Source organism: Gymnogyps californianus, chromosome 8 (assembly GCF_018139145.2).
Source record: "Gymnogyps californianus isolate 813 chromosome 8, ASM1813914v2, whole genome shotgun sequence".
Lineage (NCBI taxonomy): Eukaryota > Metazoa > Chordata > Aves > Accipitriformes > Cathartidae > Gymnogyps > Gymnogyps californianus.
Window position 1 is genome coordinate 11,311,060 of NC_059478.1, and position 121,896 is coordinate 11,432,955.

Consider the following 121,896-nt stretch of genomic DNA (forward strand, 5'->3'; position numbering starts at 1 on the left):
GATGTTCCTAAGGTTACTAGATAAAATAGATAAGAGATAATAGTGTTCCATGTAGTGGTGCTTTAGGGAATACTGTGAATATTGAGGTAATTGGGGAAGTCTGTAAGGAGGGGGTCACCGAAGAGGAGTCAAGGTAAGATTAGAAGAGCTGAGCTGCAGATCTCGGGAATACTTGATAAAGGTCAGAACTAGAGGCCACTGGATCACTTTCTCTTGAAATACTGAGTCAAATAAAGAAAGAAGAGGGCAGAACTGGAGCAGTACCTATTATTTCCGACATCTAATTATTGTATGGATATTGTTATTTTAATAAGATTAGCCAGCAGTAATGGCAAAGCAGTAGACCCTTCCCTTTGTATGTCTGAGAGATTAGTCTGCCTACCAGCAGTGCAGTGGCATGCTTAGAGACGGGCATGATAGATTGGTTAAGAAATAACTTTGATGGTTTCCTGCTCTCCTTGTACAATTAGGTTCAGCTTTGCACAAGCTGCTAATGGCAGGTGGTGGGGAGCCAGCTACAAGTTAAGAACTGGCTCAAATTACGCTATAAATGGACAGCCGGTATTTATATGAAGAAGGTTTGGAATTTGGAGGGTCATTATTTTTAATCCAGGTCAGACCTGTTAAATTAAAGTCTTTCAGTAAAAACAATGCAAGTGGGATTTTTTTGGTTTATAATGTGCCTTTGTAATCCCACCCCAGGGATAAACACAAGGAATATTCTTGCTTTCTACCAAATGTAAGAGGGACGGGTTAGAAATACCTATTGCTTCTCAATTTAAACAAGGCTAATGCCCTGGTTCAGCCTGGCCCTCTTTGCAGTCTAAGCTAATTTTAGCAGACATTTTGTTCAAGTCGTAAGCAATTTGGTCTAGCTGTGTCGACGTAAGCAGGCTGTAAACAATTGTTGCATGATACTTCAGGAAAGTCAGATTCACATGTGCAATAGTGGGCAATGCTCTGAATGTATTCATCGGCGCCCAAACGTGCAGCAGACTTGCAAACCAGCTCGAGGCAGGGATCGCTGGTCCTCAGTTTGCATAGGGCTTGGCACAACAGGACCACAAACTCTGTTGTTTTATAGCAATGATTTGGTTTTGATAACTCCTGGGCACCACAGTCATGGGCCAGAACTGCAGCGAGGGCAGGAATCAGGGCTGAGGTTGGAGGGGAGGAAGGTTCCTGTCTCCAGGAGTTTGTAGCACGACATGACAGCAGATGAATAGGGATATGAGAACAGCAGATGAATAGGGATATGAGAAAACAAAGAAATTATTGAGAAGTTATTGGGTAATATGATAGTCAGTAGTCTTGTAACACAATTTGTTTTATGGTTGTCATGCTCTTTTGGTAGGATTTGTGGCAAAATAACGCTTCTTATGAGGAGTGTGGAGGAGGAAAATGAAGTGATGCGGTGCCTGTCTATGAGGAATTCCTGTTAGAGAAGGAGAAATCATGAAGATGCTGATTTGAAAAAGTAATTAGAGGATAATGGAAGCTGGATCCACAAAGTAAGTAGAAATTAAGGAGGTTATGGTGGGAATAAATTAGGATACACATCAGAAGTAAAGAAAAGCAGGTTACATTTGGTGTGAGAGGAAACGTTGGCCTGATGAAAGTAAGAGGCCAGGAAAGTTTTGGGGTCTTATGTTTTTGGTTTTTTTTTTATTCTTCACAATGACAGTAGTGGCTACGAGAAAGAGACTAAGCAACAAACCAATTACTCTAGCATCTGCACTCCCTTGGTGTGGTAGATATGTTTGATTTGAGCAAGGATCCTGTGAAAGGGAGATGAATTCAGTATCTAGAATTACGGAGAGGTGACTTCAAGCTCTTCAGTCACATCAGCAGTGTGGTCTTTGGAAAATCGACTTTCTCTGCCTTATTTGTATTAGAACAAATCCACAAAAACATAAGGGCACCCCAATGGTTGGTGAAAGCCACTGCAGGGCAGAGGAGCTGGATGTTGCACCTCTAGCAATTTCCTTAGGGCATTAGCCTGAGGTTTTAAGTCAAGAACTGGACCTCTTACAAACCCATGTTGTTGGAGTGTGCTTCCTTTCGTTTATAGGTCTCTGTTAAGATTGCTCTTTCAGTTCCCAGCTCTTTCGTAGACATGCTGAAGTCTGAACTCCAGTAGTAGCCTATAAGGTCAGCAAAAGCTTGTGCATGTACTACTAATGTTTTTCCTATGCAAACATTTGTAACTGCTGCAGTGCCAGTTTATTGGTTGACTTCTGAACTTGGTTGCTGTTAGTACTCTGCAAGACTCCAGCCTCACAAGAGCAGCTGAGCGGAAGCAAGGCCGTGAAACACAAACTCAGACACGCTCGTTATGTTATATGCACCTTCAAACTGATCTTCACCTCTCATGGAACTGAAGTTTACAAGGCAAAAGAATAGTTAAAAGAGTTGGAACAAGTCGCAGGGGGGTGAGAAAACAAAGAGGCTCATTAAACTTTATGCCTGCATCTCAACTATAAACAGCATAGTGTAGTTTTTGTTAATGCTTTGAATTTTAATTACATGCTGCCTTAACTAGTACACATCTAATCTTGTCTTTTTCCACCTGGTATTAGAGAACAAATCTCAAGTTTAATTTAAAAGCTGCACAAGGTTTTGAGGAATGCTGGAGTCCATGTCTGTATGTAGGATACAGGTTTGCTTACCATTTCAAGGAGAGGAAAGATATTTTCATTCTGAAGCACATCAGGGACTTGATTTTACTATCCACAAAGCAATTAATAACGTATTAGGATATATGACTGCATTTAGTGTTTGCTGACAAGTCCACATGCTCCTGTGTAGAACATATTTTCTTCTGAATATGACATCTTTCTTAACCACCAAAGAGTATAAATATTGGTCTTAGTGCTTGAACATCACAAACATCTTAGTGCTTGTCACATCTCAAACAAGTGAATCACATTTTTGAAGCACCATGCTATACTGTGGAATTACTGAGTTTCTGTACAGATCAAAGCTGTGACAAATTTTCATGTTGCATTGAATATGACCATATCCATTTGTCCTGTTCAAGCAGACAGTATTCCGGAGGGTATCGCAATGTGCTTCAGAATAGGTTCTCTTTCTTATTCTCATTGAAAATAATACAGCATCACAATTTAAAGCTTGAGCCGAATGAAAAACTTTCCATGGGAAGTTTTCTCAGAAAATGCCAATTTTACTGAGACACGCTCCTGCTTTGAAATTCTCTTTAATTCTCTGGTGTACTCTGCAGCCCGTTTCATTGACAGCGGGCTATTTTGGGAGTCAAAGTGACTGCACGCGGGCCTAGCACAAACTGTGACCACGCACATCATCTTTATTCTTGTGCCTTGTTAGTCTAGCAACTCCCTCCATCACAAGGTGTTTTTCTTACTGAATCTGGTTTCAGATAGGAGCAGTAGTGTCAGCAGAGCAGCAGAAGCGCTGGGACACTATGGAACAAGGCAGTGCAGTAAGTGCCAGAGATATATGCCAATGCAGAGGTCAGAGATTTTCACAAAACTGAGTTGATTGCTGCTCTGTTGGTATCATCTGACTTACAGTGATTCCCAGCAGCTGACAATCAAGGCTAAGATGTTTTTCTCCCAACAGTTCTACATAACCAAAAGTTTGGAAGGAATATTTCCAGGAAACCTGTAATTGCTTTGGAGAGCATTCTCCTCGGTCAGGGCTAAAAACCTTTATGGTGAATATTGACTGTTTTTAGCAGTGATTAAGTGGAAACCGATGAATTGTTCAGGCTTGAATTTGACACAAACAGGTAGGAAAGTAGTTTTCGTTTATTTTTGCCAGGGTAGATAATTAATTATGGTCAAAACCAGAAACTGAATGAATAATGAGAAATACTTTAAATTTTTTAATATAAAGGATACATATGGGACATATTTGTGCTCATACACATATGTATCTGTAAGTAAAAATTGTGTAAGTTAGTAGGAATAGGAGTACTTACGGAAATGTGTGAAGATTCTGCACACTCTTTATTTTGGAGTAATCATTGTCTCAATGTCACTTTTGTGGGTGACTCCAAAGGGTATTTAAGAAATTATATGGAAGAAAAATGGTTTAAAAAAAAGAGAAAAGCACTGAATGTTCATTTACTTACTCCAGAGCTGAATGGAAAAGCCATTAGGGAAAATACGCTGAACAGGTTTGGCAGCCTGTGCCACAAGAAACATTTCCCATAGCACATGCAGACAGAGCAGTTAAGTGTTAATAGGAAACAATGCTGTTTTTTTTCCTTGAAACTTATAGTAGTAGATACGTTGTTAAGAAGTGTTAATCTGACATAAGACACAATTATTTCATTTATTAAACATTCTTCACTACTGCTAACAGCTGGGAAACCACAAGAGGTAAAATACATCCTCCTGATGCATGGGGAGCCAGGTTTATAAAGCAGGTTACAAAGTAGCTCCTGAGGTTACGAGAGAGTCGTGGTGTATGTTCCTGGGATGGTAGAATAGCAGTGCTGGTGCGAGGCGGGGGGCAGCCGCCGGGCACAGAGAAGAGATGTGGATCAGAACTCACGGCAGGAGCAATTTGCAGCGCCCACGCTGCCCTGGCAGCCTGTCCTTGCTGGTGGGTCTCACTTCTGCTCTCTGAGCTGCCACCGCACTTCACCTTTACTTAATTTTAAGCGCAGGTATGAATTATCCCACTGCCAGCAATGGGATTGCTCATGTATTCGCACTATTTCCCACAAGTGAGTCTGAATGGAAAGAGGACTGCTACAAAATGCTAGATTTATTTTCCAAAGTGACATACGTATGGTTAAATTACATTTATGTTATATATCTGTTTTTATCTAGCAGTCTGTTTTCTACAATAAATCAGTGCCACAGGATTGTAAAATAAATATTTAAATGAAATATGTAGAGGAGGTTGTACAAATTAGGTTATATTGACATTGCTGATCTGTTTCATATTGATGTTTATGCTAGTTGGTTTGTTACAAGTGAATTGAATTATAAATACCGTGTTTCTTAAAGTAAAGTCTATTTAATAGCAAGTACTGAGGTCATTTTTCTGGCATGATATTTGACAGAAAGCTTGTTTTTAACCGAACTAGCAGTTTTGGAGTACAACTGTACTCAAAATTTCTGTATTTCCAAAAGTGATATGGAAATCTGGTAGCATATTGGAGCCTGATGTACCTGTAAATAAATCAGATATCTGGGGCAAAGGGGAATTTCAGGAATTACCGTGGGTCAGGTAATTCAGTTGTGGCATATCTTTCATAAAAGCAAGGAGGAATCTCAGTAAGTTAATAAGCTTGCAAGTCATCAGATTTTCCGCATGCAGTCATGTCCTGTAAGTGCAATAGAGTGTATTAATAGTACTCCAATGTAACATTTTCCAAGTGTTTTGTAGTAATACTGGTTGGGTCATGTACTTATAACAAGTGTTAACATTCCTCGGGGAAAACTCAGGGTTTGAAGTGCCTTATACTACCATAAAATGCGGAATAATCAAATCTGTGAAGGACAGGCCACTGTGAACCTGGCAGGAATATATGACACTTGTGTATTGTGTAACAGGCATTTCCTCTATTTCTGCGATGAACTGGAGGAAATTATTTTGAAGTATATGCATTGTATACATGAAGCAGAACATAACTTTACATAACATTCAAGTTTCCTACTTAATCAACACATGGCCATGGTGGGTTCCTGGAATGGAAAAGAACTGGAATTGCTGCTGTCAAAAAAAATCTTTGCCCTGTATCCTTTCCTCCCCTTATGTTTCTTTTCGGTAGCACCTGGCTCCCCATTCAGTTGTTGGACAGTCAAGGTAATGTTCTTTGTCCCAGGGTAAGGAGAAGGTGATGATGAGATGCCACACAGGTACCATTCCCATGGGTTAGTCTTTTGGTGAGGACATCCTAGAGTAGGAACCTGACAGGTGGCTGGGACTGAAGAAGAATTGTGTCCAGATAACATTTGATTAGTCTGCACACTGTTATTTGAGAAAAAACAAATCCATAGCTGAAAGATGCAGCACTCTTTCATACAGTTTTAGTTAAGAGAAATTCCAGCTGAAGGTAGTGTCTTCCCGTTAAGTGGACCATAGGGGCAAGGTTCATTCTTTCTTTTTTAAGAACTGTTACTGTTCACAATAGCTATGTCTTTAACTGATGACAATATAACCTACCTGTCAATATAGCTAATAGCCAATGCCACTGCAAATGTTGGAAGGTATTGCTTAGTAGCCTAAAAACATGTTTATATTTCATCCCCAGACTCAGTCTGAAGTCTCACCCTGCCTAGATATGTACCCAAAGTTCGACACAGCCCCTTGCTGCAGGGATGCTCAAATCCTTACACAGACGTCTTTCCTGCTTTGTCTGCAGTTAAGGATGCTTCTGGGCAAGGCTGCTTGTGAAAGTACGTATCTGCAGGTTCTCCTCTCCTGTGATTGTATGTCGTGGCAGCCTGTTGTCACCTGTCCTGTTGTAGTTCCTGAGCTCTGCAACAGCAGGTCATCTCCTCCCATCTGATAGGGAGACATTGCCCACAGTCCTTGAGCGACAAAACCTTTGAAGTCAGGGACTGAAATACTTTGTTCTGTAAAGAGCTTCACACATACACATATCCTACATATGAACATTTACAAGAACAACTTAAGTTTTAGAGATTATGAGCTTCCAAGTATATTTTAATATGGAAAAATTAATTGATGCAACTGTATAAAGGAATGAAATCTGATTTCAGTTAATATCATAATCCATGTAATAGAATTCCCAAATCTCAGCTTCCAAACTCTTCAGAAATTAATGGGAGAGTCAGTAGAAAGCCTCTACATAAAGCATAGTATTAATTCTTCGTATCTGTTTCATTTTACTTTATTTAGACTGGAAAGATTTTGTCTTACCTGCATGAGTTCAGAGATCTTCCCTGATCACCCATGAATGGGAATCACATCACTACGTCCTCATATATTGTAACTCAAAGGAGAACATTGAGGGAAAACAGCCAGAGAAATTCAGCCCAATCCATGTCATGAGTTGTATAAAACAGTTCTTGTACTTCCCACTGGTATGATCTTTTCCACTACTTGTTTGAGGCACTTTAATCAGTGGATTTAGAATTTATTGTATAATACAGCTTTTCTTTTTCAGAGAGCAAAAGCTTTGTTAACCCCCTCTTGTAAGTCAGTATAGAATTTGGCCAATCTAGGAAACTCCTTGAGTTTGTTGTTTTGGTCGTAATATGGACTGTGGGTATTTTGCAGTTGATTTTGATGGGGTCAGATATAGACCTTGAATCAGCTCCATTTGTTTTATTGATTACTGATTTATTGATAATTAGAAGGTACTAATTGAAATACTGAAAGTGCTAGTCACTCTTGCTATGTACAGTTATTGCTGGGCAGGGACCATAACAGTTACTCCTTACAGAGTTTGGCTTCCAATGACGTGAAGAAAATCCCTCTGTCTGAAGTGGTGTCATGGTCAGGTAACCACCGTTTCCAAGGGAAGAGCGTGGCTGGAGAGATGGAAACATTCACAGGAGCTCTTCAGGTGTTTGCAAAGACCCTGATTTCAGAGGTATTTATGAAAAAAAAAAAAAAGATTTACACAGATATGAATGCTATCCATATGTAGCTTTCTATTTATTAAATTTGTTTGTGTTGTGATACATGAGATTTGCCATTTTATTTGGCAACTGCATTGGTACATATTAGGTAACAGCGTCAGGGTGCTGCGAGGGCTGGGGGCTCCCTGCGGTCTGGGGATGCTCCCCAGGACACGGCGGGGCATTTGTAATTATCCGTGGTAGGTAACTGCTAATACAGAGTAACCATTTTTACTTTTTTTTATGCATTTAAAAGCGTTTTGAAATTGAACCTCCTTGCTTCTATTATTTCTTTTTCTTTTGTGTGGAATGATTATTTGCCATTATGTGAATGGCACATAAAAGATATTTTGTGCACTTGTAAATTCAGCAGGCGTTTTCTTGGCACCTCAATATTCCATTGATGCAGCTGGTACTTTACACTCTTCATTTAAAAACCCCAGTATCTTGCCAAATTACATGAAGTCTAATTTGACCTTTACCTCTGTACAGCTAAAAGTGGTGGTATAACCACCCTTTCCCTGTCCAGAAGTAGGAATGAATGTAGAAGAGAGCAAATGCAGAGTGCTCAAAGCTCTCAGATTTGTATCTCTCAAGATCAAAGAGCTAATCACAATGAATTCATTCCTTTTTCATGAGCAGTAGCTCTTCATTCTGGCCACAGTTCAAGACAAGAATCGCGTTCAGAAAGTTTGAGTACTTAAGATCCAATTTATATCTCAGGTATGGAGGTGATAGCAAGGGTACAGGCAGGTCATTGCCCTGATTGCAGTGCAATGTCGCTGCGTGAGAGGTGGCACAGCTGCACCGTCCCCTCCAGACAGCGCTCGTCCACGCTGCTGGTGACTTCTGCTGTCCCCCACCATGTGCTCGGGTTTTTGTCAAGAAGGGTGCATTCATGGGATAATGTATTTTAAAGAAGATTTAAATAAGAGATGTGTTTGTGGCCGTTAGGACTAGAAGGGTAGAGAGTAGCCTTGAAAGGAGAGCAGAAGCTTTGGAAGAGAAGGAGTCGGTGACAGAAGACAGATTTTGGCAAGAGTGAGGGACAGGGGGAATGTCATAGAAAGATGCAGGACAATGCAGGAAGACAAAGTTTTATTTCATGTAATCTGGGTTGCCGGCCTCCTGAACAGCTGCTTCTCTAGTTCGCTGCCCGCCATGCTGTGGCAATTCTGCTCTCGCCGTACAGGGGTATGTATTGTTATCCCATATAGCTGGCAATGGAAACCCCATTGCTTTAGTTCTGCAGCTGAACCTCCAACATTTCTGTATGTTTAGAAGTGATAACCGGTGGAAAGGGTGCTGAGGTAGCCGAGAAGGGAAAGCGGAGCAGTTCTGAGCACTGCAGTGAGTCCTGGTGAGAGATTGGTGTCCACCTTGGCGACTGTTTAAGTTCACAGAAAATATATGCTTCACAGTTGAGCACTGCACTGGGACTGCAGCCATGACCCAAACTGGAGGCACGTGAGCCTAGGCAATGAGGCAATCCTGACTGCCCTGTGCCGTGCAGGAGGGTGCCTGCGTTGGCTCGTGCGCGTAGGCTGGGACTGGAGTTCCTTCATCCCCTCAGTAAATCAAAGCCTATCACAACCAGATTCAAAGCACTCCTAAATAAATGAGCCTTTCAGCTGATGTCAATAGGATTTCTAGTCTCTTTCCCTTTCCTCGGCATCCTTGCATCCCCAGAGAATATAATCAAGCACAGGAGATTGTAACAATCAGGACTTGGAGATTATGTAGCATCCAGGCACAGCCTTGAGGAGTCATGTTTGCTGACATTAAGTTGACTACAGCTTTATGGTCATTTTACACATGACAGCATGTCAGCTGTGTAAACCTCGCTGGAACAGGAGATTGCCTATGACTAGCTGCTGTGAAATGGAAATGATTTGTCTGTGTCAACGTGGACTGAAATCATGGCTGTTGTTTGCTAGTCATTGCAATTTCTCAAGCTTCTTTTCTAATTCAGTGTAATTTTGTAGCGGAGACAAGGCATTAAGGGGGTTCATGATGCAGCTGTGTGCCAGACCCCCACTTCATCAGTGCCTCCCATCAGATGTAATGGGCTTCACCTCAAAAGCACCAGATCATATTGTATTTCTCTAACTTCAGTAGAATGTATTCCAAGGGAAATCTGTGCCATTGCAGAGGGAAGTATTACTCAAGGTCACTCAGGGTAACAGAAGTGAGCTCTAACTGACGTGATTTCTGTGAACAACCTGTGGATTAAGGTACCATTTAGTGTAACTGGTGTAGAGTTTGAGCCCGTGGATTCCTGTGCTTTTGGTGTAACTGTATAGATAATGATGAATGTGGTAGTCTGCACCTTGAACTAAAGCAATTTTGTAAATAATGATTACTCCTGTTCTCATTTTTCAGACCTAACAAAGCTATATAAAGTTTGTGGTGTAGTTAAGCAACAGGACAATACTTTGAGTAGGGCTTTTGAACATAATTCTGTACAAGTCAACTACATTTTGCTTTAAATTAGCATACAAAAATTTAAAATGTTTTGACCTATTTTTTTGAGCAAAAGCTACAGAGTTCCTATATGTTCCATAACCTGACCACTCTGTGTGTCACAAGGAAAACAGAAATGCCTTAAGTTTTTGTGATATTCTATTTTACGTGACTTGAAGTACAATAAAGATTGGGATAAACAGACTTTATGCAACACCACATCCTAGTACAGAACATTTTATAAGAGAAAAGGAATAAAGACTCCCACTGAAAAGCTGCTGGTGTCAAATAATCATTTATTCTGCTGTTGTTGCCTTGCCCCCATCTACATGACAGGGGCTTAGCTACCAACAGGAAACAATATTCCAACAAATGCTTGTGAAACCCTGTATAATTCTTGTCACATCAAAAGCCTATGTGGAACTGTGTGCTTTTGGCTTTAGTGTTCTTTTTTTCTCACACACGAGGAAATATTTATGCTTATCAAGAAAGAAGGCTACTTTTTACAAACATCCTTCCCCAGCACATCAATGGATCTTAAACTGCGTGTCTGAAGTTTGGGTGAACTTCAGGGTTGATGTCACATATCGTGCTCAAAAGCTTTTTCATTATGCTCTCCATGTTCTTGTGGTAGCTGCTAGTGAGGTTTCGGACGGTTTCTGTTGTTTGCTCTTCTATTTTAGCAGAGAGGTTACCTTGGGAGCCCATTACCTGAAAAGCAGAAGTTCTCTGAGCAAAATAAAGGGTTATATATGACTATGTTTATTGTACTTCATCATCTAGCATAAACATAACGCAAACATGTCACAGTGCTTCCCAACAGTAAGGGTATGATCTAGGTTGAACTGTATGCATAAAAATAGGATTAAAGGGAACTCTTTCATATGCTCATTAGCAATGGGAATCTCACCATGTAATGAAAGTTTCCCAGCTCACTGTGGGAACAACATTGTACATGTTTTGTCTTTTATATCTCTCATTTTAATTTGTTTTCTATTTTAATAACTAGTCAACTAAGTTCTATCACCAGTGTGCTTCGTTTGGCCTCACTGAGAAAGAATGTGAGCGCGGCTAAGGAGCAAAACATGGGAAAGCCTTCCTGACAATGCATAATTACAGTTTCAGCGTACTTGAAATGTCTTCAGCAGTTAGTGATGTATAACCCTCAACAGGCCTCAGACAAGGTCTTTTAATGTTACATTTTCTTATCTGGCGAAATACCAGACAGCTTCTGGCACAGTTAATATCAGGACATTCGCTTAGAATTTAATTGACTCTAGACTCGCTGAACATTTTAGCAAGGTTATGTTATAAACAGATGCATGCGTTCCAAATCCGTGACTTTGCTCCTTCCTCCCCCACTGCCCCAACATCCCTTGAATTATTCCCTTATGGAAAAGTCCTTCAGATACTAGCAGAGAAATTGGTTTCCAGCTAAAGAATTCCACAGGGGAGAGCAGAAGACATTTCTGCACGCTGACGGAGTAAGAAAGGAATAAGTAACATATTCTTCTTGTTCCTGCCATGGTTCTCTGGGGTGGACTAGCAGCTGAAGCTAACCTGTGATGTTAGTGGGATACCTCGAGGATGACCAGAAACAAGGGAGGAGTCATTAGCTTTATTTTCCATGTGATTTCAGCCCAACTTAGTCCTTAAAAGAAGGAAAAGCAGCTGAGTTAAGACCTTCTGCACAAATCACCTTTGCAATTCTATTTATCAGTACCTGGCAATGTAGTAAGAAGTTTGTCCATAATCCAGATGTAAAACGCTTTCCGATTTGGAAGAAATACAGGGCATAGACACAGTTGTAAATATCGGGAAAAGATTATAATTTTATATAGTAACTATTTTTAGCTGGCGTTTTATTTTAGCTTTTAGACAAGTTGTAAGGGTCTCATGTGGGAAAGATTGTACAGCTTAGACCAGATTTATGAAGCTGATTTTTTCCACTGGGGAAAATAACTTTCTAGAGATCCCAGATGGTTGCATGTTATCCAGCTACTAAATGCTTTTGAAAAACCTCAAGAAAAGTATTATGATTTTAAGAAGAGCCTCCGTAGACTGGGAACCTGCTCTCTCAGTTCATGCTAATACTGTAACTTGAGATAGTTGATTCTTACTCTTGTACGTATTTTTTTTTCCCTTTTTTCTGCTTCTGAATTTGAAGACCACCTTCTTGTCAGAATGCAGACAATACTCTGCTTAGTCTATGATTTCTGCTGACCTTGAAGGTCTGTACCTTATTTTGCCCATACTGGTTTTATGCTAGTGTCATTCCAAAGTTGCTAAAACATTACATTGACTTGGAAGCTACAAAATTCAGAACTAGGCTGCACATCTCCAGAGTTTGGTGATCTCAGACCCTGAGTACAAACACCATGAGCACTAGCAAAATTGGTTTGAGATCCAGGCTTAAATTTTGTGTATTTTGAAAAAAGATCTTGCGTATTGTCACTCTAACCTCAAATTAATCGCTATTTTCTGTTGCTGCTGTTGTTCATTCTGGACTGGTGTGGAACACCTCATAGTATGAGAAAATTTACCCCAGTTTGGATATAGCAACACAAAGTAAGAGGAGGAATAGCATTAAATGAGACTATGACAAAGAATTAAAAATACTTGTGTCCGAATACCTGAGCTAGTAAACTGAACTGGGCTTCAGACTTCCATCTGCACTGGCTTAGCTAGAACTCCTGACTGCCTTCCAGGCACAGGTTAATAATGATGACATTTGTCTGGGTAGATAAATGTTCAACATAATGGGGTCAGGGAACGTGAAGGAGGACCGCAATGATCTGGTACAACACACTGTCATTTGAGGAGCAATACGTGCTCTGTCCTGCTTGTGTGAAATGTTCAGTCGACAAACAGTGGCCTTTCCCTGCAGCTTTAATTTTGTTTGTGATGAAAAAATTGAGTTCACACCAAAGCAACATCTTTTCTCTTCTGCTATTTCAGACCTAAAACAAGAAGTCTTGCTTGACTGAAAAGGTGAACAAATTTTAGAGGTGTTTTTACTTTATTTTAGTGTCAGTAAACATCTGAATTGTACATATGAGACAAGTCCACCTGGCCTGGCTGTGTGACAGTGTGTCAGGGCTGGCAGTGTATGTTAGAGACTGTGTGTATATATCTGTTCCTAAGGCTTGTGATCTCTGCTGGAAAATGTTTTATGTTAAGAGTGACTGAAATGACAGGTTTATAAAGCAGTTTTTATTTGACCTCTTTGGCTTTTTTTGTGGCTGCTTTTGCACATGTAGTTTCCTTGCCTTTGCACAAAACAAGCAGGGGAAAAAACAAGAACAAAAATGTAAGAGGAAGGTCACCAAGTAAAAAGAGAATGGTTTGTGAACCTTCATGAAAATACTAGAGAAAACTGCAAGGTGGCATAAATGTATAAAATGTACTATAATTCAGATATGAAAATATCAGCCAGATCAATTTTACTATGAAAACATAGTGAAAAACTCCAAAGTTTTGGTGATTTCTGTTCATCAAAGATGCAGTCTTGTATGCAGTCAAAAAAGTCAGCTGAAGTGGAACAGAAATAGAAAGAAAGATTTTAAATCTTTGCTTTTACTGAAACCTCCAGTTTCAAAACAGGAATGAGGTCTGTCTGGAGTTAAAGAAAGAGGACCCACAGGTATTTTTCCTTAAGGGAGATACGTCTTCAAAGGACAAGCATGAACCAAATACAGAATCTGGACAATTTTAGTGGTGAAAGTCCACAATACCTTCCACAAATGCATTCAAAACCTGTGAAGAAGTCAAAGTGAAGCATCTACACATCATAGGTGAGATCTCTGTGTTTAATCAGTATGATCACGTTGGTTTGCAGAAGTCGCCATGTAACCCTGAAGCAATTTGTTTTACTATTGAGCAGATTGACACTGCAAAAGAACATACGCAGGTTTCTTACATTTGTTTGCTTGTTCCTAAATTCCTTCTCCCTTTGTAACCGGTAGTGGTCTATCTCGGCTATGGCTTCTTCTTTGGCCTGCTTCAGCCTCTTTCCCTTTCCTAATGGGGGAAGAAACATGGATTTACTTCACACTTGTCACTGTATCCCAAAAGATGAATCTCTCTGAATCAGAGGTATTTTACATGGCATAGTAAAGCGGACAGATCTTCGAGCAAAGTTAACAGCAGCTTTATTTGCAAAAGAATGGTCAGAAGAGCCAAAGTGATTTTAGGTAGGGTACTTTTTGATTGAAAGCCAGTCATGCAAGTACCCATCTTCTGAGACCAACTCCCTGTGCAAAAGCACACATCAAATGAAAAGCTTGTTGGTTTGCTAACAACAGAAGTCTTTTTGCAACTACACATTTTCTCATAACACAAATGCTTTTTTTTTTTTTTTTTTTTAATCACAGCTTGGTGTTTAAATAAATATCTATCTTTCCTTCATCAGCAATAGTAGCAGCCAGATAACAGATTTTAGTTGTCACTGATGGGAAAAGACGTTATTCTGTAAGATTTGCTGTATTGATTGGTTGCCAGCATCCCTTCATCCCACACCAACTGGATTCTGCTTAGAGCTGGCAGATTTCCAAAGTACTGCAAGATACGTCTTAACCACTACCAAACTGAGTTGCAACCTTCAGCCTTTGTCCTCTTCTCTCCCACCCTTTTCCCCTAACATTTGTTAAATGCAGAGATGAGGGATTAAGAGAAAAAGGAGGTCAATGGTATTCTCTACCAATGCATAGAAAATATGAAAGTGATTAAAAAGACTTTTTTTTTTTTTCCTTTTCTTTTTAAACAGGAGTGTGATCTGTAAGGTGGCATTTTAGGCTGTAGTGGAAACAAGAGCCTTCCTCCCGAACAGGCTTGTTTACATACTTAATTTTTTTCACTGTGAATAGTTACTTTGTCTTAGGTAAAATGCTAAGGGTTTGTCAAGTCAAACCCACGTAAGTCATTGCAGGACTGGGCATAAGGTAGTTCCCGGGTCTAGAAGGGATGTTATATAAAGAATGGGAGTAAAAGGTTTGATGGGAATGTGATGCTTAAATTTTCACATGAAGTAAGTGTTGAACATGTCACAAGCACCCCATGGAGATGCATCTCTGTCTGCCTGTTTTGTATGAAGTCGGTAAAGTTGCATGGATCTCCACAGGACTCTGCTATACTACTTTGTGAGGAAGAAGTCACTTTCTAACTGATGGGGCTGTAAACTTCTTGCATTGAAAGTTGGTATGTTATGTTTGAGACACCTGGGCTGATGCTGATTTTTGGGGTCTCTTTCTGCTGTACAGCTAGAATTTTAGGAGTGGGAGGGGATAAGCTTGCTCCCTTTTCTTAACAGGATAAATGTCTTTGATGGCTGAAAAAGCTATTGCTTAGTTGCTTAAATTAGCATCCCACAAGAACGAAAGAGTGGAGGTTAGGCAACTAAAAAAGGCATCTTGATCTGATGTGTGAAACATCAATTTATTTATTTACTTATTGTAACCACCTACTTAACATCACTGAGCAATATGAATACTTTTGTAAGTTTGGTTTGGGGTTTTTTTGATACCTTTCAATTCAAGCACAAAAGTTGAAAACAGTACCTTTTCTGCAATCCTAAGGAACATTCTCCAGCTAGGCTAGAAAGACGAGCATTAGTATCTCTGATTTATTTTCTCCAGGCTGCTACCTTGGATTGGTTACACCTGTGCTGGGCTGCTGAAGCCTTACCAGGTGTGGCATATAGCAATCTGCTTCCACTGAGCGTGGCACAATGAGGAAGCTGAATCTTGGGAGGAAGACTGTTGGTTTTGATACATCTGAGATTCAACAAGAGCCTGGGTAAAATGCCTGATCCAGCAGTAAAGTATTTGCCCAGTTGACGGCTCCTTCTGAAGTCATTAGCTGCAGATGGGTGAGTAGAAGCAGAGAGATGCCTGAAATGTGAATTTCCTTTTAAAGTCTTGATTCCTGGACTGTTTGGTTTTGTGGGTGTGCTTATTGTGGGACCTGGGGTGCGTGATTGTATAAAGGCTTTTTACAGGAAGGAGCAACCTGGTGAGGAACTAGATAGCTTTAGTGACTCTCAGTTCATCAGTGCAGTGCTCTCTTGTGTAGTTAATTATAGTTCTCAGAGTCCTTCTGCCACTGAGGCACTGTGCTCACGTATAAAGGGGCAGAGAGGCGGTTTAAAACCTAGCGTGTACTTTCCCACAGTTTGTATTTGTTTGATAAGGGCCGATTCCCTCAGTTTCTGCCACTCACTGTATGAAGTCTTGGGACCGGCATGTGTGAACTGACAGATTTGTGTAAGAGCCTGACATTAGTCTGGACAACAAAATTTGGAACCAGGCTTATGTCTCTATTTTGAAGTTTCCCTTATTCTCCTCTCTAAATTTGGAGCTGATCAGTCTTTTATAGAGCTTTCCTCTAGGAGTGGAGCCGGGGGGTGATTCTCTGGAGCTGGAAGTCGTGGGGAGTGACTACGATGAAGCTCTGCCAGTTTCACCAGCTGAGGAACTGGATCTCTGTAGCAAATTAAATTATTTCAAAATCAGTGGGATTTTAATTTCAAATTCCATCTGGGGGGCCATCTGTAGTAAATATGTTGCATATTTGGCCACCGGATAGATAAATAAATCCATTTAAAATGCACAAAATGGAAAGAGATTAACTGTGAAACAACAGTTCGTTTGCCTCTGACAATGTAGCTAGTGAACCAAAAAGTATATATATACATACATGTCAGCTCTTGACAGTGCACTGGAGTAAGCACAATACATAGGGTGTCACTGTAGGGTGGCAGCCATTTCATTCTTCCATGATGCCTTTAGGATTGGCACAGCAGGAACCTGCTGCTTCCTATTTAATTAAGTGGAAAAGCTGTGAGTAAATTACTGCTAGTTCAACAACGTTGTGGACAGAATCGGCAACTGCCAACATATGCGATAGCGCATATGCTGCACCTGATTAAGTTAAGCAGAAACTAGAGCTTAACCTGCTGTTTCACTAGAGACAAATGAAAATTAATTATTCAGTCTGTTATTAACCACTTGTCTGCTAGCTTAGTTGTGCAATACGGGATTGCTTTTTCAAAGTTCTACTGATCTTCTGGGTGGGATTCTCTACAGAGCACAGCCGAGCTGAAATCAGACCTTACACACTGAAGGGTGGCAGAGCGTTGAAATTCAGCTAAGATCATGCAAAAAGAGGGCAAGAAATACAGGAGGATGGGCAAACCAACCTGTCCCTACCATGTTTCCTCCAGGACGATAACGGTGAGGTACAGAAAGCTCCAAGTTTGAAGAGCCTTTTGCCCCACAGGGCATGCTGTGGGGGCCAGGTTTGCTGCCGCCCCTTTGTCCCTCCTTCCCATCCTTGAAGACGGGGAGCAGCAAAGCAGCTGTGCTGTGCCTGGTTTCCTTCTCCACTGTTGTCCATGATGACGGTAGCTGACAGCCTATAAATTTCTAGGTGTCATGTTAAATGGGCCAAATCTTAACCAACTTTCTGTAACAAGTCAGCCCTGTATTAGATTTTCTTACCTAACATGGGAAGGCATTATTAGGATGGAGAAAGGCTGTATTCTTCTTTCTAGGTATTTCTGTGATGATAATGAAATACCTAGCTCTGGTTAGATCCAAAAGAACTGGTGAGGTTTTTTAGGTTGTTGGGGGTTTTTAGATCTTGCAAGAAAAAGACAGTAGAAAGCAAAAATGTTGCATTCTAATTTGCTCAAACACTAAGTTATCTTGCTTTCCAAAAATGGCCATGCTAAAATTGGCTTTCTGTTTTCAAACATATCATCTAGGCTTCTAGCTGAATTTCTGCATAGAAATCATGTCATATGAAGAAGTTGCCAAAAATTAATCATATGTTCTTTAAATAGGACCATTTCAGTTGTCTTCAAGAGTGTTAAATTGTCTGCAAAATGGGATTTAGGGATGCTCATTTTGAGAGGGCTATTTTGCACTTTTAATAAAATACAATAGAAGCAGCTGATCAGTATGTATAGCTTTTTCAGTAGCTAAAATATGTCCTGGATATTATCCAAGAGAGTGCCATGGATATAATTCTGTTTACAATATCTTATTTTGATTAAAATTTGTTTTTAATCTGATTTTTCTGAAAGCTTTCATCTGAGTTTTCATTTTATTAGGCACTAGAAATTCAAGCCAAGATATTAAAAAAATCTATAGGAAAACAAGTTTTGCTAAACCCAGTGTTCATGACACATTTGTTTCCCTTGTTTTACCCAAAAGAATTTTCAGGAATTGATGTCTTGGCTCTGACAATGCTCAGTTATTTCTGGGATCCAAATTATGCTTAAAGCAAAAATAATAGATAAAGCAGTGCTGTGTATAAAAGGCCAAAGGATTGCAGACTGTTTTGGTTTGTCTTTAATCAGTTTAATAGTTTCAGCCTTGCTTGTGTGCATTTGCCAACAGACTAATAATAATTTGTCAGGTATAAATGACATCAGCCAATGATACAGTAAAGATATTGCAAGCCAGGATAAAGGGTATTGAGCAAGAAGTATGAAAAAGCATGTACAGATGAGGTTTAGCACTGTATTTTTGCTTTGCTTCATGTCTATAAATATAATTTTATTTATTTGCTAATTTTTTGGTTATCCAAAGTGGATTTTTGCATTACAAACAGCTGCACACAAGTCAGCAAAAACTAGGCCCATTATCTGTTTATATACAATATTATGTGCGTTCGTGCTGCTTTTTGATCTGGTTATGTGGGTATCAACTGTAAACACTGAAGGGTTTGCATAAGGGTAGTTGTGCTAATCACATTTCCTTGAAAATGACTTTTCCCGGTTGTGTCCCATGAACAACCTGCCGTTCATTCTCCTCATGTTACAGTGTAAACAGAATAGTCAGACTCATTCGCAGGTAGTGTTGTGCAATGACTGTTTGTGGTGACAAAGGAGGTCGTATCTACAGTTTAGGAGGGACGGGACTGCATTAGCACTCGCTGGACGGGTTCATTGCTTTCACTTGCAGCCCAGATCTGCAGTGTGCCAGGCCCTGGGCAGAAGCCGCTGATCTGAACTGGTGCCAGGTGGATCTGGGCTGGCTTTTTCTGGCGTGAAGCAGCACGTCCTCACCTTGTTTCACTGAATTGTGTGTGCATGGGTTAACCAATTGCACTGGATATATTGGTTACATTTCGTGTATTTCCTTTTATCTTAGTTTTTACGCTCAAACTATGCAATCCTTTATGCTGATCTAACTGCAGAATCACTCTGGGGAAGAGACTGTTGAAGTAATTCTGACTTGGCATAACTGGATTTGGCACTAAAAGAATCCCTTTTGTCCTCGTCCCACAGTATTTAAGTTATGCTGGTATAGTTAGGTATCTAAGGTGGTGTAGTGACATTGCTATGATAAATATTGAAATTAAGGACAACATGGAAATCTTTTTATTTTTTATTTTATTTTGTAGCCTCATTGCAAAACTTTTGTAGTGTTGAATATAATAATGATTGTCTAGGTATAATTATTCTGTTAGATTAGCTATAATGCTTGATTTAGCACAGAATCCAGGGTGGGCTAGTCCTTAGAAAAACCCAAATCAGAAACATTAAGGCCTGACCTTGCTTGTGTGATCATGAGATCTAAAATTCACAAGAGCTTTGCTGTTCGCACCCTAGTAGAAACTGTTAGCAGTATTTAACATGAACAAAAAGACCTCCACCAAGGTCTTTAGGCTGTAGATGAATATGCCACTTCATTAGTTATTTAAACTTTTTGCCCTTGATCTGCTATACATAGGAATAAAATCTCTTAGAACTGCTTGAGGCTTTTCATGGGATCACACAGAGCTGCTGAGGCTGGAAGGGGCCTCTGGGGTCTGCTCCAACCCCCTGCTCCGAGCAGGCTCGGCAAGGGCAGCTTGATCGGGTTCACATCCAGCGGGTTTTGAACGTCTCTGAGGATGGAGACTCCACAGCCTCTCCAGGCAACCTGTTCCTGGGTTTGACCTCCCTCACAGTTAGAGAGTTGTTTTCTTATGTTTAAATTTGTGCTATTGCCTCTTGCCCTTTCAATGGATGCCATTGAAAAGAGTCTGGCTCGGTCTTCTTTACGCCGCGCGCCCCCCCCCCCCCCGATTTTTATATATGAGAAATCTTTATTTTCCTTAATAATTTTTATGAAGGCAAAAAAATGTTTGGCCTTAAAAGTAATAGAGAAGAAAGTCATACTGATGAAATATTTTTACTCAAAATACTTTTACTGATAGCAAAATTCTTAATAGCTGTTTTTCTGTAGCTGCTGAATAACTCCTACCAGTGTATTAGTGTTGAGGTAAGTGTAGGCAGTGGTTTCATTCAAGTTTCTGACTCAGAGGGATCTGGAAGATACTTTATCTATAAGAAGCCCTGTGCTTATCACAAGCACTCTGTGTGGCGCTGAGGTGATGACAGGGGAGTGTGTTTTTTGCAGAGTAGAGTAAATGCACCTGTAACTATGTCTGGATTCTGCAAGACAATCATCTTCAGTCATTACTTTTTTTGTTATAATGATACTTTTCATTTTTGGAGTTCCTTAATTTACAAAATTTTAACTGGCTATTTTAGAAAAAGCTAAACTGACTTTTCTGGTTTTAAAAACAAACCCAAATGAAATGAAAACAACAAAAAACCCTGAACCCTAAAGTAAAGAGTAATCAACACCAAGCTATCATAGCTAAAGGCCTGACTCTGCAGCCTGTGTTCAGACCAAACTCGCACTCCCTCCACTGGGGGCTGTGCCTTTCCAGGTCATGCGCTTTCTTGCTTCTTGCTTTGGGGAACAGTGTGTTTCCTCTGCCCTGCACGAGAAGGGAAGAACCATCCCACCCAGAGCACCTAGTTTGGCTATATTGGGTCAAATCACTTCGTAATTATTCCTTGCTTTCAGGCTGGGAGCAGCAACCCCCAAACACCTTCTCTTTGTAAGCCTTCTGTTTTATGAAGGTGGGAGAATTTTTTGGTTTTTCCCCTCTGTTGCTTCTGCAAGGCTGCAAGGCACAGGCAGTGGCTGGGTGCTCAGGGAAGGGGTATTGCCTTTCTACTTATTTTTTGTGTGCTGCTGTACAAATTAACATGTTGCACTAATAATTAATGAACACACAGCAATGCTGATTTGTGTGTAGAAGGGATATAGAAACTATTCTTCTATTTCTAAACTAAACTTCTATTTCTCCCTGGAAAACAAAATATATTCCTTCATCACACTGTTGCTCCGCATGACATAATCTTCATGCATTTTAGTTGAGTCCTGCAGGACAACATTGTTTCCTGCTGCTGGTTTCTAAATCAAGATAACTCCATGAAACAGTGTTAATGTTTCAGTCCTAATGCAGGTCAGTGACTCGTGGTTGGTACCTACATTTAGGAGAATAAGGTCACCATATTTTGCATTAAATCACTGGGAGATGAATGCAGAAAATGAAGGAAATAGATAATGGAAAGACTGCCAGGAGAATTATTTCTTTGATTTCAATTATTCTAGCAGACACCTTCATTTTTGTATTTGTTATTATTAATATTTTGCTTATATATGATTAGAATAAAAATATTTGAATTTATTATTATTGGATATCTACACATGCTTTGCCTTGGCATTTAGGCATTCAGTAAACAAGATGTTTATTTTAAATTGAACGTTTACTCACTTGCTGATTACTTGTTCTGTGTAATAAGACTTATATGAATGACCTGTTACAGTACTGACAGTGCTTGTGATTGTACCATGACTTTGATTACTATCATTGTGCTGAAGTCTCCCTTTGTTTTCATATGATTTTTTTGAAGCCCAGCTGAGATTAGAAGGCAAGTTACTAGATTTTGTAAGTAAAGAGGAACACTGAAAAATTTATGCAAGACCTATAAAGAGAAATAGAGAGTTTGGAGTCTGGTCCTCCAGAGCTGGCAGCCAGAGGCGTGTACTCTTCTAGTTTAAACAGCTAAGGAAGGCTGTAATGACATTATTGGCATTGAGATAAAGCAAGAATAAATCTAGCTGTCAGGATGAATATAACAAAGAAAACCTTGTTTAAAGTAATAAGGCACGTGTGTGCACACAAACAAGCACACACTTGCACACAGAATTTAAGCAAACTCTGAATGTTCAGGTTTGGTAAAAGCCTGGCTGCAGTCAAGGCACAGCACTAATGCAAGTGAGAAGAAAGAATAGGAGCAGCACAGCTGTGATGTATACAGATGAAATAATGTTGTTTTTCTGTGAGCCACTGTAATTCTGAAGAGCTTATAGTTGAAAACTACAGTAAAACCAGGCCAGCTACTTACTTTTTTTGGCTTCCTCCAGTTTGTCCTTGGCACGTTTTTCTGCCTGCAGAAGCTGCTGGATTCCCTGAGACTGGCTGGTCATGCTGATTGCTGAGGTCGGTGCGCTTCTGCAGGGACTGGAGCTCTGAGGGAGTTTTATACAGCCGCCAGGCTCTTCCTTGTGCTTTTTGTTCTGTCTGTTATTACAACAGCCTTCCAGATTGCACCAAACCAGCCGGCTCTGCCTGGATTGCTGCTGGGCGAAAAGGCCTGCTAGTACAATCAGAAAAAACACAGCAGTGAGGTTGAAAGGAATGTTCTCCCCTCCTCAGGGTCACAGCAAAGCTGAAGTGTCCGATTAACACATTGGGAAAAGAGCAGCACTCCAAGTGGCTTGTAGTTTGATGTTTTCTGGTTTGTTTTTTTTTTTTTTTAATCTTTTATTGCTGAAGCAGAATATAGTCAATCTTGTCAGAGGAACTGAGGAAAAAAAATTGTTTCTTGGAATTTCCTTTTAATAAAACTTACTCTGAATGTGAAGAATCAGACTCAGTCAACAAGTAGTTTTGGTTGGACACAGTGAACTGGTTGTAGGCTTCTGTTTGGTGTTACTTCTTAACATTATTCGTTAGAGTTTTTTCACTTGAAAAAAAAAGTCTTCATCAGAAATGAATTCATCAGGGACTAAAGTTTAAAAAAGCATGTGGTGGTTTAGGTGTGCTCTGTGTTGTAATCTGCCATGAGGGAAATGAGTGCTGTGGTGGGAAGCTGTGGGATTAGCTCTAAGATCCAGACCCTGGGAAGGTATGACTCGTGGTCTAGGTCTTACTTTCAAGTCCTAACACACGCAACAGTCAAATGAATGTGTGAGCATGGCTGTAGATACACATCCCATTCCCTACGGTAGGAAATTGTCTTGTGAGCTACTGCATGAATAAGCAGCATGTTCGTATTTTGAATCCTTACTAAAAAAACAACAAATCCCACTGTCACAGTCCCACGGCCATTGCACAGGAGGGGGACATGTCAAGATGCACAATTAAAATAGATTTTTTTTTTTTTTAAATACTTCATAGCATGAGTATAGCATATTTATTTCAAGTTCTCCTGACACAGCTCTGTCAGGACCAGAGATCACTTTCTGATGTAAATGTTTTTTTTTCTGGCTGCAATTATATATATATATTTATACATATACGTATATAGGTATGATTTCTGCATATATATTATTAAATAAAGTACGTATATATAAAAATTATTTGGTGCTCTCTGTTAATGGCCCTTGCTGTAGGGCCCTTTCTTTTCTGGGGCTTCCTAGGGCAGCTATGCTGCAAGGCTGTTACCTGGTCCTTATGAGGAAATCTGTACTGTTGTTATGTAGGTGGTTTTTTTCCCGCCAAATAGCTGCAGGCTTGAGGGAAAATGGAGGGAGAAGCCTCTTGCCCTATTACTGTCTTCAGCTGTGCTCTGAATGACAGTAGCACTGCGACTGAAAAGGAAGTTGTTTTGTTTTCTGATTTGTGGTATGGTGGAGTCAAATTCCACCCAGGGTCCCTCTCAGGAAAATGCCTATTTCTTACAGCGTATTAGTCACCGGGTTTCTTCCTTCATCCGGAAACTGCGCGAGATGCCTCCTCATCTCCAGCACTGAAATCAGAGGTCTGCTCTGGCTGCAAGAGAGCAGACATGGCACTATTTTTAGAAGATTTTAATGCCTAGCCTTGACGTTTATTTTATTCAGACATAGAAGAGGAAGTGATGATCAGTTGTACAGAAACTGTGGAGACTGTAGGCTTAGGAAGCCTGTTGTGCCACTGGGGCTTAGCTCCAAATGATCTGACCGGCAAAGAAAAGCAGAAGTGGAAAATGAAAGTAAAAAATGAAGAGATTTGGTTTATTTGGCAGGAAACTTGGGCTCAGAACTTTAAAGCAGTAGTTACTTAAAAATTAAATAGGAAGCGGAAATGTCAGGCTTGTTTCAGACATCAAAAGTATATTCCAGGCAAAGGGTCTTGTCAAGCAAATCTCATTGCTACAAGACATGATACAAAACTGCTAGCAAACTAAACTGTTTCAGAGTTTCTGGACTTGGCTGAAAGCATCAGGGATCAGACCCTTTGATTTTTCAGAGCAGTTCTCAATGCTGTAATTGTGTTATGTCGGCCTCAGTAATGATCTGAATTTTGATATTTACAATCTGTTAATTTTAATTAATATTTCACTAGAAAATAGTTCTGTATGATGAATTTTTATGGGAAAAAATCCACCCTTGAACAGATTACAAAGCTTTTCCATTGTTAAAAAATTCATATGTTTCTTAAGCAGATCATTTGAGCTGCAGATGTCACAGTTCACATATTTCAATGTTTTTCTGAATCAAAAAAAAATCTCAGTTTATAATTTTCCTTGTAGTTAGTTCATATACAGTGTGGTGGCATGTCATGCTGGCACTCCTCATGGCATCAGGCATGGTACGCCTCTGCAGGGGAGATGATGATCATTTATTTTGGCTGATGCTTACAGACATTTTGTTAGACTCCACACAAAATACTACCACTTAGAACTAATTTCAAAGCTTGTCTGATGATGATGGTGATGATCTCAGACTATGTTGACATGGCACCTCTGTGTATCCCACTTCATGGATAATTCCTTAAAATAAAGTAGGTTAAGCCACCAACTGACCAAACAGGCTCCTACTTCATCACACAAGCTAGTAAGAAACTTCTCTGTGTCATAGTTGCTGGCTTTTTTTCCAAGTCAGCTCCAGACTCATTTAATTAGAGAAGAGAAGGCAATGTGGTGACTGGTGATGGGGGGGGATGAGAGGTGTTACCAGAGGGAGAGAGGGCAGAGTGAATTTTGGTGGTGTGGGGGTTTTTTTTTGGTTTTTTTTTGTTGTTGTTGTTGTTTTTTTTTTTCCCAAACACTCCTCCCTCTTCTTCGCAGCTTTTCATGCAGCTATCTCGGTCCTCAGAATTTCCTGAGCCTTTTCTGGTTATCCCCACCAACAGAAAGGGAAAAAAGGGCTCAGTTCTGGCATTCTTGCTCCCCCAAAGCAAAGCTGTGGGGCAAGGAAATGAAGAGTCTTACAAGGGACGAGAGACCCTGCTGAGCTCCCCCTGCTCATCCACAGCTTAACCAGCAGAAACACTCTAAATCAGGCATTTCTAGTTTAGATGGAGACTGTGCAGCTGCTGTCTTCTCTCTGCAGTGGAAAGGTCAGGGGCAGTGGGTAAATTCACCCCAGGTAGTTCAGATTATATTATTTGGAAAAAAATCTGCTTACTGTTACTCAGATTGAGCCTTATCTAGCATGAATATAACAACTTCTCAGTCTATCTACCACTGCGCAGTAAAGGCAGTGCTGTGGCATCCTTTTATTGTGGTTTAAGTGTGCACAGGCCCTCCTGTATGTAGGAGGGCAGCAGGCAGAGTTTCCGCTGAAATGTGTTTAAGTTGGAGGTCTCCCATGCATTGTCTCTGTGGCTGTATTTCCCAAAGCACACACATTTTTTAATCACTTTTTTTATTTTAAAAAACTTTCTTTCCAAATGAGCTGCTATGACTACTAAGTAGTATGCTTTGTTCAGGCTACAGCTTCAAAGCAGCGACATTGATTCAATGATAAAGTGTTAAAATCAGCAGCGCGTCAGGCAGGGCAGCTGGTGCGGATGCTTTTGTGTGTCTGTGTGCGCCTTTTGTTTTGTTGCTCTAGAAAGGTCTAAGTAAGGAAAAGCAGGGTGCACACCTGCATAGCTTCCTGCATCACGATGGGGACTGCTTTTCTGATGAAAATGGAGCACATTCAAATGGAGTAAGATCTATCATGTTGAGAAAGAGTAGTGGGCTCCTGTCAGCTTTAATGTCAAAAGGTCTTTGTGCATAAATTAAAATGTATGCAGTGAAAACCATCACATGTTTCTCAAAATCATGGCCTTTTCTCACTGAATTCAACAACCATGTTTGCTTATATTAAACGAAAAATAGTTATGAACTTTGTACTGAAGTTGTAATTATGTCTGCAAGCTAGGATTCTTGCTACACCATTTTCTGACAGTGACGTTCTCGATCTGTTGACATCAGCACAGTTGACCTCAGTAGCCTGAAAAATATGGGAGCAAATAGGTAAGCAAAGATGAATAAATATTAAAATATTGCCAGAGGCGGGTTGCTGCCATACTGTTAGTGAGCTTATTGACTGCTGGCCAAGTCTGTCGACACAGCCCCACCTTCAGCTGGCATAGCAGTCTGCCTACTCTATATTGAACACCTACCTGTAAACCAACTCATTTTTTTTCCTAAATTTGGCCTGTGTCTAGATATCAGTAATTATGTTTGCAGCTATAGTTGGTTTAGCATTCAGAGAAAGCCAGTGTGAGCTGTGTATTTAATTGTTTTTTCTAAAAATCTCTTCAACTCCCAGGAGAAAAATTAAGAAAAAAAATGTATCCTTCTTTTTTCACTATCCACGTGATAATTCAGGTAAAGTAAGTAATAAAAAAAAAAATAGTGCAAAAAAAGCCATAGTCTCTAAAACTTCCAGGTTAATTTATAACTTGACCATCAGTATGGTTGTGATTATTTCCTGTTCTCAGTGTATGGTGTGTTCACCCTAGCCAGCAAGTAAGCCCCCACCCAGTGGATGGCTCACTCCCCCACAGTGGCATGGGGGAGGGAATCAAAAGAGCAAAAGCAAGAAAACTTGTGGGTCAAGATAAAAACAGTTTAAAAAGTGAGGGGAAGGGGTGGGGGGAGGCGAAGTGATGCCAAGGCAGTCACTCGTCACCTCCCACAAGCAGACCAATGCCCCATCAGCCTCCAAATAGTGGTTACTTTGGAAAGACCAAATCCCCAGTTTTATTGCTGAGCCTGGCATTATGTGGCATGCGATATCCCTTTGGTCAGTCCGGGTTGCTGTCCTGGCTGTGTCCCCTCCCAGCCCCTTGCCTGCCCTAGCCAGCTCCCTGGTGGGGCAAGGTAAGGAACAAAGAAAGCCTTGACACCCTGCAAGCACTGTTCAGCAACTCCTAAAACATCGATGTGCTATCAACACAATTTTAGTCACAAGCCCACAATGTGCGGGCTGCGATGAAGCAATTAACTCCATCCCCGCCAGACCCAGCAGGCAATGTTTCATTTCAAGTAATGTTTCCTCTTTTTTCTTTTTTTCAGTGCAGCTATTTGCTATCTTCTTTCCCACCCTTCTGCACAAAGAGCATGCCTCTTCCCTTATTACATCCTCTCGATGATATTTAGCGTTGCTGCTTTCCTTAAAAGAAGTTTGCAGCCTCACCAGTGTATGTGTGCAGGCAGGCAGGGAGGGGAAGTGGGAAGTCATGTAAGTATATTTTGAACTATGTAGGCTAACCAACAACTCGCATCTATGTCACAGCTCAACATTCACTTGAAGAAAACCAAGTGTAGTATAACAGAAAATTTCAGTGCTGTCTCAAATTAGATTTACCGAGATCAACAAAGATACCACAAAGAAAATAGTTCAACTTTGCAGCCTAGAGGAGCTGAACCTGTAGTCCTCTGTAGTGTACTTATATGCTGCTGCTTTAAGCTTATGGTCGTTTAACCAATTTGCTGACCTTTGACAAAATCTTAATTTTCTACTCAGTCATTACATTGTATTTCATTCCAGCTCTGAGCAACACCAGCTTAAAACTGAAAGTGAATAAAAGGAATAAGAAGAATTTCCTTTCTTCTAGTGAAAATATTAATACTACAATAGGAAGAAGGAAAGTTTTTTTGTTGTTTTTTTTTTTTTTTTTTAGTCCTCATAAAGCAAGAGATTATTTGGAAAGGTAAGACACAAAACCTGGGGTGGAAGAATGACGAATACTGGCAATCTGTCTTGAAGAACAGAGCAGATGTTGCCTTAGCTAAGCTAGTCCCTGTAAAATTTCCTGACATTATTCCTGATACAGTTATGAAGGTCATGGGGGTGTTTTTCTCCTTACTTCATAAGACCTGCTTTTGAATTAGTGTTCCTAAAACAAGAAATGTGTACATGTACTTATGCTAGTACATGTGTACGTACACAAGCATGTGTTTGTGCATTGAGATTTAAAATCTCTATTTCTTCACTTTCCAGTGCCTTCTAGGATTTTTGGTTTAATAAAAAAAAAAAATAGAACTTACCCTCCCTTCATAAAAGAAATCGGAACATTAACTAATTTTAGCCTATTCACCACTTTACATCATGTCTCCGGTATTTCTGTTCTCTGTTTCTCTCGCTCCTCACGTGGCTGCGAGAGTGGCAAGTCTTGCATGTCAGGCAGTTCCTCATCTTAGAGGAGGAAGGACTTTTCTTGTCAAGCCTTCATGCAGCAAACACTTTTTTTTTTTTCTATTTTTTTTTAGCCAGTTTGTTGGCAACTCATAGGGGTTTGGGTTTTGCTTTGCAGAAAGTGATTCTGCTGATAGGGATCCCTATGTTTTATGTAAAGCATTTGTCCCTCTTACGGGCTTGGAAAATTCACCATTAGTTTTGCTTTTCCTTCGAACACTTCACTTGCAAGTAATTTCAGAGTTTAGCTAAACTAAGCACAGTTATAGCATGTTAAATGTGTCCTGACTTCTAGTGTCAGACTTCTTTAAAAGCTGGTTGATTTATGCTGCTGCCTGCAGAGCGTAAAAGATGCCAGCACGTCTGTGCGCAGCACGTTTCACGTTTTCCTACCGTGAGGAATTTTGCTGCTTTATCCAGCAAGGAGATGTATCTAAGGCCTTCCTGATAGATTTTCCTTATATTTTCAGGGCTGCCAGTGCAAAAATTGCATCAGATTATTTTCTCTAGGCCAGCTCTGGTGAATAGTTTGGGCAAAGGCATGATGCATCATCAACCGGTCAGTGTTTCTAATCCAGTACTGTAATTTTTAAAGCATTACTTTATGCATATAGTACTCTTTAAGACGCAAATACTATGGCAGAACTTATGAAGGAAAACATGGGAACCACGATCTGAGAGTTAGAGCTAGCTAATGCTTACAGCTGACAGAAGCAGCAGCGCTGGGCACGGGTGCGAGGCCTTGTGCACTGAAGGAAGCCATTGCTGCTGGATCCAAAGGCCACCACATAGATTATCTGCTCTTGGTTACACGCAGGAGATGGCCAGTCTCACGGTAAAGCTTGGGGCCCAGCAGAGACCCCCCTTCTCCTTGCACTACTTGTGCCTCCCACAGGCCTGTTGCTAGGCTGCCTGCTAGTCAGGCATCGAGCTGCCGGGCTAACCCGATGGGGAGGAAGATGTGAGGTGAGGGAGCAAGACATGGGGTTATGGGCCTGGTTTGAGGTAGCAGGATTGGGATAGGAAGATGAAGCTGGTGGGAGCCAGCTGCAGAGGAGCTGGGGCCCTCATAACGCCTTTTCAGAGGAAGGGTGAGACTCGGCTCTAAACTTTGCTTTTGGCCCAGTGTTGTTTTAGATTGTCCACTGTGTGGGATGGAAAATAACAGGAGTGGTGATCCAGAGATAGGTCAAAGATGGTGTGTATCATTGCCCTGGAAGTGTAATAGACTGAAAAGGTGCATTTCTGACAGGAATTGTGCTTTTAGTGGTAGATCTTGGAGCAGGGGCCACCATGGAAGAGCTCCTTGTGTGTCTCCCTCACACAGGTCCTGTGTGGACATGTTGGCTCTGTATTTCTGTGGTTATTGGACAGAAGTTCTAGGCATCAAACTTTGCCTGGGAGATGCAAAGAACAAAGAGGAACAAAGTATTGTACAGTACAAACATTTTGGAAGTTCTAATAGAATGATACAGATTGGAGTGTTTTCTGGCCCTGCGGAGAGCCACAAGATTTCTGGTATCATGCAGCATTTTAAAGGGGAATGTCTGACCACCGATCTGTACTGTTCTGAAGTCATCACAAGAACAAGACAGATGACTTTTTTTTTTTTAAATTATTTATATTTTTAATATAAAATGGAACTTCATTAACATGCGGTTAATGTTAATATGAAAAGTTTTCTCTAGTAAATATATGGTCAGACAGGAGCTGCTGGAAACGACAATATTGACAAATTATCAATTTGGTTATTCTGAGCAGCTGCCTAATTTATCTTTGAAGTAAATGCCCGGAAAGATTTCTTTTTCTAGAGAAAGAATTGGAATTAGACTGCTATGAAAGCATGAAAGCATTCTCTGTATTTCTGTCAGAAGATACTGTGAATATTTGCATTACTCTTTTTTTGACACTGTGAGTAACAGCAGAAGGAGCATGGATTAAACCTTGTGTCACAGAGCATGGCACAGGCTATAATAGAAGTCTCTCAAAAGAAAAAATCACTGCTTTGAAAAACCTCAAAAGATACATTAAAAAAAGAAGCTTCATGCTTATGATAAGGTAACCCTTGACAAAAGGCTACACAATATTGGCTCTCAAAACCCTCTTGAAGTTAAATTAAATCCATTGAAATTCTTTAGTAAAGGCCTAACAATTTTATTCTGTCAGTGTGCCCTACTGGATCTTTTCCTTCCAAGCCATCCGAGATCCTCCTCTTAATAGTAGAGGTGACTGTAGATATGTGTCCTAGAATTCAGAATATTACAGCAGTTCAGCTGTCCATTTCACTTCTCCCCCTTTTCTAGGTAGGGGTGAACACCTTATGTCAAAGTACTGAGAATCTCAGAAATTATTCTTTTTCTACCTCTTTCTGGCCACTCGACGACTCCTTGCCTTCAGAACAAAAATGACTCTGGCTTTATGAAATAACCAGTGATAATACGGAGAGCAGCGCCTGCATTTTGCAGGTGCCAGCAGCTCCCTCTCAGCGCTGGCCCTCCAGAGTCTCATGTTCAGTACAACCTTCAGGCAGGCTTCTGCACCCACCTGCATGCATAGCACTGCCAGCCCTTCCGCTCGCTCCTACAGCCATGTTTTTATGAATCCCACCTGGAAAGGACAGGGATAGAAATGGTGATGAAAAGACAAGGCTTTCGCCTTGTGAGCTGCAGGGAGGTGGGGCGGGAAGCACTCACCTGTGTACATAGATAACTGTGTTGTGTTACAGTGTCAAGGTTTTTGGATGTTGTGCAAACTGACTCTAGTAGCAACAGGTTGATATATTTTTCATAATGTGCATACTATGTCCTATATACTCCAGAAAAAAAACAGGTATATGTGTTAGTATACTGGGGATTGCTTTGAAGCATTACAGGTAGAGCACTATCATTTCCCTGTAATTTCCCAGTATAAGTTACCTCCTCTCATTGTAATATCTTTGATATCAGTGTTTTCTTCTGACCCTCTCACATTTCTGTTTTTGCAGTTCTGCAGTATGTGAAACGCTTGTTATTACAGCAACGATGACACTGAAGAAATAACAAGGCTCTACAGCATAGAAAGTTGTGTCTATAGGTATGTGAATTAAAGGGTGGGAGGGGAGCTGGCGGTAAGAAGTTCAGAAACCTGACACTTTACAGTAACTTTGACTTCCTTTATACAAATTTTTGCTGTTTTGAAGTTTGCAGATTAAAAATATAAAGGGATGACTTGGTTATGGGAACCTTCCCCCTCCCTAGACAGTATCTGTTAGGCTTGTTACCAACAAACCAAAGGTTTGTGTGAAAATATACTTATGCCTGTGGCTAGATGTATGTTGTGCTGTTATTGGGCTCACAAATCTTAATAACATCTTAACACACTCCTTTGTCAAAGAATCTATGTTTATTTTAGAAAACTGACCTGAAAAATAATTTTGCAAGGGGAACCTTCAGAGTTCTCTGCAGGAACATGATTTGAGCATCTTGAATCCTACCAGCATTTGAGGATGAAGATGCTTTAGTTCCTTGCCTACCAGCAGTTTGCTTGAGCTCTGAAGGAGCAGATTAGTGGTGCAGCAAAGAGGCGTCTTCAAACCCCGGAGGCGAGAACTATGGGTGCTATGGCATGACAGGACCTCTACCACAGTCTACAGACAGCCCATCTGTGTCCTGGTCTAGAGAGGATGCAGAGATGACCCAGTCCTTTCCTGTACTGCATGATGTCTTTCAGGTTGTCTAACAGCTGCAGGCAGCAGTGGGGAACAAGCAGTGCACCCATATTAGTTTAATGAGTGAAGTTTCATTTCTAGCGTTTGTTCAAGGGACGTAAAGTGGGAAAACTGCTGCATACATCTAGTCTCTAAGTGCTTCCTAGAGCTAGCGTTCTCTAGCTTGTACTAATATCCACGTGGGAAAATGGAGAGGCCTGTGAGGCTGTATTTCTTCCTATGAAATCACCAAGAGCTCAGTTAAATGTTTTCAGGCCTATGGTTTTCAGTAATGTTACTACATCACAGCATCTGCACAGAAACCTTAAAGTGGCAAACTTCGAAATTTGAGGAAGGAAAGTCTAAATATTAGGAAATGGCTGGAAGATTTCATTGCGTTTACTGCAGTGATTACACAGACTCATAATGCTCTGAGTTTTAGTAGAAGGTGAGTGGCAGTAGGCTCTGCGTTTGGAGGAAACAGTCACATTAAAAAGAAAGTTTCAAGGCAGAAATATTTCGGATTCCCATAAGAACGGAATGACTGGGGGGAAAAAAAGGCAGTTAGGGTCACTCCAGAGTGGCATAAATGAAAACCTTTGCTTCACTTTCGAAATCATAAAGTAAAAAATTTCTTCTTCCTAGACTGTTCATTCCAGAGGCTGGGTTTTTTGTTCGTGTTGTTTGTTTTCTAGTGAAATGCCATAAAAATGGAAAGAATTTCTAATAGTTTCAGTATGGAGCGTGCCTAGGTCTCTATCAGTGATTGGTACTGACTTTAAAGATCATGTTACCTGTCCTTCCCGCTCCCTACAATTTGATTATTGTACTGGGCTGTTATCGTAAATCATATGCCAGGATTAAGAGGGTAGTTTTGAAAGCCTTTTTTTTTTTTACTGCATAGTTTGTGGTATCTTGAAGTTCCTCTGCTGTCTTTATATTATCATCCATGTTATCATTATTGATAAAATAAGGGTATCAGAAATATATATGTATATTTTTGGAAACACAAAAATACTGGAAATATTTTTATCTCCAAAACACCCTATCAAATAGGCAGGAAATATCTATATTTATCTATCAAAAAATCAAAAAAGCAAATTGAAGTTTAAGGCAAAAAAATGAAAAGTATAGTATTAATTATGGAGGACTGGCTTTTCAGAAAAAACAAATAAATTTAAGATGCCCCAAACAAACTTCAAGCACAATTCTGCATAATGCTTTCAGTTATAGCTCTGGATGCAAATCTATAAACTCTAGATATTAAAAGAAAGCTGGATTCAGTTACTGATTCATAACCATCCTCAGAATTCACCACCCATGTGTCCACAAGAAGTAATGTCACTGCAGAGTCCTAGCATTTCAGAGCTAACTTGTTAATTATGCAGAGAATAATGAGGAGATACTTATGTCTGTAATCTTCTTAGTCAGCTATGTAGGTATTTGCAGCTACAGAACCTTGATTTTTTTCATAGCATTTGTGTGCTGGGCATGATGTATAGAAAAATGGATTCTTATATTTTTGCTCTTCAGATATGCAACAGGAGTTTTAACAGTATGAAGCATTGAGCTGGCATAATTGATTTAGTAGGAACTGATTGGTGGTCAGTAATATTTTTTTAAATGATTTAAGATAGTTTTAAAAATGAATCAAATTTTTAATTAAAAATTCCTGGTTACTAAAGGAGGTGAATGGGAATGAATGCAGATACTGGGTAGCCTTATCTTACTTTTTAGGTGTTCTTGCCACATTGGAAAGCATTGCCAGATTGAAATATATTATTGTGTGTAGGCTGAATGATACTACTGTGTTTACAGTAGTGGGAGGAGATTCCCTTGATGAAATCTAGAGAGCTGCTGTACAAATTACCAGACACTCACTCTACCATGTTTTGCAGTGTGGAATTTTTTTTTTTCCAGTCCTTACTGGCAGTTACAGATCAGGGAAGAATCCTCAGTGGAAGTGTGGTGGTTGGTGTGTACATGTGCTCATGTGTGCATGTGCACACACATGTTGATGAAAAGCTCTACCAGTCCTACTCTGTGCTGCAAAAATAATTTTAAAGTCTCTCCCCCTCTCCCTGAAGCATCTTAGGCTTAATTCCAGCGATAAGGAGAAATACAAACGTGAGATGCAGAAGGCAGAAGTATTTATGCATAAACCAGAAGGGGGGGGAAAATGTTTTTAAAAGAAAAACCAAAAATAAATGCAATGATCACTTTGAATTGCCTAACTAGACGCTACTGCTTATCTGTATGTCTTATCTTTTCTACCCTTCTCTTCCTGAAATATAGTTTTAATGTGTTCACAAAGTTGATTTGAAACATGCAGCAATAAGAGACTATAGAGCACTATCTCAGGGAACTATTAGCTGATCATACCAAAGAGTATGTAGGTTTCGATGTGTTATGACTAAAAATAAGAAGGGGCAGGATTTTTAATCTGGATAGCTATATGTGGAATGAAGTGTGTGTGTATACATGTGCATATATGTCTTTGTATAGACACATACAAATAGTTATATAAATGTCAGCAAAAGCTGCTCAAATACACTGTAATAGATCTCCAGTGTTTATTGGGTGCATTTTAAATGCAGTTTTTCTTTCCATATGGACTGTGTTTCCAAGCTCCTTTTCTTTCTGCCCTTCACCTCATTGGAGTATTCATTTTCTTTGTACAGAAGACCAGCAGGAGGTCTGTAAAATGACTTTTTTTTTTTGTAAGGACTACAGAATTTGGCCTATAGTTTTAGTGTAGATGAAAGAAATAATGGATTTCTTTGCAAAAACAAGGAAAATCAAGACCATTTTGTTCAATACTACACCACTGTTTCCAGTAAATGCCTTGTAGAATTTGCAAGTCTTTCCACTTTATGTAAATACATTAACTTCTGAAAATCCCTTATAGCTGTGAGGTGGGGCCTTTTGAAGGAGGTGTTCTTTTGAAGGTTCACGGGTCTCTTAAATGCACATTTTTTTTCTTCAAAGTAAATCTTGTAGACTCCCTGTCACAAATCCTTCTGGTTAGGAATTCTGCTTGAAGAACTGTTTGAATTTCAACATCAGGTATTTCAAACAAATACATCTAATGCCTCAATAAATTTTTCTTATGGTCAGTCAGTGGCCCTAAATAAGAAAGGGAAACTCTGATAATTTGAAATCTATTCCTAGCAACTCTTTGAAGATAAAAATAAAATAAAATCTGAGGTTTTTATGGTTCCTCCTGGAAACTAAGAAAGGGAAAGTAACTGTAAAGTAAACTTTCAATTTTTGAAGCTGTTGAAAACAAAAAAAAACCCCAATCCCACAAAACCCCCTAAATTTCGGAAACCAACTCCCCACTCCCTTCCCCAAGCACTTGGTGAAACTCTTCTGGTTCATATTTATGCAGTGGTGTTACAGAGTTACAGAATAACCTGGGCTAGCAAAGCTCTCAGGACATCATCTGCCTGTATCCCTTGCTTAGAGAAGGGCTTACTTCAATGTTAGTTGCTCACAGCCTTTTCTAATCGAGTTTTGACTCTGAGGATGGATGCTCCACAGCTGCTCTGGGCAGCTCATTCCGCTGAATGACTGTCTTTGTGAAATTTTGGTTCTTAATATAGAGTCATAATTTTGCTTGATGCAGTTGGTGCCTGTTGTTCCTCATCCTTTCATTTTGCACCTCTGAGAAGTGTTTGACTCTGTCTTCTCTATAACCACCCACCAGGTAGTTGAAGACAGCAATAACATCCCCTTTTAGCTTTTTTTTGGTCTAGACTGACAAACTTAGTTTTCTCATTCTCTGCTTCTTCATCATGTGCTCCAATTCCCTATACTTTTATAAATAAGATGAGAGGTGCAAAACTCTGTAACAGAAAACGAAGCAATAACATATAGGTAGGTTTTTGTCTTGACTCCTAAATAGAGGAAATAATTCATTATGAGCATGTCTGTCATTATCAGTTTAAGCTGTCAAGTGAATAACAGTTATATGTAAGTTTTCTATAGTGAAATCCTATTCTAGTAGATTTTATTGATTGCAGGACAAGTGGTCTGTTTTACATATTATGCAGGAGTGAGGCCATAAGGTTTTAAAGCATTTACCTCCAAATTTCTTTCTCTAGCTAAGAGTGACTATTTTGTTTGATATAATTTTGAAAATTTCGATATGCTGTAGTGCAAAGGTTTTGTAGGCTACAAATCTGGAAAGAGAAAAGGTACTTTATAAGTTTGGATATGGAGAAAAAGCATATCATAATCTCAAGAAAGCTTTGTAATGAAAGCTAGAATTTTTGTTCAGTGTCTCTATGCAGTTGTGGACATAAGGGAGTACATACCTCATCTTTGATTTAAAGCCTTTAGGTATAAGACAATTAAGGGAGCACATAGATTACTTGAAAGCTTGTCTGGCTTATGTTGAATTGTTACAAGATTCCTACAGCTCAAGGACACCATCTTGTTGTTAAGAAAACCAGAAGTGAACTTGCTTCTTTAAGTCCAGCCTCATCTTTACAGTCAGGGTCTCCAGGAAGGAGAATCATAAATCTGGAATGTTATAAAATATTTTCCCATAATTCAAGGTCAAGCTATAAATCTAAGTTACCAGGTCTCTTGCTAGATATGTATTTTCTCTGGTTCTTAGATCTTAAAGCTTCCAAGAAGTGACCCTTTAAATGCTATGAGCATTAATTTTAGCAGCAAATATGAACATTAACTTTGCTGAGCTGGGCAGTATGAGTTGCTTAAAACAAGTATATGATGAAAGGTTTTTGTGTAACATGGAACACAAAACATGTTCCATACTACACAAACATGGAACGTGTAAAGGATCCTCTTAGCCTGATAGCCCATCTAAAAATGACACCTATTTTGCAACTTCATACATGTGTACGTACTCATGTACCTGTTCCTATATACACCTACACACACACTGAGGATCCTGTGTGTCGTTGCCTCTTTGGAACACTCCTTGGGACTTCCCAGATGCCTGTAGAGCTGAGTATAGAGCACAGCAACCTGACACCGAGATGGAGTTGGATATAGTGAAGCACATTGTACCAGCGTTCATGCTTTCTCTGCTGAGATTATTACCAGCACCTTGCTTTCATCTGCAGTGCTCTGAGTGATCACCACTTCTTACCTCATGATCTACTTTTCAACTCTGCTCTTCTCCTCCCACTTCCCTCCCACACACATTTGCATTGTTCATCCAGAACATGTGTGCTGCACGGAGCTGGATTAATCAAAGCGTGCATTTCCCTGAACAGTAGTATGGTTAGGGGACATGGATGGAAAAAGACGCTGTCAGTGCTTGTCCTCAGCTTAGGTGAAGGACAACATAGATCTCTGCACTAGTAATACAGTATGTCTTCAAAGATGAAAATGTTCAAATTATTCCAAAGAATGCTGCAGAAATGGCCATAAAGCAACAGCTATGGCTTTCTAAATATAGAAAAACCCAACCTCATACCTCATTAACTGGTAAGGGAAGGAGGAGATACTAGCAACTCTGTACACAAATAGGTAGATTGAAATGTGTGGTTAAACTAGAAGCCAAAACACACTGAGACATAACATGCATCCCATCGAATGTACTGCTGAAAAGTGGTATTAGGGAGGGCTATCTAATGGACCATTTTGTTCCATACAACATGTTCAAGTCCTATCTTGTCAACTGGAAGCCATCAACAAGCTGAAAGAGCAGCCGGGGGCCAGGCAGACAGAGATATGTGCTCTCAGCACTTGGACTGGACAGAACTTCAAATTTCTGCACACTTCTGCAACCCCTCCACTGCCCCAGAGCAGGGTTCGTCGGTCCTGCAGGACCTGGGAGTCAGTGTCATGTATGCTTTAGTTCAGTACAAACTTCAAATCATCCAATGTATCATGACAAGAGCTAAGAAACCAGCTTATCAATTTAGAAGAACCTGAGGCAACTGACTGAAAAAGTTTTGCTGAATCTTTAAAGTAGTCCTTAGATGAGAATTTGGGTAGTGTTTATCTGTCACTGTACTTTTCTACAAGAAAGTGCTGGCTCCTGTGGCACTTCAGATACAAAGCTAGACTGGTAACAAGGAGCTTGGTACCTCTGATGTACAAAATGAAATCCGAGATATTAATTAGATTGTCCCCAAAGGATCAGTCTTCTCATCCAAACAGTCTAAAGGTAGGAAGGCATACACTGACACAAAAGGTTTCAGTATGTTAAATTGAGGTTGGGGAGCAAGGGGCTGGATATCAACACTGGTGTTTTCAGCTCCCAGAGTATTTCTTAACTTTGGGGACTGCCGGTGGGCTGTATCAAAACACCTTAGCTGATCTCCAGAAAGTCCATCTTCAAAGAGATCTACCAGAGACAACATAAGCGAAATTGTGGCTTCACCGATGTAGCTTGGATTTCATTTAGCCAGAAAAGAAGGTTATATTCAGGCCCTCAGTTATGAATTTTGCAGCTCTGCCCCATTGCTGTGCCTTGGTAATTATCATACAGGAACCAGAAAGTGAAACCGGCTTGGAAAGCTGAGAGCAGCATCACTTTGCAGGCCAAGCTGAGGCAAAAGCAGAAAGCAGCAGTCAGGAGTTTTTATTGTTTTTCAGTTGTATCAACTTCAGTTACGACTTTTTTGGGCCTAATAGTCTTAATCTGACAGTCTTGAAAACACTGCTGCTGATGTTTCATGGCGTAATTGACAGTAAAGGCATTAAATGTATCTAATGTTGCAGTTAAACAAAACTTGCTTCCAATATGTAAACTACTGATAAACACAGCACAAAAAGTAGTATCAGCAGTAAAGTAGTTTAAGTGGGTATTTGCTTGGATTCAAGATAGATAATCTGTTTGACAGGACTTTTGGTTTTTGTTTTTCCTTTTGAGCTTTTACTTGATCACTAAGCAATTTTAAGAGGTTTTGAAGATTGGTGTGGAGAATTTATAAAACCGGTTTTACACAGTTTAACTGTTGTAGATCATGCAAAGCAAACTATTTTTTTCCTTAATTAATTTGAATGATAATAAAAACATAAAACTCTTTAAAATAGGTAAATAAGTAAAGATACATGATCTTCAGAGAGTTCACATGGTTGTACAAAAAATATGTACATTTTCAGCCTGCTCAACTTTCCAACACTGAGTTAGGATATATATCAAACCCAGACTCTCTCAAAAACACTTTTTCTACTTCCTGTTACCCCTTGGAGCGGAGCAGAGGCCACTGTGAAAATAGCAGAGAAAAGCTCTTCCCACTTCATTTTGGAACTTCTCTTTTCTCACCCTGCTTGTGTTCCTCATGCAAACAAAAGGGAATGAAGACTGAACTCCCCACCTCGCCCCAAACTCCCCAAAGTCGAGGGTTTGATTGGAGCTTGGTTTCCTCAGGGCTGGTATTTGGCACTCTCACTCTCCAAATATTGTAGTAGTATGAGAAAGATATTATTTCCAGCTAGAAGGAAGTGTAAGTCTGACCTTAAATGTTTATGATTTAAGAAGGTGAGCTATCTGTGAACAGTAGTGAGAAAGTTTAGATGTTGGTAGGTATTTTTTCAGGCTAATGTGGGGAACTTGGAGAAAGGAAGGTTCCAAGGGCAAGGAATAGCACAAAGGATTTTCTGGGTCAGAGACAGTGGAGGGCAGACTGGTCTTATTTTGTTTGCTATCATCGTCTGTCTTTAAATTATGTTCCTGTTTACAGGAGGAGGAAAGGAAAATGAACAGATTAATTGCTTTTCTTAGAAACTTATTTGTGAATCTATGTTTTTCCATAGTGGTTGGTTTCTTCCACCTAAAATGACAGTGTGCTGGAGGAGGGGGTAAAATCTGTCAGAAATCTCACTCCTCCGGAATGTATCTCCATTGATCAGTGTGGGGCAACTTGCTGAACATCAGCAAACTGAAAATAAAGCTGGGATGTCAAACTGAAATGTGGTTGATATCTTTCTCAGTATACCTTTGTCTGAAGGAAAAACCTTAATTTTGTTTACCAGTTTACAGGCTTGATAGACTGACTTTGCTCTAGGAGCTGGCAATGTTTAGCTAACAAGTTTTTCTTGTTTTGCATAAAACCCAGTTTTAAATAATGCCTCTGTATTTTAACCCAGAATTTCATAAACTCTAAAGCGGATCTTCGTATGAGAAGAAGGCGACAGACAGAGCCTCTTGCTAAATAATTGTTGCATGGAGTTTCATCTTCTGTGATATTTCCTAACTTACTAAGTATAGGAAATAACACTTGCTATAAGGCAGAAAGAGGATGTGCAAATATTTTATGCTAATCTTGGGAGGGGGGAGAGCACATTACCTCAGTTAGTATGTCAGCCTGAGTTTGATATGGGAAAAATGAGCTATTCTTGCTATGCCAGAATTTATATTGCTAACACTTTATCACTTTTTAAAACAAACCGAAGAAACAACAGCAATACTAGGCCTTTTTTTTTTTTTTCTTTTTGACAGAGCCTAGATTTTTGGCATTGTACACATAAGCACAAATCAGAAAATTAGCTGTTGTGAAATTGTGATATTTCTTTGTGAGACACATGAAAGGTTTTTTTTTTTTCTTGAACTAAAGGAATCTGATACTGTTTTACTCTTGTTGTGATTCAGTTGTTTACATACTCTGAGAATTCTAGGTGTTTTGGGAATATCACAGCATGGACTGTTTCAGCATGATAGATTACAAGCTTTCTCTCCTCCTCCACCATCCTCTTTTGGCTATTTTTGGCTATTCCATTGCATTGTATGCAGTAAACATATTGCATGTGTTTATAAGGCCCCAGCAATATGTTTCTTGAGCTTTTCTGACACAGTTAAAATAGCCAATTTGTGCTGTATGTCTTTAGGCATATATTACAAAATATCCTACAGTGAAATAGAAATAAGCTATAAAACAGAAATAATGAAAAAATCTTTTTATTTCAGAGTGTTTAATTTCCCAGTGCTGTTTTTTCTCTTACCTGTCTTTAAATCACTCAAGTATTTACTTGGCTCTCTGCCACAACTTGTGTCTCGCACAAGAGCCTACTGTTTACCTGGCTGTTACTTTAAATGTATATATTTCCAATATTTCTGCACCTCTGTTAGCTGGCTTTAAGTATGCCCATTAACAAGAAGTGATAAAGAAGCATTTGAAATTGCATAAATGAATTTATATAATACTCATTTTAATCCTTTTAATGAAATTGAAATGCTTAATTGAGTCTCTCTTTCACTTTTGCTCAGATTTACCTTCTGCACTTCTCATTCAGACTAGACACCAGTCTGCCCAAGTAGGATGATTTTCACTGAACTTTCTGAATACTGTAGAAGTTTGGAGAAGGCCAAATGATATGTGTCTAAAAAGATCAGCCAGACCATCTTAAATTTGGTAGGTCCTAACTGCAAATCTTATTTTTTCTGAATAATCCAGTATTGTCTTCAGTTTTTCTCTTCCATTGTTATTTTTAATCTGCAGTGTTTTCTGTGTCCCAGGACAAATAACATTCTTGATTAAAAGAAAGGATAAAATCAGTATGGAGGTAGCAGAGAAAATGAGAAGGCTGATAGTTTGATAAATTTGGATTTAATGTAACTATTATTGTAGACAACTAATCAATTTGAAATATTTTGACCAAGAAGTACATATAATGTGCAGCAAGTAACCTTCTTTCCATGCTACTGCAATGCATCTCACATTTTTTACTTCTGCCTCCCACCCTTCCCCCATTTCTTACCTGTATTGTGACTTTTTTGTTTTTTAAACACTGACTCATTTTATGTCAGTCAGGGAAGATGGGTGGTAATACCAGATTTTTTAACACTTCTACTAAAGAGGCAAATAAGCAAGGTACATGAACTTTCACAAGACTGAACAGAAAGTGTTTCTGGGACAATACTTTAAAAATATATTTCAAAAGGGTGTCTCCCAGGATGTAGCTTCATGGGATTTTCAATGTTACAGAAGTCTCTTTATGCTACAGAAACTTCTCAGAAAAGTTTGTCCGCTTATAGTGAACTATTTTTCAATTACTGTTTCCTTCCAGTTTTGATAACTCTTTTTCTTTAAAGAAGCTTTGAATTTACTGCCTGTGCTAATTACTTTTTTGTTTTTATAGTGTGAGAATAAACAAAGACAAACAGTATATCTTGAGACAGACTTTTTCTGAGTATCAGCATTATGAACTTGCCACGTTTTAAGATGGCTTACAGTGTGTGTTTGTGTGTGAAACATAAATTGAAGAGCTTACAGGCAGGGAAACTGAGGGAGGGAGATGTAACATAGACCTTGATGTGCAAGGTAAGTCTATGGGATCAGTCTCACTTCCTAACTGTTTCAAATTCATAGGTGGATATTATGAGATAAGATTATAGAAATCTTCTGGACTCTTTTAACTTTATAGCAGTAGTTTCTTGACAAGCCACTGAGGAAGAAGTAATGCCTGCCACATGCTTATCTTTGGAGACATCTATCTAACCCATTTGGACAGCCCCAGAGAGAAAAATCATGTCAAAATGTGGAGAAAGGTAGGAGATGGGCTATCAGAAGATGACCAACAGCATCACTGTAAGCAGACCAGCCTTCTAGGTAAATATTTCTGGTTTATGCTCGTAAACACCTTGCTCAAAGGCATTTTTGTGCTTCTGTACCATAATGACTGCAATCAGCTGTGGGAATACATTTCCAACCAAAAAACAATTATAGTTTGGATGTTAGGAAAGCATTTGGTATAAAGTTGTCCTGTATCTTATTGGAAAAATGAACACAAATACTCTTGGATATAAGCACTGTCATCTGACAGATAGCAAAACCCTGGGAGGACTTGCAGACCACAGCTAATAGTGTATGACAATGAATCTGGCATACTAGGTGGGAAGCAGTCCGGGTAGAAGCAGAACACAGTGCTAGAAGCAAACAATACATAAGTTAATGTCACAGAAGATACCTACTTGGGAAAAACTGAAAAATGGACAGAGAACTCGCAGAAAGCAAGCTGGTCTACTAATTTATGACACAGACTAACCAGCAGTTAGCTCAGAAGTATCATATTGTAGAAAGACAGCCAAAAACACAGGTTCAGGAGCCTACCCTGACACTGGTCCTGGCTTGCTTCAGCTAAAGCTGTGCTTTTAAAAAAAAAAAAAAATTAAATAAAAAAAAATATTAAAAATCCCCACCCTGTTTGGTTATTTCAAGCACTAGCTTCAGAATAAATTGACATGTCTTTAAGTATGCTACAGAGCACACAGGAAACAATGTCCAAGAGATAATGGAATGTCCAGTGAACTGCAATGAAGCACGTGAGTGCTATTTTGAAACCAGAATGGAAATACTTTGGGAAAGACTGTTTCTGTAGGCATTTTATTCTTTTTCTGTGTGGGCTGTTTTGTGTTGGCTGGTGTTACTGTTGCTTTGACTCATGTTCTGTCAGGCCTTCTGCAAATATGGCACAACTATGACTTTCTGTATGGTGCAGGTAAGACAGCATTTACTGCAGCGTGTCATATAGTCGTGTATAATTTTGTGTATAATTTGGGAAAATTAACTAGCAGACACAGATTAGCTAATAGGAAGTAATCAGCAAGCAAGTAATCAGTTTTGCTAAAGGCATGGTGGATTTGGTGAAGGTAATAATGGGGATCCTGCCCAGAGGAAGCTTGTTTAGTACCTCCAGCTGCAGTACTCCTCCTGAGTTTCAGTGTGATTGCGCAGAGCACAGCTCCCTGCCTGGCATTCAGCTCCCTGCTTTTTAAAACTGTGCTTGTTCATTTGCTGACACAAAGTCATATGAGTGTCTATAAGAATCTAGAGGTTAGTACTAGGAGAAATGAAACTGGAAAAAAAAGGAGAATCAGACTAAGAGAAGGAAAAATCTGCCATTGTTGAAGGGCTCTTCTGAGTGAGAGTTCAACAAAAGGTGGTCCATGGGTAGCAAATATTTAAATAAATGTTGTCCCTCCTTTTTGTTTTCCCTTTCAAACTGGATGATGGAAGGATATGAAAAAAGACACTATGGGTAAAAATGCTTATTTGATGTTTCATAATGTGAAATGAACTCATTCATTGTGCAATTTTTGAACGCCATATACGAAGCTAAATCCTGAGCTCTTCTCAGCATCCAGCACTCATTCAAAACCAGGAGGAGGAGCAGATGTTCAGCACAAATCTGACTCAGTGCTTATGGGTATGCTGCCACTAAGGGCAGCAAATTCTAAGGGGGCGTGTTAAACAGAGCTATTCAAGAACACCCATTTCATCATAACTGCCTAGTGTTATCCTGGAATGATTACATGTGTAAGCAAGAAGTAAGTGCCTGGCACTTCTGAGAGCTTATCATAGACTTTTTGCTCATTTAGGGCCAGACTGTGAATAGTGCCTCAGGGATACCAAAATACGATCTCTGTCCTGAGCAGGTACAGCATAGATCATGCAGGCAACATATGAAGTGAAGATGTCAAATCGTCATTGCCTGAGGGTTGGTAGCAGCATACCAGTACGCCTGCACAAAGAGCTGTACTGTTTACTCTTGACCTTAAAATAATTTGATCCAATATGACATATTAAGTAAAAATGTTTTCTTCCTTCATGAAATAGTTCTTGGCAATTTGAAACAAGCCTGAAAAAGTATGTGCAAAATAGATTCCTTAGCAAATATTCAACAAAAATTTAAGAGTATTATAACATATATTCTCTAGCACGAACAATGTTTTCACAGTAAGGCTGTCAAATTAATTTTACAGGATGAAATGTATTATGGAGGCAGCTCCCGTGATTTAAACAGAGTTGCCCTTGGGATGAATTTATCCTGTGTCCATTAGTGTTTGCTAAGGTGTGTGCCTTCAGATTCTGTGGAACTGCTTAATTCTGATGTGCAGCCATGCTGAATATCAGTGTAACTGGGCTGAGCCATATGAGCTGTCTTCCATGCAAGGAAAATTATGCAAAACAAAGAAAGTCTGCATAACTTTAAATCCAAGTGATATATAGAGTACGTAGAGAATTTCATTTTTATTGAATTACATGCTCTGTACTTTTATTCTTTCGAGGCCTCTGGGCAAAAAGAAAACAAAGGTGGGTTCTCAAGAATACATTTCTTGAGAAAACTCATTTAAACAACATTTTTTAAACACAGTAACACAAAACAGCATCAGATTTAGGTACCAGTGGAGAACACCATTGCCTAAATTAAAAAACAAAACAAAAAACCAAAAATGCAATCCAGTTACAATTCTTTGTGATGAATGCCAAAGTGACACCATATTGACTTTGAAAATCTGGACTTGGAAGTTGTGTTGGGTGAGGAAGATGAATGCCCCATCATTATTTGACTAAGCTCTTAGGGAAAAGAACACAAAGTGAAACTGAGCAGCGTGAAATCGTATGAAGAGAGAACAAAAAGAGTGTGGTTTCATTGGCATCTTTCAGTCACAGTTCCTATGGCATTGAACACAGCAAGTGCCAGGAATGATAGCTTTTGGATGGCACAGGCTCTGTAGTTGTTAGCATGCAGGGTAAGCATGGCTGTTATTTGATACCTGATGGCAGATACAGGGTGGCCCAATCTTTTGGGGGCAACCCGCGACAATCCAACCTGAGACACAAATTTATTTGGCTTGTGGCTATATGAAAACGCTGCTCATACCCTGGTTACTGCTACTCTTGCCTTCCCTCCATCTTTCCAGTCTGTTTCTTCCCAGTCCTGCGGTATCAGGCAGAGGGAGGGAATGGTTTTGGGAACACTATGTGGGGTGGAAGAGGGGAGTCTCAAAGTCACTTACATGGGTGAAGAGTTCATGCTCTCCCTGCCTCTAGGGTAAAGAGTGGTGGGGTTTATGGCTGTTCTCTACTTTCCTCTACCCTTCATTGGAATAGGAACCAGCTCCTTGGCTTCTCCCCAAAGAATAGTAAGGGATTTTTTAGCTGCGTTAGCATATGATGAAGTTGATCTGGGGCAGAGGTGTCGTGTGCTCTCTCCCTTCCTCTCTCTCTCCCCCTCCCCCTCCCTCCTTCCCTCCCTCCCTCCCTCACACACAGACACACAGATGTCACTGTTACTTGGGGGGAGGAAATAAGGCAGGAGTCTGTACTGAAAAGAGCAAGATGCCACACACCCTGAACCACCTCCTAGTAAAGCTATTGTAAAGCAGGGAGCTATGGAGAAGTGCTCATATTTATCTGGCCTACATGGGTACCTTTTTACTCTCCAGTCATTGCTCATCCTTCCTCTTTCTTAGATGTATTGAAAATGCTGTGGCCCTTTTTTGCAGGTTTCCCACTTGAGTACAAGTGCCTTCATGGGTGACTTCATTCCCTGTGAGCTCCTGCACGAGCAGGTACAGGCCAGGCTGTCCATTTGGTTTTGTTTGAAAGTCAGTGAAATACTCTGGGAAGTGAGATCTGCTAACCACAGAATCAAGCATGTTCAGCTGAATTTTCTCTTTCTCTGCCTTGCTTTTGCCTACACAGTGTGATAAGACCTGGCCAACCAGGACCACCGTTAAGTAAAGATGCCTTCAGAAGCAAAAAATGTGAAATGCTTTGTGTAGTAGTGTTTGAGGATCACACCATGCCCAGTGCACTCTGTAATCTGATGCTTTTGTGCAGCACAACATACAAAACAGAGCTACAGAAACGCCTCCTGGGAGAAAGGATGTTGGCAGCGATTGTGGAGGCTATTAGAGATCTTGGTCTCTTTCACCAGCCTCTAAGATTGTTTGGGATCTAGGCAGAGCTTTTGCACTATCTAGGATCAGTTACTCAGTAACTACAGCATTTTTGCCTGATGTGTTATGAGAGATTGTGCAGGAGGATGGGTGCATGTAGCGTTTTGAGGATCACAACTCCCTGCTCTGATGCTGCGGTCTCATTAGCAGGGGGAGAACCAGACCTCCTTCCTGGCTTAACCAGGGAGACAATTGACTAGGCCTAGGGCTAAGACTTAGCCCTGGGAGCAGGAACAGTTGCCCTCCCCCTTCCCCCATTTAGGGAGACAGTTTAGGGCTGACACTGAAAGGTCTATCTGTGCTGAGACTCCTCTTTCCATCTAACTCAAGTCACTCTGCCAAGAACAGTGGATACGTGGTTAGAAGGGAAATACTTCCCTGCCAGAGGGGCACTCTTGATTCAAGGGCTCGTATCAAATGCTGTGAGCATTTATTAGACCTAGCCAAGGACTACAGAGGTGGGAGAGAAAGAAAATTGGGAATGAGGGTTGAACATATCTTTATCATCATCTCCTTATTCAACAACTACTCTTATGTGGGACATCTGGGTCATGTGTAAATCAATGAAAATAAAAAACAGCAGGAATTTTCATTGCATCTTTCCATAGAATAATTTGATTTTTCTCCCTCCTTACATCATCTGTTTCAGAAATCTATTGCAAGGATAGAGTATCTGAATATACAGAATCTAATAGTACATTTCTTTGAGACTTAATTTCACTCTCGCAGTAGAGCCAAACGTTGTTTTGGTGACTGTCAATCAAACCCAGTTGTGGTGTATTTTGGGTGTTGAAGCTGAATATAGCCTGCATATATTCCCGTAAAATATTAGCTAGTTCTGAAATGCAACTTGTTTTATGTTTCTGTTATTTCTTGTGAGTTTGTTTCATTTGTTATTTGCCTTTCCAATTTAAAAAAAAAAAAAAAGGTTTAGACTAGATCTGGGATGGTTAATTTATCTGCAAATATATGGTAGCTTCAGCATAGAAATATTTTCAAATGGCATAATTAGTGTCATATAACAAACATTTATATCATAAAACTCTTTAATTAGTACAGAATGAATCTAGTTATTTTATGATTATGATTTCAATGTATTTTTGTGTAAAATTATGTTAATTGCCTCATAACAATATTTGCAACTCATCTGGAGCAAGGACATATTGCTTTAATTCTTTCTATTTTGAATCCCCTTTCTTTTCTCTATATTGCAAGGGCTCTATTCTTTAAATTTTTGGTAAGAAGCAGGAGGCATGTATTTGTGATCTTTTCCAAAGGCTTCAGCTGTAAATGGAAAGGAAAACTGATTGTTATTGGCACTTCATATTTTTAGAATTTTATTGCAGTTGTGATATAATTGCCCTTTGAGCTGGCATTTAATTGCACAGAATATGGAGACATTTATGGTAGTTTAACAAATCTATTGTATTGCAAGATAGGTGAATCGGACAAGGAAAGATTTGCTTCTTACAGGGGTGGGGCTTTTTTTGTTTGTTTCTTTGTTTTGGGTATTTTGGCTCTTTTCATAACTTAAAAAAGAGAGAGACTTCCAAATAGATGGGTAACTTAAGCATCTACACGTTTTCTAATGTCATTTTAGAAATCCTTAATAGTACAAATTGACGGTTCTGGCTTTGATTCTTTCCAGCACAGGGGAAGTATACCGCTATAGTTACATACTGACATAATCATTTGGCTGATTAAAAATTAAGGCTGTGCCCTGAGAAAGAATTTATTTTAGTAGTCCATTGCTTAATCTGCAAGTAGACTAAATTAATCCCCTCCCAGTCCCCCAGAAGTGGGGTTTTGGGTTTATCCTTGGGAAGATGACTGCGGTTTATGTTTGGGAAAAGACTTCATGTGTTCTAATAGCCTTAAACACATTTGTGATTAATTCTGGGTGAGCCAGGAATAAGAAATAATATATGGGGTGTAAATACATTGGTGTAGCCATAATATATTAATTTATAGAAAGCTGCAGACTGAACCTATGTGATATGGAGCTCAATATAAGATGATGACTGTAAAATCTCACTATAGCATTTTTATAGTATCGCTTTCAGCACAGGTCTGAACCACACTAGAACTGAAATTTCCATACTTTGTAGTCTGTTCTTTGGCTTGCTCACAATGCAGTGATCTTAGCTAGCAAAACCAAGCAATCTCTGCTTAATAGAAGAGTGAAACAGAAGAGCTTATAGCCTGGCCATCAGCCAGCCCTACACTGTAGGAATTTCCCCTTCAAACCATCTTCTCTTTCTGGAGCAACTGCTTTTATGGACCATGTTTTCCACTCAAGTCTACAACAACCATTTCCTGACCTTTCCTGTGGCTAAGAGGAACTAAACTGCTCTCCTTTGTTAATCAGTAGAGCTGAGATTGCTGTCAGTTCTGAAGTCCTCCAATACACACAGCTTTATATCCTGCAACATTTAGGGTTTTCTGACTAATGAAAATGTTAGCAGAGTATACTGATTCCCTTTGGCTGATTCTTTGTTTTTTTGCTTAAATCTGAACTTTCTTCTGTGTAACTTCTAGCTTTGTGTATGTAGTTGATAATTACCTCCTTTCAAAGGCTTATTATGAGGGGAGAAACTTTGAGAGAGTTTGCTTTTTGTCACACACTTCCTTCTTCTAAGGCCAGGTCCGCAGCTGTTTTGAGGACTCAGTGACTAAAATGCACATGGCATCTCTCAGTAAAAATATTGGCTTCTTAATTAGAGTCTTTGAAAAGCCAGTGTTTTAGTACCATGATATCCTTTATTTCTTCCTCAGTTGTCCATATAGACAAATGTCAAATAGACAGACTACTGAGATTTGTATTTCAAATGTACTGCAAACAGGTGGAATATTAAAACATCTGAGACTCATCTGAAATTAAAGATACTATGTAATTTCTGTGAAGGTGTTTGTTCTCTCTCAGTTACAGGGCAATGGTTCGTTGCCAGAAAATGGACACTGAAATAATTTGCTGCTTGAAGGATCTGCTCTCGGAAAGAGAGATTTTTCTTCTTAGCACTTCACTGAGACTTACAATATATGGTTTGAGTCTCTGAATCCTCCATGAGTTTCATTTGTAACTTTGGTCAGTAATTTTAACAGTTGATGGTTTATGGTTTCTCAACTGTTAAATGAGTGTAATAATATTGTACCCGAATGCTACGATGGCTAGAGTGTGTGATTTAATCACTAAATAATATATATGATATGTTGCAATATTTAAGTGATATGGAGACTATGTAAATATCACACAGTCAGAAAAGGTCCACTGTGCAGGAATTTGTCTTAGGGACACAGCTTAAAAAGTTGAGTGGAGGTTGTATAAAACTGCTGGGAAAGGTCAGGTAGAAATGGAGCCTGGTTCTTGTTGAGAGCCTTTACGTGAAATTCTCCACAGGATATCATGCACTCTATTCATCAGATGGCACACTTTAGCCCTTCTGTTTTCCTGGTTTTTCTAGGATAACAGGGAGTAAGATATCAGTGCTGCAGACAAAGTATGGCTATAGTCCAAATTCAATTTGTGACAACTCCAGGATGATGAAGTTATTGTATATCAAAGTTGGAGTCTCTGGAGTGTCAGTGATATCACTATGTCAGTTTTGTTCTGAACACATTTGCAATATAATTATTATTACAGCCAGTTAGTATAGAGACATACTGCTTAGTGGAAGCTGAGATTTTGGCCTGTGTTATAAGACTTGACTCAGTTGGATGTGTAGAAGCTGTGTTTAACCTTATGAGGAGTTTGATTCACTCATGTCATCTGTGAATTATTATGTGAATTTGTGCAACTTTTTCCTGTGTGATGCTTAGGAAGTCTCTGAAGGACTTATGAAGAATAAGCACAAATATATTCTCTTCCCTTCTTTATCTGTCTTGTGACACACTTCTGCTGGTTCTTTTAAAACCTTTGAAACCTCTAATAAGAGAAGCAATCCCAACATTTATTCCCTTTGCAATCTACTATATAACGGGCATTTGTAATCAAGTTGTTGAGTACTATCTCAGTGCATGCAGTGAGGGAAAATGTCTTTGGTGTACCTTGCATCAAGTCCAAGAAAGGGACTACAATTCCCTGGCACTATCATGGTAAAGAATTGCATTGAGCTATCTAATTAGGAACTGAACATTACAGAAAACAGAATTAGACTGCCTCTATCCATTTGTTGTGTATTACTGTCATACCTAGAATTGCATCCTTGCGGAAAGATTCAGAAATATATCCCATGTTTAAAGGGTTTTCATTTAATCAGCAGTCACTTCACTTGAGGATGCATCTTTTTATGAAGGCCTTGTTGCCAGTATAAGGGTTTTGTTGACTGATGGTTTGGGTTTCTCCTTCTCTCAACAGAAATCTCAAGAAGCATCCATAACATAGAAGGGACTCGGTGAATGTACGCAATAGAAAAGTGAATATGAAGAGAAAGAATGACTCTTTGTTAAATCCAGTCCTTTGAAAAGTTAAGTCTTGTTTAGGTCCTCAGTAGAAAGAAATGGCTGAAAATAATCTATTTCATTTGAATTAAGGAAGCTGAGCATTACTGCAGCAACTTAAGAAAAACCCTCTTGACTTCCTGGAAACTGAAAGAATTTTTTTTGAAGAAGTAATTGTCTCTGACATCACTAAACTGCATAGCAAGTTTGCGAGTGGTTGGTTTGGGGTAACAGAGGAAGCAACTCCTTCACAGATAAGCAGGCAGTGCAGTGTATGTGCCTAGTTATTCTCCTTTTTGGTTCAACTTTTGCTGAGAAATTCTTTTGCAGACAGATAACACTTATTTTGCTTTCCAGAGAGACACACATGCTGTTTCATAAGGATACGCCTGATTTCCAGAAATAACCATGTTTTTGTGGCTTAAACTCTTAGCATTTGGCATTGCATTTCTGAGACAGGATGCTTTTGTCAAAGGTAGGTAGCAATTGATATTTCTTTCTCTCATTTTGTTCCCTGAATGTCCTCTGTAGAAGTCAAACGAATGAAAAGCTTTGCAAAGTGGAGAAATAACATCTTTGTTCAGAAACTAGAATTACAATTGTATGCAATGGTGTCAGAACCTAGATCAGGAAGATTGACGCATAATGTACAAGGCTAAAATGTCTTCCGCATGGTCATACGTGAGAGTTACACGAACCATTTAAAAAAAAAAAAAAGATTTGTAGTTGTGTTTGAAAAAGAATACATTTAGATCTCTTATGTGAACGTGTTCAATACAGTCTTTATGTTTGGTTTCATCTTACGATGCAGTACTTTGTTTTTTGTGTTTAAATCCTTCAAGAAAAAATCTTCCCATCTATTTTAGCCACTCCCTGATCTCAGAATCTGCTTACAGTTCCTCAAATTTTGATTTTTACTGCAGTGGGGTTAGTAAAAAAAAATCTAAACATTGTAAGTTAATCTCTACAGTTGGGAAATTACTTATTTTATATTAATTTTATAAAATATAATTTATTTATTTATTTTATAAAAACAGCTTCTTAAAGAGCCTTCAAAATTTCTAATTGTCTAATTACCCCACTGCAGGTGAATTTATCGCTTGACTTTTTAAAATTTTATAAGAGAAAGATAGAGCCCAAGAGGTTGATCTTGCAAAACATACTAGATGTGACAGATAATGTAAGTAGGAAGAAAAGCAATTAATTTTAAGGTAATACTTTATATAAAGACAAAAATGGATCTATGTTTAAGAAGATATTTTCTTGAAGAGAACATGCAACATTCTATGTATATGTACCTTCCATCAGTTTAGCTAGTTAATGTAATTTGGGATAGTTGATAGCAGACACAAAAGCTTTTCTCTAAAGTAATGTTCGCCCTAAAAAGTGGCTTGAAACATATATTCTGAAGTGGCAGCAAATTGTATGCAGGGCTGAAACCTCTTTTCACAAACATTGAATTTATGCATGCTTCTATCATCATGTCACTATAGTAACTCCAGGTTTATACTGATGTAAGCAAGAAAATGATCTGCCTTTAGTTGATAACCAGCTAAGAAGAGCATTTGAAGCCTGAGCATTAGTTCTCTTGTACTTCAAAGTCTCTGAAGAGAGGCAGCACTGAATAAATCTGGTTGGTAGCTGTTGGATATTATAAGAAAACAAATGAATGCTGTACTGTAGAGGAAAAGAACAAAATCTCTTGCTTTTCCTGTCCTTTTTTAAATTTTTTTTTATTTTTTAATTTTTTTATTCTGCTGTCCTACTTTCCATTTTATAAGTCTTTCTGAGACTTCCCACTGCTCCCTTTTCTCCACAAAGGGCAGGTTACTGTCTGCTCTCTCGGCCACCTCCACAGTCAGTTGATGTTTTAGGTAACAGAGAGGGCTGGAAGACAGAAACAGGGGTAGCGGTATTTTATTTCAAGTAATAGTTATTTTCTCTATCCACACACAATAGTCTAGCTTGAGCCAGTTCCTCTCTACATACTTTTACTAAACAGAAGAGCCTCAAAGAAATGATAAGTTTTAACTCCTCTCTAGTACACTTAAAGCAATTAACAGTCTCACGCTGTAGTATCAAGTACTCAACCTCACCGACCTTGTTTTCACCATGTAGTTTGGCACAGAGATTGATTCTCCTGTCAGGGTGACAGAACCATTATACTTCATCTTTGCTGCGTAGATTACTCTGCCTCGTAGCTATGGGCGACTGGAATTTGTTAATGGAGGAGCAACATTCAGAAAAGGTGGGGTAGGCTTTGGTTTTATGGCAAGAACAATTTTCAGGCACTTGTTAGTAAGTGTTGGGTGGCCTTTGGGACTTCTTTTGTTATTACTATTATTATTATTATTATGCAAAAGTCTATTGTACCTAGTGATTTTGATGACCCAGCAGGAGAAATTTTAAGATTGTCTGACTTCCACCACAAGCACAGACGTCCTATAAAACATCTCTAATTTCCTGTAATCACCAAGCCACTTTTAAGAGCATCAAACGGCATTAAAACAAACAAAAAAAAGTTAGGAATACCTAGAGCCTGCACAAAGGCCTTTTCACTATGTAAATCCCCCAAATAAAAGGCATGTATCCAGCTGGTTATCCTGGTAAGAAATAGATGAGTAATGGTACTTGTGGATGTACCTATACATCCCAATATATGGTACCAATAAACACCAAACTTGGAGTTTGATCTGTCCTTGTAAACGTTTGCACTGCTGAAACATCCCATTAAATTCATCAGTGTTTTGTGCACTGTTAGTCTTTCATCTTTACCTACATGGAATAGCTAGCTTTACTAAAATCTTTAGTTGCCAGATGTGTGCTTCTAAAACTCTGTAGTGTAAGATTGATAACTTAACACTTTCTAATATCTAGGCTGACTTCCCAATCAAAAAAGTTATGCTAACATACCTGATAACAATGCATCAATACCTGTTTATGCAAAAAAATCCCCAACCAAACACCAAACCAAAAAACTCCCAAAACAACCCAATAAAAATACCCCCCCAAACAAAAAACCAAAAAAACCCAACCCCAACACCCTGCCTCTCCCCCCTCCCAAAAAAAAGACCAGAAAAAAAATCTTTGCTTCCATTTAGAAAAAAGAAAAAGAAATGCTTGCAGGACAAGCACTTTTTTTTCCATTAGATCATTAATTCAGGTTCCTCCCCCACCCTCTACAAAAGTATTAGCAATTTGACAGCCTTCAAAAGCCTTCACCCACTTCTGAGCCACTTCCTTTATTTCAGGAAACTAAATAATCGCTTGATAGTTTTGGGTGTGACTTTTTTATTTTCCAAGTTAAAAGTATCAAGCTTCGGCAGGCACACAAAATCTGGGGCCACGCAGTCTCCATGCCCAACAGCTGTGGAGGCTTCCACCTGGAAGTGTTATGTTTTCTTCACACAGACATCAGCGTCAGTATAGCTCATCCTATGGCTTTGGCTTTCTGTGAAAAGCTTTTTCACAGATTTGTCTGTCCCTTTGGAAAGAGTCTGGCAGACCTAATTTTTAAGTAGCAGAACTAAGTAATATTGGCTCATTTTATGTGTAGGATAAAGGCTAAGGGGGAATTGCTCTGGCGGGAGGATGGGTATTAAGGTAGAAGAAATTGAAGTGAAGGCTTTAGAGCACCGCCTCTAATGTTATCCTCTTGTCGATGCCCCACTGCAGGTTCTGCTTAGGACTGTATCATATTCTTTTTTTTTAGTGGTGCACTTAAGGCTTTCTGAAATACATACCCCAGAGTCCTGGACTCAGGGACCTCTTAATCACTTGAAACAAATTGCCTGCTTTTCACATCTTGCACAGTTCCAATACTTTATTCAAAATCAACTGAGACAGAGAGTTTGTGTACGCACAGAGGTGCAGGCAGTCCTGCTCACTTCCTGGGCTGGCCAGATGCAAGCCACTTCTAAACTGGAAGCCGTTCTGTTTCATTATGGTGTTGTACCTAAGCCACCAGTAGGACACATGTTAATCAGAGCCCTAGCATAGCTACACGGTTTCTGGACTAGAATTAGCTACTGATCTGGGCCAAACGTGATTTTCTTTACCCATTCAGCTAGACCTGCACAAACATAACAAGCAGATGGCTGGGTTGTTGATGTGGCATATTGATTATAACTGCAGATAGGGCAAGAGACATTGGTTCTGGACTAATGGGTCTTTCTCACATAGCATGGAAAAGACATTTGCTAGTCGTTCTGTATTCACTCACATCAGTATATTGATGTACTGAGAATGTTTTACCAGTATAGAACTAAAGCTGCAAAACTGCCGTGCAGAGACCAGTTCTAAAGAAAATCCAGCTCTTGGTGGCATGGTATGTTGGAACCACTTCCTTTAGTTTTAATTTGGTGAACTTACGTTTATATAGTTAAGTTCTGAAGAACAAGTCAACAGTGAGTGGGTTGGAAACATTACATATATAATGAGATAAGGTAGAAGAAGTGGGGAGAGGAAACAGGAGGAAGTGACTTTTCAAAATGTTCATAGTATCAGGAATCAAGCCCTGGTTTTCTGACTCCCATGACCTATCTGCAGAACTGCCTGCCTCCCTGGGAGCATGTGTATGCATTAAACAAGCAGGCAGTCTCCACACTGAAATTGTGAATACCTTGTATATAGTGCATGAAAATTATCCTGTTTTCTTTTGCTGTGCAGGTGCATTGTGGTATATACTGTACCATGCTGGGAGCAAGGAAAGGAGAACAGCAGGCCATGAAAATGTTCTGTCTTCTGTTTACATTCTTGATCTAGTTTTAGGAGTTAATATTCATAAGCATACATCTGGCCCACCAGGAAGGCAGAGAACATTAACCCACAATGAACTCTCTGCTGTCATGGCTTGACTTCTCTTTGTATTCATTCAACTACCTTGTTTAGAGTTAGTTCGAGTGTCTCTGCATTACCCTGTGTTTTGGAGCACAGACTTGCCCTGAGTCTTGCCACTGTCATTGCCTTTCGTTTGGGTGGCTGTTCCTCCTGTGCTGCTGGCCCCTGGGGTGAGGACCACAGGGGAGCGCAGCGCGGGGCTGGGTGCAGAGATCGCACCCGAGACAGCAGAGGAACGAGAGGCACTGCCAGAAAGTGTCATCTGCTGGGCAAGGCTTGCTAGCATGAGTTCAACTCTTTGTGGCTGTGAGTGAACTCCTTTCAAACCCTAGCAAGAACATGGGCGCTACAGGAATGTAACAGCTTAGATAGGGCTCGACTGCATGTCTGTGCCCCACTCAGGACAGACATGCCCTTTGAGCTGGCTGCTGGGGCTGTGGCTGCCAGCCCTGTCTGGGAGACAGCAATTGCCCCTGAGCTCTGCCACTTTCTGCATCGTGTGGAGATGTGCATTGTTCACATTTATTCATATAATTTATGTAATCGTATATAACTAGAAATCAAGCAGTTATTTCTTTCAGGCAAACTTATGAAGTACAGAACATCCAATACATTTTTGGGGGAATAGTTTACTCTCTTCAAAGCTCAGTTTAGGCCCTGAAGCACTTCTGCGCAAAAAATGGGAAAAAGTTTTAAAGTGGCCAAACTCTGACTTCTTCCTGTAAATATCAAGATTAAAATAACAGATACAGTTGCAAAAGCTGTTTTTTTCCCTGCAACTTTACTGTTCTCTCAGACTGTTGTACTGTGTGTCCTAATGTATTTCCAGGCTATCCATACACTTGCAAACAGATCTTGTTCACTGGTGTTTCAGTAACTGTTACAGCATTTTATCTGTTTCCAGGCTTCTTTCCCTTTCAAGTAAAGCAGTTTGGGGCTGTCAGTGCCAGGATTTTAGAAACTAGCTGTGAGCACTTCAGTGCCAGCTTATATTATCCATAGTGTTGTATAGCTAACAGAATCCACTTCTTTTCTTTTATACCACTACTTTGCAGTACTGTTCTTCCAGTTATTCCCTCTGTGTCAGTGCCTCCTCAGCTTGCCTGCTTGCTTAGGTTCTATTCTCTAGTTTCAAAGACTTCTCTTACAATCTGTCTGTTCTTCATTCGTAATCCCACCACCCTGCACAGAGCTCTAGAGGTATCTTTTGTTGTGCATGAATGACTTTTTTTGTTGTTGCAAAAATGTGGATTCCATGGAGCAATATTTTTAATTGCCTTTTGAAATACATTCTTTTCCTGACAAAAAGAGAAATAATCAAACTAGCTGTCTAATAGAAAAATGAAGCCATACAATGAAGCTTTCTGTACAACATATAAGGAAATAGTAGTTCATTAAATGAAGCATATATGTCCTATATGAGCTGAAAGATTTTACACTCAGGGAAATGTCGTACAACACAGAGCCTCAGCTGAGACGGTACAAAAATATATGGCTAGTAAAGCCTTTCCAGGTAATCATATACATTGCAGAAGCTGTGAATGGAATATGTAAGATAGTATTAGTCCCTGAACTGTTTCTGGATGCTTGTGAGTTAAGACATATGTAGGTGGAAAAAAGAGTAAGATAAATGGCAGAGCATTGTCGAGCTTCAAGTCAGCTGCAGTCTAGGCTGTCTCAGAAACTTATGGTGTGAAGTGTTGAGTCGTTTTCATTTCTCCAGATCTCAGTTTCATCATCTGTTAAGTTGAAGGTAGTAACGTTTACCTTGTTGCAAAACGTAGAGTCATAATTCCTTAAATATTCTGAGGGATGCTTGTCTCTTGCAACCTGTAAACTACCACAAATTAATCTGAAGAAACTGGTTACGCATTAGAACTTTTTGAATAGTGTATCTGAGCAAAGAAAGCGAAAAGTATGAAACAAATGGCTTGTGCATAAATTTCTACCTTGTTCTCAGTCCTAAAGCACAAGTGTTGTCAATGGGGAGCCGATACTTTTGTGCTGAGTAAGAACAACCCATACTGTGCTTAACTTCAGCAAATCTGAAATTCTCTAAAACATGATCACTTCAACTGTAGTTTCTATTTTAACCAACGTTGGGTGAAATCAATGAAGTTGGTCAATGAGTCCTTGTGAGACACAAGAACAAGACTGCCAGCTTTTTACTTCCAGTGTCTGCAGATGAGATGAGAAGGTGTGCTAAATGGACCATAGCTGCAAAAGGCTTCATGTTACGAAGCATCCTCCACACTTCGGGGTAAATACAATAGTGAGACTGTCCAGTAAATTAGGTGTTCTAGGAGTCTCAGTGGTAGCATTTATAAACGCAAACCAATCGTTCTAGAGAAATGCAGACCAAGCTGACTCTGTCAGCATATGATTTAAAATCATATGCTCACATAATCAAAGGAAAGATGACCAATGTTGCTACTGCAGCAGTTTAGTTAATCTTCTTGAGATAGACCTCCAATGTCTAAAATGAACGCAGAATCACATGCATATACACCTTAGAGAAATCTTTTGGTTTTAATGAGTTTTGGATAGAGTATCTGGAGGATTTCTTTATTCATATCACTCTTTCTTGGAAGAATTTAAATGATAATGAAACATATATTTTTAAAATTAAGTGTAATTTTTTTTTTACTTGGTCGCTGATGGCAGTGAGAGATTATTGCCCTAGGTCTCTTGTAAGCAGTATACAAGTTCCCTCATCCCCAAATAATGTGTGTGAATGTGCATGCCTGTGCCATGTATCTGTTTGTGTGAGTGGAAGTATAACGTTTATGATACTTGAGACTGCCCAATAAGTACACAAAAATACTTGGCCTTGTTTGCAGTTTCATTAATGTTTCTGTGCTCAACTGTGCTGCCTCAACAGAACTGAAAGACTTTTCTACATCCTCCACACACCTGCAGCCTAGTGTGTTAGTCTGAAGTATGAAATGTGGTTGAGGTTTGAGGGAAAGATGTGAAACAGCAGTAAGAAATATGTGTTAGTACAACTTGGTAGCATTTATGATTTTGCTGTCCTAGTCTGCTAATCAAATGACTTCGAAATAAATGTTTCTGAGAGCTGCCCAATACACTCACTCTCACTCTTAGAAAATGTTAAGAATAATAACAGCTTAACCCAGTGCCAATTTACATACTTACAGTTTAGAAGGTTTGCAGTGGAATGGCGCTGAATACGAGGGAGGCAGTTCAAGGAAATGAATGTGAGATCTATAAAGAGTTATTTATCCTTGATATTAATGGATCAAAGTTTTGTAATACTTAGGTTTTGTAATACTCGGAGGTGAAACTTTCATAAAATCCAGTGATGTTTGGCCTCCTGAATTTAGCACTGCTTCTCTGAAGACTGGCCAGTTTGAAGTGATAAAATAAAGATAAGTTTTAATATGTAGTAAGTACTTATAGAGGCATATCATTTATGGAAATCTTGCCTACAGATGCCTTTTGAATCAATACAGGATTTATTAAGTTCATTAGAAATCATAGAAGAGTTCAGGAGAAAAGGTCCCACAAAAATTCCAAGATTTGCGGATCAGATTATTCCAAAAGCTAATAAAAAAGCAACAGCTGCTTTTGTCTTCCTGCTGTGATTAACGCTGGGCTTAAGGGTCTGCTAAGATCCAGTTTTGCACCACCCTGAATAAATAGACAAGTGTTTGGTGCAGTAGCTGGTTTAAGTTTTTGTATTAATGTTGGGAAGAGAGCCATTTACAACGTGGAAGTGATTCTGCTCCAGAGATGTCAACAAGTGTGTTGTCATTGCAGGAGCGTGCCTGAAATGGCAAGGGAAGGATTGCTTGCAAACCACATCTAAAAAACACTCTTCACTGAGCAATGAAGACATTTTAGTAACACAGAGCATGTCAGATATGCCATTTTTGGCTGCTCTCTCTGTAGTTGATGCTCTCTGTTTCTCTTCGCAACAGAATTGCTGCTCACCTAAGTCTCACCTCAGTGGTGATGTCAATGGAAAGTCTGAAAAGGCTTTCAAGTGTCTTACAGGATTTATTTTATCCTTGTGGTTTTTTTACTGTATTTTGTTGAATTTTCTTTGGCTTTATATTAGAGCAAGAAAATAAAGTGCACTTTTTTTTAACCTACTGGGGGTCTTCCGACTCAAAGTTCTGCTTTCCTGTTAGCTACCCTGAGAAAGCTGTTTGGAGGAGACACCTCAAGTTTTGACTGTAAGCTCCAAAACACTTGAGAACTCTTTTTTAATAGAAGAAAACGATCAGATTTTCAGAAGACCTCCATGTGTTGGTCACTGAGACGATGTGAAAAGTAGGAGTGTGCAGCTGCAAGTTAATCTTTTCTGAAACTTTTTCTGAAGTTGTGAATACTGAACACTTGGAAAGTCAGGAAGGAGCTGCTCCTGTGCGTGTGTGACTGTCTGACCTGTGTGTACAGTGGGGCTAATGGCCGTAGTCATGGTCAAGCATTCTTGTTGGGGCAGGTGCTGTACAAACGTAGGATGAAATATGATCTTGTCCTCAAAGGGTTTATGATCTGATTCTGGGCAGCATAGATATTTCTTAAAAATGAATGGTATAGAGACAAGAGGAAAGACAGATAAGGGAAAAAGTAATAGTAGTATATGTGCCCAGCCAAAGGGCTTGCATAATCCCCTGTGCTATTTATTTCCTTTTCTGAGAAAGGGACATACAACTTCTTATTCAAAACAGCATACAACTGAATAAATTATTCCCTGGATCCAAAATAAACTCTCCTACGTAGGTCCATGTATTGCAGGTCTCACACTGTGCTCTTATAACTTCTTTACATGACGACGACTGATGTATATAGTCCTGGAAGATAACTCTTAATGATCAAACTGCTGCAGGTAAAAACTTACGGTGCTCCAAAACTCTTCTCTTGCTATACAGAAACAATGAAAAATCAGTTCACATACAAAGGCACTATATTTATTTGCAATGATTATTTTCTCCAGCTGTTTAATCCTTTCATTAACATATTGCATTCTCTCACCAGTAAGTAAAATATGGTAAACAAACAACAGAATGTGTAGATGATGTGTTACAAACACACACACGTTCACTCTCTTGTATGGAAGAGCATATAATCTCACCCTTCTGATTCTCAATTCTTGTAGCAGATACTCTATCTGCAGGAGATGAGCTAACGTGAACAGCATCTGTATATGAAAGAGAGGGACCACATTCTGTTCAGTTCAGAAAATTTTTACGTTGCATTCAGCATTCTCATATCTAAGTGCTCATAACAATAATAAATTAGTTTTGTGTAATAACAATAATAAATTAATTTTGACCTGTAATTGACGTAATAGATTTATTTAGAATGGAAAAAAAAAATCACACTATAGCTCTTTTCTCTTGAAAAAACCAAGGAGAAAGAAATACAGGACTTACCTTCAGGGTTGCAGAGAATGACATTGTGTTTCCTGAATATCAGATGGTGAACTCTATAGACACAAGCTCTGGAAACTGCCTGCAATTAATTCAAGTGTGACCTGGATCCATATTACAGTATAGAGTATTTTTTGAAATATTTATTGAACTCCTCTACAGAGGGTTGGGTTTTTTGTGGAATTGGTTGTATTCATTTGCTGAGTTGGAGTTCAGGTTCATAAGAACTTTTGGGTTCTAGATGGCTGCAAGTTTGAGTGAAAAGATTTTGTTGTGAAATGCTAAGGGTTTGGAATGGCTGTGTTTGTTATTACAGTGGTTGATCATAAGATACAGCTGTGAGCAGAGTCTTGAATGAAGCTGATGTATTGTGTAATAACTGTTTAATAATATTGTCTTTCTGTAAAATCTGAGCTCTATCTGTTATGTCAGCTTGTCCTTGTAGCAATGAGCAACCATAGGTAGCAGGAAACAGGTACGTAACCCTACATCCTTTTTAAAAAATCACTTAAGATCTTCATGGTAGTTTTTGAAAAGCACTGCAATGATCAATAGTGTGATAAATCTTCTAATTTATGGCTGATATCAGATCTTTACAGTGGTAGTGGACGCAATCAGTGTCTTTTTAGTGAAATTTTCTGTAGTTGTAAGAATTAACATTCAGAAAGAAGTTCTGATCAGATATGAAGCCAAATGAGGGGAGATCAATGTTGTGGGACAAGGAGTCAGGATGTGATGGTACAACTATTGCTACTCCAAAGCATCAGAGGAAGGGTGATGAAACTGGTTTAAGAGATTGGATGCTGGGACTGAGGTGGCAGTGGGGAACAGAGCAGCTGGAAGGAGGGGGAGAAAGACATGAAAAACTGATAGAAAGCCTCTACGTCATACTGCAAGGCCTGAGATAGCAGCCAAAGTCCCTGAGTTTCACCACTCCTGTGCTGTCAGCAAATATCTGCAAAACTCATTGATGTAAGTCTTCTAGCACTGTCCTACACAGAAGATGAAAATGTCCTAATGCTATCAGTACTTGATTAACCCCAAGGGGCAGATCTGAGCAAGGAGATACACACATCCCAGTCCTGCTGATAAAACCTGGAGAGCGCAGCATTGTGCCCTTTCATAGAGTTTCCTTTTTTTTTTGAGGGTGGAGGATGTTTTTAAAAACTAAGAAATCACATGTACAGAGTGACATGAAGGTTGCGAAGCTGAGTACCCAGTTTTCAGGAAGTAGCCTTGTCTCTATATCTTATGGCAGTTTTTACTGTCAGATACCATTTTTCCACTACAGGATTCTCGTCTCTGTGTAGAGAATGAAAATATATTCGGTGTGTTATTTTATCTGTGTTGCTTAATGTATAGTTCAGGCCGTATTTACAGAATTACTATTAAAAACTTTCTGCAGCTAGAAATACTAGTTTCTTCTTAAGCTTTTTGATGATGGTGCTCATCTGCTGTAGCTAAGTGCTACACACATACGGATTTTCAAATTTGTGATGACGAAATGATCTAAAGAGAAAATCAATCTATTGATTTAGAAAGCTTAACCTGAGACAAGCACCATAGTCTTTAAAGCACCCCTTACTTCAGTTAATTTGCAGTTTTGAAAGGTCACCACTTCTGCGAAGCAGATTGGTATAATTAAGATAAGAACCTGTTAAATGCAGACCAATTATTAATGACTGCTGTATGGAAAATTTACTATAAGTAGATTTTGTAGCATCATACAAGAATTCTGTGACAAGAGCTGGAATATAATCCTGTTACCTAAACCAGCATTTCACTACTTAGCTGTGACATCTCTTTTCTTTTTTGTGGTCCCCTGCCTCACTAACTCCATGGCTCATGCACAGAATTAGCTCTGCAGGCAAGGTATCTTCACTGCATGCTCTGGAGCGTTTCTGTGCTGGACCAAAAGAGCAGTCTGCGATCACAGAATGAAAGATCTTGGTGAACGTTCGTAAGTGTTAGGAAAGGAAAAGAACTAGGTCTTTGCACTGGCAATACGAATCAACATTTGCCAACTCCTGGATAATTACCTTTGCTCCCCAGACAATGTCTTTTGGAACAGCTTATGTGTGTATGATTTTATTATAAAATAGTCATTGTACATTGTGAAAGTCACAAGTATCTGTGACTTCCCAGCGCATAACTCTGTGCTGAAGTTCTTCTGCCAATGTTGTAAACGAATCAAATCAAGCTTTTTCATAGCTGCTTTTCCAATATTTGGAATAGAATTGAAGAACTGAAATTCTGGTTTGTTGTGTGTTGACGTGTTTTGGGTTTTGTTTTGGTTTTGGTTGGTTTGGGTTTTGTTTTTGTTTTTGTTTTTTTGTTAAAACACCTAGTGAGGTCTGAGGTTAAACATTCAGTTCTTTGCAGTAGTGTAGTGCCAAACCTGCCACACTCCTGCACCTCTTGACCAAGGGCAACCCATTGGTAGCTGTCTTTCCTACTTGTTTCTATTGTATTTATGACCATGAAAGTGACTTGTATCATGTTGGTGTTATCATTATTTTTGTATTGTTTTCAATTATTGGTATCGAAATGGACATTGCATTTGTTGATGTTATTTATTTGACAAAGGGCTTTAAATGTTGTTTTATGAGGCATTCCTGCTTGTTGCAAAAAGGAGTGAAGCATTTTAAAGTAGGTGCCACATTTAAAGTAGATCACATGAATATTGATAACGTTTATAACAATCTCCACTAGATCTCTGTGACGTCAGGAAATGCGGAATTAGAATTTTCAGAACATGTTAAGTTTCACTTTGGATGAAGGGCAGTATAATTCCCACTTAGTGGAGCATAGAATTGAGATGGAAGTAGGCAGAATATCCTACAGAAAAACCATCGTATTGTATCTATTTTGAGCTGTAGCCTATATTTTTATATCCTTAATCAGCACCAACACTTGCAAAGTGGATGTTGGTAGGAAATTTAAGTGCAAAATATTGTATAGAGATATTTGATATCTTTGCTCAGGCATAAGAGATGTTTGAGGAGAAAAGAAAACTGATTTGTTGACTATTTCAAGTCTTTCTAAGTTAAGTTGTCAAGCAAATTTTGTGTTACTGCTGTAATGCCAAGATAAGAATTAAGTAATAAAAGAAAATATTTTGTTCTCTTTGGGTCACGTTAGGATCCCTGCAGCACAAACTGATTTCTGTCAAGTTTCTTTGTATTGATGCTGGAGAAGCTCACGGGGTTTTGTTTGTTTGGTTGGTTGGTTGGTTGGTTTTTTGATGGGTATAGTGGACTTCTTGAGGATCACTTAGGCCCCTAAATCCCCTTTATGTTTTGCAAATTTTGACCTTTGAAATGGCTTACAATGAAGGTGCTAACATATTGATAACTTGTAGTAGTAACTGCAGTCCTGATGCTAAACCAAACAGTATTTTTTTTTCCAATAAATCAGGGGATTTCTTTCCTATGTAAGGAGTAAATCAGTACTGAAGGCACAATCGCCATTTTGCATGTTAGTCTAAAGAGGATGAAAACCTAATGGCTTATCTCCAGTATTTCTTCAGTGGTAGCATGAAGAAAGCCTTTTTTTTTTTTCCCTTTTTTAAAACTAGCACTTGAAGTCCCGTGCTCCCTAATTGACCTCATACTTTCTGATAGCTGCCAGAACTAATGCAGAGCTTAGCTCTGCTGAGTAGTTAGCCACTACCGACGGATTTGCTCTTGGTCTCTTGTCTCCTGTCACCAACTCCAAAGACAGGGAAGAGCTGGACTGGGAGCCCACAGTGGAAGAAGCTGTGGAATCTGATAAGATTGTAATTCTGAGCACACTTATAGTCATGGAAATAATGTCCTTCGTTTTCTCAGTGATTATATCTGATTCATTTTGAGGGAGAAGCACTAACACTCTTGAACTGATTCATCAAGATAGGTAGCATCTTTGTCTCTAGATGAGTATGGAAAATTACCTGACCTTTGATGGATATTTGATAAAAGCAGACACACAGGCCTAGGCTGAGTTTCCAGGAAGTGTAGGCAGAATACTATCATCCTTCCACTTATAACAAAGATTAAAGGCAATTCTTAAAGGGGAGGGGGAGGAATTCTTGCTCAGAGAAGTTGCTGAGAATGTCTCTCTTCTCTAGAGAGTAAGCATATTGTACAGAATGAATGCAGAGGGGAAGAAGCAATGCCTAATTAAGAAAAATACATTCATTTTCCAGTCAGGAGCACATTTCATTCATATCTTAATAATGGTTAGAGCTGCACTACTGAAATGATTATAGTGTCCCTTCAGAAAATTCTTACCTGGAGAAGCTTTCAAACTATGTTTGTGAGAGTTTTGCCTGAGAAAAAATAGCTTGTCTTTAAAATAAATGTTACTAAGATTTTACTAATTTTACTTATTTAAATCTGTGCCTCTGAGAAAGCAGAGAGTTATTCAGTAGTTTAAATTTGAGCCAACTTCAGTGGGATTCTTTATAGTGAAACTAAAATACATCACTATCAGGCTAGACACATAAGGCTTGATCCCTTAGCCACCATATAGCCACCATTCAGGATTCCCAAACCATTAATGGGATGACAGTTCGTTATAGCGTGTGGTTTTAAGTATGTAAGTAGAAATACGATAACTCTTCCTAAATGCTGAAGGATTTAGAATAGATTTCTGCATTCAGGATTGTACCTAAACCTTGATTATTTCGTACACATATAAGTGGTTTTGAGTGAAACATAACGTCAGTGACTGTCATTTTTATCTTCTAGGTGAGACAAAGAAATGTAATTTCCTTAAAACAACCATGGAACATTTTTCATTACAATATTACCTTGCAAAATATTTATGTCATTAGAGGGAAAAGTATGTATTTGCAGAAATCAGAGCACGTATTTATTTTAGCAAGTGCTGCTAAACATTTGTTATTAAAGGAAATGCAAAAGAAAAGAGCCTTGGGACACCTGTTCATCATAGCAAATTGTCACCTTGTAGAGCTGATATAAAATATTTCTGCTTCATAAAAGGACTTCAATGCACCTTCATAAATATCTTGCTGTTACACAGAGCTCAAAACACTTTAGCAAAGAAAAGTCATTATTACCAGGTTAAATGGAAACAGATCCAGAGAGCTGATTTCTAAAAGGTCACCTGGAAAGTTGTTGGACAAAAAGAAATGCTCTGGAACTTTTGCTGAGTAAGAAGCAAAAATAGGAGGGGAAATGAAGACACAAGAAGGAGCATTTTTGAATTCAAACTTTTAAGTTGTTTGTTTGTGACAGTTATTTTGTAAAGGAAGTCACATATTTTGTAGAAAACTCAAGCAAAAAGTCATATTGAACAATGCAAAACAAGAGGAGAGTGTAACAGTGATTATTGTGCGAAATAAACCATTCATTTTTATAAATCCTGTTAGTCAATCAGCAAAGTGGTAGGAGGCCTGTATATCACCTCAGCTAGCTGCGGAAATCCTGGGTTAACCTTCTGCATAAAGTACTTGTCACCCTAGCAAAGGGTGGACACAAGAACTTAATCTGATATTCAGCAAAGACTAGTGGAGGAAGACATGAGGGTATTAATCCTTCTTCCTGGGAGAAGATTGCTGTCAGCTTCAAAAGAAAATTTCTGCCTACTTCCAGGCAGGGGTATCAAATTGAAGCACAAATAAAAGGGTTGCTTGGACAGTTGGGTAAGATCAAAGGGTGGCACCTTTCAGATGTTCCGGAGCATGAGCAAGAGTAAATCAACAGCAGGGAAATAATAATGCACCAGTATTTTTGCAGTATGGGTCAGTACATTTAGCAGCTGCATTTAATTTTATGATCTGGAATTATTGTGGTACTGCAGGAAGCAAATGCAAATGAGAATTAACATGATCAGGACTACAATGATAGGTCTTAATGAGGCAGATTTCTATAAAAATTACCGTCTACTCTCCTTGTAAAAGAAATCCAAACCCAAAATCAAAACAGTTCAGCTGTGCTGGTGATGCAGACTCCTAATCTATATCTTAGGTCAGAGTGACACATCTCTTTGAGTCCTGTTTCAATCTGTGCGCATATAATAGCATTTTCACTGGAGGTGGAAGGTGTTGCAGAATGCATGTGATTGCAGTGTTGGTGCAGTCACAGAGGCAGATGAGAAGTCTCACTACAGGAAATGTGATCATTAGGGAAATGATCTGTCACAAAATTCATTGTAATGCCACATTTCAGAACAAAAAGTGCTTCAAAGCTTTTAGCTCAAAAACAAACTCAAAACCAAATCCCTATGACTTCTTCTCATACTGAGACAGGAGATTTCACTCATAATGAAGAACGCTAGGAAGGACTGACAGTGTGTGATGCTGAGTATTTGAAGTGTTGGATGTTGGTTTCTTGTCCGCAGATTCCATCTAGAAGCTTCACAATGCAGTTGCTGGAGAAGAAACCAGTTCGATTGCAAATAGATCCTAGTTTGGTCTCTCTGCTCGTTATCTTTATGGTATACTTGCTTTTCATATGCCTGCTGTTGTTATATCCGAAATGCTCTCTGAATTTCAGTTCTTTGATGATTCTTTGCAAAAAATAATTAGATTTAATATTATTTAAGTGTCCAATGTTTACAATCTTACTGGTGCATGTTTTTAATATTGCTTTTGATGCATTTATTAAGGTAATGATCAAATTGGTGAGCACCAGCCCAGCTCATGCCTTCTTCATAGGTGAAGCCTTGTTATGAGGAAAATAGAGGAAGTCAAAAAGATTCCTTACAGTTTCTCAACTTGGACAGGAATCGTCTGCATGCTACAAAAAAAAAAAAAAAAAAAAAAAGGTTTAAACATCATACAGCACAGATTCTCCAGATCTGGGGGGATTCAAAGGATTCTCTGAAGATGCAAGGGTTGTTCATCTTCTGCAAAACCCACTTCCTGCCACTTTCTTGGCTTACAAGGCCAGAGGCATTTCAAGGACACATCCAGGTCCATTGCACTAGCTTTGTTACAGTCAGCAGACTAATGATTAATCAGAATGAACTTTCTGTATTTCTTTATATAAATGTACCTTTAATCCAGGGTAGGAACCCTTATTTTCAATGACACTTATGATCTGTCTGTCAGCGCAACTTTATTGATAATCAACCAATTTTTTGCTGTTCTCTAATTTTCGTAATTCTGTTAAGCAGACAGAAAGAATTATTTGTTGAGTTTTTTTAATTTAAAGAAACTGTTTGTATTGATGGGAATCTTTTTCAAAAGCTTAATAATGCAAGCTATGAAATTAAAAAATTCCTAAAAAATTATAAGGTAGATAAGAAATATGATGTGAAATGCCCAGGTGTAAACATCTTTGACTGGATCTCTTCTGCAGGTATTAATATGCTCTAAGCTGCCCCTTGCAGCCTTGGCCCTCTGACTGTCCAGGGGGACATCCTGGCCCATGTTGCTGCTCCCTTCCCTCCTGCAGATTTAGGCTTCCTTAATGTAGCAACCAGAGTGTGGCAGATGGAGGTGCTTCCCCTTTGGCGTCTGGTATGCTTGATCTGGACCTGTAATCTTGGAAGTGTTTTCAGGTTTGTTGGTATAGAGGTAGTCATCCATTTCTATTGATGCATTAAGGATGGAATCTGAGGCCATTTGGATGCCTCTTATCATACTGTGTCCAAACCTGTTAGGCAATGTATAATTTTTCCAGTGATTGCATTGCTCTCCTTGCAGTGAGTCACCACTTTTTATCTAAATACGGACTTAGTTTAATGTCACGTTGTAACTGGCACTTTTTTACAGAGAATAAATTCTACTTCAAGAAAAGCGCAGGTAACAATATGCAGGTGTGGTAATTTGTTTTTACCTCTGTCAATTTTAAAGTTGGTCTGAAAAATCCTTCTCCATTTCATTCCCAGTGCTTTGGAAGTGCACAGTAATCGAGTTTGTATTCTTCTTTGTGAGGACAAGGCACACATTCATAGAGTCTCACTGCAGTGCCACTAAGTTAGACCGGAAAATGGACATACAGAGAAACAAAGTTAATTCACTCAGTTGTATCAAGCTCCCAGTATACCTAACCAAAGGACTCCTTGCACAGTTTAAGGCCTTGGTAGAGATGAAGAGTGCCTGTCTTATAACTAGGTATTTGGAGTTAGTCTTATAAAAATCTATGCAGACTTGGTATTAGAAAGTGAGAGATGTGAGGATGTTAAAGAAATGTAAAGTCTTGCAAGTAAATATGCTATCTTCTACGTATAATTTAAACAGAGTAAAAGTTACATCTCCTCTGAAATTCCCAGTGCTATTTCTGCAGAATATGAGCCCTAGTGTTCTCTGGGACAAGTGTTGTTTGGAAATTAGCTCTAGGAGAAAGCATTTTAGAATGAACTGAAAGAAAATATAAAAAAAAATAAACTGAAATCCTAGAACCTGTAAGGAAATTATGTTAACACACTGTGCAAGTGTGTGCCTGAGCCTAAACGGAGAAGGAGCAGTAAAGCCAGAGAAAAAAATAAAAGCTAGGTTATGAGGTGGTGTTCTGAAGCTGGAAATCCATCCGAAGTGATGCTAACTAAAGATAATATCAACAGCCTTAGGTAAAATTCAAAGTAATTATTACCAAAATGAAGAAGAAATTAATTCAGGAAATAACATAAACCATAATAAATTAACAAATGGTTCCAATGTATGAGAGAAGCTGTGAATAACTCGGTGAGTCTGCTAGATTATCAAAAAGTAATAGGAGCAATCAAACAGAAGACTAAAGCTACCTTTTTACAAAGTTTTCATGCAGTCGGCCCTGGAGAGATTCTTATTCACTGCTTGAAAGTATAAGGCAATGTTAGAAACCAGGGTTGGCTACAGTCTGTTAGTGGTGTGGGAAAGGGGGCACAGCAGTGTAACAGCACAGGGTGTTTGCTTCTGTGAGCAGTGGGGAAGAGAAGAAATGGGACCCGTTGTCTTTTTTTTTTTTGGATGCTAGATTTTCTTTTAGGAAAGAACTCTGCATAAAGCTTGTGAATGTTGTCTTTAGGAAGTAAGCTTCAGAGCTGAATGATGTGGGATTTAACCAAAAATTCTTGAAGGACTTATGAATATGAACTTACAATAAAAATAAAAAACAACTCCCTAAGCATCAGTTGCTATGGTGGAGGTAGTCAGTGTACTACAGGAATCATCTTTTTAAGGGTGGCTTTTTGGACTTTAGATCAATGAACCTTCAGTAATTAAAGAACACTTGAAATAGCAATAGCAGAACTATAAAAGGAAAAAGTACTTTGGATGTTTGTACTGGGCAACTCAGATCATCCTAATCCAGGACAGTCACTGGATTTTCTGTGTACAGTGTAATGCTCATGGAAGGTAAACTACAGTCAGTCTTATTTCTTAGATGGTAACTGTCTCATACTGTGATGTACCATGAGGCTTGTGTCATTGTAGAGGCTGCTTGTGTAGTGCTTTGTAGCTAAAGAAGCATGCTAAAAATGAAACATGAGTCATTAGGACAACTATACTTTCTGGTAGTTTAGTTTTGCAAAATTCTGTGTTTTCAAACAATGTAGGCTGGTGTGTTAATATTTTTGTACGTTGCTACTATTCACCTTACCTCAGTGAGAAAGTTCACTCATTTGCGGGTTGACAGGCAGCCTTGCCATGGGAATGGGAAGGCACTTGCTTACAATGCAAGCTGAGAGCTGGTTTGCTAAGTACAGACCAGTGCTCTGCAAAATGGAGATAAAATTAAGGCACCCACATCCTGTGACACCATATAGTTCTTGCAGGCTGCCATTTAGCAGGAAATTGAAAGAAGTCCATTAGTTCCAAACACTGTTAAAACACCAAAATGCTTGAAAAGTTATGCTTGATTTCCCTTATACTGTGTACAGTTGAAAGTGTGCCTTGTAAGCTAGATCTTCTGCTGATGCAACTCAGTCTCTTCCTGGTGGTGTCACAGGAGGAGCAAAAACCAGCTCTGGCCACTTGTCTGCCATATTAGTTTTGGAGGTGAACATGAGTACATTCCCATAATTTGTAGCTAATGCAACTCTTCTTGTACATCTATAATCATTATTTGCTGTTAGTTCCTGTGTCTGTTCTTATCCTTGTTAAAAAAATGTTAAATATGCAGCCTTAAATTATTAAAAAAATTCAACTGTGTTCTATTTCTGGAATATGTATACATTTCAGATGAAGTTATAGACTAGGTGGAAATGGACATTTTCTTTTTATTCTTGTGTTTGGCAGGAATAATGGTAGGAACTTAATTTTTTGTTTATCTTTAGCAATTAAGTATTAAATGGGGCTGACTTGGTCTATTTTGGAAATTCCGCTGAAACGAGTAGGTTATGATCTGAAAAGAAACATAAATTTTCATTAAGCTTGCTAGTTTACCTGAAGTCAAACAGTATTCCCCCAATGAAATCTGGTCAAGACTGGGAAGATAAACATAGTGCTATGGTCACATGTCACAGGCTTGCTGGGCAAGCAGATCTAAATTACTATCTCTGTAGAAGGCTGAACCAATCTCTTTGATCTTGCCACCTCTGAATCTCAGAATTTCTGATCAAGTTGGCAGAGAGATAGCAAACTGTCAAGGCATCCCAAAATAGGCAAGCTAGATGGCAATTCTGAAGCAACTGCAAGTTCATAGTGAAACTCTGGTGTAAGAATGGGTCAGTGTTTAGGACATATATGGACACATCTTTTAGATGGGGATATTTGTGCTGTAGAGGCATCATCAGAGTCACAGACCTGTTTCCTGGAGTGTGACATAAGCAGATGCATGATGATAAGATAATGAACAGAAGCAGGCAGGCAGGGATCAGCCCCTTGAACACAGGACCATTGCAGTTTAGAGGCAGGCTGCTGAAACTGCTTCAGAAGAAGCAGAGAATCAGGAACTTCTAAGCATCGGGGGGGTGGGGGGAGAAGGCAAAAAAAAAAAAAAAAAGGCAGGTAGCAGCCAATTATATATGGCTTTTACAATTTTAGGCTTCCCAGCAGAGAGTACCATTGTCTGGTGCATGTGCAGAAAGGAGTGGAGACCTGCAGCCAGCCCCAAACCTCTCCCTTAGCCCATTAATGTATCAGCACTGCATCATAAGCTGTTGTGTCAGCATTACTGCAGAGCCTGGGAAGGAACACATGAAGACATTTTGTTGGACAAAGTTACTACTAGAGACCAAACACATTTAACAACAGTTTTGTTACTTTTAAGTGTTCAAAAAATTCTTCTGCCCCTTCCTAGTGAGGTGGTGGGTTGCAGTGGGTTTTATTGACTTTATGTGCTATCTCTATATCTCTGTCAAATCAGCATATGAAGAATAAGCGAAACTTCAAGCTGACTAATGGGTAAACACCAACATTGCCCTCTCAGTTTTGTCCCCTAAGGTCCAAAGGCAGAAACTTAACAAGACAATGGGAACCCTCCCATGGTTAAGCCACTCAAATCTAAACTGAAGTTGATTTATACTGAAATGGGAGTTTGACCACGTGGCTGATTAACTGTAATGACTCAGAGCCAAAAAGGACGTGACTACAGGGTACAACAAAGCAAGACAGAGAGGCCCCTGAACAAGCAGTAACGCAACTAGCTGCAGAAGTAGGATTTTTACAACCGCATTTGGTAGCATAGTGCCAAAGCTCATTAGCATTGATGAGGTAAAAGATGACTTTCATTAGTAACTGCCAATAACTTCAAACTGAAAGACAAAACATGCTGGGCGATTAAGCCATTTTAGCATTGTGTACCTTTGCACAAGTAAAAGCACCTGCACTCCTGGCTGGAGAGCAGATGCTCTGGCAAGAGGCCCACATTCCTCATGTAATGTAGACCCTTGTTCACAGGGAGAAAGCCATGGTCAAATAGATTGTAATTGGTCTACTTTGAGAAGTTCCCCATGATACCAAGTGCAGTGGGATCCCACTCAGCCACCAGCCACTCACCTCTGCAGAGCCAGCTCCTTTGCTACAGCCAGTTTCCCGATCACCCATGATGGGGGGTTGAGCAGGGGGGATGTCAGCTCAGTGTAGATGTTGGGGACCTCAGTGCTGTTTCTTGCATTCTTTGGAGAATGCTTTTGTAAAAGTTCTGTTTCCATTCATCAGAGAACCATATTCCTTTGGGGCAGCTATCTGCCCCAGACATCTGCCAAAATGAATTGACAGCCTTTAATTCAGTTGTCTTTTATACCATCTGCTGTGGTCTTAGAGGATTGGCTACTCATCCCCTAACAGAAATGCATTATGTCCTTGGTAGGGAGTTCCATTCACTGATCATTGTGTTCCTTACTTTTTTGGGAGTTTGCTAATCTTTGTAAAGGTTTTCTTTGGCCCTGTTGACCTAAAGAAGGCTGGTGGTTTCCTGCCTTATCTTTCACTACAATATTTCAGATTGCTTTACACTGTCATCACTGCAGATGCTGTTGGTCTGTCCTTAATTTCTTTGGGTCTTGGTTATGTAAATGTACGTGAACATAATTTACTTTCAAAAGGAAAGAAAGACATCGCATTGTGTTAACAATGCACAGTCGATTGATTTTGCAGCAGACATTACAATGGGCAGAGCATCATGCATTCTTGACTATGGAATTTCCCACAAAACAATCTTGTGCAGAAAAGTGGGAATCCAGAAGCTAGAATTTTACTTTTTTATAGATTTTTCAAAGTTTCTGGATGTGAGGGTAATCTTGAAAATCCTAACTGAAATGCTGCAGCCTGTTTGAGTCTAGTAGGGTACTAGCGTACTAGGGTATAGTGGTCTCAATTGCCTTGTTAATGTTGGGCACCATTATAAATTGTCTTTCATGATTTTAATATGAATGAAACTGCCTTGAAATTTTCAGTTTGCAGTATGAAGTGTTATAAAAACAGACAAATTGACACAGAGTTTGGCTGTGGGTGCTGTAGATTGTGCAGGGTTTTGATCATAGTTCAGTTTATCCAAGTACTCCTAACAGCATACACGTTGGTGCAGAGCAGCCTGTGGAAAGCCAGGTGATTCCACACTGGAGCTGGTCTACATGCGCCAAGTGGCAGGCAGAGAAAAGGCTCATGTGCCTTCCTGAGCCAGAAGAGCTGAGTGCTGAATTAAGCACTGTCAGTCCCCGCTTCCTACTTGTGTTTGTTGCTGGGGTGATATTAGGGACCTGTTACATGCTTACGCGCTGGAGTCTGTAGCAGTCCTGATTCAGAACATCATCTTAATTCAAACTATGGGCTTAATTCCTACTGAAGTCAATGATGAATTTGTGTGCAGGAGTGCTTTCTTGAACACCTACTAGAACTTTTTGTCTTTTTTGGTTTGTTCATATTATCAAATTTGTGTGGCGTACGTATGAAATGCTGTATAGGTGCTAAATAATATCTCCAAATGTCTTAATCTACACAACTGAAAAATTTCTGATATATTCCCTTAGAAGTGAAAGAGCAGTTAATTTTAGCAGCTCACGTGGTCATCAATTCATCAGCATTTCAACCAAATGCTGTTAAAGTATAGACTTTGAAAGAATAAAATCTTACCCACATTTGCACAGTGTGTCTTTCTGCTTCAGCTTTTCCATCTGTCTCCATCTATGTGTATGTGTGTATACAAAGTGATACTTGTTTTACAGATCAAATCGGGTTTCTGACACCCCACTTCCAAGTAGGAGTAGTTCTTGCTACTGTCATAAGATGTGTAATGCTACTATATACATCTTTCTTATTATTAGACATCAGAAATATTTACAAGTCTGCTGAATTTCCTGGCTTGTGCATTGCTGTGCCTATATAAAGAGTGTAAAATTATTTGGAGCATGAAATTGGATGTTCTCTTAGCTTTGGCCTGAGGGCTTTCTCTGGGTCCCTATACTTTGAAAGGTCCATAAAATTCTTTTCCTAAATAAATTCTTGTCTAGCATCTTTACCTAGTATCTTTGATTTTACTTTTCTTTCCCAGACTACTCAATATTTTAAAAATAAAATATTATAATAAAAAATGGAAAAAACGGAAAGTATTTATGAAAAGCTAATGAAAATTGCTTGCCACATACAAAAGATGGAAGCATAGACTATTTATGTTCCTTTTGCCTTGAATTATTTAAAGTGATACCGAAATTAGTCTTGTTCGAATCCTGAGGAACATTAGCTTTAGATTTTGCAGGTTCTTTGCTGGAATATGGGACACCACAATCCCTGTGAGCAGAGTGGAGTCCTTCCATTCTAAGCCTTTATTTTCATCTCCTGAAACATTCAGCATACACTGTCTTTTAGAAAAGAATGATCAGCACAGGAGTTAAAGCAAAATCAGATTAACTGTTTTCCCCTCTTTTTGCTTGTGATTATCAGATAGATTGTTAGTTAAAGTTGGGGCTCACATCTCATGTTTGTCATAATGAAAATAGCAAATAGAGAAAGAGGGAAAAAAGGACACATTTGAAATGAAGGTAACTGCCCAGAGTTGGGCACCAAAATTGATGATCTGATTTTCAAAAGAAAAATGAAGAAGGAAAGGGAATTGAGAAACCACTTTCACTGAAAGTTTTTATTGAATTCAGGAGGAGTTGTGCGTGCTCAGCTCTCTTCTGGAATCTGTTCATCGCTGCTTCTGGCATGACATGAAGTACAGGTCTCTTCTTGATAGCGCTGGCTCAGCTTCCCTGAAGGAGCAGAGCCCAGGTTTTGCAATCCAGATTTTGAGATAGTGAGAGGCTTTTGTATGTGCATGCACGGCATTCTGGGGAGCTCGAGTTCTAGGACTTTCTCTCTTTGCAGCCCTGAGACTGTTCCTGTTTATGCAATCAGACGGATGTGAGTGTATTTTTTTTTATAGCGCTTTCAGATCCCTTGTCTGCAAACTTCATAATTTTTAATGAATTTCTAATTGTAGTATGCCAGTTTAGTAGGATGGTGCCATTATCTCCACTTTGCATGGGATCTTACCAGAGGCACAGATATGGAGGGTACGTCTGACCACTCACACAGCAGTAAAATGTGGAATCCTTGCGTAGGACTTGGTCACAGTCCCAACTTCCCTCATGCTGGCTGAGTACAAGATGGATTTCATGTTATATGTCAGATATAGGAAATTTTGATTAAGTAATTAATAATTTGATTAGTTTAATTTCTGCTTTTCAAGAAAAAATGAATGATTCCATACTAATTTATATAGGAAATATATATAAATAATTTTTAACGGGCAGTTTTTCTAAAAGATATTGATATGCTTCACTGAATGATTTACTTTTCAAATGATTTCTGCATGAGTAACGGTGGTAGAATCTGACCCTAATATGATGATTTCTGTTAACATTTTGTGTGTATTTAAATTGTACCCTAACAAGTATATAGTTGATTTAGCTGTTGATCAGTGAATACTGTTTGTCACAGTATTTTATGAACAACAAAAATGTTATTCAGTAGCATATTTGATGAATTATATTCAATTCTGATCATTTCTGGCCTGAATGTCTGGAGGAAAAAAAAATAAGTTGGGATAGTAACCAAGTAAAATCACTCTCCCTTGAAACAAAGAGAGTTTGCTGGCTGCAGCTGGCAGCCCTGGGAGGGCAAGGAAGCTGCCCAGCAGGCAGAGTTGGTATGGGAACGGTTCTCCACTGAGCTGGCTGATTTTTTTCGCCTCTGTACTCTCTATCCTTTTAAGAAACAGAAGCTACATGTCTATCAGCCAGTGCTGGTTAGGATCTTCTCTTAATGCTGGAAGAAATCTGGGTCATAGGAGATGACTGAGACTAGCAGGATAGTTTAGAGCATTGCTGCTTGGAGATGTGAGGCTGGGACTTCGGCTCACGGAGCACAGGGACTGCTGAGGGTCCTGTTAAGCTCGGAGCAAGAAGCTATAGAAATACAAGTGACAGATAGCTGGAAAATGAAAATTTTGTGCCACATCTTTATTCTGATTTGTGCCTTTCTGCTGTAGTTAAGCATCTTTCAAAGGCTGGGGCTGTGCAGGCAGAGTAACTGAGCATAGTAAAACCCAGCGCTGTGCACTGGAGGTACTGAGCAATGGCATGTGCATTACTCTGCTGTGGAATAAAGCAGCTAGTTTTCTCTAAGCCTGAACTGCACAATCATCAGAGAATTCAATTAAACAGTCATGTCATTCTTGTGAGCAGATAAAGTCAGATCCTCACTCTGACTCCAGTGTGCTCATCTGAACTGCAGGACCTGTTCTCATCACAGACAACAGCTGACTCCCCCCAGCCCCAGCCTTGGGCTCTGTAACAGGTATGCTTCAGTAGCAGCAAACATCACTGCAGTCCTCAGATCACCACTCCTGTGAGCCACTTGGCATCTCCTGCAAGTGTGAGAAATTTTGTATTCAGGGCACTATCTGAAATGTGTGATTTTTGCTGCAATACCGGGAGCTTCACCTTGGTGAGGGGAAGAACTGTCCTGTGGTAACAGTGCAGCTACCGCCTGTGCATTTACTGGTGTCACTAAACCAGAGGTGTTCTGTGACTGCAGCTTTGGAAAGACTTGTGGGGCTCTGGGCTGTTTCTGTCCCCAGCCTCTACTGCCGAGGGTCTCGATAGCCAGATGCTGTCAGAGTGTCAGAGCAGCCCCCAGGAACACCCCGCTACACCTTTGCAGCAGTATTGAGTGTTGCGCTCTGGTGGGTTGTTGTTTTCTGGTGGGTTGTTGCTCTGTGGTTCATCACGCTCTGGTTTCACTGGCATGAGGATGTTTGCCACCACTCAGCCCTGCTTGCCCTGCCCTCAGCCCTTGGCCAAGGTGAAGCCATGGCACTCCTGTGGTACCTTTATATGTCCCTTTTCATTAAAAAAAAAATCTGCCATGCATAAAAAATGAAGAAGTGGTTTGTTAGGGACTAGCCATTTGTGATAGTAAAAGGATGGATTTGTGAATTTACACAGCACTAGATTGTTGTTTGGGGATCCTGTTTGTAGCATAGACTTTTTCTAAGAATTTGTGAATGCCTGTCTCAAGTTTTGTGGTTGGTTTGTTTTTTAATCTTAATATTCCCTTTGTAACACTGGAGATGTTCCTTTCCTTTTCTCCATCTTGTCTGACTGAAACCTTTCCAGGCATAAGTTGTCTTATGCAGCATCCATAGAACATAGCACCAAGCAGTTATGGTTGGGATTGAGGAATACTGATATTTCTGCATTATAAATAAAATTAAATTAAGAGGAAGCAACCTCACCTTGAAAATCTGACTTCCATCTAAAACTCTTTACTGGCTCAGAATACAACATGCATCTAAGGTTACAAAAAAAAAAAAAAGAAAAAGATTAAAGGAAATGTTATGGTCTTTTCAGAGCCTATGTGTTTTCTTTCCATTTTTGATTGTGCTTTGATCCTATTTTGTAGGAAAGCTAAGTGTTTGCAAATCCAGGTGATGTCAGCTGGAGACATAGATGTTCGGAGCACCTGAATATCAACTATTTATCTCTGTTATCTGCACTCCTCCCTCAGCTGCCCCAGGCCACTTAGCTATTTTTGTTTGGGTCTTTAACATAGCAATGGATCAGAGGAAAATATTGTTACAAAAAGGAAAAGCTCATAGACAGATGTCATTTCTTGAAAGAAATGTTCATTTCTTTTTAAAAATCACTGGCTGCATCTTTTTGAAAATCACTGATTAGAGTTCCCACTGACATAATACTCCCAGTAGATACAGAGCTGTTGATCTAAGGACTTCATGCTAATAGATCTCTACCAAACAGAAGATATTTCTGATTTCAACAGGCTTTATATTATCAGTGGCTAAAATGCTGCTATTCATACAGTACTAAACTGTTTATGGTTTGACATTTGAGCTGATTAAAGATAGTTTAGAGAAATATTTCCAAGTTGTTTCTGTTTTGCAGAGCAAAGGACCCATTTTCTATTGCTGGCAAAATAGTGTAAAAGGTAATGTGCAGTCAGGAAGAGATCTACAATACTAGATAATGCTTTTATCATGAAGGAACTCAGAGGTATATAGAGAAGCAAGTCAGATATTTAAATAAACCATGGTCCAATGAGATAGTCTGAGATGAAGAAGTTTGTCCCTACCTCACACTCTCACCAATAGTCAGTCAGTTCTTGGCTGCAGCCTCCTTTTCTGGTCAAAACTCTTGAGAACTGAGCTGCCTTCAGCTGTGCTCAGTAGCTCCCCAGGCCTAATGGAGTCAGCAATTGCAAAAACATGGGAGCAGGAATTGAGAGGACAATGTACTAGTTGCGTGTTCTTTGCTCCTTCTGCTTGTCATAAACAACATGCATTCAGGAAATCCAGAACCAGCCTGTCGGTATTATTAAGCAGAGCAATATGGAGCAAGTGTTTCTTTCTGCTCATGGTAGATGTGGGAAAGGAAGTTCAGGGCAGGTACAGCAGGGCTAGAAAAGTCATAACTAAAGTTAGGGACTGGCCCTTGACAACAGACAAGTTTAGCACGGTATCAACATGAGTCTGGCTCTTGACTTTATACATGCACAAATACTGAAAATATACAAAAGGCAAAGCAAACATTAACACAGTTTTTCTTTTGCATGTAGCACAAAGCTGCCAAGCAAATATCACAGCCAGTCTTCCATTCCTCAGATATAGGTGTTTCTTAATGACTGTGGATAGTAGCCAGCGTTTCACAGTTGAAGTAACTGCTACATCAGGGTTTGATGTTCTGCCCTTTTGCAGACAGTTCACATGGTGACAAGTAGTCCCTGCAAAGCAGCCGGGACTGTATCCCAAAGATTGCCACCCCCCACTGTATCGTATTAATGAACCTGTACAACTAAAAATAATTACAAATGCAAATTTGGTGAAAAGGAGTTTAATAGGGAAATTTCATGACTGCACTAGAGAAGTTGTGGTTTAGCACTAAGATAGGTCTGATTGCTTGAGCATGTGGGTGCTATGGTAACTCAGTTTCACCATTTGGAAGCACTTAAGCTCTAAACCACAGTATGCTGCACCCTCTTCCTTTTGAGTAGGGTTCTGTAGAAGAAAAACAGAAGTAAACAGCATGAGAGAAACCACAGAGCAGCAAAGGCGTCGTTAGCTGTAGTCATACAAGTGGGTTACTGTAGTTAAAGTCCTCCTATGAAGACTGAGGATGTCATTTAAAGTGCAGTGCAATTGATAGAAATGCCTTCTGCCTGCGAAATACACAATATTGCTGGATATTTATTTTAAGTTTGCAAGAACTGTGTACACGGCAAAAAGTATTTGAATTGCTGCTTTTAGTTTTTGTTCTACTTCAGGTTTATGGTTTTGAGACATTCTAGATATCAATGGTAACAAATGATGTTTCCATGAAATTAATATTTCTTGAAGGAAATTTCTGTTTTTCATTGTGTTTTTTATTTTTCTCTGGAAAAATTAAAATCTTAAGTTTATTTTGCATAATCAGAATCAGAAAATTCCTATTTTTAAATGGTTGGAAATATTTCATTTTATTTCAGGTTAGTTGAGAAAAAAATACTATTTCAGTATTTTTCTTGTGCTTTTCTTCTTATCCTTTTCTTAAGACAGGCTCTGTATGTTAGCAGAAGTTATGCTTGGTATTAATTTGTTTTAGCTGATGAATGTTGACAAACTTTGATGTTTGTACTTCCTCCTCTTTCCTAGAGCCTGCAACATTGCGTTCCTCCTTGTATCTGCCAGCTGTAAATTCTTCTTAATCCCATCTCTTTCTTCTGGCTGCTGCCCTTGTACTTGATTGCTGGTTAATTTGAATTTTTCACCTTCTCCAATGCTGTAAATGCTGCTTAATGCTTATAGTTGACTCTGAAATTGAGGAGGAGAGAGACAACTCCCCTCCTGGAAGCTGGACAGCAAGGAGAGGGTCAGATGTTGGGAACCAAGAACAAGCATTAATTTCAAAGGTCAATTTTCATTAAAAAAATAATACCACATCCTATCATATTTAGTGGTAGTGTAGGCCTGCACTTATTCCTGAGATGTGGTTTGCAGGAAGACTACGCGTTCCACAATGCAATTCAGGTCTGAGCCCTGGTAGGTGGCTCGGGAATGAAAAAGCCTTTGGCTCCCCAGATATATACTTTAACCAAATATTAAAGGTGGTAGGAAAGAGTGACAGGATCAGGCTCTTAGGAGTGTTAAGGAGCCACTATGGGGGGCAATTATTAACAAACTTGTATAAAAGGAAATATTATGAGAAATTCAAATGGAAACTATTTTAATTATCATTTTGGAGAGTCAGAATGAATGTTGCATCCTGATGCCAAAAGGAAACAATTGGTATTTCTCAATCAAAACATTTTAGAATTTCTGTTTAATTAAAATTTATAGTTTCAACTTTTTATCCCTAATTTCTGGTGAAAATAAATATTGTAAATATTACCTGTGGGAATAGAAATTCTAATATTTATTTAGTTTTAATTCTCAGCTACAGTAAATGTATAGTATTCCTATGATTGCTGTAGGGCTATGAAGATTTTTACCAATTAGATTATGGATTACTTTGAAGTGATTTTGTGGCTGCATTTTCAATGACCAAAAGTGTAGGCATTTTTTTTAGGACCCTCTGAAATGTCCCAGTTACCTGAGAAGTTTCTACATGTTAAACACTAATAAGTAATTTGTTTTTTGACTCAGAGCATGCAAAATTTCACATATTTTTAATGTGAACTTTATATGGTATTCTTTTAATCAACTTTCAAAAAGCAGCAGTTTGTCCAGAAACTGGGAACAGTTGTGGTTTTTTTCTTCCCCAGAGTTAGTGATAAAGAATAAAGTGTAATTCTGCAGTCTGTGATTATGAAAGCACTTCAGCACACATGATCCTACCTATAAAATTTGAGGGGTCCTCTGTGGTATAGAATTACTCAGATGTTTAAGTGTTTGCTAGCCTATTCATAGGTCTGCCCAGATTTATTTATAAAGTAGCAATGGATCCCTTTATTTCACGTTTGCAGCAAAAAGAAGCAGTAACATCTCTGGCCCTGATGCTCATTTACTTTAACGTCCCTTTAGCTGGTTCTGGCAGCACAAGGGAGCCTTAAAGTAGGTGTGAATTACATCCTATCCCACTTGAAGTTTAAAAATAAATCAAAGAAGGGCGGCTGGCAGCATTTCGTAAGGCTTCTTGCCTTACTCACCCTTCACCTCCCACCAGGAACTGTTCTTTTTTTGCAATTTAGTATTGCCTTGCAGTGGAGCTGACTAATGTCTGTGCTGTTTGCTAGAAGACCCCCTCAAAGAGCTTTACTCCATCTGAACAAGTAGACCACATCCTGTTGCTTTCTGTGCAGATGTGAAGAGCCCTGACCCTGCTGAAGCAGTGCCGTTCAGCTGTAAAAAGAGGGAAGACAGAATCTGGACCTATACTAGCTGCTTTGTGTAAAGTGCTGCTCGGTGGGGGTTGCTGGGGTCTGTCCAATATGCTGAAGGGTGGAGAGATCCTGGGAAAAGGGCAGCAGCTCTGCAGAATCACTAAGCGTTTTTCCTGGCAGAAAAACCGTCTGCCAATGGTTTTGCAGACATGAGGCTGAGAGGAAGGATTACTTCCTCTGCCTCCTCCCCAGGTCTGGCAAAAACATGCAGAGTACAGCTGGATGTGAAGAGCCAGCTGGTACAGTACCGTGCTAGATAAAACACCAAATGCACTATTAGCAGAAAGGGATCCTCCTTTCCAAATTTCTCTCTGTTGTGTGCATCAAGGAATGCAATACTGCAGCACTGCTGTGCTCAGAGGGGACAGCCTGAGCTACTGGCATGCAAGCGCAGTCCCCAGCCCAGCAGGAAATACAAAACCAGGTCCATTTTACCCACTGTGCAAATTAAGCAGCAGAATGGAGTTAAAAGGCATGTTCCCTGTCATCAGCTAATATATTTTTGCCCATATAAACATGATAATGTTTTTAGGCTCTTAATGCAAATTCAACAGTATCTTCATCTTATCAGCTGGAGTTTCCTTTAATAACACATACACACAGGAAATGTGTGCTGGCGCTTCCTTCTGCTCGAGAAGATCAGACCCTGGACTTACTTGGAACACAGTGTCTTTTGACATATCCTAGGTCTGAGTTGTCTTCTGCTGAGTCGCTTGGTCCTGCCAAGCGGAAAGCATTTTCACTTTTTGCTGTCTTTCCCGAGAGGACAGCGCCAAGCAGTAACTTCTAATACAGGTGCGACCACAGTTCACTGCAACGAGTGCAGTCACTACTGCAGTGGTGATTTAGCAGGTCCTGTACCTCCAAATGTGACCCATACAGCCTGCTGTCCTTGGGGTTGGAAGTGTTTGGCTTTCTTTTGTGGCCTGTTTTGTTTCACAGTTTTTCCGTTTACTCTTCTTGTTGAACATCGAAAAGTTTCTTCAAAATATGGTAGTCCCATGTTTCACTCCCAGGGCCTGTATGTCTTTGAGCTTTCAGGAGAAAAGGTGGTCAGCTCATCCATTTTAGGTGTATTTCATTGACAGCCTGTCTTTCCATCTAAAACCTTTCTTTCAAGCAGCAGCTGCACTCTGTCTGCCAACTGGTAGCCAGAGAGGAAAAGGAATGAAAGCGGTTAGCCAAGCTCCCATCTGCCCATGGGATGTGCTGGTTGTATCTTTTTGCAGGGCACCTGACTAGGGCCAGATCCGCTCAAACATTACTGACGGGTTGCAAATCTTTCGAGTAAGTCAGCAGGAGCCAACTGGTGGCCAAATCAAGAGAAGGGAAAAGAAAGCTTAGAAACGTTCCTTCAGTAGTAGGAACTTTTTGTATACTTTAATTCTTCCACTTGGGTTATCTGACCCTATCCTATGCATATTATCTTGAAAATGTCTTATGGCTGGATGCAGTTTAAGATTTGAGAAAAGATTTGGGATAGTTCCTGTTTAAACCCAGACGAACTTGCATAGTTTGGTAATCGTCAGGCTTTCGTACCGCACAGCATGTTTTTTGGGGGTTGGACGTCCTTGTTAAATTTTAAAGATATTCTTAGATTTCAGCCTTCAAGATTCCAGATTTATGTTTTAGAATATAAACATGAGCAGACACTTTTGACTTTGAGATTAACTTTAACCTGAGGTTAGCTCAGACATATTTGTTAGCTGTGGGACATTTTGGGAAAAATAAATTAATTGTAGCAATATGCCTATTAATATTGGAGTAACACAGTCTGGTGTGTTGGGATCCTTCTTTATTTTCCTTCAGTTTACCTAGTATCTCTCAATAAGGTTATATGGGGAAATGTATCTGCTTTGCTGTTTGAGAGGATTTTTTTAGTGTTCTGGTGCCACCTATTGAATTATTTTCAACTGTGTCCTATTCCATTGCTATAATATAATCATAGAACAGAATAGAATCGTAGACCTTTAAAATGCTTAGAAGGACATAAAACTGCCATGAAATTCTGTTAAAATGCCAGTGCTTGTTTGGAGGGAAAAAAGGGCAATCTAAGACTATTATTTTCCAAACTGTTTTAAGAAGTGATCTGCTCTAATTGACACTGGTCTGAGCAGGGCAGTTGGACTAGATGATCTCTTGAGGTCACTTCCAACTTCGAGTTCTATGACTGTGTGTGTAACATTTAGCATCTGTCACCATGAGTGAGCAATAAACCCCATGCTATATTTAAGCTAGTAGCATTACTCCAAACTTTACAAGGGAGAGGACGAGGAAAATTACTTTCACAGGAATCTTAAGGAAGTGAATGAGGCAACCAGAAATACAACACTGTGACAAGCTTATGAGCCCTCTTTTGCTCATATTATCTTACTTCACTTGGAAGAGGGAATCTTGAAGTATATATTTTTGTCTCCATCATGTTTGCATTAGAGATCAGTAAATAGCTTGAAAAGTATTCCTAAATGTTTCACTAATCTCTGAGCAGAGTTTCATTTAGGACTTTTTCTGCAACTCCTTTTATTCTTTTCTTGGAAACAGTTATTTAAGTGAAAGTTGACCTGTGTGGATGCTCACAGAAAGTTATTTTTGGGCTTGAGGTATATTTATCATGCTGAACCAAAGTAAGATTTGGGAAGGAGAGGGAGTAATTGATTCTTCAGCTGATAAGCCAGTTGAAGAAAGAAAAATCATATTATGGAATTTAGAGTGACGAACTGCCAGCTTTCAAACACTGAATTTAAAAAACATGAAGATACATTGAAAATTAATTGCTCATGGCAAATAGGAATGAATACACGTTAGCTTTTACAAGGTTCCTTGGCAGTTTAATGCATACAGTTAGATTAGACAATTGCTGTTAATAAATGTTCCAGTCCTTACCTGAGATTTCAGATGTTGAAGATACTTTGATAGTTCAAAAGGTCATTTAGATTTTTGTTCCTTATCCATAACATCTCTCAGGTTAGGAAGCTTCATCTGCTAACATTCTGTAGCTCTGAAAAGTATACGTGGTCCTGTGTTTCAAAGCAGATATATAGATATAAATGAGTTAACATACTAGAGCTGTTAATGTAGTGGCTTCTAAACCTGTGTTAGTCTGTTGTCAGTCTACTACATTTTTTACAGATTACATTCTTACAATTAAGAGCAATTTTATTTTGACAGTTTCACATGATTTCAGACAAACTATAGGCAGGCCCATATCCTCATCTCATGGACCAGATTTTAGGCAACACTCCTCCCCACTTCTATAAAGAATAAAGTAGCTAGCTCTGCATTATTATTTTTAGCTGAGCTTCATTTGGCTTCTGTTGATTTTTTTTTTTTCTTTAAAATATCAGACTACTGGCTTTTCCCAAATGTTAATTTGTAGGAAGAGGTCTTGAATAATGTACAGTCCACAACGAATTCAACTGCTCACTAGAAAAGTACTTACAAGATTTTAGCTTTTGTTTACATTCATTTTTGTATCACGGCTTATACACATTTCGTGACAGTTCTGAGCATAAAGAAGTTGCTCACTCTCCACAGGTGACTTTGTCATCACTGGTCGTGGTTTTTTAATGGCTGTTGTTGGTCTTCTGAACTGTCCATACGAGGTACAGAATCCGTGGTGGCTATTCAGCAGCCAACACGTGTTGCTGCTTGTCGGGTCAATAAGGAGAAAATCTTTGGAGTCCTGGGAGATCTGCCTATGTTGAGCTTCTGTGTCAGAGATGAGAGACATGGTTTTGATGCTGGCACATGAACAGGGCAACAGAACTTGTATTCTTCAGAAGTATTGCAATTTTTCATATAAACCTGGAGTTTTGCTTTAAAGGTCGAAGGAGTTTATTTTCAAAAGAATAGAGCTACAGCAGTTGTGAAAGTACCATGTAGGGAAGCTGAAGTAAGAGAGAAATTGTAAACAGTGAAGTACTATCTGAAAAACACACATGCCAAACGAAAAAACAAACAAACAAAAAATCCAGGAAAGAAACATAGTGGGAAAGAACTAGCAGAAAAATGGAGAGAAAGGAAGAGCCAAATGGACAGATGAAAGTTTGTGGACAGTCACAGCAAGGAATGTGTGAACAAGTGGGTTTGTTCCATGCTGAAAGCATAACAGGCTGTGTTAGAGAGACATGTCTTGAGGGAACAGGCATACTTTCAGGATGGCTTTCAGGATTCTTATGTCAAAGTGGAAGCTTCTAATCCTCCTCCATGAGTAAAAGATACAGTGATGAGAACAAACTCATGGTTCCAGCCATTGCCATTTATTTTTGTCTCTCTTTCTCCCAACAGAAATTTTACATTACACAAATACAAAATGTTTTGGGTCAGGATTTCAATTCAGAGTGTGAAAATGAGGCTTGTTTTTATAGGTGTAAAAAGATCATAGCTCCCAGCTCAAGTCAGGAGGTAATTTGTAACCTGGAGATAAGAGTTATTTGGAGACATTCTTAAATATCAGCAGGATGGTCCAGGAAGGGCACTGCCATTTGGAAATTAATATTAGGGAAAATAAACGGCTTTCAGGAATGCCGAGGCTGGGCTTTCTAGCTCTTGTATAGTGAGGATTATAGACAGGTAGAATTTTTCTTGACAACAAGAAAAATGTGTTGGTATCTATTCTTAGCGATAAAGTATCTCTTCTTAGCAAAATGTGTTGGTATCTTCTTAGCAATAAAGTCATTCTTCATTCAGCAAAAAGTCACCCTCTATTTGTCAATATTGCTTTACGTGTATACACTGCTGTGTCATGATGCGAAAGGTTTCGAGGGTTTTAGCTTTTGGTATTGCAAAATACATTGATAAACATGAAAACATTTAAGTATCCCCCAGTCAAATCTGTCCTGAGAAATGTGGTTCAGAGAAAGCTGTACAAACCTTTGGCCTTTTTCTAGTATAGATGAACTTCTCACCTTCACGCATTGCTCACCTGGTGATATCTTTTCCCCACTGTGCAGCAGGAGATGAAAATCTGGCAACTGCCAGCTCTCCCTCCCCTGTGTCACCTCCACCTGCACGCTCCACATCACTCTCACCTCCAGGCATCGCTGAAGGTAATGGTGAATTCAGGACTGCGGCATTGCTGCTTTTCTACTGTTTTAGCTGAACTGGCATCTACTTTTATCACACATTGGTTAACTCCATTACTGTTAAAGCAAACTGGTGATTTATGTTGTCTGAGGTCAATTATATTACAGCAAAATTTGTTAATGTGATAAGGATGTATTTAGGTTTTTTATTTTAATTAAATCAAAGATGGGGATTTGAAACATGTTTTCCAAAGAAAGCAATTAGAATTCAAGCTATACCATGCTGTTGTTATGAGTTCACATTTTCCTTATGGTCACCCCTTCCCCTTGAGCTCTCAGATGAGCGTTTCATGCTGAGCTGTCACAGTGGCACTTTGCTGCAATTCATGCAGAGCTCCTCGGGCACCACAGCAGTATTGATGACTGTGGGAAGAGGGTCCTTCCTGGGTCAACAACACAAAACAAAACCACCCCCATCAGTCTGGCCTTTTTTGCAAGCTGCATGTTAATTCACCCTCTTCAGCTGGTGTTTTCAAACACCTGAAATCAGTGTGTCCCCCACACCTTGCTAAAGGATGATCAAATCTCTTCACCACAAAGGCATCCCAGACAAATTGGTGGGAATTTGGAATTAGTGGTCTTGCAGACCTAATCGCAAGCCATGCTCTTGCAATAAATCCAAGCAGATGTGTTGCACAGCCTGTGCAGGAACTGGAGAGCAATGTAAACGTGTTCTTTTTGCCAGTACTGGAGGGAGAAATATAATTCAGAGAGCAGCTGGCAGCCTTTCTGTTTGCAATGAGCTTCTCACTTTCATGCATTGCTCACCTGATGATATTTTTTCCCCACTGTGCAGCAGGAGATGAAAATCTGGCAAACACCAGCTCTCCCTCCCTTATGTCACCTCCACCTGCACGCTCCACATCACTCTCACCTCCAGGCACCACTGAAGGTAACGGTGAATTCGGGACCACCGCATTGCTGCTCTTCTCCTGTTTCAGCTGAACTGGGATCCACCGCAGCTTTCCTGATGCTGTCTCCGCCCCTCAGGCTGCACAGCACAAGCTCCTGGCTCAAGGAAAAGTGATTTTTAATGTGGACAATATCAGCCCACGTATCTTATGCTTGATATTTTGGGAGTCTGGTTGTTGCTACATGCCACTAAATATTACTTAAGAAAGCTAAGCTTTTCCCTGGGGAAAGCTCAGATGATAGTTGGGAGGAAGGAATGTTTCTTTTTATATTTTTGGTATATGATTGTGTTTAATTCCTTGAAAGTTTAATTTACACTTTCTCTCTCTCTTTCTCTTTTTAAGGAGTTGAGTCAGCAGCGACTACACCTGGTAAGAAACTTTTAATTTACATGACAGAACTGCACTGATGCTTTTTTCAGATCATTTCTTCTTTCTGTCATGGTTTAACCCCAGCCGGCAACTGAGCACCACACAGCCGCTCGCTCACTCCCCCCGGTTGGGATGAGGGAGAGAATCAGAAGAGTAAAAGTGAGAAAACTCGTGGGTTGAGATAAAGACGGTTTAATAGGGAAAGCAAAAGCCACGCATGCAAGCAAAGCAAAACAAGGAATTCATTCACCACTTCCCATCGGCAGGCAGATGTTCAGCCATCTCCAGGAAAGCAGGGCTCCATCACACGTAACGGTGACTTGGGAAGACAAACGCCATCACTCTGAACTTTCCCCCCTTCCTCCTTCTTCCCCCAGCTTTATATGCTGAGCATGATGTCATATGGTATGGAATATCCCTTTGGGCAGTTGGGGTCAGCTGTCCCAGCTGTGTCCCCTCCCAGCTTCTTGTGCCCCCCAGCCTCCTCGCTGGTGGGGTGGGGTGAGAAGCAGAAGAGACCTTGACTCTGTGTAAGCGCTGCTCAGCAATAACAAAAACATCCCTGTATTATCAACACTGTTTCCAGCACTAATCCAAAACGTAGCCCCACACTAGCTCCTATGAAGAAAATTAACTCTGTCCCAGCCAAAACCAGCACACTTTCCTTTTCCTGTGCACAGTTATCTCACAGAGTGTGTAATGCCTTTTCATTCAGCCCAACAAAATGAAATATGCTGTCGTAAGAGGCGAGAGTATCAGACAAGTCTGGTTTTGAGTCATGAATTTGAGTATATTTTTAAACCACAACATTTAGCATGAAAGAGGTACAGTCAGCGCCAAAAAGGATTATGCTTACTGGATGCTCAGCTGATACCTGTTGGACCCCCTAACACCTTGAGAGTTCAGTGTGCCTTTGCTTACTAACATATTCACAGTACCTCAGTACAAGACTGCTCCAGCACAGCAGCCCTGTGTTTTGTGCAGCTTTGTGTCCGTCCTTGACTGGGCAGCCTCCGAAGCATTAATGAAACTGCTGTACCTCTCACCACAGGTGTCTCTCCTGCAGACAGCACATACCTCTCCACGCATGCAGGCTCCGTCCCTGCCACGGGACTCAGCAACCCACCACGCAGCAGCACTGCTGCCCTCACCACACGCACTCCCATTGCCTTCGAGAATGCTTCATCAGGTTTGCCGTCTTCCTTTAGATGCCACTCGCTGCTCTCTGAACTATAGGGGAAAACTAAGTAATTCAGCCTCAAGGTAGCCTTTTCCAGCTTATGGTTCATCAAATAGAAAAGACATCTGCAATTTGGCATAGTGGCAACACCAGAATTATTTCCAGGATCTGGTATCTGATGGCCAAGTCTTGTAGTCATCACTGTAGTATCAAAATGCCAGCTGCTGTCAATGAGGCTGTTGACAAAGCAAGAGCAATAGGAATGGACCTAAAACAGAATGTAGAAACCTGTCAGTGGTTTATAAGCAGGGAGATAAATACTGATATAGTAAGTAATACAGTGAGCAAGGTATGTGATCTGGCAAACGAACACTACTGGAGTGCTTGTTTCTGAAAGAGCACAAGCACTATTCATAATTGTGTTTTACTGTAAGAATACAGAAAAATGTTTTAGTTTTTCCCAGTTCACAATTATTAACACCATTTTTGTGTTGACTCCATCCTGCATTATGCCTAATGACAAAAAAAATTTGTCCTTGTACATTGCAAAATTCAATAGTAAGCGCTATATTCCTAAAAATTTGCTTTTTGTTTAAATACTAATTTTCTGTTTTATTAGATATATTAACATGATTTTTCTTTCAGCACTCTTCTCTAAATTACAAAAATCCTGGAAGAAAAAAAAAGCGGAGAAGGGCTGTAGTGTAAGACATTTCTGATGACATAGCCATATGAAAAAGTGACTTTTACTTTTTAATGCTGATATGTTGTTTATTTCCTTACAGATGATTACAATTCAACATCCTTGCACAGCACCATCTCACCAGTCAGCATGCCAGCAAACACTGGGATCATCCCCACTCTCACAATAGGTGACAAACTTGCACACAGTTATCGCAATTATGATACTGCAAGCACAGAAAATGTGTTAGGATGAGGGAATTCATTCTGAATTTCCTTTATCAAACTTAAGCATACAGATTAGGCAAACAATTTCATTAAACTTAAGGGTTTTTTTAGGAATCTTATTAATAGTTTATGAGTAATATTAAAGATATCAGATTTGCTAGTTGTCAAGCAAGTGAAAAATAGAAATTATTTCCACACATCGGCATATTAGGAGGGTAAATCTGTAAATTACTGTGTCAGTACTCCTCTTGATATTCACAGAAATTTGCTCAAGCAGCAAAAAAGTATGAATACATCCAAGATCTGTGCTTCTCAGTTTTCTGGTGGCTTCCCTTTTGTTTCACTCAGCATTAACATTTTCTTGGGATCTAATATTGCAAGCACTAACACACATTATTATTGCAATTGGGCTGTAAGGAATTACTCAGGTCAGTAACATACATGTGTGTGCTTGAGCAAAGTACATCCAGGAGTTGGACTCTTACCATCTTTGTAACTGCCCTTCAAATACCTGTAGGCTGCTCTCAGCTCTTTGACAGACTGACCTTAGCTTTTACGTGTGGGTCTTCTGCCCCTAAGCATCTTGGTAACTCTCCACTGGACCCTCTCAGTTTACCCTCTTGTTAGGGGCACTACTCAACCAGATGACCCCCAGCCTGGAGGGCTGCAAATCTAGGGCCTGTCTTCTATGAAAAAAATTAGGTATCAGTCTCTTTTAGTAATACTTATACCTTAGTATAGTTTAAGTAATTGTTTTCAGGATAAAGTTTTTTGCTCAAGCTTCTGTACAGATTTTCTAAATACCAGCTTGTAATTTCTTCTGGGTATTTCAGTGTAAAAATAGTTGTAAAACAATCTGTACTGCTGCATAAATCTCTTTCCAAAGGTAAGAGTAGCTGTGCAAAAAGTAGGTAACTTTTGTTTCTTTAGTGACATTGGATACTGTTCAGTTAGCCATTCCACAACGTACGTGTCCTGGGAAACTGCTATAGCTTACCATACCACTATGAGAAGGTGTGATTTTGGAATATTCTTGTGTAACTTTGTATGCAGAAATGTTCTTAATAACCAGTTTGATTTGTCGTCAGTGGTGTCATTGGAAAATGATGAAAGACACATGATCCCTGAAATAACGAGTTAAAAAATGGGGTTATATGTAGCTGATGTATTCTTCCCTTTTTCAAATGTGAGTGGAGTGCTAAATACAATTGCTTGTATTGAATATATTGAATGAAGAGTTTTGGGCAGTACCAGTCACCCTCCTCCAATGCTCTGTGAAAAAAACCCAGACCTGCTGAGCTACACCTTCATTTTGTTTTCTTTTCTTATAGAAGCTCCCATAGTGACAACTGAAGAACCTTGTGGTAAGAACCAAACCCCTTATTTTACCTCAGTCTTGAAATGTGACCAAATCAGTAAACTCAAATACAGAAAACTGATCACTAACACTGATCAGTTAGCATCTCAGGTTATTTTATAAACTGTCTTCCAATTCTGGAAGAGTAGGATTAAAGTTATTAACATTTCTGGTCTTCTCATCTCCATTTACAATACTGTTAAATTGCCCTGCACTAGGCTGTTGATATCGGGGCTGCAGAAAAGATCTGCCTTCATTCCACTAGGCCCTCTCTAATTTTTCCCCATCATGCTGATAATCACATGCTGCAAACTGCAATTCATAACTAAAGTAAAACTAAAGTTTGGACATTGGTTTATCTCTCTTCAGAATTAGAGACCTCTCCTTTCTAATTTTCAGGAATAGATTATAGCCATTATTTCCTAGATGGTTATGAAATGCTTTGAATAAGAAAACTTGGAATTTCTGTTCAAACACATGATTCAATGTGTCAAAACAAAGTATTTCACTTTGAACTGCGTTTGAAATTAAAGCAAATCTGGCTCTGGAATGTTCATCTTTTTAATTCTTTAGTTTTCCTAACTAGAGAATTATTTAAAAGAATATTTTCCTAAGGAAATTTTCTATTTTGACTAAACAATTTTTTAAAGTAAAAGATAAATAAAAAATAAAAATAAAGAATAAGGAGCAGCTAATTTTGCTGTATATTCTGATTCTTAAAACACACATGGTGCTGGGGATGCCATAAAACATTTAATGGTTCTTAAAATTTGTCATAAAATCATTGTGTGCTGTTTTATGTTTTTCTTTTAGATGATTATATTGACCGCGACATAACAAGTGTAAAAGATGAGAATAACATGGCTGAAGTTACACTGAAAAATCTCAGAAAAAACAGACTATATGTTATTTTAGAGGCTGAGAAGAACTTCAGTGTGGATTCCAGCACCCATACAATAAAACTTCAGAGATGCATGAGATACACAGTCAGAGTTAAAAATTGCCCAGACAAATATGTTACTGTTCCGCCTGGTAGGTATAGAAGGGTTTTAGTAGGTTGGGTTTTTTTTTTTTTTTTTTTTTGGGGGGGGGGAGTGGTGTGGTGTTTTTTGGGTTGTTTTTGGCATGCAGTAATTCAGCTTTCCTGGATTTCTTAGTCTATTCTTGTCTCTTTTTCAGAGAATCAAACAGAAGGTTTTCATACTTTGTGCTTGGTTTGCAAGATATTTCACATTTTGAAGTTGCATCTTAAAACCTCTCAGTATTTTCTTAAAGTAGGATGTAAAAAAATGTGATTTTCTCATTGTAAAGGAAAAAAGGGAACTTCAGCTACATTGGCCATATGCACCATGGTTAGCAATAGCAAGACCAGCCAGCACTTGAAAGCTACTATTTACGCTAGATGTTTTTTTCACTAAAGAGATTGTTGGATTAAAAGTTTCATTTATTATTTGAATACCAGCAGTGTCTTTATCTCATGTAGACTTTTTCAATTTTTGCTTTCCATTTCTTGTTAAATTCTTTGTATATTATTCTGTGCCAATTGTATCTTTATATTGCAGAACAAGTCAACAAATATAAAAGAACAAATTGCTATTTAAAGAATCAATATAGCCAATGTCACAGTGACATATAATATTAATCCTTTTCAGAACACAGCAAGAATCCTTTCAAAGTTGAGGATCAAACCAACACATCTGCAAAGTTATGTTGGGAAAAATCATTGGCCTGTGCTAGTGTGACTGTTAGGCACAAAGGTAAGACACTTCTAAGATATTTTAAAAGTTGATTTTTAATTAATTTATTTATTTTTAAAAACAATGTTGATGTTGTCTTTTGATAAGAGACTGGTAGATTTAAACTAATTGTGCCAGTTTGAGGGAAGAGCTGTTCAGAATTTCTGGGATCGCTAGGTTGGGGACTACTGTCCCCATGCACTGCAGATCTGGGGAAAGTTCAGACCCAGAGAGCTCGTTTCCTGAGTTTACCAGCTTCATAAATTGCAGACTTCTGGAGAATTTGAGGTCCTGCTTGATGGTCTGAAGGGGAGCTGAGAGTTTGGAAATCCTGCAATCTGTGGGTCTGCTGTGAGCTGATCCCTTGCAGACTACCCGGGCAGCTGGCTCTGCAGGCTCCTGGATGGCAAGAGTCCAGGCTCTCTGCTCTTGGAGCCAGCCAGCCTGAGGAGATGCTGGCTCAAAGGCAGCTAGTGTGGTAGGGAAGATACGGATGCTGGATGTCCTCATGTGTCCCAGAAAAATGTGTGATGGATGTCCGGGGCTGGAGATTTCGTGTTTCAGGGAGCTGAAGAGCTAAGAAGCCACTCTGTAGGGATTGATTCATGGACTCCGGTGCGGGTAAAACCAAAGACCTTTATTGTTTACAAGTTTGTGCTTATATAGATTCATTAGCTGTCCACGCGCTCAGGCTTGTTTCTTGATTAGTTAATACTTTCTGTTCACGCGCCGCGGCTAAGCTTCTGATTGGTGCTGTCGAGCAAGACACACGTCTTCTGGCTTCTTTTCTGCGCACCTGCTTCATCACTTATTTACTCCCTCATTCTATGTCTTTCAAGGCTATGTTTAATTGTTCAAGGTCGCTTGCAACACTCCCTGCGAATCCCACACCACTCCAGGGTTCTGCCAGACTCCCATGAAATGTTTTGATTTCTGTGGGAAAACTGTTTGCTTAGAAAGTCAAATCATATGAGCTTTACTGATGAAAAGTAAAGATCTATGCAAACTACGTTAGTATAAAAGAACCTAAAACCTAGTCATTGGATTAGGTTGTACACTTTTCTATTTGGAATATTATGATAGTTTATTACAAATCATATTGAATAAATATGGTAGAGAAAATCCAAGTTAAAATGGTACCGTGTACTTTTGGAGTTGTGAAAAATATTGATAAAACTCTTTTTATGTCTACAGATTTACCAGTCTTTACAGTATCCAATCAAGTTTGTAAAGAGCTGGACAATTTATCACCCAACCGTGAGTACATCTACACTGGTACTGCACATATTTTTGAAGAGAATTTTGTCAACCAAAGCATCATCGTAACAACAGATTATGGTGGTAAGTGTAATGCTTATTTTTGCTTTATGTTCCACATATTTCTGGAAACCCCTACTATGAATCCCACTATCTGTGTTTCCTGGGGTTGAACATATATTTTGAGCAGCATGCTCAGCTGCTCTCAGGTTCTCCTCCAGCTCCTCCTGCCCGGTCTCCTGCCCTTGTGGTTGTTCTTTGACTGCAGTCACAGTCTTCCTTTCCCTCTCCAGCCCCAGTCTCAGTCTTCCAGTCTGATGCCTTCCTCTCCTTCTCTCAGAGATTGTGATTATTTTTTTTTTTTGGAGGGTGAGAACATGGTCAAATATAAGGAAGTTTGAATGAAGGAAAAAAAAAAAAAAAAAGCAGGCCTAGTCAAAAACAAGCGTTAAATTCTTGATTTGAAGAAAGATGTGATAGAACAACTGTAAAGAATGTCTCCTGATAAAATGATGTGTTTTTCCAAAGCATTGTCCTTGGAGATAGCTTAGCTTTTTTTTCTTAATTAAAAAGGAAATCAACATAAATCAAGTAACCTGCAAATTCAGGCCAAACATTTAAAGTTTGTTAAAATTATAAGGAAATCAAAACAAGGTATAATATTTGGAAATATTGGACAATTTTAGTAATATGTGCTATTGATGTATTCACCTTGTCCTGAATTAGTTAAATTTATGAAATTATTCTAATATGATGCTTTTACATACATTCAGTTTATACTTATGTATAATTTCTTTGAATGAAATAGACTATGAAAAATATTACATGTTGTTGGTATCTTGCTTTAGTATCCGATGAAATTTAATTTAATCAAAGTAGGTAAAAAGAAGAATATTTTGCATTTTGATTCAAACATTTCCTTCCTTCACCATTATTTTTCTTTTACAACAGCTCCAGAAGCACCAGAAAACCTTACAGTAGTTTGTGAGGCCAGAAATGTATCAGTTAGCTGGAAGAAACCTAGTGACATTTCAAAGGGTCCTATACATGGCTATATGGTGACATGCAATGACACAGGTAAATATGTGCCCCTTCAGTATTGAATAATTCATTACATGTTTTAATATTTACAGAGAACCAAGCCTGATGCACTGTCAAACCATATTGGAATCTCTTCAAACTGTGCATAAATTTTTGGTTTTTTGGTACAAACATTTAAGTTTCTTTCCTTTGAGCGTGTTCCAGTTGAACCATGTGGTTATTCAGTTTACCATTTCAGGACACAACTCAGTCACCCTTCAGTTCTCATGCTTCTTGTTTTAAGAATAAGTTATGACAAGATCATCAGTTGCCTGATCAGTTTGTAGCATGGTGCTCTGTCTCAGAAAATGCTGCTATAGCTGGTTAATATATTCTCTGAGAAGACAGGGACCTGCCTTCTGGGTAACAACAATGTATGTAAAAGGCAGGGGTCCTAAGTATGGCAGTTAGCATATACATGTTTAGATAGGTAAAGCCAGGTCGTTGTCTTCTACTAAATGGTCATTCCTTGCAGATATGCTGTTTTAGGCCACCTTACGTTTAGATGGATACATCTGTATCTGTTATACTGGTACCATGTTTTCCGCGTGTGAGCTTTTCTTCAAAACAAGGACTGGAAAATGATGTTTTGAAAATGAAGAACCTGATACATGATTCCAGGAAATATATGTCAGGTTTAACCTAGTCCTGGGTTAATTCATTCTTTCTGTTCACATACTGCATGTTTTGTAAACCTGGACTGCCACAGGAACCAAAGGCTGTCATGCTCCTGTGCTCCCCAGATACAAATAATCTCTCCCATTCTCCATGCCCCAAATTTGACCACTACCCAAAAGGGCCGCAGCCTCATGCACCAGTTTCTGTGGTTGGTCTGGCTTGGCCAGTGTAGGAGACTGAGGTAGTATGCTGGGGTGTGGGAAGGTCACATCTGAAGCAGCGAGAAGGAAACATGGAAAGGCCATTGCTCCCCAGTTCCCCAAGTTACCAAAGCCCCAGCTGCAGTGTGGGTAATAGCTTCACTCATGTTACTTCTCGTGCAATTCCTTTCTGTCCCGCTTGCCGCTACCGAAAGCACGTGACATCTCTCGCATCATACCAGAACAGACTTGCCCAGTGTGCAGAGTGACTTTTGAAATCTGTCTGCTAACCCCTTCCCAAGCTGAACACAGAAGAAAGTATCAGCCTCTCTTCATCAATGCGCTTTATGTCAGTTTTTAATTACACCCATTTAAATGACATACTGAGAAAGTAAAAAACAAAACAGAACACAACCTCGACTTTCTACCTTTTTGATTGGGGAATATATTTCTTCCTCTTCCTGAGCCTTCACTTAGCATTAGTAAGCAAGACAAACCAACCAAGTACAAGGTAATTAAAATAGAAGTACACATGACAGTGGTTTCAGGTAGCTCTGATGAAGTGTAAGAGTTCCTGTGCTCCTAACATAAATTTCATTAATTAATTTCATTTTTCATTTTTTCTTAAAGAGACAGAATTTGTCCACACGACTGACTTTATTTGCCCTAAATTAGAACCTTATAGCAAAGGTTCTGTATCTGTGACTCCATATACGAACAGCAAATATAATAATGAAAAAATTAGGGGAGAAACTGGAACATATTACTTTACAACAAAATCAGCAGGTAAGTCTCTTTGCTAACTGTTACAAACAAGGCTGATACTAACTTAGGGAATATGTACTTTCTTATTGTACTTCATTATATTTCATATAAGTTATTACTATTAGCCAAGAAACTGATTAACATTAAAAGAACTTTATTTACATTCATATCATTACTGTTTCTTTTTTAATTACATGTTAATCTATTTTTAATTATGCATTTAGTATTAGCATTCTTCTTATAGATACTAGATTTTTTTAAAAAAATTCTGCATTCATTTGAAATTCTTGATAAGATTTTAGAAAGCAGTATGTCCCAATCTAAAGAAAAGATTCAAATTAAACAAAAAGAGAGTGAAAAATATTTGTTTTTAATTTGTGGCATGAAAGCTACAAAGATGTGCAGAATGTACCTTCTGTTCTGTAGTTGCCTGTTTGCTCAAAGCAGACCTGCATTACCCAGGCTACACCAATACTGATGTCTGTACCGGGATGTACTTAGTTTGGATGTACACATACACAGTCGACTTCTAAGACTCCACATTAGGTTAAAGCCAAACGTGTGCCAACCCTTGTGCTGTCAGAAAGGTCTGTGTACCTTTTTAGGGCTATACTTCCAAAAGCTTACCCCCGTGGTCCTGATTCTTTGTTTGCCATACATGTTCAATTGATAGAACTACAAGAAAAGCTAAAAAACGCTCCAAAACCCAACAGACTTTGCAGATATTTTCCTGATGCAGACAAGGCATAATAGAGATGCAGTCCTTTCTATTTTGTTGGGGTTTTTTTCCCCCCTTTTAATCTTCTGATGTTGAGCCTCATACTGTTTTAATTCCGTCTTTGAGGGAAAAAAAACAAACCCAAACCCACCCAAAAAACCATGTTTATCTAATTTCTTCCAGTACTTTTTTAGCTCTAGTTCCACCACCTCCAGACTCAGCTAGTGTAGAGATACAGCTATAGAGAAACTATGATGGTTTATACCTGGTAAGATACTAAATTAATATTTCCTTTAATTTCACTGAATAAGCAAAAGATTTTTTTTTTAATTGAAAAATAAAATATTATTTTTGTGCTAGTGATGTAACGATAGTTTAAAGTGGTGATTTTTTTTCCCTAATAGCAGGAATAATTAAATCTTTTGTTGCTTTTAGCACTCCTGAAAAGTATGTAGAAATGGATATATAAGAACATTAAATCTGACTGCTGTTTTTATTAAATGTGTTTGTGTAGAGCTTTGGGAAATACAGGGGCTGCTGGCAGACTATTGTTTTGAATTTGAATCCTATCCCTCTGTGGAATATATAGAGCTTTTGTATCCAGTTTTATAGGCAATCCATGAAAACATTGGAATCTCCCTATTACTCTGGGTCATTGAGCTAACAAATTTTAGTTTATAGTTGGAAGAATACAGGGGTCACCTGAAGCACCATGGGAAAAAAAAAAGCTGATAAATGAATTGATTGATAATGTAAACCATTTGATCTGAGACTTAACTGTAACAGAAATTGAAAAATGTCTTTAATTTTTAGACAGCACTAATTTGAGCATGATCATGATTTTCCTCTCTATGATAATCTAATTTGAGCATATTATGTTTTGGAGCCGCCACTTTCTGGGGCTCCACTTATATTTTAATAACTCAGGTGAAGATTACAGTCCACAATATAAGTTTATGGGTCTGGAAAACAACTTCAGTTCCCTTATTTTTTGAGAAAATAACAAGTTGCTTGCCTTCATGAATTAATGGTATTTATTAAACCTTCTCCAACTCTTACAACAGTTGATAATGTGATCAAGCAGATAGTGGAAGTTCTATGGCTTCTTGAACAAGAGAATATATCAGTAGAGTACAACTCCTTGGAAGCAGAAAAAAAAAAAGCTACATTTTATAAAATATTTCTTCATCTTCAACAAACACATTGCCTCTAGAAATGTTCAGTTTCTCCTTGTCACAGCTCTTTCACTAGTACGCTGAATAGGAATCTAACAAATCTGCTCTGTGGATAAAAATGAGCAGATACGTTGTAACCGCACACTCAGCCAAGTAAAATACCCTGCCACTCCCCACATGGGATATTTGATCTGCTCATAAAGGCTCACATATCTTAGCGCTTCATATGAAGAAAAAAGCAACTGCCTTTTACCTTTTTTTTCTTTTTTAAAATATGCTGGCTTGTAAATTGAAGTGATTTTGAAGAAAATTTCCGTGGAGGTGTTCTACTGAAATGTGGCTAATGGAGCTGCCTTACGCAGAAGGTTATTTACTTTCTGAAAGGTTTTATAAGCTCTCAATGAAAGGTCCCTTGGGCTGTGCCCCCGGTCTGAAACTCATTTGCTACAACATACAAAATGAGAGTTAGAAAACACAGATTAGACTTAACAGATTCCTTATCATTAAAAAGTAAAATGTTTTTGTGGGTTTAGGCCAGCTTTAAGACAACGTGACACTTTAAGCAAAAGGATACTATTCCAAATATTAAAATATACTGGTAAGTCCTGGTAGTATTAAGTATTAAGTCCTGTAATCTTTCATTTACAGAAGTTTTGAAACATACACTCACACAGAAAACTGTTTGTTCCCATGTCTTGTCTGTTGTCCCATGTTCCTCAAATGAGACAGTGATGTCAGATGCAAGAGAGAGTTGCCATCATACTATCTTTGCAGCTTGACTGTCAGTAGAGCTCTGATCTTCCCAGCCTTTTCAGTTCCACTTCACATCTTTTCCAGTTCAGATAAGCCTATGGTTAACTCAAAACTGATTTTATTTATCTTGTTAAATAAAAAGTTAAATTGGGACTGAAATTTTTGAGGAAGAAAGTGTATGAAATTATTAAGAGAGAAGATAATAGAGAGACATGAACACATACAGCTGTTGAAATGTTTGGTTTGAAATGATGAGAACAGAACCAGTAACACTTCTTTTGTGAACAGAACCACAGCAAGTGATTGATGTTAATGCAATATTGACAGCTGATAATGCTGTCCAAATTAAGTGCAAAAGTCAACAAGTGTATGGAGCAGAAACAGTGTTTGAATTGACTTGGGAAAATGATGGAACAACAAAATCCAGCACCAATTCTTGTGATTTTAAAAAAGAAAATCTCTCCTACTTGACAAACTATACATTTACGGTAAGTAGGCTTATTAAATTAAATATATAAAATGTTGCTGTGTTTTCATTGTTTAAGCATATTATACTTGATTTTAGGAAAAAAGGCAAATATGGTGGCAGAGGAGTTAATCTATGGATCTGCAGGCCACAGATGTAAAGAAGTAGCTATTACTTTGGAAATAAAATGCATATGTCCCTAGCCTATCAATCAATCCCTTGTGTGCTATTCCACATTGGTTCTGACAGCATGAAAAATACAAGCTGAATAGATTGTTTGTACTTGGGACAGAGAGAAATTTGGGCTTTCCTTAAGTTTTAAAATAGTTTCTTAAGTATAACTGATATTTAAGTGTTTAAAACCCATTTCATTTAATGAATGTGTGACTCATTTCAATCAGAGGATAAATATGATTTAAGTCTTGAGATAATTGCTCAGAAATAAATTGTTCAGAATTTTTCACTGTGAAGATTTTTGATGCTTCAGAGACTAGTTAGTGTAAAGCAGTTCAGATCCTTTTGCATGTCCTTACATTAGCCTTTTACAAGCCAGTCCTTGTTTCCATACAAAATATATCATCCTCTGTTTACAAGCTTCACTTTCCTGAAGGCCTCCTGCTGTTTTCTCTTCTTTCAGGCGGTTCACCCTTTTGGCATTTGTTGCTTGCCAAGCCAATGGTCTTGTGTGTGATCCCCTTAATGTGGCCAGTAGGAATATTTTTTATATCCTGATAGCTCCCCTCAGTAAAGTTTAGCTGAGAAAGTAAGCAGTAGAAATGATGGAATTTTATTACTTTTAGGAACCAGTTTCAGTCATTTTCCACAATCTTTTCCTCTTTTCTCTGTGTCTTCCTGACAAAATGCAATGTCAGAAAACTTGAGTAGTCTAGGTTTTGTTCCAAGGCTTTGTCAGTATTTTTCCAACAGATTCTGCTCAGAAAGCTTCGTATTTGGAAAATAAAGACGAGGTCCTGTAGGAGAAAAAGATGTTTGCATTGCCCCCATAGTACGAGACCCCTGCACTCTTGTAAGCTTTTTGTACACCATATGCAGTGAGCAGTTTGCCTTACAGCAGAAATTGTCTTTTGCTTGGCTCTAAACCTTGGCTTCTGCTTCGAACTTGTTTTGCCCAGTTCTTACTGGAAAAGAGAAAGCCTCATGGCCTTAACCAGTAATGAAAGGATTCTGGGTCAAGTTATGGAAGGCTCAAGAAGAAAAACCAGATTGCCTGTGAGAGTTGGCAGATGTCATGGTTCCCTTCTGCCTGCACACTGAATTGTCCAGGGAATAAACAGGAGCCTACCCAGCATACTTTTTGGTTTAGTGATGGTTTGACCCTGACTGCTGCACTAGGTCGCTGGCTTTTGCTATTTCAGAAGCTTCTTGCTTGTTTTCTCTGTCACTTCTGCTGCTCCTCTGGATGTTGCCGCCTACCATGGCTTTCTTCCCAGCTGCAGAATTCAGAAACCACCAACCCCCTGAACACATCAGCCTTTTAGAGCAGAGGGTGGGAGCTGGGGCACAGTCCTCTGAGTCTTCAGGAGAGGTTTCTTTTAAGGGATCGGGTAGGCTCAGTAAGAACTACGCCTGCAGTCAGCAATGATGCTGAAAGCCTTTCTCCTCCCCTTTTGGATGATTTGCAGCAGGAGAATATTACAATTAAAATCACTATTATTCAATCCTGTTAGTATTCTCCACTGTTTAGTATTAAATCTTTAAGTTTAATCCTAAGATTAATTTTTCTTCACAAGAAAATTGTGAAATATTTGATGTACAAACTTCAAGCTGCCTATTAGATCTGATAGGAATTTCTATTAAGGAAATTTAAAAGATTGGATCAATGTAAAATATATTATGAAATAGAAACACATCTAAACAAAGTTAGTACTTTAAAAACAATTAAAGTACCCAAAAGTTAATATTGCAAGAAAGCAGCTTATTAAAAGTTTATTTTGGCATCTATAATTTAACCTTTTATGAATTACTTCCCATACAGGATCTTCTATTAAAAATATCCAATTCAGTTGACTATTTGTATATTTACCATTGAAGCAAATAAAATAATGATGTTTTATTACATATTGCATGGTTATTTTTCAGATTTGAGAGATTTGATTTTGATTTGATAAGAGATAAATTTGGTTTTTTTTCCTTGAGATACATCTGATTTTGATTTTGTAAAATGTGTCTCCTATTTTACTAACTTTTTTCCCCAGTCATCTACATATTTTTGGATCTAGAGCTTGCTGTAACTTAGGTGGAAACCTGAGTTGCACTATAAATGGCTACACAAAGTTTGACAGCAGATCCTGCTGTCAATGAGGTTGATTTGTTGAGAACAGATGAATGTATTTTGAATATCCATTGTGCTTTGTTTTTAAAAAAAAATGTATGCAGAAATTTTTACTTGTTATAGCTTAACATCTCTATTATTCTCACCCACTGCATGCAGATCTTAGTGTTTAATGGAAAACATAGAGGGCAGCCAGTAAAGAAGAGTATAAGAACCAGATGTAAGTAAATATATACAGCATTTTTACTTTTATACTTTAGCATAGTATAGAGTGATAGTGTAAATTGTGAATTTCATTACAATTGCTCCTAATTAAAAATCCAAACTGCCTGTTTTTATAGTTAATAGTTGATCTGCCTTTGAAAAAATAATATCCTGATTCAGCATTAATGTAACAGATCACATTGACAAATCATTGACCATAATTCAGAATTATTACACAGCTGTGGTTTCTTCAGGAAACATTCGAGTGCAACTAGAAGTTCATTTCTCTAACTTAAATTATTCACTTCAGGATTATTTTCCTGTATTCAGATCCTACGTTTCAGGAGCTGAACATCTGTGACTTGTCAGGGATTCCCAACTCCCAGATCACAAGCAGCTGAGAGCTTCACTGCTCACACAGAGCAGGAGACAAGCATGGTAATGCCGAACCAGTGAGTCAGTTGTAGCATTTTGACAGGTGGACATGGAGAGTTTAAGTGAAAGTTTTCTTAATGAAGAAATAAAATTCCCTCCTTTTCTATGAGCTTAAAAGTTTTTCGCACTTTGGAGTAACAAACTTAAACTAAACACTTAAAAATAATTGTTTAGTTCTCTTCACAAAAAAAATCAATGAGCCCTGGTTCTAGGAAGTATACTGATTTAAAAAAAAGGAAAAAAATGTAATTTTTAAATGCCATTAATTATGTATTCAAGAAACAATAAATGTATTCTTTTTCTGTTGCTAGATAATTCTAAAGCCCTGATTACATTCTTGGCATTCTTGATCGTTGTGACATCAATTGCTTTACTACTGGTTCTGTACAAAATCTATGATCTTCACAAAAAAAAGCTTAGGTAAGCTTCATGTTTCTCTCCCTCTCTTATATAAATGGTGGGGGGTGGGGGGGTGGGGAGGCTTTCTGGTTTTCCACAAGATTTCCCAATGGGTAGTGCAAAAATGTTCCAAGTTTGCTATTTCATTAATACTGGGAAAAGACATCCTTTTAGATTTTAATCCTTTCAAAAGAAACTCAATTTTTGGTGGTTTGTCTGGCAATGCAAATAGAATTAAATAGATTTAAAATCTCTCTGCTATACCCTTTCTCAGGGCACAGAAGAACTGATCTGCTAGAACAAAATGTTTTGTCACTAGTTTTGTGCAAAAATATTCACAAATATCTGGAAAACCTTTCCTTCATGATTTAAGTTAGAAGTAATGAAAATAATAGAGACTCTCTTGGAACTCCTTCAAATGCTTATTCACCCAAACCAGTATCTCAGGGAGGCTTTGTTTATTATAGTCATCTCTAGGTGACTTGCCAGTTCTGTAGGACAGCGGATGTCGATAGAAGAATGGTCACTGCCTTCCCTGACGACTGTGCCAGAGCCCTGGAAAGCCAGGCTGACTGCTGCTATTGCTGTGAAGGGAGGTGGTGCAATGTGTGAGGGGACGTTTGCTGCTGGTAGAGATGGAGGAGTTAGGGCAATTTCTTCAGAAACCTCTCAGCCCTCTGGCAACAGCAGAACTTGGGGACCCAGCTCTTTCAGTCCCTTCCCCCTGTGCCCCCCGCTCTTCCCCTTAGGGGGCAGGGAGCTGCTCTGGCTCAGATGCGAGCTTTATGCTTAGGGAAGCAAAACTAATTTTTGCTTGTACAGCTCCAGAGAGTCTGGCTTGTTCTTGGCTGCTTAGCATTTAAACTTAATTTCATTATGTTTTATATATGTGTTAGTTTTTTGTCACTTATTTAGCAAGAGAAACAAAGATGGTGTGAGCAGTCACTCCAGTGAAGAAATTAAAGACGTGTTTGCTGCAGGTGATATGGACAAAATTATGCGAGTGGTAAAGCTGTTTGATGTGGTTCCCTTGTTTCTCCCCCTCAACAGTGCTCAGAGTAGGAAGACAAGGATCCCAACCACCTCTATGTAGGGCCTGTAAGTCCCAGTTTTAGCACTCTTGTTTCACAGAGAGCTTGTAATGCGGTCTGCTGGTTATGAACAGTCTTGGTGTTCACGTACAAAACTGCTTTTATTTAACTCATTATCATATATATATATGTCTTACTAGTCAAAGCTTTTACAGATGCTTTTGCTTCTTACAGCAATTCTTCTGAAGGCGTGAACCTTGTTGCAGGTGAGTATCTTTATATATTTAGCAAGTGGAAATGCAATTAGTCACGTCTTGCTGCCACCTTTGGATTGTTTACATTATAGGTTGTATACATAGATTACAGATATCAACATGATAACACCTCATTTGGAGAAAAAAAAATTCAGTAAATACATAGCAGAAGTATTTATACTTAAATGAACTGAAAGTTTATCAGTTTTGAAAAACTCTTATTTGTTATTTAATTACAAACCCGATTTTGTTATCCCAGACAATGGTTGTGGTATGTTTAACCCTAAGAGTAAGTCCAGAATCAAATACAGCTTCAACCAGAATTTCCCTTTCCTGGGCACCTTTTTCAAACAAGAATTTAAACATAGGCCAGTCATTTTTTACTGCAAAATTTTGAAGGCTTTCAATAGCAAAGACTGAAACTGAGCATCATGTGCAACTTTTTGCACAAGATTTCAAAGCCTGTGAAGAAAGACAGAATCAGTCAATACCAGAAAGCTTCAAGAAAAAAATAATTTATGGCATTCAAGCCCACAGAAATTAATGACATGAAATTGGAAGTAATACTGTGTTGATATTCAAATCCATTTGCTTAGACACATGGTTGTTAAAAAAAAAATCTTTTCAATGTAAATGAAAAATGAATAAATGTCTAGTTAGAGATGTTAAAACTTGTTCAGTCATTACTTTATCATTAAAGATGATATTACTGGTTATTGCAACTCAGAGAATAATTTGGAGAAAATTTGGAAAAGTAGGCAATACATGTTGTTACATTTGCAGGTTGTTTGCACAGTAATCCGTTTTACCACTGACGATAAACGATCAGAATTGAAGCAGAGGGCAAGGCCATGTAACTGTTGTGGGTGTTGGGGCTGTTGCTGTGACTGAATGTGACAATTGCCCCTTCGTACAAAAGCACTGTTAACGCAATGTCCCTGCACGTGGCCTCCTCCTAAGGTGTCTCCAGTCAGGTGGCAGAGCTGAACAAGTTCTGTTATTCCCAGGGCCTGTTTGCTCACAGCTGGCTCAGGCAACACCATTTTTTTAAAAAATAAACACGCTTAGTTAAAATAGAGAGGTTTGTCCTTTTGCTAATTTATCTCACAGTTCAAGAATCACGTTTACTGAAATGTAATTTGCATTTTCAAAGTCAGTAATGATAAATGTTCAACGTATTTACACAGTTAAAGATGATGACAGGCAACTTCTGAACATAGAGCCAATACCTTCGGAGCAATTGCTGGACATGTACAAGAGGAAGATTGCTGATGAAGGAAGACTTTTCTTGGATGAATTTCAGGTTTGTCATTGGCTCAAAATATACCACAGATTTGTAGCCAGGTGGTTGGAAGAATTCTGTTCAAGAGCATGTTTGAAGTATATGCACTGGTTATAAATACATAAAAAAATAAGAATCTAGAAAATTGAATGAATTCTCATCTAAGGTCAAATAGACTTCAGCTAATTTTGCTACCAAGCTCTCCTCGTTATAAGATGGTGATACTTTTTTTTTTCCTGAAGGTGTTTGTCAGCAAAAGTATAAAATACACAGTCAAAATACTTCTCATTCTAAAGTACCTTTTAATGCATATTTTTAATACTTTCTCTTATTGCATAGCTATGGGGATATAAATAACATATAATTGTGGAGATATATGTTATTTATATTAAGAGAAAATAAATTTGTTTATTTTATATATAAGAAATATATGAAACAGTATCATATGAAACAGAATGTTATCTTCCAGACTCAGTAGTACCAAATTTCTTCTATAAGCATTTGACTGTAAAAAGAAGCTATTTTAAATATATGCTTACCTAATAAAAGAAACATTGTATTTTACAGAGTATTCCTAGAGTTTTCACTAAATTTTCAATAAAGGAGGCCAAAAAAAGCCATAATCAGAACAAAAACCGTTACATTGATATCCTTCCATGTAAGTATTTGTCGCAATTTTTGCATGTTTTGTAAATATTTGTTTTCTCAGTGCCTTGAGATAATGTAATTATTTTGTTTTAAATGATTTAAACAGATGATCATAACCGTGTTGAGCTCTCAGAGATCCCAGGAGACCCAGGATCAGACTATATCAATGCAAGTTATATTGATGTGAGTGACTTCTGCTTAAAAAAAGTCTTAGGCACTATTGAAGAAATTCTGTAGTCTGTACATTTCATGCATCAAACACATTTGAGGATTTCCATTTGAGTTCTTTCCATCTTTGTAATGTATTTGGTATTATTGGACTGTTGCATATTGAATTTATTTTTAAAGTTGCAAATCTTTTAAATTGTTCATGCTTCCTTTCTAAAAGTTGATAGCATTGTACTTTTTATAGGGCTTCAAAGAACCAAGAAAATACATTGCTGCACAAGGTAATTTTCAACCTTAAAAGAATATGCTTTCTTTATTCACCCATTTTTTGTTAGAGAGCAGTAAAAAAGTATTAGTAAATTTAAAGAAAAATTGTAAATCTGACATTTTGAAATTTAATATGAAAAAGTTGCCAATGAGTTTTTGCTTAGGGAATTTTGTGAAGATGAATAAATTGTACTTCAAAGGCAGATTTCTCATGATGTATAATTTTACACCGAAAGTTTTCAGATTTCACAGCTATGTGCTACAGATATATATGAGACTTTTAAAATGTTGTAGCCTAAGGCAGCACTCATAATGAAATCAAGTGTGTGGCTGTTATTTGCGTGATCTCTGGTTAGCTTTTCAGACTGCATGTCTAAGCATGTTAAGAAGGCAAGTGTTTTTTTTAATGTAGCTTTGAAAAACTCCCTTAAAATATATCTTGCTAGGCCCCAAGGATGAAACCACGGATGACTTCTGGAGAATGATCTGGGAACAGAAGGCAACAATTATTGTCATGGTGACTCGCTGTGAGGAAGGAAAGAGGGTGAGAAATATCCATCCATCCTTCCGTCCTTCCATCTTTCCATCCTTCTTTAGTCTGAAAACAGAATGGGTTGCTGTGCTGTGGTGAATTACATTTTCTTCTTAGGACTTTGTTTTCATTCTTTGCTGTTCTCTCGGCATGGCAGAACCTATGTTGTGGAAAGCATGCCAAACCAGTGTTGCCCTGTGGAGTTACCAGTCTTATCAGAAAATGTCGCTTTAGTCACAGCTGTAAGAAGCAGAGGGTGAGCTTCCAAATTACAGCTAATAAATCCAGAAAAGGGCTCAAGGTAGAACTCTAGCTCCTCACAAACCTGTCATAAAGGGTATGGTTTGTATTTTTCTCCTATCTATTATCTTCTGATATCCTGGCAATGCCCTCAATAAATCCTAGACAGAATTTTTTTTTTATCTGTTGTCTTTGCCCTTCCTTTAACTGGAAGCTTGGGTGCTTCTGGCTTGCTTTTGTTCCTTATTCCAGGTGCAGCAGGAAGAAGGGGAACTGCTGTTTTTAACTGCTTTTAAAGATGAAAAGGTTAGCAGCATGCAGATTTACAGCGTCCTCAAGTTGATGTTATAGGCAGGCAGGAGCAATGTCCCTCACTGAAGACTGAAAAAGAAGCCATAGAACTAGCTGCAAACTTTTCTACAGCCTTCAGGCAACAGCAACAGTAGCTGTTTACTTTTGCAACTAATGTACAGGATTTTTTCCCCACTTTATATTCCAAGTTAAATTCCATGGGCATAAACTTCAGGTCAGGATATTTGGAATTATGTAGCACTGACATCCTAAGCAGTGACAGCCTTTTCAGGAGAGTACAAGACCCGTGAGAAGTTGGAAAAACTATACTGAGTTGCCATCTATTTTAAATCAGACTTTCTTCTAGCTCTCGGCTCTCTGCCGCTTTGCTGTCGTGCTGCTCACCTAACTTCGTGTCTTGATAGAACAAATGTGCCCAGTACTGGCCATCAATGGAGAATGGCTCTGCAACATATGGGGACATCATTGTGAAGATCAATGAAAGTAAAACATGTCCAGACTATGTCATTCAGAAACTACACATCACAAATGTAAGTTGATTCAAAAGTGTAAGACTGACTGCAATTAGAGTGTCTATTTGGAGTCTGTAGGTATCATTGAGAGATCCTTTTAGGAAGAGAAGAGTCAGCTATCAATGGAAGATGCTCTGCTGTTTTTCCCTAAGCAACATATAGTTTAAGAGAAAACTTCTTAGATGTGTCATTCCTTACCAGAAATATAAGTTAGACGTGTATTTCCCAACTTAAAAATGTTTTTTCCTTAGTACTTTGGAATCTACATTTAAGAGGAAACTGTTAATATGCTGTTAAGTATGGAAAACTTAATACACTGTGGTTTCCTTAGACATTTAGCTTGTTCTTTAACACAGAAATTTTACTGGTTTATGTGTATCTCAGCATAACCTTCTGCAAGTAAAATCAATGTGACTCATAGAACACCATTATCTGCCCTCGTGATAATTGTACGGTGGGACAATTACAAATTCTGGTAATCTCAAGTGCATTTATAAACATAAGTGTTTTAAAATTGCCATTTGGCTACGTGTAGAATCATTAAGGCTGGTTAATTGCTCTCTCTTATCCAGCTGAAATCTCGCTCTGTGCGTAATTGAGAACAAAATTTGTCATCTAAGGCTAAATACTCCTCTCAGGCCCTTTGCAAAAATATTTCAGTGAGGGTAAATGGAGCGTAAGTCATAGCTAAAAGCATTAAGACTCAAAGAGTAAATCTGCTGACAGACCTTCAGCAAAATAGTCAAGCAAGAAACTCCACCCATCTTGATCCATGATTACAGCTGGAAATTCCTATTTTGCTGTCTCATGTTGCATTAAAATTTACTCAGGAAGTGGTCTGATTAAAAGAAAGTTGTAACTTAGTGTGAAGACAGTGAGAATATCAGGATGTTAAGAATTAACTATTAACAAAGACATTGCTCTGTGACTAGAACAATCTGACATTAGAAATGAGACATTGCTGCAGGTTGAGGACTGATATTTTTAGAGCTGTCTGCTCTCTGTTTGGCTGACATCATATTAATATAGATAAAACTGATATTGCTTGTGGAATTTAAGAGTGGTCCCTGGAGAGAAAGTGGAGACTTCTGCAGTTCTGGTGGAATAGTGATGTATAATTACTGAAACAATGGCAAATAACCATATGAATAACTGTGCCACAACTGGATAATTCAACTTTGAGTAAGAATTTGGGGGTTAATTACTGGGGAAATGCCCATATAGCCATACTAAATCTTGGCCAGTAAAACAATGCCATTGAGATATCTTTCTCATTTTGTTTTATAATCGTGATTATCAAAATATATGTCCTCTCTCTTAATCTGGCAGCAACACATGAAAGTAGGACTCAAGACTTGACATGCTTTAAGCTTTAATCAAGTGACTTAAGAGAGTCAGTCTCATTGAAAGTCATAGGTTTTCTGGTATCTACTTCTAAAAGGTAGAAGTCTGAGTTACAATTTAATTTTTTTTTTTTTTTTTTTGCATCTATTGTACCCTCAGCAGGCTACTCCTAGGAGACATATGAGAATTACCAACCTGTACCCCTTGAAGTAAGCAGAGCTATAAACTGGCCAGGTTGTTTATGAATAGAGTGGGGAGACATATTACACTCTGGAACACAGGCTAACCTGAGAAAAAAGTGTTTTTAGCAACATTTTGAACCTCCTGCTTGTCCTCTGTTGGAGTCACGTATTCCTGATTCATGGATATTTTTTAATTAAAATTGAATATGAAAAATGTCGTAACCTGAGAGACCATTGGGATTACAACATTACAGCACACTGTTTGAAATTTCTGTTTCAACATTTGATGACTGTTGCCCTTATTTTTCTTCTGCTTTGTATATCTGCACTTGATTTTGGCTTTGTGTATATATGTATATTAAAAAACCCCACACTTCACTTCATCTAGGGAAGAGAAAGGACAGCTGGAAGAGATGTCACTCATATTCAGTTCACAAGCTGGCCAGACCATGGAGTCCCTGAGGATCCGCATCTCCTTCTCAAACTCCGACGCAGAGTTAATGCTCTCAGCAACTTTTTTAGTGGCCCAATAGTGGTTCATTGCAGGTAAATATATATTATTTTTTAAAAATTATGTTATTGTTAAATGAACGTGAAGTGAGCTATTCAGAAAAGGGAGCTGGCAAAGGTATTTGGCTGATCCCAAATTTTGTGACTTGATTACTTGGGAGTGAGGCAGCCAAAGATGCATAAAAAGGCCTGTTTTCTGAAGGATCTGAAGGATATTCAGGTCGATAAAATCTGAGGATACACACACTTTTGGAAAGCAGCCAGATAAATGTTGGGCTACTCTGGCTATAAGCACTGTGTTTGGCAATATTGGCCTTACGTTCATTAAAAGATATTTAAAATACAGTCTCATCATTGTTTGTGTTGCCAATTTACAACAAGAACTGTTTCCAGTTGCTTCATATCCCGTTGTTACACATTTTCACTTTCACTCTCTCACTGACTGTTCCCCTCTCCGAGTGGGACTGGGAGATGCTATTCCCTCTCGATAACCCAACCCCTTTGTGCTTTGCAGTGCCGGTGTTGGGCGCACCGGGACATATATAGGAATTGATGCCATGCTGGAGGGGCTGGATGCAGAAGGCAGAGTGGATGTTTATGGCTATGTTGTGAAGCTGCGCCGGCAGCGGTGCCTCATGGTTCAAGTAGAGGTATCGCGCTAAAACTCCTGTCACTTAGAACTCTCCTTTGCTAGGGCTTCATCAGTATTTCTCAGAAGTGCGCTGCTCAGTCTTGGGTACTGCTACAGTTCAGTTGAAGTTGTTCATAGAAAATATAGCTCTGAAAAATATTACGAGAGAGAAAAACTTCCAACACAGTTTTTCAGTTTTGGAAACTTCAACTTTTTAAGTTTAGGCTTTAAAAAAGGAAGCCAAGAAGAACATTTTAGATTTGATAATCCAGCTTTTGACATATAATTCACAAATGTAAAATTGAGCTTGCATAGTCAAACTTAATTTTCAGATTCTAAAAACTGTCTGTCTAGGTGGGATTTTCAGTTGAGTTGAGAGTACAACAAAAGTTACGGACTGATGCAATGCATGTTTTTAACTTATTTAAGTGTTTTGCAGATCTTCAAATCTCAATTGCATATTTCTTGAATGACATTACATTTATATGCACAACACTTTTCATCCAACACCCTAAATGTGCTCCAAAATGTCTGATTTGGAAGCCACTCTGATTTTTAATACTTGTATTTAATACCCATTTAACGTTAATGCTTAATATTAACACTAATAACATCATGGGAGTAATAGTTTCTTATAGTGGTTTTAAAAAGTGATTTTTTTTTTTTTTTTTTTTTTTACTTTTTAATAACTTAATTTTTAAACCCTTCCAATGGGAAACACCAGTCACAGTACATCCTTATCCATCAAGCGCTAGTGGAATACAATCAGTATGGAGAAACAGAGGTCAGTCTCTCAGAACTGCATTCCTATCTTAACAATCTGAAAAGAAAAGATCCTCCGAGTGATCCTTCTCTGCTGGAGGCAGAGTTTCAGGTAAATAAGTGTTGCCTTCTAGTGCCCTTACCTCCCACTTACATTAGAAAGTGCCTTGCACAATAGCCATGAGATAGAGGTACCATACATAATAGGTCACTTCTGTGCTATTTTATTTCTCTGGCACAGAAACAGTTTCTTTACCTTCATGAAAAAAGCTGTAAATTAATGCAATTTTATTCCTGCTTTTGATGTTAACATTTTTAACAAAGATGGGGAGCATAGAATGATTACTTTTGTCTATGTGCATGATTTCCTGTGCCGTTGTACATAGTATAGCAGGCATTTTTAAACTATAGTCCAGATGGGACCAAAGTTTAAAGAATTAAAGAAAGAAGTGAGGCACTGGGAGGTGAAGACTGGGTGTGGGTGTCCAGAGGGGACAAAGCTCCCAAGAACAATTTTAATCTAGCATAATACCAAACGTACTCTTTCTTTAGAGGTTACCTTCCTATAAGGGGTGGCGGACACAGAACACTGGGAATCGTGAGGAAAATAAAAGCAAAAATAGGAATGCCAACATAATTCCATGTAAGTATTGTCCATGAACCTTTCCTTATTTTATGTTATCTTCTGTAAGAAAACCTACTAAATTTTGAAAAAATAAGGACAGTACATTACCTTACTGAGATGTATCTGATTGATTAATTTTCTCAACACTCTAAAATTAGAAACTTCTCATAGTGTTTTAAAAAAGAAGAGACGAGCTTTTAAAAAGGTGAATTATCGGGAGTGTTTAAGTTTATTTCAAATAAAATGGCCATTGTTCTGCAGTCTGTTGTGAAAGGACTGGCTTTTTTCTATCTATTTTGCCTGCTGCATACGTGGGGACAGCCCCCCTCTAATGCTATACCTGAGCAGCAGTGTGGCGTGACGGTGACACTTTGTCTCGTGCAGATGACTTTAACCGAGTGCCGATCAGGCAAGAAGACGAATGCAGTAAGGAGGGTGAACGTGATTCAGATGATTCCTCAGATGAGGACAGCGACTGCGAGGAATCAAGCAAATACATCAATGCTTCCTTCATAACTGTATGTATTTAGAGGATCCGCTACAAGTATGTCACAAGCTTTCAGCTAAAACGGTATTCTAGCTCGAACTCTTATTCTCTTACTGGCTTCACAAATAGAATAGGGTTTACCTGAATAAGGGAGAAAGACCTGACAGTCGATTGGCAAATCCATTTATAGTTTTAATCATCAAAATCTTCTACATTTTGCTGCAGTAATGAGATGAATCTTTTTCCCTTTCATGGTCTTAGACTGTGCAATCACAAACAGTGAGACTAAACATAGAAACACTTTTTTTTTGCGTGTGTGTGTGTTATTTTTAAAACCACTAGCTTTCAGACTGGCCTCATGATAAAATGTATTTCTGTTAGTGGGCATCTGCCTATGTACAAGTTGCTCCATATTAATATTTTCCCTGTTGGTGAAATGTGAGTATAGTTATTCACATATAACTATATATGTGAAAACCCTACTAGTGAAAGTTGGGGCCATCAGTTTTTTGGTATCATATATACCTCCAAAAGAAGGAGAGCAGTTATTGGTCACTAATGAAGTAACTGACTTTAATGGAATTACTAGCTAAATTTGATTTTTCTGAATCCTTTAAAATGCTGCACAGTTAGGATATCTACTCAGAGTAAATGTATTTTTACTTTTGGGTAGCTCAGTGTGAACTGACCGGTGCACCAGCTTTGTGTGGTGTAAACTCAATTTCTTAGTGGTCAAATTAAACAGCTGTGTATAATTAAATGTTTTAGCCCTTAAAAATATGCTTTGCAGAAAATGGCAGGGTGAGGTCTCACCCACTGCACCAGGAGCATGCCTTGTTGTCAATCTGGAAGTGATACTGTTGTTAGGAGGATTGAGTTTAATGTCATTTGGCTCATAGAATTCCTGTGAGGCCATTGCCTACTGTGATAGGCATATTTTCCCTATAAACAAAAGGGTTCATTAGTTTATTTTACTGGGTATTCTTTAAATGACAATGAGTTTTGTTGCTTGACAATCACATTTCAAATGAATTTAAGGGAAAAAAATCTTAAAAATCTCTTTTATAGGGTTACTGGGGTCCAAAAGCCATGATTGCAACACAGGGACCGCTGCAGGAAACTATCTCTGACTTCTGGCAAATGGTCTTCCAAAGAAAAGTCAAAGTCATTGTTATGCTGACAGAGCTGAAAGAAGGAGATCAGGTGAGGGCATGGTCTTCACACTGACATATTAAGGGTCTTCTGTATGCAAAGAAAACAGTGCACTGCACTGCACTTTCTCATTCCCTTCCTCCAGTTAAGCGTGTTTCATAGGATGAGGAATTTGGATTTCCAATATAATTTGTTATTTACCTTCTTAATTTACTTTCTAATGAATTTTTGAGAGGAAGAGTGTGTGATGCTATATTTTAAAATACAATGGCACTCCTACTACTTTAAAGTCAATACATTCTGTAAGTGCATGTGGAAGATAAAATAAAAGGAGGTTTGAATGGTAAGCACTGACTTGTACTTTTATCCATTTTAGGAACTCTGTGCACAGTACTGGGGAGAAGGAAAACAAACGTATGATGGCATAGAAGTTCATATGACAGATGTCAACTGTTGTCCTAGCTATACCATACGTGCATTTGATGTTACACATCTGAAGGTAAAAGTTTCTTTGCAAATTCCAAAAGTTTTAAATTTGTTTCCCTGTTATAAACGTAGCCTAAAGAAGGAGAAGGGACAGTTCCCACTGCACTTACCTCCTGCTCTAAGAAATGGAAATGTTTTTCTCTTCCAGATCAGCAGCCAATCATGATAAATGCCATAAAGTAGCTCAAATTTCCCATTTAGTGAATTGCTGAGATGGTGGTAGTGAAGTCTCAGGAGGTCAGCTGTCTTTTGTACTTTGAGCAAAGCTTGGATGTCTACCTACCTCATATTCATGAGGTAGAACTCATGTCACCATGCAGTTCCTCAAGAATAGAATTTTTCTTTTGTAAATCAGCTGCAATAGATGTACTACGTGAATCTTTATTTTAATCTGAACATTGACTACTTCTCCACTGCTGTTTTTCAGACGAAAGAAACGCAGAAGGTGTATCAGTATCAGTATCACAAGTGGAGTGGCTTGGATGTTCCAGAAAACCCCAAAGATTTAGTCAGCATGATTCTCAACCTTAAACAAAAAGTCCCAGCCAGACCAGTCACTGAGGAGAACAGGAGTACCCGCAGCATCCCACTCGTCGTCCACTGCGGGTGGGTCTGAATTCAGCACGTACCTTAACCTAGCTCTAAGTTCTGGATATACGTGGCAGTCACGATTTTGGGATGCCTACCTTTTCCCACAAGCCTTTCCATGTGTCTGGAGACTCAGCTCTCCCTAGAATATTCCTTGAAGTGCTCAAGCTTGACCTTTTTGATTGTAGTGATGAAAAGTGAGCACACTTCTCTTCGGCAAGCGTGGGCATGGAGTAGGTGGTCAGAGCTAGCTGCTCTTGCCCGGTACACATATTTTGACCGGTACACATATTTTAGAGAATCCAGTCAAAAATGTTTTGGAAAAGTAATTCATTATGCAGACTTTGAAATAAATCTAACTTTTAGTCAGAAGACTTGCTGATTTTACATTTTAAATTTACATGTACATTTTACATCATGTTCTAGTGATGGATCACAACAGACTGGTGTATTTTGTGCTTTAATGACCCTCTTGGAAAGTGCAGAAATAGAAGAAGTAATAGATGTTTTCCAAGTAGTAAAAGCTCTTCGTCGCACCAGGCTGGGAGTGGTCTCCACCTTTGTAAGTAAATCTTATGAATTACCAGAAAAAATTGTGAGATTACTTATCATGGTCACTAATATCCTCATAATCTTACGCATCATTTCTGCATAGGGAACACTAATTCTAATCAGGAGATTCCACCACTCACCACTACTTGGGAATTACTGCTGTTACTGATAAGAATGAAGGAGTCTCTGAGATGTCCAGAGCTGCAATTCTGTAACACCTTTGTGGAAGGGTGCATATTATAAAATTATAAATTGCATAAATTGATGTTTCTGCAGTTGCTTCAGGGATGTACGTGCACGGTGTCCCTTAACTTCTGCAGTTAGCAGGCTAACTCCATTTCACAGGCTAGCAGCCATCGACTTGATTTGTTTAAATCACTCCAGAGGCATTGTGTCTCTGTGGCATACACTGTGCATTTACTAACGACCCAGACCTAGGTGTCATCGATATGGGGCAGGTTCTTAGGTGACTTTCCTAGACTCCTTACAAGACGTGTTGTTTACAACTTAGGTACTCTAAAAAACGTATTTTTGGTACTTTGTGAACCAAGAGGGTACTGAGTGACTCCGCTTGGAACGTCTGATGCAGGCAGTTACAGAGACATTACATACACATGAAATCAGAATAAACCATAGAGGCAACACTCTGTATGCCAAAACCCGTGGAAGCTGCTTCATATGCAGTCTTGCATGTTCAACTACATGTTACATTTCTAAAATTTAAGAAAACAGAGAAAGAATGGCTTTATTCTTGGGCTCTGAGCATTCCATTCATACTAACTTCTTCTCTTTATATTTAAGGAACAATATCAATTTCTGTATGACACCATTGCCAGTACCTACCCTGCACAGAATGGACAAATAAAGAAGAACAGCCAGCAGGAAGATAAAGTTGAATTTTGCAGTGAAGTAGAAAAAACAGATCAGGAAACTGATTTGATCACTATTGATCTTACCCCGTCAACGCCAGAGGAAAAAGAGCCTTCTGAAGTATGTGATGATTCTAAGGCTGCAGATAGCACTAAGGGAACAGAAAGCTCTACAAACGGCCCCACAACTCCAGTTCTCGCTTAGAGGCTATACTAAAAAAAAAGTGCTTTTTCATGTGCAAAAAATCTTAAACAAAATAAGAAGTGTAAGATTTTTTCCTCTTCCCACCTTTTTTTTGGAAAACGTTTACTGTTATATCAGTTTTTTGAAGGTACAAATTTAAAGGAATACTTGAAGCTTGTAGAGAGTGACAAAGTACTGTGCAAGTTTAATTTTTGTGTAGATTTGCATTTAATACTTCTTCAGAAACCTTTTCACTATTTTTATACTTTTTCTTTTAAAAATATGTACAGTGTAATACTATGCTGAGCAGTGAGAAGGAAATTTTTTGACTTCTGTAACAAGAAGAAAAGCAACTCAGAAAACAAGATTAGTGTGTGGCAAAAACAGGTCTGTCTTCCAAACTATAAGCAAGTAAATTAACCTAATAGATAAGCATATATTCTAGCATTTCAGGAGTGCTGACCAAGCACTGCTTTAATAATACTCTGCGGAACTTGAGGGACTTGGCCAAACAGTTTTAAGAGCTTATCGTTTACATCATGTGGCAATTCCAAGGAACTCAGACTTACAGGGAATCTGTAAGTCCTCTCATATCGATCTGGAACAGGAATTTTTGCATTTTTCTAACTTGCCTCAAGGTGTCCTTGCTGCTCCACGTATATTAATCTGAGATTTCAATGTTAGACTCAAAGAAGAGTTTGGAGATTGGCATTTGAATAATTGCAACAATTCTGATAGAAAACATATTTTGTTTACTCTTAGATCTTAAAATACTGCATGCTTGCACATCTATTTCTTATGCTTACTGTTATTTAAAGGGACTGCTTCCATGAACACATCTGACCTGTTTTCAGAATTGGAAAATACTTAGATGCTTTTCCTCCAAACCTTGTAGATTTTAATTGGTACAGGATTTTATTTTTTTTTCTTTATGAGGTTTTGTATGTTACAGTTGTGATATTTTTACTATTTCTTGCTGGATTTTAGCCTACTGTTTTTAGAACAAATAAAAAAGATAATTAATAGTTGACAAGGTGGAAATTATTTTGTTCTATTGGACTCTGCAAACTGATCATTTTTTTCTAAATGCACAAAATCTTGTGCTATCCCATACATGGATAAGATTTACAAATTTCAGTAGGAAAACACACCGTTTAATTCTTATAAAACTGTGTGTGAATGCAGGTAAGTGTCATGATTCTCTCATTACAGAGGAAGGAAACTTCATTATTCTTTTGCTTGAAGTCATTAAGGGAACAGTCACTCAACAGATTCAGGGCTCCTAGTTTGTCACTGCATATTCCTAATCTCTCCTTATAAAACATAACTGAAAATATTTAGGGAGCCATGTAAACAACATGTGCAGTCACACTTGGTTAAAACGTTAATTTAATTTTGCTGTTACTCTAGATCAAATAATTCCTTCACAATTATCAGCTCAGACAAGTGCTTCCTGGCAGTCCTGCTTGAACGAGTGGCAGCAAAGAGCCGCAGAGGCGGTGGGATTCCCCTTGACCGTCAGCTGAACTGCCTTTTCAGCTGAAGTTGTGTTAGGTGATAAACTAACAAACCTGAGGGGGTCACCTGTGGAGAAAAAAAACCTCTTGAGACTAAAGGTGAAGATAATCTAAAAAAATTGTAGGTCCAAAGCCTGTTGCTATTTTTAGAGGAACATGTCAAAATTGCAAATTTAGCATACCTTTGAAGATCAAAAGGATAAAGAGCCTTGGATGCAGATCGACTCGCTGGTGCTCACTGGGTGACAGAGAACAATTAATTTCTTTTTCTTCTTCGAAGATTTGGCCGCTGGAAAGCCTGTCTAGCTAGTTGAGGTACTAAAGAGGTCAATGCAGCTACCTATTTTAAGAGTGTGGAGGCCAAGACTAGTCATACTTTTAGGAATAACTGAAAATGTTTCCCAAATCAAAAATTAGGCCCAAATTTTCATTTTGTGTAAATCTGACGGCACTCATACACTTCAATTCCTTGAAAAATGGTTCTGCAGATTTTTAAGCTCCTGCAGCACCTGGGCTGTAAAAATTCTGGAGGATTTTGGTTTGCTTAAATTGTTTTCTAGAATGATTTCAATGTTCATTTGACTGCATATTTTTAAAAAAAATGCATGGCAGGTTAACAATTGATTTGTGCATGTATTTTGAAGGAAAAGTCCTGAACTGTGTTAAATTTTGCCTCATGCATGTCTTCATTATTAGCCTAATCAGAGAAACAGAGCCTTACTTTAAAACTGCCCTCATATGCCTAGTGTAAACCACTTTCAGAGTAAAGTTCCTTATAGTAACAAGGGGATAAACTGAGCTCTTGGCTTTTAATTATTTTCAAATTAAATAACACTTCACACAATTAAATCTCATTAAATCCCAGTGTGACAATTGAGGGAGCCTGTCTTAACACAGCTTAGAAGTTCTGATTGCTTCTAGGAACTCTCCGTGTATGTACCAGGGATGGTTTTTTGCCTTCTCTATTGCCACTTGAATTTCAAAAATCCACGAGGTGGTGACACAGAGCTTGCAGAAGAAGGTCGTTATGCTGGATGCTCCATAGTCACTTGGCTTATTCACTTGCAGGCTTAATTTTATGTCTCCCAGGAACAGAGTGAAGCATATTACAGGTGAGGCATGAAGCCCAAGCTAATGAACTCTGCTAGGAAACTGCTCTGGCTTTGTTAGGGCAAGAACAGCATTGTAGCAGGCTGGAGACTTGGCATAGCCTAAAAGCTGAGAAACAAACACGCAAAGTAAGATGCAAAACGTGTATTTTCTCAAGGAGAGCTAAGCTGCACAAAGACCGCTAACCACTGCCTCAATCTACGAGTTAGCTGTTGTTCGAAAGTGTTTTATAATCTGAAATCCAGGACAAAAATAACTAAGCAACAGATCAGCTGGGAGAGGACTTTGAGCAACAAATGAGGGTAATCAAGGGCTTATGTGACCACAGGGACTGGGTTTCTCCCACAATTTGCTGGGGAGAAGCTGATGTATGGAAAAGTGACGGCGCTGTGTTAGTGGAGTCCGGTGTGGGAAAGTGGGGGAGAGGAAGGATCCCAGAGTCTCCACAAGATTCTGCTTGGTCAGGTAACTGCAGTGGGGAAAGAACTGTGTGTTTGCTTTTGTTTAGATTTTTGTATGTTTCTTGTGCTCTGCAATGAACAAGGGAGTTATATTAAAATCTTTTTCAGAGACTGTACTTCATGAATATCAGCCACGTTGTGATTCTTGAGATAAATGTTACACAACACGAAAAACAGCCAGCGCGCCGAGCCGTGGCGTCAGGGAGATGACAAGCTCTGTTGCTTTCCCACAGCCCAGCTGCCACTGCGGCGTTTGGGCTCTTGCGGGGTACGTTTGTGCCTGCTCCTTGTCCCACCCAGCCGTGCAGCCGGTGCCCATGGACTCACCCTCTCCACTTCTGAGCCGGTTGACGCTGTCAGAGCCCGCAGCCCCCAGCGGCAGTGAGCTCGCTCCCCGCTGGGGAAGGGAGCGCTTTCTTCCCCTTGCTCTGAACTGAGC

The 121,896-nt window shown here is 38.9% G+C and overlaps 2 protein-coding genes across 3 annotated transcripts; one reads left to right on the top strand and one right to left on the bottom strand.

Annotated features, from left to right (window-relative positions):
• Positions 1-10,328: 10,328 nt before the first annotated feature.
• ATP6V1G3 (ATPase H+ transporting V1 subunit G3) lies at positions 10,329-22,440 on the bottom strand. The gene is made up of 3 exons (XM_050901225.1): positions 22,306-22,440; positions 13,969-14,069; positions 10,329-10,760 (listed from the first exon to the last, which is right to left on the bottom strand). Exons 1-3 carry the CDS (start codon positions 22,385-22,387, stop codon positions 10,587-10,589), a joined length of 357 nt encoding a protein of 118 aa, XP_050757182.1. The 5' UTR covers positions 22,388-22,440; the 3' UTR covers positions 10,329-10,586.
• Positions 22,441-51,783: 29,343 nt separating this feature from the next.
• On the top strand, positions 51,784-119,371 carry PTPRC (protein tyrosine phosphatase receptor type C). 2 transcript variants are annotated; one of them, XM_050901321.1, is made up of 32 exons: positions 51,784-51,850; positions 87,792-87,875; positions 88,720-88,815; positions 89,180-89,206; positions 90,258-90,395; positions 91,172-91,258; positions 92,627-92,659; positions 93,466-93,684; positions 94,305-94,409; positions 95,583-95,729; positions 96,597-96,722; positions 98,174-98,329; positions 101,243-101,442; positions 103,873-103,933; positions 104,664-104,772; positions 106,017-106,048; positions 107,224-107,339; positions 107,886-107,976; positions 108,073-108,149; positions 108,379-108,415; positions 108,848-108,945; positions 109,890-110,015; positions 111,912-112,069; positions 112,548-112,683; positions 113,389-113,538; positions 113,979-114,069; positions 114,436-114,569; positions 115,607-115,741; positions 116,067-116,189; positions 116,604-116,782; positions 117,191-117,326; positions 118,118-119,371. In XM_050901321.1, exons 1-32 carry the CDS (start codon positions 51,784-51,786, stop codon positions 118,388-118,390), a joined length of 3,747 nt encoding a protein of 1,248 aa, XP_050757278.1. In that variant the 3' UTR covers positions 118,391-119,371. The 2 variants fall into 2 exon arrangements, with proteins under 2 accessions (XP_050757278.1, XP_050757279.1); XM_050901322.1 differs by lacking the exons at positions 87,792-87,875; positions 88,720-88,815; positions 90,258-90,395; positions 91,172-91,258.
• Positions 119,372-121,896: the final 2,525 nt, after the last annotated feature.

What these genes read in the sequence shown, in the direction of transcription:
- ATP6V1G3 (XM_050901225.1), bottom strand. Translation starts at nt 22,387, where the DNA reads ATGACCAGCCAGTCTCAGGGAATCCAGCAGCTTCTGCAGGCAGAAAAA. An exon ending in ACTGGAGGAAGCCAAAAAAA is followed by an intron (nt 14,070 to 22,305) that starts GTAAGTAGCTGG and finishes TTCCCCCATTAG; the next exon opens with GAAAGGGAAAGAGGCTGAAG. An exon ending in TTAGGAACAAGCAAACAAAT is followed by an intron (nt 10,761 to 13,968) that starts GTAAGAAACCTG and finishes TCTGCTTTTCAG; the next exon opens with GTAATGGGCTCCCAAGGTAA.
- PTPRC (XM_050901321.1), top strand. Translation starts at nt 51,784, where the DNA reads ATGTTTTTGTGGCTTAAACTCTTAGCATTTGGCATTGCATTTCTGAGA. An exon ending in CTTCACAAAAAAAAGCTTAG is followed by an intron (nt 104,773 to 106,016) that starts GTAAGCTTCATG and finishes TGCTTCTTACAG; the next exon opens with CAATTCTTCTGAAGGCGTGA. An exon ending in AGGCGTGAACCTTGTTGCAG is followed by an intron (nt 106,049 to 107,223) that starts GTGAGTATCTTT and finishes GTATTTACACAG; the next exon opens with TTAAAGATGATGACAGGCAA.